Genomic DNA, 122,003 nt, shown 5'->3' on the forward strand with positions numbered 1-122,003 from the left:
GGTCATCAGCATGAAATGAATATGTATGTGCATCAAGCCAATCAGTCAATAAGCATTTATTAAACCCCTTCTATATGTCAGGCACTGTGCTATATAATAGATAATATTAAGCTGTTTCGTTGTTTTTAATGTATATCTCCAATTTCATTTCTAGTAAGAATACCAGAACCTCAGATACTTTGAACAAACAACAGACCCTGAGAATGCATATTGATATTCCACGTGCACAGCTTCTAATTGAAGAGAGAGACACTATGGAGACCATTGGTAAAGTATCAGTATAATTGTTATTAAACTTTAAAAGAAATAAATATTATATTCATTCAGTGCCTACTTCAGGATAGGGGAGAATATTTAAATTTAAATACTATCATAAAATAATCTGAGGTTGTAGCATGAAAGAGGGAAATTGACAAGTAGAAAGTTTACCAAAAAAAGAATAAAACTGGTTTTAATACATCTCTCTACCAGAGACCTTATAGTTCACTCTTAGCATAATCGTACATTGAGATGATTTCTAGAGAGCCACTACTGACTTAGAAAGAGACTGTAAACTTCCTATCATCCTAGAGTCTGAAAATCACAGGTTCAGAAGAACCTGTCTTTCTTGAACTTCATTTTATGATAAATAGGAATACTTACCATTGGAGCTCTTTTGGAATAACCTTAATGTAGCTATAAATGAATTTATGGTACTTCTGTTCTTTTTCCCTTGATGCCTCTTGAAAGTCCCAATGGAATGGGAGGATGGCACAAAGATTCTATGCTCCTATACTTGACTTTACCATGAGAAATTTCAGAAACCTCACATCATCCTGGTTTTCTGCTTCAGAAGATCTGGGGATAGATCAGGAATAAAATTGTTTATCATCATGACTAACCTAACAAGCTTGGTTAATTGTCATGTTGACAGTTTAGAGAAATGTTGATCGAGTCTAGCCCATCATTTTTAAATAGTTCTATGGTGGTCTGAAGGGATTAACACATTTCCCAACATACCTTACCTTACTAGGGACTTTTTATAAGCTTGCTCATTTCAAGAAAAGTCCTAATTTTTGTTTTGTTCCGACTCATCTTTGAAATGAAATTTCCTCTGATTTGTTTTTATTGCCCTGAGTCAAAACTTAAAATGTAACTACTTAAACTTCCAGTATGGCATGTAATATTTGCTAAATATTTCTACCATGACTAAGTAATAATTCAATTGACAGATATTTTTACACTTAAATCCTATACATAATGTTTTTCTGGGCATCAGCCAAAATTTACCTTTTTTTCACTGTCCATCCATTGCCCTTGGCTCTGCCCTCTAAGGTCAAACAGATAAAGTCTGATTCCTCTTCCTCATGATAGCCCTTAAAATTCCCTAAAACATCAATCATGCCTACCTTGAGTTTTCTCTTATCCAGGATAAATACTTTCAATTCCTTCAACCAAATTTGAGATGACATGGGCCATCTTGGTTACATTCCACTGAACACACCTTACCACTTTCTATGAAGGCAGAATATGAAGTTGGAACTTCCTTATTTCTTGAAGCCATACCTCTCTTAATATATTCCCAATATCAAATTAATTGATGGTATCTGGATAATCACTGATATATAGATAGATATAGGTAGGGATAGAGATAGAGATAGAGGTAGATAAATTCATGACTACATTAAATGGGCATCTAGAACAGGGGACAAAAAACCCCAATGCTTACTTAATCAAAAAGAAATAAATCTCAAAGGGAAAAGAATAACTTGAAATTTCACTTAATCCTACTACTTACAGCCAGCCCTAAAGTGATAGCATCTATTCATTTTCAAAATAATTTTAGAAAAATTGACAGAAATTTATTGATGGTTATGTTGTTATTGCTGAGCTTTTTCATTATAGCATAATAAAAACATACTTCAAAAAAAGAAACAAGGCTTATTTAATTTCTCATATTTGCCCAAATGTTAACATTGGGCTACAGAGGAATAAAGCCATGGATATGTAAAGCATAAACATTTTAAATGTTGTTTTATAGATGACAGATCAACAGTCCTATTAACTGATGCTGACTTTGGTGAGGCATCCAAGCAGAAATCGCTGACAGTGACTCACACAGTCCATTATCAGTCTGTGTCTCAGGCCACTGGGCCATTAGTGGATGTTTCTGATGCCCGACCAGGAACTAGTAAGTACTAAATAAAACACAATACCAATGTGGATAAAATATTATTACTGCAGAAGACATTGTAAATATTTTTCCTTCATATGAAAAGAATGAAATAAATATTTATATCTTATTTTCATGGAAATAATAGGTTTAATAAGATTTTCCTTAAACCATGTGTATGGTACATATATATGTATATGTTTATATATATACATTATACATAATATATATATACATATGTCTGTATGGAGGAATACATTAATACAGGAAATTCCAAGGTGAGTGAATTGTTGATATATTATACATAAACACAAATAAACACCTGCATATGTGTGTATAATTATTTATCAAAGGTGGGGTGTTCAGGGATGACTAATACCTCTGGTTTGAAGGCAATTGAACTCATTTCAGGGATGCTCATTCACGTTTGGTGTCTACGTGCCACCCAGCTCTCACTTGTGGCTCCAAGAAGCTTTAGCATTGGCAGAGGTTATACCTTGGTAAGGCCCTCTAGGCAAACTATTCAAACCAGGCTGAGGATACCAATGAGCCTCAAACCTTTTAGTGAGTTGAGGAATGTCTACCCCAAGAATGTGAAGACTCCTCCTGTGGAATAAGCAGATATCAACATATTATTTCTACAGGTCATGAAGATGGCAGAAGCAGGCGCAATGGAACACTTAAAGCTTAGTCAAATGACAAAGACACCAAAGTCAGCTATCATACCCAGAGCCATCACTAGTTGTCTTGACTTTTATCTTGGCACTTCCAATGACTCTTGAAGAGAGCGTGAGGCTGGCAATTCTGTGCACCTCAGCTTCAATTTATGCCAATTTATGAGCAAGTCCAAAAGCATCAGTCATGCTGTTTTACTATTTTACTATTTTACTACTCAATGATTTTGCAATTTTATCACTTTATTATTTTGCTATTCAACTATTTTACTATTTTATTATTTAGTCACATCCACCTATGTAGCATGGATTCCACTAAATAGATTAGATTTTCTTTCAGAATATGGGAAGTCATTTTTTACTTTGTGTCCTCTTTGCCTAGTTTTGTACCCTTGTACATAATAGGTACTTAATAAATGCTCATTGAATTGAATGTCTCAAAGACATTTATGTGACCAACAACAGGGCAAAAAATTAGTGCTATCTGAATTCAGAAACCACGCTGAACTCAAACAGTTGGGAAAGGTTTTATAGAGAAAGTAGGGCAAGTGGAGCCTCAAATGGTAAGTATAATTTAGATAAAGACTAAGAGTAATTAATTCAGTTCAGTCCTGCCAACAGTAATCTTACTTGGCTGATTCTTCATCATGTAGCAAAGACAGATTTTTATGTTTTGCTCTTTACAGATCCCACAACAAGGAGGAATGCAAAAGGTGGACCAACAGCTCGGAACAGATATGCCAGTCAATGGACACTCAATAGGCCCCATCCCACCATCTCAGCACACACTCTCACTACAGACTGGAGGTTACCAACTCCAAGAGTCACAGGATCAGTGGACAAAGAAAGTGATAGTTACAGTGTCAGTCCTTCACAAGATACAGGTATGAATAGCATCACTCTGCTGCTCTCTGACTTTCAGTGGCCTCAGCAGTATCATTGCAACCAAACTAAAATCATTATGTTGGATCCATAAACTACTCCTATTTTTCACCATATCACCTCAAAGTGAACCCTGAAAGTTCCAAAGAATTTCTAGCCTATTTATGACCACTACAATTCTTTAACCTTGTAGTCAGGGCTGAACAACCACCACAAAATAGACCAATCAAGAAAAACCATGGGGGCCATATAGCTTTGTCAGAAGTACAAGAATGGGGCAGCTAGGTGGCACAGTGGATAGAGCACCAGCCCTGGATTCAGGAGGACCTGAGTTCAAATCTGGCCTCAGACACTTGACACTAGCTATGTGACTCTGGGCAAGTCACTTAATCCCAGTGGCCTCACCAAAAAAAAAAAAAAAGTACAAGAATGGTCACTCTTCCTCCTCCCCCTTTTTAAAGTTCTTTTCTCTGGAAATATAAAATAAAATTAAAACTACCCATAGGAACCAAGAAGGAAAAATAACATGTTCTTCTCAGAAGAAAAGTGAAGGATTTTGAATGTGGAATAAAGATACATTTATTTTGTCTATTTTGCTTAAATATTTTTCACAAGGAAGTTTCCAGTTTAAGGAGAGAGGACAGTAGCATTATAAATCAAAGAAAGTGATCAATTTTTTTAAAAAAGATTACCACTGGGGGCAACTAGGTGGCACAGTCGATAAAGCACCAGTCCTGGATTCAGAAAGACCTGAGTTTAAATCCAGCTTCAGACACTTGACACTAGCTGTGTGACCCTGGACAAGTCATTTAACCCTCATTGCCCTGAAAAAGAAAAAAAGAGGAAAAAATATAGATTCAATAAAGGATCAGAAATTCTTTTATTTAAAAATAAAGGGGGCAGCTAAGTGGCACGGTGGTTTGAGCACCGGCCCTGGAGTCAGCGGGACCTGAATTCAAATCCAGGCTCAGACACTTAACACTTACTAGCTGTGTGACCCTAGGCAATTCACTTAACCCCAATTGCCTCACCAAAAAAAAAAAAAAAAAGGAAAGAAAAAAAATTCATTATGTTGTAGCTATCCTACTGATGTCTCTCCAAATTTCGCTAGGCCAGTCTTCTGAAATATAGGTATAATCTGTCACTGACCCTGCCAAAGTTTAGTTTTGTTGTCAGTCTCTAAGAACCCCCAATTACTTCCATGCCATGATGAGGCATCCAATTTGGATTTTTAAAATTAAAAGGTAGGTGTTAATGGAGTCATCAATCATTTATTTGGGGAAATTTTTAGCCTAAAATCCTCTAGCCATTGAAGAATTAGACTTTATTGAAATATTCATTAGGTTGTGACAATTAAAAATATGAGACATAGTTTCTGAGTAATTTAATCACTTTATTAATAGGCTGGCAGGATATTAATAAAAGGAGGTCTATTGCCCATCTCTCTTAGACCAAAGACTCTACCTGGTAGTGGGATCTCAGTTCACATACCCTTCCAGCTGTAGGAGGTCTATCATAAAACAATCAAATTTAGTTAGTTAACATCATTCAAATCTAATTGGTTGACATGATTGGAGGTGGGTTATGTTAAAATGAAGTCTGAGGATATATGACTCAGGTTACTCAACTCTTGACATCAGAAAAGGAATGTAGACCCCTCACCCAAAATAGTTTTCCATGTAGGTGTGGTTTAATCTCATCAGTCCTTCAGATATCTAGGTAAAACTATCTGTGTCCACTCAAGATTCTTGTAAGCTTGGTTTGGGTTTGACCCAGATGAGCTAACTAGACCTTGGAGTGGGGGAGGAGAAAGGACTAAGAAAGAAGGGGAGATTACTAGGTCCCCCAAGATATCAAGCATTAATAATTATTTCTCACAAGATGAATAAAATTATTCATTAATTCACTAAGCCTGCTATGAAAAGCATCAGAGGTTATTTCCATGTTTCCTTTAACTCATGAATCTACATTTCTTTCTTTTCTTTTTCTTTTTTTTTTTTTTTTTGGTGAGGCAATTGGGGTTAAGTGACTTGCCCGGGGTCACACAGCTAGTAAGTGTTAAGTGTCTGAGGCTGGATTTGAACTCAGGTCCTCCTGACTCCAGGGCCAGTGCTCTATCCACTGCACCACCTAGCTGCCCTGAATCTACATTTCTATACAAGATTAATACGCTATCTGTAATACCAGATCACCACAAGTTTTGTTATGTTTTGCCTAGATCGAGCAAGAAGTAGCATGGTCTCTACAGAAAGTGCCTCCTCTACCTATGAAGAACTAGCAAGAGCCTATGAACATGCCAAGATGGAAGAACAACTAAGACATGCAAAGTTCACTATTACAGAGTGCTTCATATCAGACACATCTTCAGAACAGTTAACGGCAGGGACTAATGAGTACACAGACAGTCTGACCTCCAGCACCCCTTCAGAATCAGGGATCTGCAGGTTTACTGCATCCCCCCCTAAACCTCAGGATGGAGGACGAGTAATGAATATGGCAGTTCCAAAGGCACATCGGCCAGGTAAGAAAATATACTCAGCCATTCTTGGGGGAACCTTGATTTTTCTCTCCTTAAGAAAATAGGAAAATAGGAAAAAATGTTCAAGAGAAAAGCATAGGTCAATTAGAATTATAGAAAAATTCCTACTGGGAACAATATCCTACCACCTGCAGGAACTAGTATTTCTAAGAGTCAGGCATAAAACCATAAAAAAAAGAGAGAAAGAAATCAAGATCTACAAGGCAATAACAGGAATGTTTTTAGAAGAGAAAACAAAAAATAAATACCTCAAAAATTTTAGTTCCATGAGGAATACAGACATTAAAGTATAGCTAAATAAGCTATATTATTTGAGTCATGGATCAAAGAATAAAAGTCCAAAGGGAAAAAATAAATAATGAAGAGAATGAATGAAAGAAAAGATTGGGGGGGGGAGCGCAATGATGGTTACGTGACTTGCCTAAGGTCACACAGCTAGCAAGTGTCAAATGTCTGAGGCCAGATTTGAACTCAGGACCTCCTGAATCCAGGGCCGGTGCTTCATCCACTGTGTCACCTAGGTGCCCTGAAAGAAAAGATTTTTTTAAGAAAAAAGGCACACTAATTAACAAAACTAGTAGAAGGCAGGGAAAGAGAAATATTGTATTTGATTAAATGAAGAGGGGAAAAGAGAGGAACAATTTAATAACTAAAAGCAAAAAAAGAAAAGGAAATAATAACAAAAATTCCAAAATGAAGAAATTATTATGTGTAGAAAATATTAATTCACTTGTAGACAAAAGAGAAGGGATGGGTATTTGCTATTCAAGTTATATAAATAGCTAACAGATAATGTGAGTATATGTGCATGTGTGTACTGTGTGAATACATATATATTGTATGTATATAATAAAATACAAAGGCCTTATATGAATAAACAGTTCTCAAAGGAAGAATTGCAAACTATAAACAAGTTTTTTATGACTATTACCCAAAGAAGAATTCCTAACTAAAGAAGATATAGAAAATACCATAAAAGAGAAAATAGAAATTGTTCATTCACAAAATTAAAAAACTTTTTAATGAGAGGAAAAGAGAGATATTAGAATGGAGAAAATGTTAACATCAAATATCACTTTTAATGATTTGATTTCCAAAGTATACAAAGAATTTACAAAAAGATATCACACGCACACAAGACACATTTTCCCAGATGGAAGTGATTCATTGATGACTTGTTTAATTTCTTTTTCTACAATGAGAATATTGAGCAGGGTAGAGTCAAGATGGCAGAGAAAAAAAACAGAAACTTGTCTGAGATCTCCCCAAAACCCTCAGGAACACCTTTAAATAATGTCATAAAACAATTCTTGGAGCAGCAGAACCCACAAAAGGTTGGGGTGAAATAATTTTCTAGCCAAACTTAGAAGGTTGGCAGGAAAGGTCTGTGGGACTAGGTAAAAGTGAAACACAGTCCAGTGCAGGCCATGCCAGCATAAACCAAACCTCAGCCAAACCAGGAGCAGGCCTTGGAGGTGACCAGATAAGTAGCAGCAGCTTCTGGAGCTCTCAGATCACAAATGATCAGAAGGAGAATGGGGCAGCTAGGTGGCACAGTGGATAGAGCACTGGCCCTGGAGTCAGGAGGACCTGAGTTCAAATCCGGCCTCAGACACTTAACACTTACTAGCTGTGTGATCCTGAGAAAATCACTTAAACCCCAATTGCCTCACTAAAAAAAATTTAAAAAGGGGATCACAGGGGTTTTGGTGGCACCGGGGACAGCTCTCTGTTGCTTTGCCCATATCTAAATCTAGGTCACAGTCCTGGGAGGCAGTCCATGGCTACAATGGAGTGAGGATCCTCAGCACAGTTCCAGGGCAGAAAAGAGTGTTTGTGATCACTCACAGACCAGAACACAAGCCAGAAAAATAGTAAATACATGTCTCCTTAGATGACACCACCCTGAAAGAACTGAAAAATTACAAGTCCCCTAAATACTACTTTAGTTGTATCCCATAAATTTTGGCATGTTGTCTCATTATTATCATTTGTCAGGAAAATTTCTAAGTCCAACGGAGGAACAGAAACAACAAAATCTCTAGGCTGAAGCAAAGAGGTTTATTGAGAGAGTTTAGTCGCACAATAAAGCCAGTCAGTCAGGGGTTGGACCTGAAAGACACTGAGTTACAAAATCCATGGGTTTTTATACCTCTCCAGAGCTTGAATGCTTCTGTACAATACTAATTAAAAGTATCTAAAATTAAAGTATCTTCTTAGGAAATATCGAAACTGCCTAAGTGACAAATGTCAGCATTTTCCAATACTCATACAATCCTTCTTGTGGCAACAGGGTCATAATTCTGCTGCATGACCCCTTCTAATCAAGTATATCACTTAGTGAGCTGCATGACCCCCTTGAGTCAAGAATAAAATATAGTATTGCTAACTATTGTATCTTGTGACATTACTTAATGCTTGACATTGGAAAGTATCATCCGACATTATTAAGTAGTAAGAAGAGAGACTTAATCTACTAATACAATTAAAATTAAATATCTAAAAATAATAAATCACAATTTTCAGTTAATATACTGATCATTATCATAATTAAATCACTTTTAACTTTAATTTATCATAATTAAATCTCTTATAACTAAGGGGTGGGGAAAATCTCACTCACACATTCTCTTTGATGAAATTATTGATTGTTTCTATAATTTTTTTTTGATCCATTCATTCTTTAGGATTAGATTGTTTTGTTTCAAATTAATTTTTAATCTATCTTTCCATGGCCCTTTATTACATATAATTTTATTGCATCATGATCTGAAAAGGATGCGTTTGATTGTAAGGTTTTTATGTCCTAATGCATGGTCAGTTTTTGTGTAGATGCCATGTACTGCTTGTAGAAGGGTATATTCCTTTCTCTCCCCATTCAGTTTTCTATCCCCATTTCACTTTCTTAAACTCTATTCATTTCTTTAATTTCTTTCTTGTTTATTTTGTGGTTAGATTTATCTAGTTCTGAGAGGAGAAAGTTGAGGTCCCCCACTAATATAGTTTTGCTGTCTATTTCTTTCTGTAACTCACTTAATTTCTCCTCTAAGAATTTGGATGCTATACCACTTGGTGCATACATATTTAGTATTAATATTACTTCATTGACTATGGTACCTTTTAGCAATTTGTAGTTTCCTTCCTTATCTCTTTTCATTAGGTCTGTTTTTTATTTTGCCTTGTCTGAGATCATGATTGTTGCCCCTGCTTTTTTTTTTTTTTACTTCACTTGAAACATAATAGATTCTGCTCCAACCTTTTACTTTTACTCTGTGTGTATTTCTCTGCTTCAAAGTTTTTTTGTAAACAAAATATTGTAGGATTCTGGTTTTTAATCTACTCTGCTATCCACTTCCACTTTATGGGAAAGTTTATTCCATTCACATCCACAGTTATTATTACTAATTGTGCATTTCCCTCCATCCTATTTTCCCCTCTATTCATACTTTTCTCTCTCCTTTCACAGCTGTCCCTCAGCAGTGTTTTGCTTCTTACCACCACCTCCCTTATTCTGCCTTTCCTTTTATAAGCTCTACTTCCGTTTTCTTCTCCCTTTCCCTGCCTACTTTGCTATTGAATAAGATATATTTCTATATCTAAAGAGGGAATTGATTTAAACAATGCTTATTCCCTCCCTTATTTCCTTCTATTATAATGGGGTTTTTTGTACCTCTTCATGTCATGTAATTTATCCTATTCTGTCTCCCCCTTTCCTCTTCTCTGAGTACAATAATTTTTACAATCCCTTAATTTTTTATACCATCACATCAAAGTCAACTTATACCCATACCCTCTTTTTATGTATACTCCTTCTAACTTCCCTAATAGAGATATAGTTATCAAGAGTTAGAAGTATCATTTTCCCAAGCAGGGATATAAACAGTTTAACCTTATTGAATAACATGGATTTTTTTTCTTTCCTGTTTACCTTTTTATGATTTTCTTGAATCTTGTATTTAAAGATCAAATTTTCTGTTCAGCTATGGCTTTTTCATCAAGAAAGTTAGAAAGTCCCCTATTTCATTGAATGTCCATCCTTTTCCCTGAAAGATGATGTTCAACTTTGTAGGGCAGTTGATTATTGGTTATAATCCAAGCTCCTTTGCCTTCTAGAATGTCATATTCCAAGCTTCTTTAATATAGAAAATGTTAAGTCCTGTGTAAACCTGACTGTGACTCCTTGATATTTGAATTGTTTATTTCTGGCTGCTTGCAATATTTTCTCCTTCACCTGATAATTTTAGAATTTGGCTACAATATTCCTTAGAGTTTTCATTTTGGGATCTCTTTCAGGAGGTGATCAGTTAATTCTTTCCATTACTATTTGACCCTCCAGTTCTAGAATATCAGGGCAGTTTTCCTTGATAAGTTCTTGAAAGATACTGTCCAGGCTCTTTTTTTGACCATGGCTTTCAGGTAGTCCAATAATTTTTAAATTTTAAATTATCTCTCGTAAACCTATTTCAGGTCAGCTGTTTTTCCAATAAGGTATTTTACATTTTTTTGTATTGTTTTCATTCTTTTGATTTTTTTTTTGACTGATTCTTGATGTTTCATAGAGTCATTAGCTTCCACTTGCCTGATTCTAATTGTTAAGGAATTTTTTTCTTCAGTTAACTTTTGTACGTCCTTTTCCATTTGGCCAATTCTGCTTTTTAAGGAGTTGTTTTCTTCAATAGATTTTTATCCATTTGGCCAATTGTATTTTTTAAGGAATTGTTTTTTGTTCAAATTTTCTTCTTTTTTTTTCCCAAGCCACTGATTCTTTCTTGCATAACTCTCATTTCTACCCCAATTTTTCTTCTACACCTATTATTATTATTATTATTAATTACCTTAAGTCAGTATCACTTCAGGTTTTGTGAATATGTTTGCCCCAATGTGTCTTTTACATAAGAGAGAAGCTAAAGAAAATGCAAGAATTAATTTTGAGAAACTCTCTAAGAAAAAAGAAGTTACTAGTTAGTTTTAAGTATGATTGTTTTCCTTCAGGTGTGTCTTAAATAAAGGCTAAAAGTTTTTATCAAGAGGTGTCAAACAATGATGACAGAACAGATGTTAAGGCTTCCAACAAGGTAGAAAGATCTTCATGTCTTTGTACTTTAAAAATACATAAAGCATCTCATATAACAAGCCAGGAATAGAAATACGATTCTTGTACAAAAACCACCTCTATCCAGTTCCTATTATTTATTTATGATGTTTTGAAGTTGCAGTTTGAGGGTGCAGAATGAAATACCAAAAAAGGTGTGTTACCACACTGCAACATTAATATTTAATTAGAAAAATGTAAAATCTAATTCCAACTTGAAATTACAGACATACTGGTAACTAATCCTTTGATAGTAAAATGTTACCGGATCTCTTTCTAATGATTTCTGCTTCTCTCTGTCTCTTTCTTTCTTTCTTTCTTTCTTTCTTTCTTTCTTTCTTTCTTTCTTTCTTTCTTTCTTTCTTTCTCTTAATATCTTAATATAAGGGGAAATATTCACCTATGAAGCCCCATCTGTTCATAGGTATTAACTTTATTAGAAACATATATTTCCACAAAAAGAAGGAAACTTTTATGTGTCCCTTCCCCTTTCTAAAACATGAAGAGTCCAATTAGTTTCTGGGCTTTCTTCTTAGATTGTGTCATAGTTTATTCTGAACTGTGCCTGGAATCCCATGGGTTTTACACAGCTGTAACATTATTCAAAACTGACTGAGCAGGCTGGACCCTGGATTTCTTAGGTTGATTGCCAACCTAAGTCTTTCACATAGACCATAATTTGACAGTATGGCCTAATCTGGCCCATTTATAACAATATAAATGATGTACATCAAAATTCTCAGGAGGAGAGAACTTTCTTAAGTCTCTGTCCACCAGAATGTGGCAATATGAAAAAAAAAAGACCTGGGGTAGGACAGGAAAGGTATATTAGATTCCTTCCTAGATGGAAACAAACTGTTCTTCAGTAAACCTAGCCTGAGTAATAAGGGGTGGGGGGCGGGGGGGAGGAGGGGAGAAGCGTTGGCAAGCCTGATAACCCATATTACTCATGCTGGGCCTAAAAGGAGACAAAACTGTCCCTGAGACCTAACTGACCTGGTTTCCTTAATCTAAATTCCTAGCTAGTCTCCCAGGTACCCAGGGAGATGAAAATTTTCTGCTCTAGTCATGGAAATGAAAGAAGTTGGAATACTTCATTATATCAGGTCCCTTTACAACAATCTGTGAGGAAGGCAGATGGCACATAGGAGTGTATAGTGGACTACAAGGAGCTTAGCAAAGTCATCATGCCTATCTCTACAGCTGTTTTGTCTCCTTTTAGGAAAAGCTAATCCATGTTGAAAGAGGGAAGGAAGAGGAACCTGAGCCTACCCTATGTTGGGAGTGAAGGGAAAAAAGTTGAGTTGGGGCAACATTGGTACATATTTGTCCTATCACCAGTTTGGTATCAATTCATGAAAATGTTTCTGTGATCCTCTGTGTTCATGATGCTCATTTCTTACAGCAGAGTGGCATTACAGTACAGTACATTGCATTAATGTAACACCATTTATTTCATAAATCTCCAAATGATGGGCATCTACTTTGTTCTTTACTACCACAAGAAATAATGTTATAAATATTTTGGTGTATGTGGAAACAAGGGAATGTTTAATTCTTTGTACTTTATCTCTGCCACTTAGTAGGCACTTAAATATTTTTATCAAGGTCAATGATCTCCTTGGGATATATACGTAGAAGTAGATTCTTGGGATCAAAAGGAAAAAAAAACATTTTAGCTATTGATTAGTTCCAAATTGCTTTCTGAAATAGTTGTAGCAATTCATAATTCCTCCAACAATGTATTATTGTGCCTCTCTTTTCACAATCCCTCTAATATTGACCATTCCCATCTTTTGTCATCCTTTCCAATTTTCTGGTTAAAAGATGAAACGTCAAGAGTTATGTTGATTTGTATTTCTCTTATTAATAGCTAACATTTATATAGTGTCTACTATGTGCCAAGCATTGTGCTTAAGCACTTTATAAATATTTTCTCATTTGATCCTCACAACAACCCTGGCAGGTAGGTACCATTTTTTAGACTTTGCCAGGATCACACAGCACTATCCACTGTGCCACCTATATGCTAGTAGTAGTAGTAGTAGTACTGGTAGTGGTGGTGGTGGTGGTGGTAGTAGGAGGAGGAGGAGGAGGAGGAGGAGGAGGAGGAGGAGGAGGAGGAGGACATTTTTCATATAGTTATTGATAGTTTTCTATTATTTTGAGTTTTTAATAGCTATTCATATCCTTTTATCACTTATCTGAGAAATGGCTTTTGGTTTTATATATTTCTATTAAGTTCTTATATATTTTCATATATTTGTATATAATGAGGTGATTCTAAAATACAAAATTGGATAGGAAAAGGTAAAAGGAAGCAATTATAACATAAGAATGGCCATGAAAAGAAGATCCAACACAGAAGAAACAAGTCAGGGTGTAGGGCTGGTAATTCTGGAACCTTACTCTCATCTGGGTTGAAGAGGAAACAACGTGTGCAATTGTAAGGGTGTAGAGTTCTTCTAAACATGTGGGAGAACTGAGAGATAGGTGGGAGAGTGACTTTTAGAGGAATATATGGATAGGGATTTGGGGGCAGTGTGAGGAGAGGAGGGAGATTTTTGGAGGGGTGTATATATATTACATTGGTAATGTTATCCCCTAGAGGCTATAATTGTCTCCACTTTCATCCCCTTTTTTCTCTAATCTTCAGTCCCTCCCTATATAATCGTTCTTTCCTTGATGTCTATAAACACAACCAAGTCTACCCCATCCTTTAAAAAAAATGCTCTCTAATTTCTACCATCCCCATTAGAAATTGTTCTGTCTGCTGATTGAACCATACTATTTCTTTTGCTTTGGGTGCTGTTGTTGTTTTTTTTTTTTCTATTTTGAGGTTTTGCATTACTGCTCTGATTTTTTCTCTTATAACAGGATTAATGAAGAAATAGGATTAATGTTATTATGTGTATATATATGTGTGTGTATAGATATATATATCTATATGTATATGTATATAGATATATACATATATAGATATAACCTATATCAGATTACCTGCTGTCTAGGGGAGGGGGGGAGGGAGGGGAGGGAGGGAGAAAAATCTGAAATTGTAAAGCTTGTATAAACAAAAGTTGAGAACTATCTTTACATGTAATGGAAAAAATAAAATACCTTATATGTAAAAAACAAAAAAGAAAAGAAAAAAAAAGAAAATGGAGAAAATACATGTCAGAAGACCATCATGAGCAGTAGTAATAGGACAGAGGAACCTGACATTTCCATTACCATTTTGCTGAATTTGTAAACATACATACTGTAGACATGTCAGCAGTTTTCACACATCATACAAAGCAATTTTCTGTTTGGTGAAAAAAAAAAAAAGAAATTGTTCTGTCTCTGGAACATGCTGGTTATTTATCTAAATCACTCAATCTCTAACTGCCACAGGTATGCCTATCTTTAATAGTAGAGGAAATTCCTTGGAATCATAAATTTTGAGCTGGAACAGACAGATCAATAGGTACAATTTTCTCATTTTATATGTGAGAAAAATGAGTCACAAAGAGTTTTAGTAACTTAAACATTGAAGTTTTAAGCATCAAACAGAATGCTTTGGTGTAAGAAACTAGCATTTGGTTTTGGGGATAGATAGATGGTTTGTTGTTGGAAAGGAGGGAGAGTCAAAGAAAGAATAACCATCCTGGTTCCTTTCTCCTTCCCCCTTCCCTTTAATTACTATTTAACCCCAATTGGCTTTTCTGAAGCCTAAGACATACAAGTTATCATCATCATCACCACCACCACCGTCATCTTCATCATTTGTGGTCAGCAGCCTAGCTTTCTGTCATATGAAGTTATTATATCCAAAGACCTTTCTGCTGATAGTGTCATCAATATGGACAGTTGAATTCAGGTTCTTTGACTCTAAACCCATATTCATTCTACTCATTGATGTAAGCTCCTTAAGGGCAGGGATGATCTTACTGTTTGTCTTTATATCCCAAGTACCTAGCACATGGCACTTAATAAACCCTTGTCAATTGACAAAAAATAAATCTATATATCTGAGATACTGAACCCATATTAGAGATATTTCACCCAATTTTTTTCCTGGTTGCTCTCTTCCAATTCTAGGTGCATTTTATTTGTGCAAAAACTTTTTGATTCAATAAGCATTATTTACCTTATCTTTTTAATTCTTTATCTTTTGTTTGCTTAAGAATCAGATCCAACCAATATTTTTGAAAGGTAAATGACAGGGCAGCTAGGTGGCGCAGTGGATAGAGCACTGGCCCTGGATTCAGGAGGACCTGAGTTCAAATCCGGCCTCAGACACTTAACACTTACTAGCTATGTGACCCTGGGCAAGTCGCTTAACCCCAATTGCCTCACCAAAAAAAAAAAAAGAAAGAAAGAAAGAAAGAAAGGTAAATAACTTGCTTGTCTTATAATTTTAATGGTATAATCATTAATGTTCAACCTAATACATCCATTTTAAAGTTATTGTGGAATTTTCTAAAATGCTTGTCTAAGCCAGGATATGGCATTCTCCTTTGCAGTTTTAGCAGAAATTCTTATCAAATATGGAGGTGTTAAAAAAAAAAACGAACAAATATGGAGGTGTTTTTTTTTTTCCTAGGTGACTTATTTGAGAAGCAAAGGTTCCAAACATTGGGTTACTAAATTTCATTATCACAAACCAATTTTTGATTATCAATGATTTATAATACAGTTTGAGATCTAAAATTGCTATTCCTCCTTCCTTTTTTTCATTATTTTGCTTGACATTCTAGATTTGTTGTTCCTCCAAATGAATATTATTATTTTTATCCTGCTCTCCTTTGGTGGTTTGATTGACTTAGCGTTGACTCTGTTTTCCCCTATAGTATGTGCCCGTTGCTGGAATCTGCAATTAGAGATTATGAATAATTTGGTGACATTTCTCACATAGTTCTAAATTGTTAAGAACAGTTGGAATAAATCATAACTTGACCATAGTGAACTAGTATGCCTTGCTTTTTACAGCCCTCTTAGTATTAGGTTCAAATCCCAAGACCTGATACTTACTATGTGACTATAGGCTATGTGACCACTATCTGGGCCTCAGTTTGCCATCTGAAGAATATGTATGAAACCTGAAGTATCAAAGGTTTACTGTGAGGTTCAAGAGATACACATAGACACACATACATATATACATACATATATATGTATGATATATACATATATTCCCTTCCCTTCAAAGACATATATACATATAATTCACTCTTTTATTATCATTTTAACTTACATCATTATTATTACCCTCTACTTTGTAGCTTCCCTATGTAAAAGAAGATAAAATAGATGTAAAATGAGGCTTTGGCACTCTTTGGGGTCTCAGAAATTTGGTTTCTTGTCATTCCCAACCCTGTTTCCTGCCTTTGTTTCAACTCAGATGTTAATAGTTGCCATTATTGTGTTCTGCAGGTCTCTGAATCTTTAAGATGAATCCATTTTTCTTTTCTGCTATGATGTTCCAAAGACTCTGGCTGCCTCCGTCTTCCTGGTTAAATTACAAAACTTGAGAGATTAAACAGTAGCAGAGTGGCATCTATTATTCACATGTATAGTGGTGAAATCCAGCCCTAACACTTGATCTGTGCAGATGGGACTGATGCCACCCAACTTTGGGAGGCACCTCTGATATTCTATCTGGGAACTGTAATTATGCTGTAAACTAATGTCCTCTTTATTCTGTTTTTTCTCTCAGGTGACCTCATTCATTTGCCTCCTTATCTTCGAATGGATTTTTTGTTAAATCGAGGGGCCCCAGGCATCAGCAGAGAACAGAACTTAGGACAGGCTTGCTTGGAACCTCAAAAAAGTCGAACCTTGAAGTGTTCCACAGTCCTGGAGCCCATTCCAATGGAGGCATCATCCACAAGAGAAGGACAGTCATGGCAATCTGGTGCTGTGGCCCCATTACCTCAGAGAGAAGGAGTAGAGCTGGGACAGGCAGCGAAAATGAGCAGCTCTCAAGAATCACTGCTGGACTCTCGAGGCCACTTAAAAGGCAACAACCCCTATGCCAAATCTTACACCTTGGTATAACAGGCAGAGTATGGCTGGACAGTGGCTGTAAATACAATTAAAAAACAAATTCAATTAAAGCTACTTTTTTAAAAAAAACTGGATTCTGATATTTATAATTAAAGAAAATTGTCAAACTATTTTAAAAAAATGTAAAAAAAAAAAAAAAGAAACCACAGATACTTCAAAGACTCCCCTGCTTTTTTTTCTGTCTGAGTGTGAGCTTCATCTGACTGGGCATCTGATGTTTTTGGGTAAAAGAAGTCCGGTTTTCTGATCTTCACAGGCTGTTGAATTTTTACTGATTTTTCTACAAAGTGCATGGGGAACAAACAAAACATTCTGACTGGAGGTCAATCACACAAGATTAAAGAAAAACAGGGGGTAATCACCTTATTTGTGGATTTTAAGGGACATTGATTTTAGGGGAAGGAAAAGTCTTTAATCATGTTTGCACAATTTTTTTTTTCCAATTAGAAAATGGGTCCTCAATTGAGCTTTTTGTTGTTGTTGTTGTTGTTGTTGTTACCGTTAATTAGAATGAGTCTTGTCTGTGAAGGGGGGAGGGGAGTGTTAATTTGTTTTTGCTTTTTGTTTGTTTTTTAGTTTAACAAGAAACTTTGCATTTTGTCTAATTGAAATAAACAAAAAAGTTGTCTGTTTCTGATGTATGCTGGCATTTCCTACTTATATTTCTATTTTAAATGATTAAGACTAAATCTTGCACCTTATTTAGTGACACAAAATTAAAAGCACTACTAATTAGACACTCTCTGGGCGCCACTACAATCTATAACACAGAGAAAATGCAATCCCTGACATCAAGTAATTTGCAACAGGCCAAAGGGCCTCCTCATATTGAACTCCTGTCACAGCTGAGGATTAGAAGAGACAAGATAAGGCAGTTGGGCACCATTGGCAACACGTCGATCTGCCCATAAGTATAACCCAAAACTATACCCTCTCTAAGTATGTACACCAGAGACTGAACAAATGTGATTTGATTTAATCATAAAATAAATCATGCCATGTTGAGCAGAATTTCCTAGAATTAATAAGATGTGTATTTATACAAATATTTTAAATTATCCTTCATGGTTCTCTCTTTTCCCAACCACCATCCCATATTGCTCTCTACGCACATGGTTGCCGTTGCTACACTTAGTTCTAACAGTAATGATTAGGTATTCTGAAGCCCAGACTCAGACACTTACTAGCCATGTGGCATGGACCAGGTCACTTAATTATGTTTGCCTCAGTTTCCTCATCTGCAAAATGATCTGGATAAGGAAATGGAATCTTTACCAAGAAAACCCCCAATGGAGTCATGAAGAGTGAGATACAGTTGAAACACCTGAACAACAACATTCTGAAGCCTCACTACTAATTATATTCCTATCCCTTTCTCCTCTCCACTCACATTCCAGCCTTAGCCATTCCTTAGCTAAGGAATCAAAAACATCTAGCTTCCAAAGATCTAGCCTATTCTGTAGTGAAGTCTAATTTGCCTCATTTTCTGCAGTAGATAGCAGAGTCTTAAATTTTAAAAAATACTATTTTACTTAAATACTTTAAGTGTATTAAGTCAAAAGGGGACCACTTTATGGCCAGAGGAAAAACTAATCACAAGTGATATTGTTTATCTGAAAACCTGGTTTGTTCATATTGTTAATTTTTTCAAGCCTAAAAGAGTAACCTTTTGATTACTTAAAAAGCAATATTTTGGGGCCAGTTAGGTGTGGCAGTGGATAAAGCACTAGCCCTGGATTCAGGAGGACCTCAGTTCAAATCTGGCCTCAGACACTTGACACTTACTAGCCTTGTGACCCCGGGAAAGTCATTTAACCCTCATTGCCCTGCAAAAAAACAAACAAACAAAATGGCAATATTTCATCTTCCTCTTTGGTTCATTAGTATTTAACATTCAGAGTGCTTTACAGGAAGTTCCCTAGAATGGGAGGGGAATTAATACTTTTATTTAACAAATTTCATTTCATTTCATATTTCACCTAAAATCTCTGGAAACAGCACTGAAATCTTTTTGTCTCTAACCAAAATATACCTGCTTAATTTAAATAATATTAGAAATACTGTCAGGTCATTACAGGATGATTACAAGAGACTGAACAAAGAAATGAGTTTTTTTGTAGATAGAGATTTGGGATTTCACACAAGCTCTGTATTAATTTTTGCTAGTATTTCTTTACTGAATGGGTATCAAAATGACCATTTCTATATGCACAACCCATTTTTATGGACAAAGGAATGGAAACAACACTACTTTATGGCTATTTTTTTTAATTTCCTTTTGTCAGTTTCAAGGAAAGATTTTTTTTTCCTAATTCAGTAAGCTAAAGTTGTACAAAACTAAGATGCAGACCCATGTAGTGTTGTTCAGTCATGTCCAACTATTTGTGACCCTATTTGAGATTTTCATTTTACAAATGAGGAACTGAGTTAAGCAAGGTTAATGGAACTGAGGTAAACATACTTGTCTATGGTTACATTGTTAATAAGTATCTGAATCTAGATTTGAACTGAGGAAGATTGGTCTTCCTGACTCCAGGGCTGTCACTCTGTCCTCTGTGTCACATAGCTGCCTAACTCCAATCCTAAATGGATTACTTCTAAAAGACCCTTACCTCCAGAAAAAAAAAATATTCATTAAAATGAGCCCATTATCCAAACTTGCATATGGAATAAATCCATTTGTGTACTTTTTGAAGGGCTAGAAGAAGCAGTAAATGGCTGCAAAGTACTCATATCTCTTTTTTTTTTTTTTGCAGGGCAATGGGGGTTAAGTGACTTGCCCAGGGTCACACAGCTAGTAAGTGTCTGGGGCTGGATTTGAACTCAGGTACTCCTGAATCCAGGGCCAGTGCTTTAACCACTGCACCACCTAGCTGCCCCCCTCATATCTCTTGAAAGAAAAAAAATAGTATAAAATGAATTGTACCTTTACAGATGATAATCATCAGTTGGTGTCAATAAATATTTGTTAAAACCAGTTGTCTCTTGGGCTGGTAAGATGGATATTTGTTTGCCTCACTTCATTTGCATCTGGATATTTGATGTCATTATAATGGTTAAGTTTTTAAATAGATGTCTTTTTCTCAAAAGGAAACATGGAGGAATTTTTAATATTTCACAGGTTATTACACGGCTAAGAAACTACATTTCCTCATTTCCTTTTGAGCTCATACCAATATGAAAAAGATTTTCTGTTCTTTACAGAATGTAAGTTGTAAATCCAGTACAACGTGAATTTTTACTCACATACACAAAAAGTGCTTTACTCTATGTTTTTGCTCTATACATGATCCCTTATTCAGGTCAATTCATAGTCCAATACATTATTCTAATTTCTTATCTTCCTCCTTTTAGAGATTCCCTCTTGACAATCCTCCAACTCACAATCACAATTTGGATTCTCTGGGAGACAATTATCTCAAATTCAAGGTACTATGTGAGTCTGCATTATTAAAATTGAACCTCACAAGATCCACCCAGTGCAATTACCTTAACCTTGGTCATCCAGATGGCTTACTTAGCTGAAAACAAAAGCATTTACTGAAATATCATAGTAAAGACAGAAACTACAAAATAGCACCTTCCCTCCTCAAACCTGGCGCATATTTTCCCACAAATATACGTGTCATCTTTCAGGGCAACATGACCAGCAAGATAAAATAACTAGACATTTTCTCTAGTCCACAGAGCCTCTCCAAAACAGTAATTACATGCAAGAAATAAAGCAATTTCCACTATCTTGACAATCTAGGCCACAAAGAAACATAAAAAGGTAACAAATCAATGAACTAAAAGCAAATAAGGCTGATCCATAACATGTTCACTCAATACTCCCCAAGTGGACACCATACTCTGCAAGTATGCAAATACTACCTTGCAATACAACTCAATGAGAGCATAGTAGAAAAAGTTCTGGGGAAAATGAGTAAGCAGTTCAACCTGGAGAAGAAAAATATATAGAGTCCCTTCTTTAAAATGAGGGTTCTTGGAGGAACCAGTCAATAAGAGGCTGCAGAGATAAAGGATACTTCTAATGTGAGAAGTAGTAAATTAACGGGGAGTGTAAGCTTCCTAAATCAAAGAGATTTCTATGGCATGGTAGACAATCTTAGGGAACAACTCAGCAGTGCAGTCTGGGAAAGAACTTTGCCTCTTCATTCCTACATCATGGAACACCGAAAGCCAGAAGATTATTCTAGTTGGGACATAAACATTACATTATTCTTTACTATAACAGCTCTCTACCAGAGGAGGAATAAAAAGAATTGGAGAAAAATACTGGTATGTCTATGGGACTCTACCAGGCCTGAAGCAAAAGGGACTGGCACTCAATTGAAGTCAATTCTATCCCACCAGAGTCACTCGGAGCAAATACAGAAACCAGAAAAGAAACCAAGGTTGGTGAAACATTAGTTATCCAGTACTAGTAGAAGGTAAGACATCTGTGCTTTTTTAAAAAATTCTATTCTATTTTATTTTCAGGCCTACATTCTTTCCCTCCAACCTCCTCCTCCCCAATAATTGAGAAGAAAGCAAAAAGCAAAGCAAAACTCATTATAAACCTGTAAGATCTTGCAAAATAAACTCTTACATTGGCTATGTATCATATATATATATTATATGTGGGATGTATACATATGACTGCGTATGGTGTATGTAAACATGTGTATGCATATGTGTGTGTGTTTGTCTGTGTGTATGACTAAATCTGTGCTTTGAGTTCATTGCTTCTCTATCAGGGGGTGAGAAGTATATTTCATCATTAGTCCTCTTAGAACCATGGTTTATCATTTATGTTGATCAGAGTTCTTTCCATTTTTAAATTTTTTTTGTCTTTTAAAATAAATTGTTATTGAAATAAATTTTCTCCTTGTTTTACTTACTTTACTGTGCAACAGATCACAACATTTTTCACAGGTTTCTCAGAAAACTTCATTTTCATCACTTCTTATAACACAATAGTATTTTCTCACTTTCGTATGTCATAACTTGTTCGGTAATTTTCCAATTGATGGGCATCCCTTCAGTTTCCACCACAAAAAGAGCTGTTATCAACATATGGATCTTGTTCATCTTTCTTTGATCTCTTTGGGGGTACAGATGTTGTAGTGGCATTGCTGGTTCAAGGAGTATGTACAGTTTTATAATTTGGGAACATAATTCAAAATTGTTTTTTCAGAATTACTGGACCAGTTCCATCATAGAGTATTGTTTTGTTTGGTTTTTTGGGGGTTTTTTTTGGTGAGGCAATTGGGGTTAAGTGACCTGCCAAGGGTCACACAGCTAGTAAGTATCAAGTGTCTGAGGCCGGATTTGAACTCAGGTCCTCCTGAATCCAGGGCCGGTGCTCTATCCACTGCGCCATCTAGCTGCCCCCACCATAGAGTATTAATGTACCAGTTTTCCTTTAGCTCTTCTAGTATTTGTTAGTTTACTTTTTGCTAATTTTGTCAGTTTGTTGCTTATGAAAAGGTACTTCAGAACTGTTTAAATTAAACTCTAATATTTCATGATTTAGACCATTTTTTTTAATATAGCTAGTGATAGCTTGAAATTCTTCTCTGAAGGCTGCCTATTTATATTCTTTGACCATTGACCAATCAGGGAATGACTCATATTCATATAAATGTGAAACCATTCCCCATATATCTTCGAAATGAGACCTTTATCAGAAAAACTTACTTCAAAGAATTTTCTAGTTTCCTGGTTCTCTTCTAATTTTAACTGAATTATTTTTTGCTTTGCTCAGAAACTACTTTATGTAACCAAATTGTCCATTTTACCCCCTGTCAACCTCTCTACTTCTTGTTTTGTCATGATATTAATCTTTTATAAATAGATCTGACAGGTAATTTCTTCCTTATTCCTCTCATTTGTTTTGATGTCACCCTTTATGTTTAAATCATGTATTCATTTGGATATAGTATATGGTGTACAGTATTTAGTAGATAGTGTGAGTTGCTGGCTTGTATTTAGTTTCTGCCAGACTGCTCTACAATTTTTTCAACAGATTTTGTCAAATACTGAATTCATGCCCCAATAGTTGGAATCCTATCAAACAATAGGATACTGTGCATACTGATTCTGTTTAGGGTAGATTTAATTTGTTCCACTGATCAACTGCTATATTTCTTACCCAATACTATTTTTTATGATTATGGCTTTATAGTATGGTTTGAAATCTTGTAATATTAGAATTTCTTCCTTTACACTTTAAAAAATTTAATTCTCTTGATATTTTTCACCTTGAGTTGCTCTATATGAATTTTGTTGTTATTTTTTTCTAGTTCTACAAAGTAATCCTTTAGTGCATTTATTAGTATGTCACTGAATATGTAAACTAATTTAGCTAATACTGTCATCTTTATTATATTGATTACACCTAACTATAAGCAATAAATATTTCTCCAATTATTTAAATGTGTATATATATACATATATACATTACATATATATATATACATATTATATATAATAAAAAGCATTTCCTAACTATAGTTCCTGTGTGTGTGTGTCTTGCCAGGTAGCTCCTGTGGTAAAAAAAAATATGAAAGTTTTTTAACAGTCAGTTAGGATAGTTTTTTTTTTTTAAGGACCACCCTTTCAGGGAGGAGACCAATGGCATGAGCTACGCACGCCAGTCCACCCGCTTCGCACATCAGACTGCCTGCTAGCACTCCACTTCCGGGGTGCGAGCTTAAAAGGCAAGGAGAGAACAGAAGTGGGAGTTTTTTCCTGCTCTGCTGGTCTCCTGACTGCACTGCACAGGCTGATGCTGATGAGAGTTCGAGTGAGCCCGGCTCACGGTTAGCAGCAGCACGCGCTTGACACGGTCTCTCTCTCCCCAAAGGTGGCCTTCAGCTTTTGGTGAGTTTTATACGGAATATAGACTAAGCTTAGACTTAAGATGATTTGTATTGTGTTTCTACTTTCCTATCCTCCTAATCAACATCACCTTGTGACTACCATACAATAAAAGCTCTAACTAGAAAACCAGAAGCTTCTTCCATTTACTAGTCTGGGAGATAAATTAAGGGAAAGGTTAAAGAGGGGAGATTTATGATCTAATATCCAATTTTAAATCTCACACTCCCCAAGTACTTTTTACTGTCTGTATTTTTTTAAGTGGAATTTCTCTTTCTGCCTCTTCCTAAAGTAATATTCAGAAATGTTAACGATTTTATGTACTGCAACTTTGCTAAGTTATTTTTTCAGTTAATTTTTAGTTGATTCTCCAAATTTCTCTAAGTAAACCATCACATCATTAGTTAAAAGTAATAATTTGGTCTCTTCTTTTACTCTATTCTCTCAATTTCTTTTTATTGTTCTATTACTATGACTATCATTTCTAGGATTAGCACTATGTTGAAATGTACTAGTGACAGTCAACATCCTTGTTTTATCCCTCTTCTTATTAGAAAAGCCCCCAGTTTATCCCTATTTAAGATAATGTTGTCTCTTAATATTTATATTAAGGAAAACCATTTGTTTTTTATGCTTTCTAATGTTTTTAATAGGAATGGATGTTATATTTTGTAAAAAAAAATCATCTATTTATATAATCAAATGATTTTTTGGTTTCTTGTTATTAATATGGTCAATTGTATTTATAGTGTTCCTGATATTGAAGTAGTTCTGCATTCCTGTTATATATCCAGACTGTTCATTATATGATCTTTCTGATATATTACTGTAGTCTCCTTACTAATGATTTATTTAAAATTTTTGCATAGTCATTGGTCTATAGTTTTCTTTGTTTTAATTCTGCCTTTGTTTAGGTATTAAGACCATATTTGTATCATAATATTTGGTAGTACCCCTTCTTTGACTATTTTTTCCAAACCGTTTATGTAGTCTTGTAATTAATTGTTCTTTACTGTTTGGTAGAATTTGCTTATAAATTCATCTGGTGCTAATGTTTTTATCTTTGGGCATTCATTTATGGCTTGTTCAATTTCTTTTTCTAAGATAGATATTTTACTATTCTACTTCTGGTTCTGTTCATCTGAATAATTTATATTGTTATAAATATTTATAAATTTTATTTAGCTTAGTTTTATTAGCATTTAATTAGGTGAAATGATACTTAATAACTCATTTTATTTCTTAATCAGTGGTAGTGAACTTATTTTTTCATTTTTAATGCCTATAATCTGGTTACTTTCTTTTTTATACATTAGCTAATAACATCTATTTTATTGTTTTAAAAAAGTTATTCGTTTTTCTCATTACTTCAATGTTTTCTTTTGTTTACATTTTGTTAATCTCTACTTCAGTTTTAAGGATTTCTGTTTTGGTGTTTGGGAAGTTTTAAATGTTATTGTTTTCTCAGTTTTTTTACTTGCATGCCCAATTCACTGATTTGCTCTTTCTTTTATTGATGAAAATGTTCAGATATAAAATTTCCCTTAAATAATGCTTTGATTAAATCCCCAAAATTTCAGTATTCTGTCTTATTGTTCTAATTTTCATTAATGAAACTATTGTTTGTATCTGTGATTGGTTTTTTGACTCACCCATTCTTTAGGATTTAGTTTCCAATTAATTCTTAATCTTTGCTTCAAAAACTCTGTATTGAATATCATTTTTATAATATTATCATCTATAAAAGAAGCATTTAATATTTCTATAGCCTATATTTGTCTGTTAGGGGGTTATGCTCTTATACATGGTCAATTTTTGTGAAACTGCTATGCACAGTTGAAAAATATCTATATTCTTTTCAGTATTATTGATGTATAGCACACCTAACATGTCAAACATTCTATTCATGTCTTTCATTTCTTTTATCATTTTTTAAAATTTAGTCTGAGAAATAGAGGTTCTCTACCATTATACCTTTACTTTCTATTTCTCCTTATAATTCATTTAACTTTTCCTTTAAGAATTTAGATAGAGGGGGAAGCTAGGTGGCGCAGTGGATAGAGCACTGGCCCTGGAGTCAGGAGGACCTGAGTTCAAATCTGGCCTCAGAAACTTAACACTTACTAGCTGTGTGACCCTGGGCAAGTCACTTAGCCCCAACTGCCTCACCAAAAAACAAAACAAAACAAAACAAAAAAAGAATTTAGATAGAATTGATTCACTATCTATGGTACCTTTCAGTAAAATATAGTTTTCTTATTTATCTCTTTTAATTAGATCTTTTCTGTGAGTGTTTTCTTAATATCAGGATCATGGTTTGTGTTGTTACTTTGTGTTGTTGTGTTTTGTTTTGTTTTGTTTTGTTTTGTTTTGTTTTTTACTTCAGCTGAAGAATAAAAGATTCTACTTCATCTCTTTATTTGAAATGTATGTGTTCTTTCCTCTTCCTTTTTTCATGTCAGCTGAGTCAGAGAAGATTCTGTTCCATCCCCTTATTTGAACTACATCTGTTTGTTTCAAGTGTCTTTCTTATGAATAACATATTTCCGGATTCCAATTTCTAATCCCTCATGCTATCCTCTTCCATTTTATGAGTATTTATTCCATTCACATTAGTAACTATTATTGTTAATTGTGTATTTCCCTAATCTTATTCTCTTATATTTTTCCTTCTCTTTTTTCCTTCTTATTCTTTAAGAGTTTATTTTGCTATTTACTAATCCTTTCCTTAATCAGTCTTCTCTGATTCCCTCCAACTTTTCTTTAACTATTTCCCCTACTATTTCCTTATTAGATAAAATATATTTTTTCCCTCAACACTTTATGTATCCTGCCCTCATTTGATCAGTTCAGATAAGAGTGAAGTTCAAATGTTTCTACTTCTCCCTCCCATTCCAAACAATGAGAATCTGGGACCTATACCAGGCCAGAGGGAAATCTTGCTTCATCCACTGAATGTCTTATGAATGTGCTGTCAATGCAACTTATTTCAGTCCTGATGGAGCCAGACTCCTGACCACACACCAGTATAGCTAGATCTGGGTATACTTGGCCTCCTATTGGGCATGTCCCCAGCATCTCATTTTTCCCCCTCTCTCTCACATTCATCAAGCACATCACACTCATCAAAGCAACTTGGCACCCTCCTTGTGACCTCATCATGGTGAGTTGATACCCAGACCCCAGTTTTGTAGGTTTCACCCCTCATGAGCTATTTTTGATTTATTTGTTGGAAACTCAGGGAAGATTATATCAGCTTTATGCCTCACACTCTTCTGTCATCATCTAGCTAAATAAATTTACTTCTACAGCAATTATATGAAATAATTTTTAGCATTCTTCTTGTTCCTTCCCCACTCCCACTCCCAATGTATTTCTCTTCCCTTCCCTATCTTCTTTTAAGATGAACAAAACATAACAGAATCACTCCCATGGTCTTTGACTTCTTGGACTCTGTGACTCCTGAAAATGATAGGGGACATTTGTATCATTTCCCCATATTCAAATGTAAACAGTTTATCCTTGTTTAGTTCCTTATGAGTGCTCACTCATTTTTTCCTTTTACATTTCTCTTGATTTTTGTCAAAGTTTCTATGTAGATCCAGTCTTTTTTTTTTTTTTTTTGGTGGGGCAAAAAGGGTTAAGTAACTTGCCCAGGGTCACACAGCTAGTAAGCGTCAAGTGTCTGAGCTCAGATTTGAACTCAGGTCCTCCTGAATCCAGGGCCAGTGCTTTATCCACTGTGCCACCTAACTGCCCCCCATAGAGTCAGTCTTAAGAAATGTTTGGAGGGGCAGCTAGGTGGCGCAGTGGATAGAGCACCGGCCCTGGAGTCAGGAGGACCTGAGTTCAAATCCGGCCTCAGACAGTTAATACTTACTAGCTGTGTGACCCTGGGCAAGTCACTTAACCCCAATTGCCTCACTAAAAAAAAAAAAAAGAAAAAAAAAAGAAATGTTTGGAACTCTTCTATATTATTAAGGATCCATTTTTTTTAGCATTATACTCAGTTTCACTGAGAATGTTATTCTTGGATTCAAGATTAGATATTTTGCCTTCTGGAATTTAATACTCCACGTTTTTTGTTCCCTTATAGTGGTGATTACCAAATTGTATGTGATCCTGACTAGTCCTTCAATATTTTGATTCTTTCTTCTTACTTCTTACAGTATTTTTTCCTTTGATGTGGGAGGTTTAAGTTTGGCTAAAATGTTCACAGGAGTCTTCATTCTAGGGTTTCTTTCAGTTCATCATAAATGGATTCTTTCTGTTTATACTTTGCCCTCTGATTCAAAGTGTTTTATTTTTAATATTTCTTAAGAGATGATGTCTATGCACATTTTTTGCTTATGCATTCCAGGTTTAATGCTTTTAAAATTATCTTTCTCTCATCTGTTGGCCAGATCATTTTTGCTATAGCAATAGCTAACTTTTATATACCATTCACTATGTGCCAGGTACTGTGCTAAGTGCTTTATGATTATTATCTTATTTGATCCTCACAACAACCCTAGGAGGTAGATGCTATTATTGTCCCCATTATATAGATGAGGAAAATGAAGCAAACTGAGGTTAAGCAACTTGCCCATCATCACAAAGCCAGTAAGTTTCTGAGGCCAGATTTGAACATAGGTCTTTCTGCCTCTAGGACCAGTGCTCTGGTGCCCACTCTGCCCGTTGGTTCTCCCTTTGCCAACTTAGCTGCCCAATGAGACAGATTTCTATAAATGACATACTTTTTTTCTATTTTCAGTCTTTTGACTTTGTTTTAATGTTATGTAATGCTTCACTGAGTCATTACCATAATAGTGCTTAATGGTGGGTTCCTTTTTTTTTTTTTTAATTAGGGCTAAGCTAATTAAGGCTAAGTAGTTCTGGGGAAAATACCTAACTTGAGCTTTTCTCCTTTTGGGTCCTTCTGATGCTTTCTTGGGGGTATGAAGTATTATGTTATTCCATAATCTCAAGGACAGCTCCGACTGGGGACCTGAAAGCTTTTAGTGATACCAAAGTTATGGGATCCTGGGTAAAGTATGTTCATTACCCTCCTGATTTGAGCTCTACAAGTTAGTGACCCAGGTTGGGGTCTAAGCAAGATCCCTTTCAACTTTTCCTAGTTCAAAGTCCCTAAAGATTCAGCTACAATTGGGCCTCTGGGGAGCTCTGCACATTCCAAAGCAAACTGTAGGCTTCTCTTTAGACCAGGTTCCCTGCCCTGGTTATTCCACTACAGACTTCAGAGTGTGCTGCTGGCTAACAGTGAGTCCTTTCTCTCCTCCTAGGGACAGACTCAAACCACAGAAATACTGTCTGCTTCTGAATTCATTCTTTGCTATTCTATACAGGGTAGAATCCACAGCAATCACTCCTTTACACCAGTCCTAGGTGCAGGCTCCCACCTCAGTTCACTCTCAATCTATGACCTAGAACTAGGTAGTGAGTGCTAGAGCTGATAGACAACACCCATTCCCACAACATGCACTAGTTTAAGGACCCCCGAGGACTCTTCCTGCCCTGATGCTTCATGCCTATATGTAGAACCCTGGCTCTCCTTGGGCCCAGTTCTGCTGGGGCACTCCTGGCCAGAACTCATCCCATTTCCACAGATCTCCCTCTCTGTCTCCCTATAGCATCCTTGGCTAGAAAAATGAGTCACAGTGATTTTTGTCTTAGATTTCTGATCAAGATGCAATAAGAGAAGGGCGGCTAGATGGCGCAGTGGTTAAAGCACCGGCCCTGGATTCAGGAGTACCTGAGTTCAAATCCGGCCTCAGACACTTGACACTTACTAGCTGTGTGACTCTGGGCAAGTCACTTAACCCCCATTGCCTAAAAAAAAAAAAAAAGATGCAATAAGAGACATTTTCCAGATCTTAGGTGTAGAGGGGGGAGCTTACCTATATTCCTTCCCACTACTCTACCATTTTAATTTGGAACTGTCTAAGACATCTTTATGATCTAGCCACTAGGGAAACTGTCATCAAAGAAGAAGGAATCCAAAAGTGAGCAAAAGGGAAATTTAAGGAAAAAGGCTTGAAATAATCAAAGATTTCAGGAAAGAAAAAACTGTCCAAAAGATTGATTACAAGCAGATAAACCAAGATATTAATGATAGAAATCCTCTAGATCATTTAGATAATTTCAGACATCTGTGGGTAAATATTTAAAGACAAAGAAAAAAATGATTCAATACTTAATGAGGCTCAAGACTCTTTGGATTCTCAAGAGAACATGGAAAGACAGCAAGAATTTCCCAAATTAAGGCCTGCAAAGCATATCTAACTGGCAGAATAGGAAAAAAATTAAATCTACAGTGGCAAATCTCGCCCACCAAAAAAACAATAAATAAAAGAGAGAATAGATGACTGGCAATGCAACTACATAAAAATGAATGAAAATCTGGAAAAGAAAAGCAAAAAAAACTAATAATTTAAAAAGAAAACATGCTCTCTACAGAAGCAAAATACATTTATCTTGAAGGCATAAAAACAACTAAAGGATTATAGGTCTCCCAGAAAAACACAGCAAGTCAAAAAATCTAAACACCATAATGCAAAAAACAAAACAAAAATAAAAAAGACAATAACCCAGAACTTCTAAACAAAGTATCAATTTGAGGAATCTGATGTGGGAAAAATGGAGTGGGGGGTTTGGGGTAAGGATAGGGGTTTGGGATCCTTAGGAATTCCTCTTTAAAGAATTACACCCTCTTGCACACAAAAGCAATTAGAATAAGATAGTGGTTTATTTAGGGGCTGGAAAAGGGAAGGGAAACCAAGAGAGAAATCATTGGACTTCTTCTCATGGGGAGAAAGGCATGGCACAGAGCTTCGGTCTGAGATACCAATCTCCTCAAGCAGGAGACAGGCAGGTCCTTTTATAGGTAAGAAGGAAGAGCAAAGGATCTCAAGTTGAAACTAAGGGTGACATACCCTGAAAATAATGAACCAATTAACCAATAATGAAAAGTGGTAGATTTAAGTCATTTGGGGAATAGCTCAATAAGTTATAGTAAGTGAATAGCATATTAATTGGTTATCAGAAATATTAATTAATATGCAGATGACAAATATAGAGAAGTATTAAATGATGAACTGATACAGAATAGCATAAACAGAACCACAAATCATTCAAAAATGAATGTTGGAAAATTACATAGAAAAATCATGGCTCCAAAGAATACATTCCCACCTGCATATATACCAGAGAACTGCACATATTTTCAGACTTTTTGATATGTTGATCAATTTTGTTGATTTTTTTCCTCTTTTTTGAAAAAACTCATTTGTCATATTGTAGGCCCTCTAGGAATAAGAAAGGGGATATTGGGGGAAATGATGATAATTTTAGAAACCAAAAGATATCAATAAAAACTTATTTTAAATTTTTTTCTCTGGTGTTATACCTTCCTAGGAAGAGCTGGTCATCTCACCAAAAAAAAATAATTTGTCCAGGTGAAACAGATATAGTGAAGATTCTGGCACATGGATGAATTGAAACAGCATGCTTGGCTATGGTAGCTAGGTAGCACAACGCATACAGTGCTGAGCCTGAAGTAAGGAAGATTCATCTTCCTAAATTCAAATCTGACCTCAGACTACCTGTGTGACCCTGGGCAAGTCACTATATCCTGTTTTCCTCAGTTCTTGGTCTGTAAAGTGAACTGGAGGAAGAAATGGCAAACGACTCCAGTATCTTTGTCAAGAAAACCCAATATAGGGTCACAGAGTTATACAGGACAGAAATGACTGAACAACAATGTACTCAGCTGATAGATGCAAATTTTCCAGTAAGCCGACTTCTCAACCTCTCCAGGTGGAAAATTTGTATAAAAATTTGCATCAGCCAAGCTCACTAAAATATGCTGCTAAGGCTGGAGTCACTGTTACAGAACAATAGGCTGCCCTTCGGAAAGTATAGCCTTTGAGGTCACTCTATTAAATTTTATTACCATATTCATTTGGAGCTAGAGATTATTGAAAGAAATTGGTTTCTTCAGTTATATTTTATTCCCTTCAATTTATTGGTCTCAAGAAGATGACATTGAACAGAATCAGATCTTCCACACAGATAATCCCTTCTACCCACAAGACAACTCTGTGGCTTGAACTTCCTTGTAGTTGAAAAGCTGATTCCTATCTCTAGATCAGAGAAATCATGACCTAGCATTCATTTTAGCATTCCATTTGCCTGTGTGGTATTATATGCAGATAGTGAGAATATGAAGGCTTTAAAAAAAGTAAAACTTTTGAACAGCAATTCTTGTGCCAGAACATAATACAGCCCCATATTTAAGGAAACATTTTCTGTTCTGCATTCAGTTTCCTCCTTAAAAAGAAGAGGTATTACTATCACAACTTGAGATATATACATAGGTATGTGAAAGGAAAATAGGACTCATTAAATGTTTCCTTTTCTATTTCTAACAATGCTACTACTCAGTTGAGTCCAGAAGGGTTCAGAGCACTCAGTTCTCCTTGTTCTATACCCAAACATTGTTTGGGGTTGGTGGGGGGAAGGGGTGGGGTTGTTTGTTTCTTTTCTTTTGCTGGATTCCATCCTAGGGAAGACTAACCTTTAATTAGGTGCATTACGTTCCCCACTCTCAAACTCACTGGTTACTTAACAAACCTTTGCTCTGACCCCTAGAGATGATGTTTATTTAATTATTTAAGAATTATGTTGCGGACATCTGGATGGCACAGTGGATAAAGCACCGGCCCTGGATTCAGGAGGGCCTGAGTTCAAATCTGGCCTCAGACACTTGACACTTACTAGTTGTATGACCATGGACAAGTCAGTTAACCCTCACTGCCCTGCAAAAAAAAAAAAAAGAATCATGTTTTAAAATCTAAGGGATTACCCAAGGGGAGAAGTAAAATATGTGTTCATTGTACACTACAAATAAGGTATAGGCCAGATAGTTATTTCTACGCAGACATGTTAAGAGTTATTAATTGTGGAAGAATCATAACATTCATTAATAAAATTAATAGGAATAACAGAATTAAGTAACTTATGTTGTGGGGACCAATTTTTAATTGGGGCGTGTTAGCTAAGCGGCTCGCCACAATATTGGGATAAGGAAGGAGACCCACAGCTTCCCTCAAAACAGAGCAGGATTTATTTAACAAGAACTAACTTAAAAAAAAAAAACACAAACAGGATCAGTAGGATCAAGGGAAAGGAAATAAAATGGGGAAAGGGAAATTATACAACCTGAATAACACCACCACCCAGGAATCAGCTGAGAATACACAGCAGCATCCTCTCGCCTTCCAGCTTCCAGCTAGCATGGCATATCTCCTCCCTTCTTCCAGGAAGACCCCAGACAGCCCCCAGCCAATTGGCTGGCTTTTCTGACAGTCACATGACTGCCTTCACTAGGCTTCCAATCATTATAATTTTGCCAGGCCCATGTAGGCATTGGCGAGTGGTGATGATGTGAGGTGCCAGCGACATGGCGACAGCTACAACCAGTGGGTAGAGCACTATGCCATTTGCGGAGCCCTAGAGACCAGTGCACACGCCGAGGTTTTTTTTTTTAATTCTAGCCAAAAGATGGGGTTATAAAAACCTCAAATAACAATTAATTCTTTACAATGTCTATAATTACAATCAGTGGGAGACTAATATTTAAACCTCCTTGTGACATAAAACTATATGCAGGATCATTGTTTAATGTTTAATGGACCACCTCTTGTCCAAAAGGCATAAAAACCTGAAGAAATGGCCATGCAGCTTCTTTTGAACTATGAGAGGTTAAGAAGCCATTTTTGTCAATCTCTTGACAATAATGATTCATACAATTGATTGTAATTTACCCAGAATTTTATCTCTCATAATTATTTTATTTGTCACATTTGGGACTCAAAGTAAAGCCATGAGGTGAAGATTAAGAGGGAAAGAATAGGGGCAGCTAGGTGGAACAGTAGATAAAACAGTGGCCCTGGATTCAGGAAGACCTGAGTTCAAATCCAGCCTCAGATCCTTGATGCTTACTAGCTGTGTGACCCTGGGCAAGTCACTTAACCCTCATTGCACCATGGAAAAAAAAAAAGAGGGAAAGCATCCCATATGGGAATCAGCCAGAGAAAATGCCTGGAGTTAGAGATAGAGTTTATTGGTGGGAAACAGAAAGGAGACTAGTATCACTGGATCAAAGAGTATTGGTGCAGGGGTGGTGGGGAGAGATTACGTATAAGAAAATGGCAGAGGAGACAAAGTTATTAAGAGCTTTAAAGAAATTTTGCCTTTGACCCTGGAAGTAATAGGGAGCTACTGGAGTTTATTGAGAATGGAGGAGACACAATCTATTGCCAGGTATTGTGCTGAGGATACAAAGAAAGACAAAACACACACATACCCTCCATTCTCAAGAAACATATTCAAATATGGAAGAGAACATGTGAATAACTAGGTATGTTTAAGATGTATACAGAAGAGACAGCACTAGCATCTGGGGGGCAAGAGGACTGGGAAAGTCCTGCTGATGAAAGTGGTATTTGAGGGGCAGCTAAGTGGCACAGTGGATAGAGCACCGACCCTGGAGTCAGGAGTACCTGGGTTCAAATCCAGCCTCAGACACTTAACACTTACTAGCTGTGTGACCCTGGGCAAGTCACTTAACCCCAATTGCCTCACTAAAAAAAAAAAGAAAGAAAGAAAGAAAGTGGTATTTGAGCTGGACTTTGAAGTTTAAGTCAAGGTGGCTAAAGCCTCATCAGAGAGCCATTTTGCTTTCTTCCTCTTCTTTTTTTTTTTTTTTTTGAAATGTTTTTTATTGCTGCCTCCTTCACAATGTTTCAAACCTCTGTCCACAGTTCTGTCATGGGAGGATTATGGGCCCCGGTCACCCCAACAATTCTCTGGGGGGTTCAAGGAACCTTTTCCTTGAAACCTCAGGGGTTTTCCCTTGAAATCAAGTAGGCCTCTCCTTGAACACAATCAAGGACACACACACCCACCTAATCCTAAGGACCCACATGCTTTCTCCTATCGCTTTCCCCATATCAGTTCTTCAGGCACTCTGTCTACCAGATCCAATCACTTAAATGTATTCATCAGCTCCATTTTATATTGATAAGGGATGTTATTTAGGTTATATCTATATGGGTTTTCCTACTTTCTTCAATTAACATTTGAATTTTACAATAAAAACCTCATGATCTGACCCACAGTCAGCTCCAGGTATTTACCATTTAGCAATGTCCTTGTATAAATGTTGTGGGATAAGGGACCTGAATCACCAAGGAATCCTTAACCTTTCTCAAGGGAAAAGCAGCTCTGCCTCCCACCTCAGGAATGTGGTCTGGCCCAAGCACAACAACCCTGGTCTGAAAGGAACAAAGATGATATATTGATATGGATGGGTGACATTCATACCCAGGCATTCCTTCACAGTTGTTTCCCTTCCAGTTGTTTTGCCCCTCCCAGTTGCTTTGTATACAGCCTTTGTTTGTAAACATACAAAGACCAGCTCTTCTCTTACCCAGGGATACAGTTTTCCCTAGTGATTCTGTCTCCTAGCCAAATATTCCTCTCTCCTAATAAATCTCTTTTTATTTTATAATGTCATGGGGTGCAAAGCACCCCAGAAGTTCTCTGGGACACATCAAGGAATCTTCTCCTTGAAAAACTAAACCAGAAGACAGATACGCCTAGAGAGAGAAGCTGAACCAAATCGGACTGAGCTAGTTCGGGATTCCTACCCTTCATTCTGGTCTCCCTTACCCTGGGGAGATAAATTTGGGTGTGGCCTTTGTGTTCTGAAGAGGGATCCTAGCCGCCCCTCACCCAATTCCTCTAGTTACTACCAGTGGGGGATGGTCCTCCACTCCTTACCCAATTCCCCCAGCTACCACCAGCGAGGGATGGTCCTCCCTCACTAAAGGAACTTTCCACAGGCAGATGGTCCACCCCCATCAGCCCCCTATAAAGCACTACTTTTGTACCTGCCGGTCTCCTGCTTGAGGAGATTGGTACCTCTGAGCCACATGCTTTGTGCCTATCTCCCCATGAGAATTCCAAGGATTTCTTTCATGGTTTCCCTCCCCCCTCCCCTTCCCTTGCCCCTAAATAAACTACCATCTTATTCTAACTACTTTTGTGTGCAAGGGGGTGTAATTCTTTAAAGAGGAATTCCTAAGAACCCCAACCCGTACCCCATTTCCCCCTATACAAGAAGATTCACTATAAGCCTCCAATTCTTTGACCTAGCCCACTAATCCAGGTTGAAAGTCCTCCCAACATATAGTCATCTTTGGGGTTGTTGAAGAAGAGTGTTTGCTATGACCAGTGAGTTATCTTGACAAAATTCTTTTAGTCTCAGTCCTGCTCCATTTTGTATCCAAGGGCAAACTTGCCTCTTAGTCTAGTTATCTTTTGATTTCCTACTGTAACATTCCAATCCTTTATGATAAATGTAACATTTTATTTTTTGGTGTTATTTCTAAAAGATGTTGTAAGTCTTCACAGAACTGATCAACTTTGGCCTCTTCAGAATCAGTGGTTGGAACATAGACTTTTATCCCTGTGATGTTGAACAGTTTGCCTTGGATTCTGTCATGGGGTGCAGAGCACCCCAGAAGTTCTCTGGGGCACATCAAGGAAGCTTCCCCTTGAGAAACTAAACCAGAGGACAGATGGCTAGAGAGATAAACTGAACCAAATCGGACTGAGCTAGCTTGGGATTCCTACCCTTCATTCTGGTCTCCCTTACCCTGGGGAGATAAATTTGGGTGTGGCTTCGGCCTTTGTGTTCTGAAGAGGGATCCTTAGCCACCCTTCACCCAATTCCTCTAGTCACTACCAGTGGGGGATGGTCCTCTTACTCCTCACCCAATTCCCCCAGCTACCACCAGTGGGGGATGGTCCTCTCTCACTAAAGGAACTTTTCACGGGCAGATGGTTCACCCCCATCAGTCCTCTATAAAAGTACCTTCCAGGAGATTTGGTACCTCTGAGCCACGTGCTTTATGCCAATCTCCCCATGAAAGTCCAAGGATTTCTTTCATGGTTTCCCTCCTCCCACCCTTCCCTTCCCTTGCTCCTAAATAAACTACCACCTTATTCTAACTACTTTTGTGTACAAGAGGGTGTAATTCTTTAAAGAGGAATTCCTAAGAACCCCAATCCCTAACCCAACCCGTATCCCATTTCCCACCATATCAATTCTAACAGAGATCATTCCCTCATTTTTAAAATTTTACCCCAGTACTGCTTTTCTCACCCTTTTATTGCCTATGAGGGCAATTCTATTTCTTACAAAGGATTCTTGCCTATAGTAGTGTATGTAGTGAACCTGAATTAAATTCAACCATTCCTATACATTTAAGTTCACTGATACCCAAGATGTCAATGTTGAATTTTTCCATCTCCTATTTGACAACTTCCAACTTACCTTGGTTCGTAGATCTACTTACATTCCAGGTTCCTACACAATATTGGACTTTCCTTTCATCACCAGACACATTGGCAACTGAGCTTCCTTTTAGTTTAGGGCTAGCTGCTTCATTAGTAGGAGCTAGTCTGGAAAACCAGGCTTTGAAAAAGTTGATTGTGATTTAAATGGAGCCCGTTGGCTATGCCTTTAAACTCAAAACACTCTTTGCCTGCTTGGCCAATAATAGGTCCCAGCCCAAGCCTTACTTGCTCATTGTTAGGCCCTAATGGCTCAGAGTAAGTGTAAACGGCAATTGTTTCTATTCTGGCCAAAAACTCTGAGGGTCTTCCCTTCCCAGATTAATTATTTTGTGAAGGCAAACTAGGCTATCTTTGTCTCAATTGTTCTTTAGTCTTTAATCACTGATTGGGCATTGCCATAGACAACTGATACCTGGGAAAGACCCAAGGAAAAGGCCAAGGTCTCCCACTATATCTTGGACCATTGCCAGCCATCTTGGCTTGTGTCTTGCCATGGGACCCCAATTACTCTGAAGGAAAGAGTGATGCTGATGACTTTGCACAGCTCTGCCTCATTTAAATCCAATTCACTTGCAAGTCAAGCTATTCACTGGAAGGTCAAATACTGAAGCTGAAACAAATATTTTGGCCACATAATGAGAAAATGGCATTCATTAGAAAAGTCCCTGGTGTTGGGAAAAATTGAAGACAAAAGAAAAAGGGAAGAACAGAGGACGAGATGAATAGATAGTATCATGGAAACAATGAACATGAACTTGGACAGACTTCAAGAGATAGTAGAGGATAGAAGGGCCTGCATGCTATGATCCATGGGGTCACAAAGAGTTGGACATATGAATAACAACAACAGGGTAGCTAAAATGAAGAGGTGAGGGAGTCAAGAAACTCAATTTTCTGGAGGGCATCAATCAGACCTCTTCAGTTCACATAACCCATAATACAAGCAAAAAAAAAAATTATTAAGGTTGATTAGTGCACCTGTTCCCTCTCTGAGGCACACAGAGTTAACTGAATGTCTCTTCACATTTGAGTGAGGTTGGATGTCTCTGCCTCCACTTCCACTTGTTTGAGGCTCAAAATCTTTTTCCACTCTCTTTCATCAAGTTCTAATATCCTCAATTTATCTCCATTTGGAACATGGTTCCCTGTAGAGGATACATGAATGCACAGATCTTTTTCCAGGTCTGTATCCCTTGCTGAATCTCCATGTCTAATTCTTTTTTTTAGTTTATACATGTGCAATTATATAAAATATTTCCATAATATTCATTTTGTATAAGAAGATTCAAATAAAAGAAAAAAATTAAAGAAAGTGAAAAATAGCATGCTTCAGTCTATATTCAATAATTATCAGTTCTTCATCATTAGTCCTTTGTGATTATCTTGGATCATTGAGAAAAGCTGAATCATTCACACTTCTTCATCAAACAATATTGTTGTTACTATATACAAAGTTCTCCTGATTCTGTTCACTTCACTATGCATCACTTCATGTAAGTCTTTCCAGGTTTTTCTGAAATCATCCTGCTTATCATTTCTTATAGCACAGTAATATTCCATTACAATCATATAACACAGCTTGCTTAACCATTCCCCAATTGATGGGCATCCCTTTCATTTCTAATTCTTAACCACCACAAAAAGAACTGCTATAAATATTTTTTTATGTCTTTGGAATATAGACCTAGCAGAAATATTGCTGGATCTAAGAGTATGCACAGTTTTATAGCCCTTTGGGCACAGTTTCAAATTGATCTCCAGAATGGTTGGATCAGTTCACAATTCTACCAACAGTGCATTAGTGTTCAAGTTTTCCCATATCTCCTCCAACATCCAACATTTTCCTTTTTCTCATATTATTCACTCTGATAGATGTGAAGTGGTACCTCATAATAATTTCAATTTGCATTTCTCTCATCAGCAGTAATTTAGAGCATTTTATATGACTATAGATAGCTTTGATTTCTTTGTCTGAAAATTACCTGTTCATATCCTTTGATTATTTATCATTTGGTGAACAACTTATATTTTAATAAATTTGTCCATGTCTAATTCTTGAGATAGTGGTAGAAGTGTATCTCTTCTATATCATCCTACTTTTAAAGTTCGAGACCTAGGGCCAGCTGAAGCATATGAGCTCTATTAACAATTAATGTAGAGGCAGGATTTACACCCAGCTGATCTGCTTTCATAGTCTACGTTGTACCAAACTAGCTAGCTTGAGCTATAAATAATCTGGAATTCTGCCCATTTCTCCATACCAAAGTTGACTGAGAATGCAACTAATTACTGACAGAGCCATTAGGGTGAGTAGAACTATATGTGTTACTAATAGCCAATTTGTTCAGCCTACTAGAGGTCAGCATTCTAACTAGATTGAAGGTTCCTGCCACAAAGGAACAACAAAGCAAAGGAGAAACAGGTCATGAGGTATTGAGGAATAGCAAATAGGACTGAAATGAAATGAATAAAATTAATGTGACAGAAAGTCCCAAAATGATGTTAGTAATGAATTCCTCAGTGATCCATTGACAACTTACAAAATGTTCTAGCCTTTGAGCTCTAGCTTGATATACTTTAGAAGGATAAAAAGTCTAGGATTTTTGCATTCAGAAATAGGAAAGCTCTGACCTAGAACACTCATTCTCAGGCAAATATTCTCAATGTTTTAATCAATAAATTTTTTCTCTCTTTCACACTGCCCTCTACCACCATGACCACCACACTTTTCCTAGAAATCCTTACTAGGACTCTGGTTCAGAAATTCTTTATCTAATTTGGATATTTATGTAATTAACCAGAATATTCAAGAGATCATTAACAAAATCTGTGGGTTGGTCCTAAGATAAAAAGACAAGATTAATATAGGCCAGGTTTTTTGCAAAGTTCTGGGGATACAAGTATAAGGAATGAAAAAATCCTTACTCACAATGGGCTTAAATTTACTTAGGGAGAGAAGTATATACATATATATATATATATATATATATATATATATATATATATATATATATATATATATATATGTATGTATGTATATATATATAAAACATGCATACAGCATAAATATAAACTTAATAAATGTAGATCATACACACAAATTTGTTAAATACAAGGAAGTTTGGAAGGGCAGACAATAGCAGTTGGGTGGTCAAGAAAGACTTCATGTGTAATATGAATGTAATATGGTGCCTGAGCTTCATCTTAAAAGAAGAGAGGGGATCTATGAGGTAGAGAGCAATGTGTTCATTCCAAGCATAAGGACAACCAAAAAAAGATGATGAAATTAAAACACAACACTAGAAATGAACAGAAATGGAAAATTATTCTAAGACTAACAAGAAAAAAAAATAGCTTGGTGAGTATGCTCTGGGGTCACTATCCCAAAATTAGGCTGCTATAGCTTCCCTTGCACATTCTAGAGGTATGCTGGAAGGATTTCTGTATCTCTTTTCTAATGCCAAGCATTCAATTCTAGTGTGATCCTCCCACTCTTAACTTTCAGTGACAAGTGCTCCAGTTTCCTTTAAAAACAAATTAGCTTTTACAAAGAAATACTCTGAAGACATATAGCAAGAATAGAAACATAAATGCTCCCTCCCACCACCCCACCAAAAAAAGTAATCTAAGGGAACACATTCTCCATCTATAACATATGGACTTTGGGGAGAGTGGATTGACTTATCATTGTTTTGATATAGGACTAGTCCCACCAAGTTTATATCCAAGTGCAGCATCACTGCTAGATGAGTCCTTCTTTCAGTTATCACTGCAGTAGAACTAAAAATTTGCTCTTTAAACCTCAGGGCATTATTGCTAGGCTGACTGCAAAACCCCAAAATGGACTGACTCCTGGTTTTTGAAGCTCCTGACTTTCTAAAACTCACAAAACCATGGCTTCCAAACCTTTGATCTAAAATAAAAGAACAGGTCCTATAAAAAATGAAGAACTTGGCTACTGGAGGCAGAGCCAAGATGGTAGAGAGAAGCGAGGAAGTTACCTGAGCTCTCCCAAATTTCCCTCAGAAACATTAAATTAAGCCTCTAAATGGATTCTCGAGCTACAGAACCTATGAAAAGATGGAGTGAAACAATCTTCTGGCTTAATATAACCTAGAAGATCTTCAGGAAAGGTCTGTCTCACCTGGGTAAAAGGAGAGTACAGCTCAGGGTAGAAGATGTCTGGGCAAGCCAGCAGAAGGATATTAACCACAGCACAGATCAGCAGCTTAAACTAGGACCTTTGGTCCTAGTTCAGCAAGCTAGTGGCACAGCAGGCCAGTTGTGAGGCCTCTAGCTTCAACACAGAAGGCAATCAGCCAACTACAGTATCTGCTACCCAACAGGTGCAAATAGGCTGGATGACCACAGTACAGTGAGCAAGCTACAAGCTGCTGAGGCCTCAGAGCAGAAAGTCAGTTACTGGGTCTCTGGCCCCCAGCAAAAGAAACTTGAGACAGTGCACACTGTACCCCAGGAACAGAATTCAACTTTAAAAGGCATGAAATAGGCTAAAAGATTAAGAAGAAACAGAAAAGTACCCTTGCTAAAATGTTTATGCTACATGGGAAGAAGATACTTGTAACTCTTGAGAACTGTATCTCTATTAAGGCCGATAGGAGTACATATAAACAGAGGGTGTGGGTACAAGTTGACTTTGATGTGATGATATAAAAAAAACTTAAGGGTGACAAAAAGAATTATACTAGGAGAAGAGAAAACAGGAAATAAAATGGCGTAAATCACATCACATGAAGAGCCACAAAAGACCTATTACAATAGAGAGAAAGAAGAGAGGGGTGAGCACTGTTTTAACCCTACTCGCATCTGATTTGGTTCAAAGAGGGAATAACACTCAGGTATAGAATTTTAACATACCCTATAGAGAAATAAGAGGGGAGATGGGGAAAAGGGGAGGTAGGACTTATAGAAGGGAGGGAAAAACTGAAAGAAAGAGGGGAAAGAAAAGGGAGATGGGGCTGATAGAAGGGAGGACAAAACTAGGAGGCAAAAGGGGAAAGGGAAAAAAAGAGGTGAGGCTGATAGAAGGTAGATTGAGGGAGGTGGTGGACAGAAGCAAAACACCGGTGATAAGGGACAGGGGAAAAGGAGAAAGAAAAGTATAAACAAGGTGGAAAATAGGATGGAGGGAAATACAGAGTTAGTAATCATAACTGTGAATGTGAATGGGATGAAATTCCCCCCAAAATGGAAGCAGATAGCAGAATGGATTAAAAACCAGAATTCTACAATATGTTCTTTACAAGAAACGCATTTGAAGCAGAGAGATATGGAGTAAAAGTAAAAGGCTAGAGCAGAATATATTATGCTTCAGCTGAAGTTAAAAAAAAAAAAAGCAGGGGCAGCTAGGTGGTGCAGTGGATAGAGCACCAGCCCTGGATTCAGGAGGACCTGAGTTCAAATCCGGCCTCAGACACTTGATACTTACTAGCTCTGTTACCCTGGGCAAGTCACTTAACCCCAATTGCCCTGCAAAAAAAAAAAAAAATTAAAAAGCAGGTATAGCAATCCTTATCTCAGACAAAGCAAAAGCAAAAGTAGATCTAATTAAAAGAGATAAGGAAGGAAACTACATCTTGCTAAAAGAGATCATAGACAATGAAGTAATATCAATACTGCACCAGGTGGGACAGCATCTAAATTCTTAGAGAAGTGAGTTACAGGAAGAAATAGACAGCAAAACTATACTAGTGAGGAACCTCAACCTCCCCCTTTCAGAACTAGATAAATCTAACCACAAAATAAATAAGAAATTAAGGAGGTTAATCAAATTTTAGAAAAATTAAATATGATAGGCCTCTAGAGAAAACTGAATGGGGATAGAAAGAAATATACCTTTCTCTCAGTGGCACATGGCCCATACACAAAAATTGAGCATGTATTAGGGCACAAAAAGCTCACAGTCAAATGCAGAATGGCATAAATAGTAAATGCATCCTTTTCAGATCATGATGCAATAGAAATTATGTGTAATACAGGGTCATGGAAAGATAGACCAAAAATTAATGGGAAATTAAATCATCTCATCCTAAAGAATGAGTGGGTCAAACAACAAATCATAGAAATAATCAATAATTTCATCAAAGTTAATGACAATAAAGAGACAACATACCAAACTTATGGGATGCAGTCAAAGCGGTTCTTAGGGGAATTTTTTTTTTATCTCTAACTGCCTACATGACTAAAATAGAGAAAGGGGAGATCAATGAATTGAGCAGAACAAATTAAAACCCCCCAAATAAATACCAAGTTGGAAATTCTGAAAATAAAATAAAGGAACAAATACTAAGACTGAGGACCATACTTATAACTACATATTAGCACAAGGATTCCCCCTTTACTTCCCTTTTCTTTATATCAAACATGATCTAGTAAGAAAAAGTCAGCCAAAGAGAAGTCAAACCAAGAGAGAGTCTTTTGAATGGCCCCCCAGTTCTGCTTCTGCAGCTGAAGCCAACCAGAACCAGTTCCTAAATATGAAATAAAAAACAACAAAAAAGTGAAATTAGTATTCTTCAATATGCATTCAGACTTCATAGTTCTTTTTCTGGATGTGGAGAGCATTTTCCATCATGAGTCTTTTGGCATTGTCTTGCATCATTGTATGGCTGAGAAGAGCTAAGTCTATCACAGTTGATCATCACACAATATTGTTTTTACTGTGTACAATGTTCTTTTGGTTCTATTCATTTCACTCAGCATCAGTTCATGTAAGTCTTGCCAGTTTTTCTGAAACCTGCCTGCTCATCATTTCTTTTTTTTTTTTTTTGCTGGGCAATGGGGGCTAAGTGATTTGCCCAGGGTCACACAGCTAGTAAGTCAAGTGTCTGAGGCCAGATTTGAACTCAAGTCCTCCTGAATCCAAGGTCGGTGCTTTATCCACTGCGCCACCTAGCCGCCCCCCTGCTCATCATTTCTTACAACGCAATAGTATTCTATCACATTCATATACCACAACTTGTTCATCCATTCCCCAATTGATGGGCATTCCCTTGATTTCCAATTCTTTGCCACCACAAAAAGAGCAGCTAGAACTTAAATGAAACCAGGGAAGCCATAAGACAGAGATGGAGGAAGAAAGATCTAGACATGGGAGACAATCAGTGAAAATGCCTGGAGTCAGGAGGTGGAGTATGTTGTATGAGGAACAGCAAGGAAGCAAGGGTCATCAAATCACAGAATACTTGGAGTAAGGTTTCTGAGGATTGAAAAAAATAGGAAAGGGCCTGATTATGAAGGGCTTTTAAACAAAAGGATTTTTAATATTTGATCCTGGAAATTACCTAAAACTCCTTTTGTATTTAAAGTCTTATTCTAATTGCATCCTATCTTTCCAGTCTGATTATTATATTAATATGCATTAATATAATGTATTAATATATAATATATTCAACCAAAGTATCCTATTCACTGTCTTTTTTACCTTCTATTTCTTATGTCTGTGTCTGCCTCTGTGCCTCAAATGTTTTCCTTCCCTTCAAAGGTCATCTTCAAGATAACTTTCTTTCCCCCAAAACCCATGGATATTACCTTCTGCTTATTTTGTATAAATCCTGAATTTACTTATTCACTAATTCCCAGTAGCATATAAGTTCTTTATGAAAGTCTCATTCTTGTTTGCATATCGCCAATGCATTGTCACAGTTCCTGGAACATCATAGAAGGGGTTTAATATATGCTTTTTGATTGATAATAATAATTATGCATTAAGAAGATTAATCTCATATGTAGGATAGATTAAAGGAGAAAAGGATGAACTCAGAAAAGTTAGGAGGACATTACAATAATAGACAATTAAAAGTAATGGGTATTTATTTGCCTAAACCAGGGAGGTAACAATAGGAACAGAAAGGGTGTGAAAGATAATACAGAATCAAAATTTAAAAGTTATCAGATGGTTAGAAGAGGGGAGGGTGAGAGTAATAAAATGATGAAAAGGCCTATGTCTAATAGATTTAGAAAATAGTGGTGCTGTTAACAGAATTAAGGAGAGGAAGAGAAGGAGAATATGGAGGTGGGTAGGTAGGTATTGGTCTAAGTTAAGAACATGACGATTTTGAGGCAAGGGTGGGATATCTGGCTAGGTGAAAATTTATAGGCAGTTGGAATTCAGGGTCCAGAGCACAAGAGTGGTATGTGAAGATTTGGGAATCATCTGCACAAAGGTGTAGATGAAGTAGTAAAAATTACCAAAAGGACAGAATGTAAAGAGGAAAAAAAGAAGAAGACTGATGATGGGGTATTTTAAAGCATGGAAATACCTGCTTTCAGAATGTAAGAATAAATGAGGCCAATGAGTAATACAGAAAGGGAAATAGGCTGTTTTGCTTCTGAGAAATCTCCAAATCATAGAGATTCCCCAAGATCACTCTTTTGTAAGCTAACAGTCAGGCTACATCTTCAGTATTGCGAAGCTTTGGGTTCTTCCCTGTAATTCATTTTAATGCCATATTCCCAAGAGTTTTCAGCAAGAAATGGGGGGTTTCCTCTAGGCACATTTTCATTATAAATATGCAAATTAATAGGATCATAAAGAGAGGATCAATGCTGGACAACTGATCAATTAGAGGTTATTTAGTCAAGCCCTCTTTTCCTGGAAAGGAATTAACTTAATCTTTCAAGGTAGTATAGTATCTACATCTCATTCTAATATTGTGCAATATTATATATAAATAGAAATGGAATACAAGGCAGACCAATCACAGTACCCCCATTCTTTGAATCCCTTTCTCCACCAAAAGAGAAACCCAATAAAACAGCTCTTTTAGGTTAAGTATCTGAATAATTGGGGAAAGCTTGCGAGTTTCAAATATGGGGAGTTAGTTTGAATTACCTGGGTTATTGATTCAAATATGTACATGTTTGTTTCTGTTAGCATATATGTGGTCTAAGTATCAATACCACTGAGCTGCAAAAGTTAAGTAATGCTCTGGACACTTAACTAATACCCTATAGCCTCATCTGACACAGACCATCCTGGCCTGAAAAGTATCCATCCATAAACATTACCAAATGAGGAAGATCTATGCTACTTTGTGCCTGTGAAATAATTTTCTCTAAATTATGAGCTTCTATTCTTTATGTATGAAGCTTCAATATGAGTTTGTATGTTCTGTGATTTAACTGTAAGACTTGAAGGTGAGGAGAGATAGAAAAGGACCCAAAACTGCAAATTCTGGTAAATAATCATAATGGGTAACAAATAGGGTGAAGACCATAGAAAAATATAGAAAAGATAGAAAAGCCTACATTTCTCTAGAAGCCAAAGAAATTGTTGGGGTTTTTTTAATAAATGAAATAATAGTTATGAGGAGATAAATTTTTCCATGAATTTCCCCCTACATTATTAATAATTAGATGGGTGGTCGGGAGAGAAGGGTGTATTACTCTTCTTTTTTTTCTTTTGGCATTAAGCATTTATTAAAGAGTAAAGAGAGAACATGTGGAGTTCAGAAAGTTAAGAAAGAAAGCTATTTACCCTAGGGTTCAGACTGGCCTCTTTCTTCTCCTTCTCTTTCTGCCACCAGCATAAGGTTTGGGAATGAAAAAAAGGGGTGTATTACTCTTTATTTATGCATTATGCAAGTCTAAATTATATGATCCGATATAGGTGGATTATATTCATTTCTCCTACACCGGATCCACAATTTTTTCTTCGATAAAAGTAACATATCTGTGGTTCTCTAGCCACAGCAAATACATAATAAATGTATTCTTCCTATTCAGTCCTATGTAGTGAATTCCTTGTTTTTCTTTATGAAAAGAAATAATTGGGGTAGCTAGGTGGTGCAGTGGATAGAGCACTGACCCTGGATTCAGGAGGACCTGAGTTCAAATCCGACCTCAGACACTTCACATTTACTAGCTGTGTGACCCTAGGCAAGTCACTTAACTCCACTTTCCTCACCAAAAGAAGAAGAAGAAGAAGAAAAAGAAATAATTTATTGACATAATGAACATTCTCCAAATAAGTCAAACAAGACAGAAAAATTATCTTATATCCCTCAGCAAACAACAACAACAATAACAGATTCAAATTTCAAAATTATGTCTCTAAGCTTTGAGTGGAGAAGAAAATATAAATTTTTGTAAGATTTATGATGTTCTGTATTAATATAAAACAGCAAATAAAAACATACATTTCTTTATTTTGTTTTATTATAACCTCAAATAAAGTTGTTAGTTACAGAAGAGATAGAACTAGAGCTAAATAAATAGCTTTAATTGCTTAGATATCATTGTCTTACATTTTCCTAATGACTATAAATAGCAAGAGCTTGTGTACATGCACTTCATGTTTGTAATTCAGATGTATAGTGTGGGGCTATTTGGGGGTTTTTGCTGATTAGTTTATTTGTTCATTTTTTTTCATCTGGTGACTGTAGAATTCTATTTATTAACTGTGAGGAAACTATTAACACTAAGACTGGGACCCTGCCTTTTTCTTCTGGAATTTTCTGAATTGAGACTGTATTGTCACAGCTGCACGTTCTGTCTCTGGTGCATCCATATCGATTTGAAATTCCTCTTGAATTTTCTTTTGTCCATCTGTCTCAAGAAAACAAACAAACAAAGAAATAATTGAACTAAAAATAAGATGATGGTAGACCCTGAAACCAAGACCAATTTGGAAAGCAAAATGAAATTCAGTGAAATTGTTTTTATCACAATCAGAAGACAGGTTGTGTATTATTACTACAAAGGATATAGGAGACAACCAGGTACAAAATTATCACATTTAATATTTACCTCTTTGTGTGATTTCAAGTATTTCTGTCTTTGTAACAGTCATATCTGAATGAAAGTGTATTTATATTCCCAGAACTCCTTAGGAACTTTAGTAGTCTAATATGTTTGATTAATACTTTAATCAAGGAATATTTTTTAAGTTCCAAATAGCAAGTTTTTTTAAAAAAAGAGCACTCATCTTATTTAAAACACTAGAAAACATAGGAATGAATGGAACTTTCCTTAAAATAATAAGTAATATCTATCTAAAACCAATAGCAAGTGTTACCTGTAATGCAGAAAAACTAGAAGCTTTCTCAATAAGATCAGGGGTGAAATAACGCAGCATTATCACCACTATTATTCAATATTGTACTAAAAATTCTAGCTATAGCAATAAGACAAAAAAATGAAGGAAGTAGAATAAGCAATGAAGAAACAAAACTATCACTCTTTGCAGATGATATGATGGTATCCTTGGAGAATCCTAGGGAATCAACTAATAAACTAATTGAAACAAGTAACAACTTTAGCAAAGTTGTAGGATATAAATTAAACCCTCAAAAATCATCATCATTTCTATATATTACTGACAAAGTCCAGCAGAAAGAGATAGAGAAATTCCATGTAAAATAACCACAGACAATATAAAAAACTTGGGACTCTTTCTGCTGAGACAAACCTAGGAACTATATGAATATGATAACAAAACACATTTCACACAAAGTCAGATCTAAACAATTGGAAAAATATTAATTGTTCATGGGTAAGCTGACTGAACACAATAAAAATGACATTTCTACTTAAATTAATTTGCTTATTCAGGTCTATACCAATCAAACTACCAAAAATTATTTGATAGAACTAGAAAAAAAAACCAATAACAAAATTCATCTGGAAGGCTGTATGAGATTTCAAACTATATTACAAAGTGCTAAGCATGAAAACAATCAGGTACTGGCTAAGAAATAGAATGGTGAATCAGTGGAATAGATTAAGTACATAATACACAATAGTAATGATATCACAAGCATAGTAGGGGAGCATAGAAAATTTTACCTCTCAGATCTATGGATAAGAAAAAAAATTATGACTAAACAAGAGGTAGGATCATGAAAAGTAAAAAGGATAATTTTGATTACATGAAATGTAAAAGCTTTTACACAAACAAAACCAATGCATTCAAGATTAGAAGGAAAGTGGATAACTGGGGGAGATGGGGGAGAATTTAAAAGCAAGTTTCTCTGATAAAGGCATCATTCCACAAATATATAGGGAACTGAATCAAATTTATAAAAAATATGAGTCATATCCCAACTGATAAATGATCAAATGATATAAATAGTAGTTTCAGAAGACAAAATCAAAGTTATCTATGGTCATATAAAAATGCTCTAAATCACTCTTTTTTTGTTTGCTGGTTTGGTTTGGTTTTTGTTTGTTTGTTTGTTCATTTTGTTTTCAGGGCAATGAGGGTTAAGTGATTTGCCCAGGGTCACACAGCTAGTAAGTGTCAAGTGTCTGAGGCCAGATTTGAATTCAGGTCCTCCTGAATCCAGGGCCGGTGTTTTATCCACTGCACCACCCAGCTGCCCCTCTAAATTACTCTAGATTAGAGAAATGAAATTAAAACAACTCTGAGGTACCACCTCATATCTAGCAGATTGGCTAACATGACAGAAAAGGAAAATGACAAATATTGAAGGGGATGTGGGAAAATGTGGACACCAATGCACTGTTGGTGGAGTTGTGAACTGATCTAACCCTTCTGGAAAGCAATTTGTAACTATGCCCAAAGGACTAAAAAACTGTGCATACCCTTTGATCCACAAATACCATTACTAAGTCTGTATCCCAAAGAGATCAAAGGAAAGAACTCTATATGTACAAAAATATTGGTAGCAGCCTTTTTGTGGTAGCAAAGAATTGGAAATTAAGGGTGTGCCCATGAATTGGGGAATGACTGAACAAGTTGTGCTATTTGATTGTGATGGAATACTGTTGTGCTACAAGATATGATAAGCAGCATGGTTTTAGAAAAACCTGGGAAGTCTTATGTGAACTAATACAGAGTGAGGTGAACAGAACCAGAAGAACATTTTACACAGTGATAGCCGTGTTATACAATAATCAAGTAGAATGAGGACTGAGAGAATTTCGCAGTTGAGATCATTAGTAACTTTGGAGTGTGAAGTTTTAGCACAATGTTAGGTTGGAAGCTAAATTGAAATAGAGAGAAATGAATGGGTGTCAGGAAAATTGAGGGAAACTGAGGCAAGGAATTGAGGCAACTTTTTCCAGGAATTGGGCTAGGAAAGGCAGAAGAAATCTAGGATAACTTGAGGAAATGGCAGGGTATACTGAAGATTTTATAAGTATGAAGGAAACCTAGGCATATTTGTTGGTAAAAGGGAAAGAATCATTGAGTAAAGAAGGATTAAAGATAAGAGACAGAAACTGATTGAAGGGGCAAGTTCCCAGAGGAAATGAGATATTATGGGGTCAAAGAAGCCTTTTGGGAGACAAAGCAAATATGATCTAATAGCAGGAAGAAATACAGCTAAACTCCTTCCACATTGACCTGAAAAATGTGCCAGACCAAACCTTGATCAGGTAATTCAAGAAAAAATCATGAGTCATTTTTTTCCAACTATGTTAGCATTGAGATAGTATCCAGGTCTTAAGGTAAGAAACATACTTCATGGATCAGGGAAGCCTACAGGAACTGAAAAAGCACCAAGGCCATATGCCAGGGAAAGGAGAGCTCCCAAATCCACAAAAGTGGCCAAATTTTGGTAAGATCATTCAAGGACGTCGGGACAGGTCCCAAGACTGAAACCTAAGTCAGAAATTCAGAGCTCAGGCCAAAGGGGCAGCAATCTGACTTTGCCCCTGATCGGACTACTTTGGGAGTATTAAAAATTTGCAGGTCCCCTACCCTGAGCTGTCCTTGAGATCCTGGAATTATACACAATTAAGCCCCAGGAAAGCAGCAGAAGGACCCAAAAGGACACAAGATCAGCTCTGGCATTCCCTTCAAAGTATACAGAGCCTGACCCTAACATAAAGTCTAAAGCCTGGTAAAGTGAGCAAACAAACAAACAAAGAATCCTATCATAAAGAGCTAATATAGGGGGCAGCTAGGTGGCACAGTGGATAAAGCACCAGCCCTGGATTCAGGAGGTCCTGAGTTCAAATCCAGCCTCAGACACTTACTAGCTGTGTGACCCTGGGCAAGTCACTTAACCCTCATTGCCTCGCAAAAAACCCAAAAAAACAAAAACAAAAGAAAAAAGAGCTAATATAGAGACAAGGTCACTCAAGACAATTCCAAAATAAGAGATGGTCTCCAAAACACCCACAAGCAATGCTCAAAGAAAAGTTGAGGTACAAGTTCATCTAGAATTGATGGAAGAGATACAGAGTTTTTTAAGAGTAAAAATTAATTAAATTAAAATAAGCAGAATAAAATTGCAAAAAATAAGAATTAAAAAAGAATTTTAATTAAAATTAAAATCAAATGAGTGTGCTAAAGAAAAACAGGGAAATGAGACTGCTAGAAGAAAGAATTGGAAAAAAAATTAATAGTTTAGAACAAGAATTATAACATCCCCACCCTGCCACACACACACAACCAAAGTCCTTGAAAATCAGAATGGACAAAATAGAAGTTAATGACTCATTATACAACAAGAAATTTTTAAATCATACTCAAATTGCTGAAAAATGGAAAAAATATGAGGTATTTCATAGTAAAAACAAATGACCTTTAAAAAGAGCAAAGAGAGAACATTTAAGAATTATTAGACTAATAAAAAAGAATCATTAGACTACCTGAAAGCCATAACCAAAATGAGAGAGCCTGCCTAGACATCAAATTTCAAGACAATGTTTCAAAAAGCTTCTCAGATCTTTTAGAATCAAAAGGCAAAATGAAAATAGAATCCATTAGTCACTTCATGAAAAAAATCCTAAAATGATAACTCCCAGGAATATTATAACTAAAATCCAGAGCCTCCATGTCAAAGAAAACTACAAGCAGCCAGAAAGAAGAAATGAAAAGATAGACAGTAATGATTACACATGACAGCAGCCCCACTATAAAAGAGTGGAGAATTAGAATTGATGTTTCAGAAGACATACATACATATACATACATACATGTGTGTATACAAATGTGTTATATATACACACATGCCTACAACCAGAATAATGTACCCAGAAAAACTGAGACTAGTCCTATGGCAGATAAATGGATCATTAATGAAATAGAAGACTTTAAGCATTTCTGGTGAAAATAACCTCACAGAAAATTTCAAATGCAAATACAAAAGTCAAAGGAAACATTGAAAAGAAACATGAGCAAGAAATCGTAAATGACTAAACAAGTATAAACTGATTACATTCTACAATGGGAAAAAAAAAAAAATGTGTCTCCTCAGAACCTTATCATCATCAGGGGACTTAGAGGGAGTGAGAGACAGAGGTCCTGGGTGTGGTTTTATGTTTTAATGATCTTTTTTTTTTCAGCAAGACACACTTTATTCTCTAAAAATTTTCAACCATGGAAACTCCACAAAAAGAGAGGGAGAGAGTGAAGGCAGCAGCATGCTGGGAGGGTGGGGGACGTCTTTGCTGGATTCTGGATTAGAAAGAATATGTTAAAAAAGCAGGATACAAGAGCCAGCAGGGAGATCACATCCTGCCTTCTGGGAGTCCAGGAGGATCATAGCAGATATCACAGTTCCCATGGAGACCAAGAAAGGCTAATGGAATCTTAGTGGTCCTGTTTTCCTTGGGAGTTGGGGATGATAAGGACAGCACACTGGAAAACTTGCACTCCTACAGGTTTAGAATTGCAGTCTCATAACCAAAGAGGGTTCTAGTGTTTCCAGAGAAATTGCATAGATCTTTGTGGTGCTATTGTCCAGGAAAAGATGCTGGAGCTCTCGGACAACATCTCAGTAGCTCCTTATCCAAAGATATCTGGAAGACTTTGCATCAGTAAATAGCAGGAAAGACCAGAAAGGGATGTGGAGTCATCTTCTTGGCTCCTCAGGGGTTTAAAAAAAGGTGGGGATCAAAAGTCTCAAGACTGATAGGGGTCACCTGTAGCTTCATCTTGAGAGGGAAGCAGGGAAAGGAGGCCTCCCTTACCTTAGGGAGTCATTTGTGCCCCCCCCACACACACACACACACACCTTTCCCCTCTACTTCCAGATTCACACATAATTCTTGGTTGGGTATTCAGAAGGACCTCAGGGAGCCCCCTGAGGGAGGGGTGGAGGCAGAGTGCCGGGCTATGTAATTGTGCCCTTTGAGCTGCCTGAGGGGCAAGTGCAGCCCAGTAACCCCCCACCTAGGAGAAAAAGGGTTGCAGCTGCCCAGCCCACATACAGGCTGTGTCCCAGCTCCCGTTTCTGAGCCTCAGCCACCAGGGGGTTGTAAAAATCCCTGAAGATCACATGGGCGGGTCCAGCACAGAGGGATCAGGATCAGGACTGCTGATATGAGGAAAATGGTCCCTGAAGTCAGTACCAGCTGAGTTTTTGGTTCCTCATCTTCTATACATGTGGTACCCTTGGCCCCAGCAAGGTAGATCAGCAGACCCACCAGGCCCAAAAGCAGAGTGATAACAGTGAGGGCTCTGGCTGCTTGCACGTCATGAGGCAGGGCCTGCAGAGAATCATACACCTTGCACTGCATCTGGCCAATGCTCTGGACCACACAAGACATCCAGAGGCCTTCCCATGTGACCTGGGCTACTATGATGTTATTGCCAATGAAGGCTGTGGTTTTCCACATGGGTATAGTGCAAGCCACTAGGGATGCTATCCAGCTGCAAGGATCATGCCCAGGAGCTGAAGGTTAGCAGAAGCCATGGCTGGAGGCTTAGAGAAGACCTGCCTTGGAAAGGATGGAGAACAGCCAGAGATCAGGGTAGAGTATCATGTTTTAATGATCTTAAAGAAGAATGGAAAGGGAGAGGAAATGGAACACACAAGAGGGAGGGAAAGAAGGTGAGACCAAAGATGAGGAATATAATCTCACATAATTGTAGTACAAAAGTAGAAACAATGGAGGAAGGGGTGAAAGGCAAAGGAAGGAAGAATACACATACACAGTTAAGCATAAGAATACATTTCACTCAACAGGAAAACAAAAAGAGGGGGAGAGTGAAAGAGAGCAGGGAAAGTAGATTTAGAGAGGAATTAGTCCTAAGTAAAAGGAGGATTAATCTCAACAAAGAGTCCAAAAGAAAAGAAAGGATAAAAATCTTTGATAGGTTGTGGGTGAGAAAAAGAAAAGAGGCATAACACAAAAAATATTTATATAAAATGACATCTAAAAGCTCAAAAGTTAAATGAGTAAAAAAAAGTTAAACGAGTTACAGGGCTATTTATCCCTCAGATAATGTACACAGAAAGTGATCTTAAGAGCCTGAGCCTTGAGTCCCCTGGACCAATGCTGTCTCAAGGATGATTTCAATGCATTTTATAAAATATCTAGCCTAATGGGAATAAGAAGGTGTCCTTAAGTTCTTTTAGAGAAATTTTCACCACTTAGATGATTTTAAACCTGTTACTGGTTAATCGTGATAGCTAGGATTCAAGAAGCCTTATGCAAGCAGAATTAAAGGAGGAAAAGGAAAACTAACAGAATATAGCAAAAACAATGCCCTTAGACCCAGCAATAACACTGCTAGGTCTACATCCCAAAGATATCATAAAAAAGGAAAAGGACCTAAATGTACAAAAATATTTATAGCTGCTCTTTTTGTAGTGGCAAAGAATTGGACATTGAGGGAATGCCCATCCATTGGGGAATGACTAAGCAAATTGTGGTATATGAATGTAATGGAATACTATTGTGCTGTAAGAAATGATGAGCAGGCAGATTTCAGAGAAACCTGGAAAAACTTATATGAACTGATGCTGAATGAAATGAGCAGAACCAAAAGAACATTGTACACAGTAATAACAATATTAATATTCTTTTTAAAATTTTTTTGGGGGGTGCAAGGCAATGAGGGTTAAGTGACTTGCCCAAGGTCACACAGCTAGTAAATGTCAAATGTCTGAGGCCAGATCTGAACTCAGGTCCTCCTGAATCCAAGGCCAGTGCTCTATCCACTGAACCACCTAGCTGCCCTCATAGTAACAAGAATATTGTGTGATGATCAACTGTGATAGACTTAGCTCTTCTCGGCCATACAATGATCTAAGACAATGCCAAAAGACTCATAAAGGAAAATGCTCTCCACATCCAGAAAAAGAACTATGGAGTCTGAATGTAGATTGAAGAATACTAATTTCACCTTTTTGTTGGTTTTTTGTTTATTCTTTCTTCTGTTTTTTTTTCTTTTGTTCTGATTCTTCTCTCACAGCATGAATAATGTGAAATAGGTGGAAATACAATATTATATGATTGTAATGTATAACCTATATCAGATTGCTTGCTGGCTTCAGCAGAGGGGAAGGAAGGGAAGGAGAGAGAAAAATTTGGAATTCAAAATCTTATAAAAATGAATGTTGGGGCAGCTAGGTGGCTCAGTGGATTAAAGCACTGACCCTGGATTCAGGAGGACCTGAGTTCAAATCCGGCCTCAGACACTTGACACTTACAAGCTGCGTGACCCTGGGCAAGTCACTTGGCCCTCATTGCCCACACCAAAAAAAAAAAAAAAAGAATGTTGAAAACTATCTTTGCATTTAATTGGAAAAAATAAAATAAAATACATTTAAAAAATAAATATAGCAAAAACAAATGAAAAAGAAGAGGGGGTGAATACACAGAAGGAGTAAGTGAATGTAGGAGAATAAAGATGAGAAATCTCAGGCTTTTTTTTTTCCTCACCCCCCCCAACTCTGAAAAGACTATATCCCAGGTCCCAATTATCAGATCTATGTCATTTTTATACCAAATCTTTGCAGTTCACAATAGAGAAATGTAAGAGATGACCATAAGCAGGAGCAGCACCAGAAATAACAGGGCTACCGTGAAGATGATACTTTCTGAATAATCACTGTTAATCAAGGATCAGGAAAAATTGCCACTTAATGTTCCCTAACCTACTAGCCAGGACCTCCCCATCCCTGGCAACTCCTGGAAAGAGAATATAAAACTTTTACCTTTTGAGAGGTGTTTGGGGACAGCCCTCTTTTTTCTCTCGGGGCTAGGTAAAGTTACTGTTCTACCCTTGTTGCCAGAAAGCATGCAACCTCAACAATACCACTGTGTAGTAGGACAGCAGTTTCCTGAAAGAACTCCCTTTACCCTGACACAGCTTCCTCCACACACACAAATATAAACACAACCTATGATTCAGCTTTCTGGCCGTGGGTCAATAAAAATCTTAAACCATATGAGCTTGGTGCCTCTGAAATTTGGTGGCTTCCTGATACCATGCAAGTTTCTGTTCACTGATGACTGATTGATTGGACACATTTCCAGAAGGAAATGAGGGAGATCACATCCAGAGAAGCCAAGTGCCACTGTATCCTTACTATGCATCTTTGTTGCATATCCTAGTTGTGTTAGGGCAAAGCAAAACTCCTCCTTGGTTAGATGTTCAATGACTCATCAGTGCCTCATTTCATCCCAACATTGAACCTGAATGAACAGAGAGCACTGTTTTTAGAGTTATATCTACAACACTTGGCAGTCAGCAGGTAGGAAGGAGATGACTCATTTTCTTTCTGTTCAATCTAAATTTTGTTCTATTTTTAGCAGGAAAAATGATTTTGTACATAGGACATATGTTATATTATAAATTCAATACAACTCATAGACAAAAAGGTTAATTCCTATATTTATCACCTGCCTATACAAAAAGTTTATATGGAAGCTCTCTCTCCCTTGGAATGTCATCCAGACTTTCCCAAGGAAACCTCTAAATTTCATTTTTGTCTTAAGATGTCCTCAGAAGGCTTTGTCAATGATTAGATGACAGGATAAAACCCCCATGGTTCATTCAAATAGCAGGGGGAAAGAGTATGGGGGAGAAACTATTCAAACTTTGTTTTCTTTACTTGTGGCTTGCTATATCCTCCTCAGACTTGTCAAAAACCACCCCAACATACAAAGTTTCCTTGATCTCTGACACCGAAGAGCCCTTAGCTTCATTTATCACCTGCTTGGCCCTCAAAACCTCCGCAGCCACTGCCACCATGATCTCCAAAGCCACTGTGTATGGCCCAGTCTGGAACTATTTTGTTTCCATCTATCTTCTGGTCTTCAATGGCCTCTTTAGCATCTTCTTCTAAGTTGAAGTCTATAAAACTGAATCCTTTAAACAATCCTGTCTCTGTCTCTGTGACTATCCTGGCACCAATAGAACTATAAAAATGGATCATTCGATGTTTCTTCCGTCATGTCTTCAGACAGACCTTTAGTGAACAAAGTTTTGTATGACCAGCTCCTTGGTGTTGCATTAGTTGCCTAATGCCCCTTTTAACTCTAACTTGATCACTCTACCTTTAATTTCTATATTGTTAAAGGAATTCAAAGCTTCCTTTGCATCTTCCACAGAGGCAAATTAAATGAATGCAAATACTTTAGGTCAGCATTGGTTGTTCTGGAGTAAGCTGATTGGTGCTTGGGAGTAAGCCTTCTCCAACACTTCCTGGATACTCTTCTGTGGCATTGTAAGCAAGGCTATTCATTTTGTTGCTGTTCCTGCTCCAAGAATTGTTCTTCAAACCTCTTGAATTCTCTTGTCCTTAACTTTTCTCTCCTGTATAGTACATAATGAATGACCAGCCATTAATCTCAGCTCCCCATTTCTCTTGTGAGGTCTTAAATTGCTTCTGTCTTAAATTCAATGTAGGCAGTTCCTTTTCATGATCACAGTATAGATCAGTCTAAACTCAATATCATCTTCAAACACTTCCTTGAGTTCCTCCTGAATAATTTTATAAGGAAAATTCTTGATAAAGAGTGTCCGTGCATTTCAATTTTTTTTTCTTTTTCCTTTTCTAATTTCGTTTCAAAGGCAAGGACTTTGTAGCCACTGAACTCCAGAGCTTTTTCCATGTCTTCAGCTGATTCAAATTTCACAAAGTCAAATTTCATGGTAGCTAATTCATATGTTCAAAACTGTAAGGTCCTTTTTTTTATTTTTTATTTTTTGCAAAGAAATCCATGATGTCCAATTTTAGTTTAGGAGAAGTTTTTTTGAATTTTAGGTTACCAGTGAAGAGATTGACATGTGTAGATGCTTCAGTTTCCAGTTTCTTAGCTTTAGGGGACTTCTGTTTATCCATTTCCTTTTTCCTCTTTTCTGGTGCTTCTTTTGTACTTCTCTTCTTTATTTTTCTCCTCCCGTCCTCATCAAAATTCCTTGCCTTTCTCAGCTTTCCTGGGGCAGCTTTCACAGTAGAAGCCTTTCTTTTAGGTGTGGCATCCATAGTTTCTTCATCATCCTCATTATCTTCCTCCTCATCCTCAGTCTTGTTTGGCTGGAGCTACTCCCAGCTCAAATTCTTCATCCTTCTCCATCTGCACTGTCCTTTTCAGATTCACTGTCTTCTTTCTTAGCATTTTTCCCACTTTATTCCCCTTTGTCATTCATGAGGGCAGAGCAAAATGTGGTTGCCCAAAGAAGTTCATCAGTAGCATATGCTAATTTAATGATAGCATGTGTTCATGAGTTCTGGATAGTGGACAATGCTCCCATACTTTCCTAGTCACCAGTGGAATGAAGCAAGGCTGCGTGCTTGCTCCCATGCTTTTTAGCATGATGTATTCAACAATGTTGGCAGACACCTTCAGTGATGATGGAAACAGCATCAAGATCAGATGCTACACTGACAGTAAATAACTTTAAAAAGAAACAAGAATAATGAAAGTAGAATTCATGGAATGGTTCAGCAGAAATGGAAGAATAGAAAAACTTGAATCCATATTGCCAAACCACATGAAAGAAACAAAACAAAAAAATGCAAATGTATGAAAGTGAAGAACAATCTTGAAGATGAGAAGTAAAAGGCAACAAAGTTTTTTTTTAAATGATCTCCATATAATATATTGATCTTAAAGAAAGCATTCATAGACATTTAAAAGAATCCTTACATAGATCTCTCAGAAGAACATGTAACCAAACCTGAACACCATAATAAAAGAAATAATATGAGAAAACTGCCCTCAGATTTTGAACACAGAAAATAAAGTGCCAATTGAAAGAGTCTACATATCACCTCTTGGTTTAAAAAAAATTCTATGCTGCAAATTCTACAGGAGGGAGAACAGTGAACAATATGAATTCCATGATCAAGGACATGGGAAAATTCCTACCATTGTGCAATGTCCTCTCTATCACTTACATGAATTGATATTTTCTAAGCATGAGTCACAACAAAAAAGGAGGCCATGGAACAAGATCTCTAAGGTAATAATGTAGAAACTATTTAGAAGACAGAATTCAAAATAGGTACCACAACAATAGAATAAAGGCATATAAATATAGCAACCAAAGATAACAACAAAACAACAGAGAAGTCATTTCAAAATCCCTTTTGAGAGGTACAAAATGAGAGAAGGATAAAAGTAAAATGAAATAGGAATGATGTTGGAGAAGCAAGTCAGAATCTTCTTGGACTAAATCTCACAACATCTCACCTCAAATTTTAGTAGGACTAAATTACAGAATGGGAGCACACATAAGAGAGAATAGAACAGAAAAAAGATATAGGATAATATGTAATGAATCCTAATAAAGTCAAAAGGTAACAATAAAGAGAAAATAATTACTGTAATTTCTCAGGAAACAAAAGATAACCAACAGAAAAATGAGAGGAAGAAAAGAGAGTGATAGAAAGAGAAGGAAAGAAAAAGAAATCTTGTTTCAGTGATGAGAGAGGGTACCATTGATGAAAGTTACCATAGGGAAAAAAAGGAAAATAGGGAACTTTTAATGGGCACAACCTGCAATAATGGATGCTTAGAGAGCTCAGTGATCCTGTTTCAACAGAAAGGGAATCAAAGCTCCCAAACTGACAACCAGAAGGTGGGGATTTCATGAGGAAGATGGGGCAGGGCTGGGAGAGATTGAGGAATGAGCATAGGGAGGTTAAAAGTTAATAATGGGGGCAGCTAGGTGGCACAGTGGATAGAGCACCAGCCCTGGAGTCAGGAGTACATGAGTTCAAATCCGGCCTCAGACACTTAACACTTACTAGCTGTGTGACCCTGGGCAAGTCACTTAACCCCTATTGCCTCACTAAAAAAAAAAAAAAGTTAATAATGAATTACATGATCAAGGACATGGTAAAATCCCTTACCATGGTGCAATGACCTTTCTATCACTTATTTGAATTAGTATTTCTAATTTTTTTTTGTGGGGCAATGGGGGTTAAGTGACTTGCCCAGGGTCACACAGCTAGTAAGTATCATGTGTCTGAGGCCGGATTTGAACTCAGGTCCTCCTGAATCCAGGGCCGGTGCTTTATCCACTGCACCACCTAGCCGCCCCCTGAATTAGTATTTCTAAGAATGTCACAACAGAAATATAGAGTCCAGGGAGCAAGATTATAAGTTAATAACTGCTTAGAAGAGGGAACCCAAAAGAAGTACCTTATAAACTTTGATCCCATGAGGAAACAAAGAATAAAGAGGGACTAAATAAGTAAAAGGGCCATTAATCAATAAAAGTCTAGAATCAACAGAAAGGAAAGATAAATAGTAAAGAAAATAAGGGAAAAAAATCCTTTAGAAAAGGGCACCAAAAATAGCATTTTTAAAAACTAACCAACAAAAAAAGTTGAAGGGGAGAAAAAGAAGAGGGGTTTTACATGACTTTTTAACTGAGAAGAAAAATGAGACTAAATCATAGATAAAAGGAAGAAAAAACATTAAGCAAAACTCTAAAACAAGGGAAAGGGTTAAGGTGGCTTAAAGATAAAGAGAAGAGTGCCTCTTGGTATAAGGTTGCCCTAAAATATATTCAGCTAAAATAATTGAAAAGATAATACTGTGATTACAGACAAAGAGGGGGGAAATCCCAATTTGGAAAAAAAAAATATTAGAGACAAATCAAGGAAAATATAAACCTAACTCCCATCACTTTAAATGTAAATGAATTAAGTAATCCAATAAAAAGAAAAAGACTGATATATGATATTTAAAAAAAAAACAGAAGCCCACAATCTGTTGCATATGAAAAACAAACAGAAGAAAAATGAGGTATTAGAACAAAATTTGTGATGCATAAGGCAAATCCCCAAAAGTGTTATTATGCTATCAAAGTAAAACAAATACTCAAAACGTTGCATTATGCTGAAAGTATAAACAACAAAACAGTATCAATGCTAAACATATATACTCAAAATGTCTTAACATACAAGTTTTCAAAGGAAAAAAATAACTGAACTACAAGAAAATGTGGACAGTAATATCATAGTTACAAGAGATAATGTACCATCCTCAATTTTGGATGTCTAGCAAAAAGATAAATAAAAGGAAAAATATAGAATTGAACAAATTGCTGGAGAAACCAGAGCTAAAAGATTTATTGCATCTTTTTAACAGGATTGCTAAAGAATATATAAATATATATTTCTCATCATAACATTGAACTTTCAAAAAATTGATCACATATTAGTAAACAAAGACATTGCAAACAAATGTAAGATATAAGTAATAAACACATACTTTGTAGAACATGATGCATTAAAAATAGTAAGCAATTCATGGAGCATAAACAAAAAACATAGAACCAAATGGAGACATAACAATGAAATCCTAAATAATGAGTGGATTAAAGAATAAATTAGAGAAACAATAATTATGTAAAAGAAAATAATAATGATGAAACAGCATCCCAAAATTTCTGAGCTACAGCTAAATCAGTCCCCAAGGAGGAAACCATAACCCATATAAACATGCATTAACAAAATAGAAAAAGAAATAATTAATAAACTGAATATACATTTTTTGAAAATGAGCACAAAAAAGAGATATTAAAAATTAGAGTCAGTCTGACAGGGAAGTCTGTAGAAGCCTGAGATACATGGGACTTGAACCCAGTGGTTGTTTCAGACTTGGAATTTAGGACTATGTTCTATAAGAACTAAACTAAGCAAAACAAAACAAAACAAAAAAAACTAAACTAAGCTATGATCATAATCCTCTTCCCCATCCCCTTCTCCTTCCCAGAGACTGAACTGGTACATGTAAGGATGAGAGCTTATGCCTCCCATGTGTTAGAGAGCATTTGAATATTTATGCCTACCTTTTAAAATAAAGATTTTTTCATGGGGTGCAGAGCACCCCAGAAGTTCTCTGGGGCACATCAAGGAAGCTTCCCCTTGAGAAACTAAACCAGAGGACAGATAACGCCTAGAGAGATAAACTGAACCAAATCGGACTGAGCTAGCTTGGGATTCCTACCCTTCATTCTGGTCTCCCTTACCCTGGGGACATAAATTTGGGTGTGGCTGCGGCCTTTGTGTTCTGAAGAGGGATCTGTAGCCACCCTTCACCCAATTCCTCTAGTCACTATCAGTGGGGGCTGGTCCTCCACCCCTCACCCAATTCCCCCAGCTACCACCAGTGGGGGATGGTCCTCTCTCACTAAAGGAACTTTTCACGGGCAGATGGTCCACCCCCATCAGTCCTCTATAAAAGTACCTTCCAGTCTCCTGTTCGAGGAGATTTGGTACCTCTGAGCCATGTGCTTTATGCCAATCTCCCCATGAAAAAGTCCAAGGATTTCTTTCATGGTTTCCCTCCCCCCACCCTTCCTTTCCCTTGCTCCTAAATAAACTATCACCTTATTCTAACTAAGTTTTGTGTGCAAGAGGGTGTAATTCTTTAAAGAGGAATTCCCAAGAACCCCAACTCCCACCAACCCGTACCCCATTTCCCACCATATCAATTTCTTTGTTAAACCAACTGTAAGTGGTTAAATAAAACTAGGGTTCAGGGGAACAACCCCTACACTTGAAACTCTAGTGCCATCAATAAGTACTAGAATTATTGGTAGACACTTCCCAATCCCCTTAGGGAACAAAAGAATGCTGGGAAAGGGGTGAAATATAACCTGCTTAGCCTGTAGGCAGTGGGGGCTAAAGTAGTCAGTAGCACACAGTGTAAGGGAGTGGAATGATTTGTACTGATTTGTGTATACACACACACACACACACACACACACCTCACTTAAATTGATTTAGTCACTTGATAGAATCACAGAGGATGAGGTGTTTATGTGTTAATACGGTGTTGTCACCTAGTGATCCCTTCATAATTTATGAACACCTTCCTCTGATGGAATTAATTTTTTACAAGAAAAAAAATGTCCATATCCCTGGAAGTCTTAAATAGCTAATCCATAGAGACAATGAGTCAATCAGGTATCTATCTTGGAAGGTCAAGGCAACTCTGGCAGGAACCAGAAGTTGAGGAAGAATCCAACCTCTGAGAGGGAATTGCTTTGGGACTGGGAAGAGGGTATTTCTTTCTCTTCCAACCTGAACCATCAGATACAGCATCTAGCAGTAGATCAATTTACCCAAAAGATGATACCATATCCCAGAATTATGGAAGAGCTAAAGGCGCAGTTAAAGAAGAAGAGACATTCCAGATGGACATGAATAAATAAAACAGACAGACAACTGAGATTAGAAACAGCTTTAAGAAGCAAGGTGCCTAGAAGCAGAGAAGAGGCCATCAGTCTAAGAGAGAGCTATCTCTGGTAATCAAGAGTTAAGCTTTGTGGAGACCCCATTAGGAGAGAAACCATTGTTTTCTGTGCTAACCCTGCCCATTGATGCATGTATTTGACAAACAGTTCATTTCATGTTTTGGGGAGGAATTTGTGAATTATAGTATTACCACCCTAGTATCCAAAGTAGTAGCTGTCCAACCCACAAGTGCTAATGCAAATTCAAGGCAGCAGAATAATTCAAAGAGGTAAACAGCCAGAAAAAAAAGACCTTCAAATATGAAAGAAATGCTATTAGAATAAACCGAAGTTATTCCATAATAATGAGAAATCAAAGATAAGAAAAGTAACTCAAGCAACAACCCCAAATTAAATATCCTGAAAAGTTAAGCTTAATCATCAAATGAAAAGGATGGACTTTCAACAACAACAACAAAAAAAAACAAGAGAAATATGTGAGGCATCCCTGGGGGAAGAAAAGGAAAAAGACTAATTGACTTGCAAATATCCCAAACAACAGAAACACTCAGAGGTAAAATGTTTTTACGTTTATAACCTATTTTCTTATACACACACACACACACACAGAGTCAGGAGGAAGGTAGAGAGTCTCAGCAGAGTTCATAGTGTAACACATGGAGAGTTGATCTGGGATTTAGAGATACATGGGTTCAAGTCCTGCCTCTGAGACACACTGGTTCTATGGCCTTGAAAAGTGATATAACCTTTCAATTCCCCAGGCACTAAAGCTAAATTGCAGAGAAAGTTCTGACCTGATAGTAACATAAGTAGATGTGTATACATATACATGTTTGTGTGTGTATATATGTGTGTGTGTACACACATATGTAATATATAATGAAAGTATGTCTATACATTTAAATGTATTATGTTCTAATAAGTATAATATATATATGCATTGCATATTCTCAAATTCTTAAAGGATACTGTGGTTTTTTTCAGTATGGGGAACGCATTTTACTAGAAATCTTTTAATCAACACAGATCAGAACTCATCTGTGACATAGTAAATTATTCTCAGGGACTTCATTGCCTGAGATATGTAGAAAGGTTAAGCATCAAATTCACATATCTAATAAGTATCAGAGGCAATATTTAGAACAATATCTTCCAGTGTTTAATCAACCAAGTGATCTATGTACTACTGCCTGTGTGTATGAGTGTTTTATATTGTCTTACCATTCTCACCAGAAGGCTTCTCCTTTTCATTGGTTGCCTCAGAACCCTTTTGCTGCAGACATAGAAAGAACAGAAGAAATTGCCATCAGAAGGATCCAAAATTGTTATTATATATTATTATAAATCTATATTAATTGCATCATATGTCCTATGTTATCAAGGGAAGAAATGCAGTCTAATCATAGACATGTGAAAAATGCTTCTAATAATTAATAATTAGAAAAATGAAATAAAAGCAATTCTGAGATTCTACCTTATACTTATTTCCCTTACAAAACACTACTCTCCATCCTCACCATGACCTGCAATGCCTTGACAATTCAATTCTCTCCCAGGCTATTTCTGCTGCACCTCTACTCTCTCCTTTTCTCCTTATCTTGACTCTTTGGTGAACAAATTAAAATCTATTCTCATCTCCTCTCTTGAATCCCTAGCTTCTTTATATCATTGATTACACCCAGTCAGACCTCAGCATTGGCTGCCTTCATCACCTTTACTCCTACACATATAATTGCTGAATAAAGGTAGAGAAAATCACACAACTGTTCGCTACAAATTTGTCACATGACCTCAGCAGGAACCTCATTGCTGCTAGGCAATCCTACTATCTCTCCTTTATCAACTCATTATTTCACTATCCACAGTGGCTTTTCTAAGCCTTTTCATCCCTTTTCAAACGTCCCATGGATCCCCTTCTCCTCACTCTATCAGCAGACATCACTGTCTCATATTTTACAGAAAAAATGAGGCTGTGAACTCCCTCTTCTCTCCTCTTCCTCATCTTCTATCACTCAGGTGCCTTCTGCCATTAGTTCTTCCTTTACCCATTTCACAGGATGAAGCAGCCTTCGATCCCATGCCATTCTGTATTCTCCAACAGAGTGCCCCCTCTGTCATCTCCATTTTATCACCATTTTCAATCTCTCCATATCTTGTTTGTTTGTTTGTTTATTTGTTTTTGAGGGCAATGAGGGTTAAGTGACTTGCCCAGGGTCACACAGCTAGTAAGTGTCAAGTGTCTGAGGTCAGATTTGAACTCAGGTCCTCCTGAATCCAGGGCCGGTGCTTTATCCACTGCACCATCTAGCTGCCCCCCTCTCCATATCTTTTGACATTATCAGTACTAGTAAGATAAACTGGCCCCACACCAAGCATGTAACAATGATATTATTACTTAAGCATAATGACTATTCTCAGCAATACAATGATCCAAGACAATCCCAAAGGACTAATGATGAAGCATACTATCCACCTCCAGAGAAAGAATTGATATTGATTGAATATAGCTTGAAGGATGTGAATTTTCACTCTAATTCATTTTATTATTTTATTTGAGTCTTCCTGCACAAAATGACTAATATAGAAATGTTTTACATAATTGCATATGTATAATCTATATCTGATTGCTTATCATCTCGGGGAGGGAAGAAGGGAGGGTGAAGGGAGGGATAGAATTTGGAACTCTAAACTTTAAATAAAAATGTTTTAAAATTAAGGGGGGAGGCTGCTCAGACACCCATGGAGCTACCAAATCCCACTGTTGCTTCAGTCCAATGAGAAAATAACTCTATGGTCTGGGCCACCTGCATGCAGGGTTGTGACTACTGTCCTGTTGATTTGTCACTTGCCTGTTACCACAGGACTTTGATGTAGGTAAAAATGGTAAAATTGTATGGGTGATGTCTTTTGATTCATGTATAAATTGGATTTAAACAAAGCAGAGTTGTGTGAAGTTATCAGACTCTCTCTTCCAGAGCCTTCAAAGTCCAGTGGCAAGACAAAATCCAGATGACTGACTGATAATAGCTCAGGATGTAATGTATTACCTGGGCATCTCTAATGTCTAACCAAACTCCAAGCACTTCAAAGCACCTGCTTCAGCTGTCTTCATGACTGTTGGAACAAATTGTTCTCATCCACCCCTTCTGTTGGAAGAGGTCTTCATATGTTTGGGGTAGACACCCCTGTAACTCAACAAAGGATTTGAGACACCTCACTTACCCTCAACCTGGTTTAGCCTGTCTGCTGAAATGGTTTACTGGGGTGTGGCCACCACATATTCTGCAGCTTCTTAGAACCACAGGTGAGAGTTGGGTGAATCAGGTGATTACCAAAGGTAGAAAGCAGCCATGAAAAGGGCTTGGAAGCCCTCATACCAAAGGTAATAATCTTCTCTAAATATAACCTATACCCCACATACAGATGTATAAATAAATACAAAATACATGTCTATATATAATTTTTGTACATATAAAATTTTATTTCTAAGCATATAGCTATGCAAAAATATGGCTATATTATTTGTGTACATACACACAAATATACACAAACTCTTACACAATCTGAAATATGCAGAGCTATAAATTTGCTGTGTGACCTCAGTAAATCACTTGAATTATGTGATTCATGTAACTCTTTAATATTACAAGTTAAAGGATAGGTGTTGACCTCCATTGGTAGAAGTTTCCTTACTGGTGAGACACCAATGAAATGGCAGGCCTGAAATGTACATACATACATACATACATACATACATACATACATACATACATATATGTGCATACACATATGGGTATATCAACATATGTGTGTGGAATCAGTAGAATTTCTCAGATGCTGTAGGTTTTCCTCAGATTCAAAAGTTATTTAGGATAAAAAGCCAAATGTGTCTTAGAATAGTAGCTAATATAATTTAAAAGGCAGGTTGTCAGGTATTGAGAGACACAAAATAAATAAATCTACATGGGATAGGTATAATATCTACTTGGAATTAATCAGAGCTTTCAAGGGTAGTGGGTCATAATATTAATAATATGCCTACCTGAATTCTTCCTCCTTCCTTCTATACATTTCTATTTAGTCAGCTGGCTAAGAGTAAGTAGGGGGTAGAGTTCCTTTCAGAATAGTTTAAATTTATTGTGCTATAAGAAATTACAAGCAGGATGGCTTCAGAAAGGCCTGGAAAGATGTGTATGAAATGATGTATAGTGAAGTGAGCAGAACCAAAAGAATATTGGGCACAGAGACCAAAATATTATTTGATGAAGAACTGTGAAAGACTTGACTATTCTCAGCAATACAGTGATCCAAGACAATCCCAAAAGACAATTGATGAAACATACTATCCACCTCCAAAGAAAGAACTGATATTGATGGAACAAACTGAAGCATGCTATTTTTTACTTTCTTTCATTTTTTCTTTTATTCAAGTTTTCTTGTACAAAATGACAAATATGCTAATGTTTTACATAATCTTACATGTATAACCCATATCTGATTGCTTGCTGCCTCAGGGAGGGAGGAAAGGAGGGATAAAAATTAGAACCCAAAACACCAAATAAAAATGTTTTTTACATTTAAAAAAAAAAGAATAGTTTAAATTTAAATTCAAAAATCAAATAATACTTATAAGCATATAAAGTGAGAAAAAATGACCATGTTTGTATTTTGGAACAAGATATAGCCTCTGACTGACCATCATGAAAACACTAAGCAAGCTTATTTATCCAAAAATAATGTGGTTATCTAGCCCTTATTATTTTTTGTGTGTGTGAGGCAGTTGGGGTTAAGTGACTTGCCCAGGGTCACGCAGCCAGTGCGTGTCAACCGTCTGAGGTCAAATTTGAACTCAGGTCCTCCTGAGTCCAAGGTCAGTGCTTTATCCACTGTGCCACCTAGCTGACCCTAGCCCTTAATATTTTAAAATATATAACTTATAAACTTATAACATCTCTCAGTGTGAACAAAGTCAACAAAGAATCTCCCTAGACTGCAATAACTGAGACAGGAAGAGAAAGTGATTAAAACCCAGCAGGCTACTTCAATATTTTAAAGTATATAACATATAAACTTGTTGCTGAGACGTGATGGCTTACACCAGGATGTAGAAAATATCAGAGGAGAAGAGACATATGTGAGAAATGTGGCAAGGGTAAAGTTGACAAGCTTTTACAAAAGTTGAGATGTTGGAGGAGGTGTGAGAAAAAGTAAGGACTCCAAAAAACAAAAACAAAAACCACCTAGCTTGTGAGCCAGGGAACTGGGAGGATGGTAGTACCTTTTGGTTATCATTCAATAATTGCCCTAGATCTGGCATATTTAAATGTCTAAAATTCTATTCAGGTCCTTCTCTCTAGTTTATTATTTGTCATTAAATTTGCCTGTATTTGAAAAGGAGTGAATTTATATCCCCAACTATTATATCACTCAATCTATTTCTTCTAGAAGTTTGATTTTTTCTTTTACATATTAGGTACTGTGCCATGCAATGTATTAAAATCAATTCATCATCTGTGGTAGATTTAAGCACATTGTAGTTTCCCTGTTTATATCTTTTAATCAAATCTCTGTCTGAAATCATGCTAATAAGCTAGCCTTACTTTATTTTTAGTTCACCTGAAATATAAGTTTTACTTCATCCATTGATTTTTACTCTGTGTAAATCTTTTTTTAAGTATGTTTCACACAAACATCATGTTGTTGGACTCTGCTTTCTAATACATTATGTTAATCTCCATTTCATGGGTAAGATCATGCTGCTTATATTTGATAATTGCGTAGTTTTCTCCATCCTACCTTTTTATACTTTTTCCCTTTGTTTGCCCCCTAGGAACCTAGACTTGAAGGATGATTGATAATAGGGAGAATATCCTAAAGAGAGTGTCATGACACAAAATAAAATAGAAATTCTGCGAATTAAAGGAAAGAAGATGGTATTGGGAGAGAAGGGGGATACTTAACACTAGAGGTTTATGTTTAATGCAATCTGTGTCCATTCTATTAATCTCCTCTTCCCCTCACCCAGTCCCCCAAGCACAAATTTTTACTTTTTCTTTCTTTCTTTTTTCCCCTTCATTATCCTCTAACCTCCAAAAAAATGTTGTTTTGTTTATCCTTCTCAAAATCTATTCTCCTTCTTAATAACTTTCTCCCATCTCCCATCTCCATGACTGATTTTCTGATGAGTTTAGTGCATTCTTACAGCAAACTATTTGTGAGTATGTATGTTTGTGTGTGTGTGTGTGTGTGTGTGTGTGTGTGTGTATGCTCAATCCTCTGTTGCCTGATTCAGATAAAAGTGAGGTTCATATGTAGCCTTCTCTCCCTGCCTGTTTCTGCTTCTTGAGCATCCCAATTATGTGAGATACCAAGTTCCAGCCTCATACCTTTTTCTTTCTGGCATAATAAGTATTTCTTTTTCTTTCCTTTTTCTTTTTTTTCCTTTTATCATCAAAAAATCAAAATTTATCCCAGGTCTTCTGCCTTAATTAGTGCCCTCTGTCACTTTGGAAAAAATTAGTATTCCGAGACAGAATCTGCTTCTTCTCCCTCTTTTAGTATATAAATATTTCTTCATTGTTGTTGTTGAGTCATTTTTCCTCTGACTTTTCATGACCCCATTTGGGATTTTCTTGGCAAAGTACTGATGTGGTTTGCCATTGTCTTCTCCAGCTCACATTACAGATGAGGAAACTGAGACAAACAGGGTTAAGTGACTTGCCCAAAGTCACACAGCTAGTGTCTGAAGTCATATTTGAACTCACAAAGATGATTCTTCCTGACACCAGGCCTGGCACTCTATACACTGTATCACCTAGCTACCCATTATATATGCCCTTCTTAATTGTTCTTCTATATTTTTCTTGATAACTATGTTTCATTTCAAACTATCTACTGACTTTGCATATCTTCTTCAGGAATACTTAGAAGTCTTCCATTTAATTAAAGATCCATTTTTCCCTTAAGATAATATTTAGCTTTGCTAGATAAATTATTCTTGCTTATAAATTATACCTTTAATTTTTGCTTTCTGGATTATTATATTCTGAACTCTCTTCTTCTTTACACACATAAGAGTGGAAAGGGAGCAGGAAGGGAAGATTTTGTTACCTTGTCCTTATCTCAATTTATTGAGTTACAGGATTTAATCACAGGTGATAAGATTGTAATGTGTTATCAAGATAGTAACACCTGGCTATTCCTTTAGGAAATATGAAACCCCTCCTCTTACTTCCCTCCTCACCCTCCTTTCTTTCTTTTTTTTTTTTAGTGAGGCAATTGGGGTTAAGTGACTTGCCCAGGATCACACAGCTAGTAAGTGTTAAGGTCTGAGGCCGGATTTGAACTCAGGTACTCCTGACTCCAGGGTCGGTGCTCTATCCACTGTGCCACCTAGCTGCCCCTCCCTCCTTTCTTTTCCAATCTCTCTCTCTCTCTCTCACTCACTCACTCACTCACTCACTCACTCACTCACTCACACACACACACACACACACACACATACTCAAAGAAATGAGAGCACAGTCAAGATAGTAGAGTGAGAGATCACAACTGCCAAAACTCCTCCCAAACCTCTTCTGCAATGCCCTCATGAAACAGGCTGAACCAAAGTCTGATTGAAAAAGCCATGATAAAGTCACAGGGAGTCATCTTTCTGGCCTAGGCCAATGTAGAAAGACATAAAGATAGACCTACAAACATTGGGATGAGGCCTGTGCAGGAGCACAGCACATTAGAAATGGCACCCCATGATAGTAGCAGCAAGAGATGGAGGAAAGCAGCCCAATCCTTAGGAACAATAATGAAACTGAAAATATTGTCAAAAAGAAATCCCATGAGACACCTCCCCCCCATACCAGCACTAGGCACAGTATCAGGTGCCATTTAGAAAGCTATATCACCCATTACCCCATTCCAGGTCACAGCTCCAAGACAGAGAGGAACGGTCATGATCACAAGGGAACAGGTGCCCTAGTAGTATGAGGAACATAGCACAGATCACAAAGACAGTGAATAGACCTTTCCCCAGATCATATCACTTTAAAAGGATTGGAAACTTACGGGCCACAGACCGAGCTATGGAGCTAACAAAAAGATATAAAAGAGAGACACTTGAGTCTATCATATCAGAGAGAGAGAGAGAGAGAGAGAGAGACTCACACATGCCAGAGATTAGAAAAGTCCAGCCTTATCATAATCAAGAATTAGGTTTGGAAAATGAGCAAACAACATAAAAAGAACCTAACCATAAAAAGCTACTATGTTGACAGGGAATGTCAAGACGCAATCTCAGATGAAGACAATGACTTGAAAATATCTATAAGCAATGCCTTTTTTGAGAATGCAGATTGGATAGAAGCCCAATAAGAATCCCTAGAAGATCTAGAAATATATAAAAAGAGTAAAAAAAAGTACTCAAATAAGAGTGGTCAAGGAAAAATTGAGGAAAGAAATGAGATTTATGGTACAAAATGATGAAAAGAATTGTAAAAAGAGATGCAAAAATTACTGAAGAAAATGCCTCCTTAAAAATCAGAACTGGTCAAATGGTTAAAAAGCTTTAAAAAAAAAACTCACTGAAGAAAATAACTCCTTAAAATTTAGAGAGGGTCAAGTAAAAACTAGTGATTCCATAAGACATGAAAAAACAATAAAATAAAGACAAACATTTGAGAAATAGAAGTGTGAAATATCTCATAGGAAAAACAAATGACCTGGAAGATATTTCAAGGAGAAATGATTTAAGAAGTATTGTTGTAAAAAAAAAAAAAAGAAGTATTGTTTTACCTGAGAGAGAGAGGGGGAGAGAGAGAGAGAGAGAGAGAGAGAGAGAGAGAGAGAGAGAGAGAGAGAGAGCGTGCCTTAACGTTATATTTCAAGAAATTATAAAGGAAAATTGCCTGTGTGCCTTATAAACTATATGGCAAATTAGACTTTGAAAGAATCCACTCTTCATCTCATAAAAGAAATTCCAAAACAAAAACTCTCATAAATATTATAGCCAAAATTCAGAGCTCCTGGACCAAGGAGAAAATATTGAAAGCAGTGAGATATAAACAATTGAAATACTGTGAAGATCCACACAACAATCTATGACAATTCCAAAGGTCTCATAATGAAAATCTTATCCACCTCCAGAGAGAGAACTAGTGGACTCAAAGTGCAGATTGAAGCACATTTTTTCTTTCTTTATTTTTCCTTGTTTTCTTTTTCCAGAACATTGCTACTGCAGAAATACATTTTGCTTGACTTTATATGTATAATGAGTATCATATTCTTTGCCATCTCCAAGGGTAGGATAGAGGTAGAGGGAGGGAGAGAGTTTGAAATTGAAAATAAAAAGAAAATTATAAAAGAAATGCATTAAGAACATCCATTTTGTGGGGCATCTAGGTGGCGCAGTAGATAGAGCACTGGCCCTGGAGCCAAGAGGACCTGAATTCAAATCTGGCCTCAGACACTTAACACTTACTAGCTGTGTGACCCTAGGCAAGTCACTTAACCCCAATTGCCTCACCAAAACACACACACACACACACACACACACACACACACAAATCCATTTTTTAAAAATGATTTCAAAGAAATAATGAAACAAAAAAAATTCAAGATTGATAAATGAAACTAGGAGCTTTTTTTAAATGATGATTTTGTTGATAAGTGATGACAACGATGATGATGATGATGATGAAGCCAATCAGTTGATCATTAAGCATGTATTAAACACTTACTATGTTCCATGTACTAGATTAGGTGCTGAGGATGCAAAGTCAAAAATGAAATAATTCCAACTCACAAAACATTAGCTAATATTATTTTTAAAATAAAATAGAGAAGAAAATGACCAAAATGAAAAAAATGAAAAGAGGGACTTCACAACAAATGAAGAGAAAATAAAGGAAACTATTTTGCTTAATGATCAGTTCCCCTAAATTGACAATTTAAATGAAATTGCTAAGCATACAAATTTTTAAAATATGAAGTACCCAAATTACAAGAAAAATTCAAGAATTTAAATAGATAATGTAAATGTCCTAATCACAGAAAAATAAATTCAGTGAGTCATAAATGACATCCCAAACAAAAACCTCTCCAGACAAGAAGAATTAATAAATTTGCCAATATTTAAAGAAAAATTAAATCAAATTTTACATAAAATATTTTAAAATATAGGCAAAGAAAACATCCTACCAAACTTCTTCCTGAAATAAATATAACCATGATAATCAAACCATGGATACATAATATGATATGATACATAGTTATCATGGAAAGATAACTATGAACCTCTATTTAGAATGAATATTGATACAATAATATTGAATAAAATATTTTTAAAGTAACTTCATTTAAAGCATTAAAGTGATTCTATACTATGACCTGATTGAACTTTGCCAGGAACTTTGCCATTTTGTCAAGTCAAATCAGCAAACAACTTTTAGGTACCTACTTTATGCCAAGAACTGTGCTAATTGCTGAGGATACAAAAAAAAAGAAAAGAAGAAAGAAAGAAAGAAAGAAAAAGAAAGGAAACAGTCCCTTATCTTAAGAGTTCACAGTCTAATGGGGAATGGTTGACAACATTCAAATAACCATGCATAAAAAAGATACATACAGGATAAATATTTATAATGAAAATATTAAAATATTATGATAATATAAAAAGACTCAGAAAAGTTTCTCACAAAATGTAGTATACATTTATGTTACAAATACCCCAAAACATAAGAAAAATATTTTTTGATTTGGTAAATAATATTAATCTTAAAGCCAAGACTAGGATTATCTATAATAGAGAAATGCTAGTGGACTTCCAATAAGACATAACAGCTATACCAAGAAGACAAGCTTAAGAAACTGAGGGACTGAATATAGGCAAAGAAGAAAGAAAAGTATTACTATTTATAGAATATATAATTATGGAGAGCCCCAGAGATTCAACTAAAAAATCAATAATTTCATCAAAGTAGCAGGATATAAATTTAATTCACAGAATGATAAGCCTTTCTGTGTTTTTAGCAAACAGAAGAAAGAAAAAGAAATTTCACTTACATTACCTTACACAATGCATAAAATATCGGAAAGTTCATCTTTCATAACACACTAAGGAATTATATTAATACAACTACAAATTCATCTTTGTGAAAATAAAAGAAGACAAAGAATTTGAGAGATATGACTATCTTATAGTTCATGACTAGGCTATGCTGATCTCTTATATATCATAAAATAATGTGATACAACATAATATAATTAATATATAATAAGCAATATATAATAATAATTATGGCACTACCTACATTACTTTGTAGAACTAGACAAAATAATGACAAAATTCATCTGGAGGAACCAAAGGCTAAGAATTTTAAGAAAAAAATCATGAAAAAAAGGACAAATCTCAGACTTTAAAGTAGCAATTATTAGAATAATATGGTACTGATTATGAGACAGTAAAGGTGATCAATGTAACAGATAAATAAACAAAACCCAGCAGGGCTTTAAAAGTCAAATAGTGGAATTTAAATTTGAGGCAATAAAAATACACTGAGAGGGCAGCTAGGTGGTACAGTGGTTAAAGCACTGGCCCTGGATTCAAGAGGACCGGAGTTCAAATCCAGCCTCAGACACTTGACACTTACTAGCTAAGTGACCCTGGGCAAGTCACTTAACCCTCATTGCCCCACAAAACAAAACAAACAAACAAAAAACCCAAGAATACACTGGAGTTTACTATGTAGAGGCTCTTCAAATGTATTCTCATGCTTCCCAGCATTCATAGCATACTCATATGCTATGGCCTGTTTAGGACTTCTCCAGTTGATTTTAACAGTTCTTTACTACTATAAAAAGTGTTCGTGTAAATATTTTGGTGTATATGGGCCCTTTCCATTGCAGACTTCTAAGGATATATATGCAGAGTAGTAGAAATTTTGGTTACATACATACATATGCACACATTATACATGGAATATTTGTTACTTTGTTCACATAATTCCACATTTCTTTCTAGAATGCTTAGACCAATTCATATTTCCACCAATAGTGCACTGATGTTCCCCAAACAGAAAAATGTTTAAGCCTTTCCCAAATATTTTTGAAAGTTTTCATTTTGGAAGATCTTGTGTTCCCTGAAGAGCTTCCTCCACTGAAAGACTGGTCTACTTATGTAGACCATTCATCTGGTCATTTCTTCCAGGAATCTCATTTTAATCAATCCCTGCCCCCCGCTCCCAGCTGTTCCCACTTCTTCATTCTAGTTTGTGACTCTCTCCTGACTCTCTGGACTTCTTTCTCTGCCATGCTCTCATGTGGATACCCTATCCCATTCATCTTCTTTTTATATATTTTCTACACCCCATTATAATGCTCCTCAAAGTCAGGGAATCTTTTTCCTTCATTTTGTGACCCCAGTACTTAGAACAGTTCCTGGCACATAGTAGGTGATTAATAAATGCTTGACTTCAAAAGAAGAAATGCAAATGAACTATATGAAAAACTCCAATTCATCAATAAGAGAAATGTGAATTAGAAAATCTCTGAATTTCTACCTCACAGTCATTAGATAGACAAAAATGAAAAAAGAAAAATGGGAAATTGTTAGAAGGGCTGTTGAAAGACAGGCTCCCCTAAGCACTGCTGGATGGAGTTCATCATATTTGCCATCAAATCTTTTAAGGGCTTTCATGACTGTATTTATTCATCTAAATCCAAAAGGACAAAACTTAGATCCTTTAGTGAAATAAAGTGAAAAAAAAGTTTAGTCTAGATATAAGAAAAAATAATGTAACAGAGCTGCCTAGAAGCAATTAGTTCCCTTTGAAGACTAGTGGTCTTCGATCAAAAACTGAAGGATAAAATGTGTATAGTCTGTTGTAAAGGGATTCTTATTCAAATATGGGCCAGATTTGTTTAGCAAATGGTACAGAAAACAGATTGACTTGCACACAGTAGTCAGTTAATAAATGATTATTATATTGAATTGTGTAGATAGTTTGCTATGCCTTTCAACTATGAGATTCTCATATTCTATGCATTATCATGAAAATCAAGTTAGATGTGTATGTCCATATACTTTGAAAATCCTCTATTTAAAGATAAAACATCATTATTAGTCAAAACAAATATTATTTAGTAGGCATGGCTAATAAAATTAATTGATTTTCCATTGAAGACATGAAATGTGGAACAAAAAGAAAGTATATTTCTTAATAATTATTATTCTTTTGTTATTTTAATTAATCCTGCATTTTGATTATCTTTGAGCTCATTTCTTATATTACTCCAGGAATATCTGACATACTTTAACTCTAACATGTAAATTAGACTCCCCCACAAGCCACCTCCACTCTCTAACATTGTTACATATTTGGACTTTGCTTTCATAACTATCCTTGAACTTCTCCTTTCAATTACAAGTCAACCCTGGGTTTTGCAGAAGAAAGAAAGGATTGTATGTTATAATGCACCTCCAAAATCCAAAGTCCAACCTTCTGGTTTTGGTTTCCTGAACCCCATTTTCATTAAAGTGTTTCAAAACCTGAGGCAGCTAGGTGGCACAGTGGATAAAGCACCAGCCTTGGATTCAGGAGTACCTGAGTTCAAATCCGGCCTCAGATACTTGACACTTACTAGCTGTGTGACCCTGGGCAAGTCACTTAACCCCAACTGCCTCACCAAAAAAAAAAAAAAAAGTGTTTCAAACACAGGAGTAGAGAGTCAGTAAAGCTGTGATCGACTGATGGTCAATGTATGACCATCCTTTGCTATCAGTAATAAGTCACTAAAAAAAGATTTGAGACTGTTGAGTTGCTGAAAATAGGATTCTTACTTAATTGAACTATAGGAAACTGTTTCAAAAATATCTAGTTGTCTGCATAAAAGACATTGTTCTTCAACTTTATTAATTTTTTACGTAGACAGGTTTGTCTCTGCAGGTCCTGACAGATATTTGGAAATCTTCCATTAAGGAGAGCCCCATACCTACATAGTTACATTATCTGGTATCAAGGAAAATAAACATCTTGCAGAGGAGTGAGAAAAAGAGTTGGGCAGCAAGAAGGGGGTAGGGGATAGAGAACTTTTTTAACTTCTGAATTTTTATCTCCATTAAAAGAACTAAAAATTATTATTTTTAAATAGTAGCTAGTGGAGTGCCTGTGGGCAAAAGCAATTAATGGAGACTTGCCCTAATTAAACATTCTTTAGGAAAAAGGATTCTGAACACAGGGATAGATTAAGTTCTGGAAACTTTGTTCTGTGGATCATAAAATCTAAAGGGAATACAGGTGTGGGATTGGCATACTTTGAAGAGAGGATTTTTGAGAAGAGAATAACTGAGGTGGGAGAGGGGGGTATTAGTTGGAAATTATTAAGCTTATAATTCAATTAATGGCTAATTGATGAAATGTATATAACATTTTAAAGTAATTCCCTCAGTACTGTGAATATATGATTCTTTAAATGATGGGGAAATGGCTCTGATATACAGCTGAATTTGATATTTTGTATCTTGGAATCTGCATAGCTTAAAAAAAGGAACACATTCATTTTTTTAATACCAGCTTGCTACTATACTTGTTTTGGTTAAAAGAAACTTAATAGAGGTTACTTTTAATTGAGAGATCTACTTTTCCTTCTCCCAACTAGTCCTCTACCTACACATACACATATCTTCATAACAGTCATTTTTAAGTCTGACACCATTTACATTTCCACTCCTGGTACTATGCTTAAGCATAGCTGTATTTTGGACAGTACAATAGTTCTACATATTTATCCATTTCCGTGAAACCCTGCTAAATAAGAGTACATTTTCCCACTTATTCTTTAGTGGCTTTCTTATATCCAGGACAGACTGCCTTTTTATTGGCATTCTTAAGGCAGTAGCTCAATAAAAACATGGATTAATCTTGAAAGCATCATAAAGATGTATTGGGGGGGAAATAGTTTGGCATTATTTCAGATTTCTAAAACCTTGAGTTCTTTTAAAAATCACAAGTTAATCTCAAAAACTCAAAGATTATCCCTATTCTCTTCAAAAAAATGTAAAACTTAAGCATTTAATTATGGTTGCATGTTATGTATAAACAGCTTCAAATCTCAAACTAAATAATCAAGGATGATTTTTTTGTCTATCATTCCTAGGTTCTGTCAATCTGCTTAAATTGTTTGCTTCAGGGTTCTATTGATAATTGTTTCTTCTCCCTATGTCCAGTACCCCACTCCAAATAGAGGAATTACTTACCTCACTCATTGTGGTTTTAAATGTCAGCTCCTGGACTTCTACTTCCCCAGAACAGAAGAAAATGTACAAGGTTTGTTGTAGTTCCTAGCTTTTGTCTTAAAAAGGGCTGCTCACTGTCATAATACCACTAGTAAACCAATAAGATTCATTTACCTGCTGTAAATACTCAGCACATATTTGATAGCACAAGGGGCCACCTAGTGTACAAAGAAAAAAAAATTAGCCAAAGGTATTGACTAAACCCCAGAGAAGAAAAAGGAAAAGTAGGAAACTGGAGAGTGGGAGTCATAAGTGCAAAAATAATGATGCAATTTCACTAGATTACATAATTAAAAAACATGGCAAAGGGTTTTTTAAATGTCAGTCAGTAAGAATACTTGTGCTTTTTTAGAGAGATCATGAAGTAATTATGCCCTCTAATATCTAATGGTATGAGGGCAGAGTCCCTGTTTTAATTATTTTTGTATGCCAAAAATAGTAGGTAAATTTATTAATAAATTTAATAATAAAAAATAAATGGCAGATACATTAATAAATCTATTAATTCCTTCATTAATTTTTGCTTGGGAATGATGAATTCCCTTTTTATTTCTCAATTTCTCCCTAGGGGTAGGTTTTCTTTCAGATTTCTAAATCTGTCACCTTGCCTTGACTATACTCCCTCTACTTGGTCACCTTGTTAAGGAGAAAAAAGTAAACTATACAAGACACTGAAAGTTTGATTTCTTTAAACCTAAGAGCATTGGAGAGTAGAGGTGGAAGATGATCAGATTTTGTCACTTCAACTTATAGATTTTCATTTTCATTTTCTCTGGTGGTCCTTCATGCATGGAATGCTCTTCTTCCTCATCTCTGTCTCCTTCCTTCCCATTCTTCAAATCCAAGTTAAAATCCAACCTTCTAAGGAAGTCTTTCCTATTTATCTTATGTATAACTTGTCTGTACATAGGTGTTTGTATATTCTCTCCCCACAAGACTGAGAGTTCCCTGAGAGCAGGAATTGTCTTTTGTCTTTCTTTGTATGCCTATTGCTTTGGCACATAGTGGTGCTTAATAAATGTATATCAACTTATAGATAAGAAAGCAGGGGTCCAGAGCAGAGGTGAGCTACCATAGACTACCCAGGGAATTAGGGACAGAGCCAGGACCAACTATTTGACAAGCTTGTTAAGATTTAGAACTAGAAGAACTTTAGACATTTAGGGTGACCTTTTTATTTCACAGACAAGAAAACTGAAAGTCGAAGAGCTTAAATGATGCACAGGTAGTTAAACATCAGAGTCAGATTCAAATCCAGTCCTTTAACTCCAAATTCACAGTTCTTGACACTAGATTTTTCCTGTTGTGTTATAGAAAGAGAATCTACAAAGGGGGCAGCTAGGCGGTGCAGTGGATGAAGCACCAACCCTGGATTCAGGAGGACCTGAGTTCAAATCCGACCTCAGACACTTGACACTTACTAGGTGTGTGACCCTGGGCAAGTCACTTAACCCTCATTGCCACGCAGAGAGAGAGAGAGAGAGAGAGAGAGAGAGAGAGAGAGAGAGAGAATCAACAAAGGGAATATGTAGTTGAAATAACACAGACTCTGGAGTCAAAAGATGTGGGTTTAAATCTATCTCTGAAATTACTTGTGTGGCCATGGCCAAATCATTGGGCCACAGTTTCCTCATCTGAAAAATAAGGAAGTTGGACTACATGGCTTCTGAGGTTCCTGTAAGTTCTACATCTATGTTCCTCTTACTTAAGGTGATCTATTAACTTTATCCTCTGCAAAAGCATACAGACAGACTTGCTCATAATAGGTGCTTAGTGAAGTGAAGTGAAATGAGAAGTTACTTCAAATATATGAAAGACTGCCATGTGGAAGAGGAATAGTTCAACTTCAACACAGATGACAAAAATTGAAGCAGTGAGTGGAAACTGCAGAGAGATTTTGGCTTGGTCTGTGGAAAATGTTCCTTAAAATTAGAGCTATCCGGGGCGGCTAGGTGGCGCAGTGGATAAAGCACTGGCCCTGGATTCAGGAGTTCCTGAGTTCAAATCCAGCCTCAGACACTTGACACTTACTAGCTGTGTGACCCTGGGGAAGTCACTTAACCCCATTGCCCCGTTAAAAAAAAAATTAGAGCTATCCTACAAAAGGTAGCTGCCAACTTACAGTAATATTAAAAGTCAATGAAATTATACAGACCTCTAGGAGAAATACAGCTGAGTATAGTATTATTGGTTTAAATTATCCCTTAAGTAAGCTTATTCATTCATTCACACATTGAAACTTGTGAATCTTTATATAACAAGGACTACTGACTATACCCCAGGGTGTATCGAAGATCAAAGTTCCCATTTCATTGTGGTAGGGGAAAGTAACCAGAGAAGTAGAAAGTCCCCAAAGGTATATTTAGTGTCAGGAGGGAGACTTTAACTCAGGGGTTACAGCAGAATGAGGAGATTGAAGTAGATCAATTGTGTCCATGTAGTGGTTCACAAAATCCTTGAAGGTTTGTGATGATGGTCCAAAGGGTTCTCAATAAAGATTCTTTAGTGGTGCTTTACATGGTAAATAATTGCTCGATTAAAATACAAATATATTTAACCTCTGGGACATGTATGTTTAAAGAGTTATAGATTTTTTTCTACAGTGAATCAGAACTCTTATGATCATGCACGCAATTTTATGTTCCTGCAGCAATTACATCAAATTCTGACTGCTTCTGAGCGCATATTCATATAGTTTATTAACCTGTCACCAAAATGTTTCCAAACTACCAGAAGGGCTTAACATTCAAGCACAAACCTATTCCCAACAGATCAACAGACACACCCTCATTTGCATTTTGAACACTGCACCAGAGTAGCTCCTTTATTTCCCTCTCTTATCCTATAATCATACTTCATCATCTGTGTAATCACAAGATCAAGTTGTTATAAATGTTTGCATTCTTGCAGCACAAATGTTGGGCTTTTTGAAAACCACAATCACTAGATATGTGCATTACAAGCCATCTTGAAACCATTATGGTTTATCACGAATATTTTGAAGAAAAACTTATTCTAAAAAATTTGTAAAAATTTGCTAAAACAAAATTATTTATTCCACAAAATTGGTAAAACAAATGAATTTTATATGTATATAATAGCAAACACATGAGGTATTGCCAGTTTACTTCTGTTAATTCTCATCAAATATCCCATATAAAATATCCATGTTTGTCTTATAATTAAAGTTTTATAATTTTTATGTTTAGAGTTTTCATAATTACAAGTAGAATAAAATTTCATATTTTACAATCATTGTTTTGTAATGTATGTTTTAATTTGGAGCTTTTAGGAGGAACAAAAGTTATTGTATGAATGAATATAAAAGAATATTTTGAGTAATATACTAAATTACTCTTGGGGTTCACAAAGCACTTTGTTATTATTGAAAATAGTTTGTAAGACAAGAAAATGTTGGAAAACAATGAAGTAGATAATCATTAAAGTCTCTTCTATGACTGAAATTCAGTGGTATGGTTAGCTTCAAATTCCCTACTAAATGTTATGTCTTTCCCAAGATATGGTTTCATTATAAGCCTCAAAAGAGCCTATATGCAAATAATAAAGAGTATATAAATGAATTAGAAACTCATAAATCTGCTATACAACAATAGTACCACAGTACCTTAGACATAATGAAAAGTGCCCATCAAATATTGTTTTAACCTCAATACCACATAATTTCAGTCTCTTCTCTCTTATTAGCAAAGGTTTATATATCTTAAGTCCCTTATACCTTTCTTTATCTCCTGGCTCTTCCTTATACATTCTAGTCCTTCTGACTTCATCTTTCCCTCACTGGCTTTACAGCTCTTGAATGTAAGACCCAATTTGGAACTGGAAAACTTGTGTTCAGTTATAGGTATCTTAATAATGAGTTTGTGAAACTGAAAAATAAAATATTTAACATCATTTCAACAAAAGGAGGATAATACTGATATTATCTATCTCCAAGGATTAAAAATAGAGTACTTAGTGTCATATGTAAATGTGAGTGCCACATATGACAAGTTGGAGACTTATGTTTATTGAAGAACAGGAATTTCCCAACATTTGTCTACTTGAATAAGGCTATATCTGAAGGGTTAGCTTCCATCCTGTCCTAAGGGAAAGATAAGAAGTCTCAGTGTGTGACTACATGAAATGGAGAACTTTGTGAAATGAGAGAAGCAAAGATGAGAGGTAGAGAGAGCAAGTTAGGAACTCTAAGCTAAGAACTTCTACCACCAAACTGGCAAGGAGGCAAAAGCTTCTGTGTTTGGCTTTTCTGTTCTTAAACAACTTTTTCCTTTTTCTTCCCCCATCTCTTCTACCCTCTCATACAATAACAACTCTTCTTCATTTGTTCCATCTGGTTCTTACCCTTCTCTCTCTCTTTTTTTATTTTAGTGAGGCAATTGGGGTTAAGTGACTTGCCCAGGGTCATACAGCTAGTAAGGTTCAAGTGTCGGAGGCCGGATTTGAACTCAGGTCCTCCTGAATCCAGGGCCAATGTTCTATCCACTGTGCCACCTAGCTGCCCCTCTTACCCTTATCAAAGCTTCTCTTAATTTCTTCATTCTTACTTCCCCCAAACCTTCCACCCTTCCTCAGTCATTTAATTAGTATTTGGTCCAAACAAGAAAATAAGTTTTTACTCCCTTTTCTGAGCAAAGTTTGAATTTTCTCCTTAATTACTCCCCTGTCTCCAAAACTAGAGTTGCCCCATTTCTCCTTTTCTCTTTGAAAATTGAATTGGCAATACATGAACCTTGACCAAAACTACCTTCATTTAGTTCCATCTCAGAGGAAGATAAGGAAAAAATAAATATAGGTCAGGTACTTAGGCTTCTCATTTTTTGGACCTTAGACCTACATACAAAGGTTTAACTGCCTATGTGAGCATTCATATCAGAGGTAGAGCTATAAATAAAATGACTCGCACACATAATTTATGAAGGAAAATTAGTTTCATTTTATAGGGACAATTTATATTAGTATTAGTATTGCCTAAAGACTCATCCAGTGGAAAAATTTATATATCCCAGCACAGATTTTGGCCTCAACCAACATCCCTACATAGCATCACAGTCTTCCAGATGGGTCAGGATTGTATGGACTCATCTCATAGCTCCCAGATAGGCTAACAACACAGGGTCCCCAAATGGGCCACAATCATGGAATCTAGGCCTCTGACCTAGGCTAGGAATGTGGGGGTTTTCCAGAGTATATTATAGAGCAAGAGAAGTATAAGTCAACAGCTCAGGTTCCCCAAAGAAAAGTAGATTGGCACTCAACCTTGAGCACTTAATGGGCCTAGACCACACTGACCCTCCCAACACCCTAGATGAACTGGGTAATCAGCTCTAGTCCCAGACAAGCAGCATAGTAACAGAACATAATGAGTTTTCCAGCTAGCTAAAAGGACCTGGACCTCCAGTTCCCGGTTTGCGCCTATACAACAGAGCTGCAGACTTGATTCTGGGTGCCATTGCAGTAGATAGCAGTTAACATTAGGCAGTCAATAATCACACTATTTTAAAAAAGCATGACTGGCATGTATGGGCATGTGTGTATATGCATATAATCACACACAAGTCTGTATATATTATGTGTGCAATTCATGATTATATTACAGATGCATATTATAGGATATATAGTAAATAGGACATTATTGAATATATACACATACATATATACAATTTTTGCTTTTAAATTGCTTTTAAACTCCTGACTGACTAGGACTAGACTGCTGTCAATGCCACCCAGAGTCAAGTCTGCAACTGTGTTGTCTAAACTCAAACCAGGGCATGAAGCCTGGAAAGCCTGGAATTGCAGTGATTAGAATAAGCTTTTGATCTGACCACAAAGACTTTGCTGAAAGCTTGCAGCTACATGGCTAAATCTACCCTATGATCCTTGAAGAACATATCATTCAGTATGCGAAGAATGTAGCCTCGGGAACCAAAGGTAAGAGAGGCCAGGGCCACAAAAAAATCACAACAGTCTCATCAGTACATATCCTGGCCCTAATACAAAAACTCAATCCAGGAAGCAAGACTGAAAAAATGAATCAACATAAAAGACAAAGAACTATTATTATACTAGGAACACCCAAGTCACAAACCCAGAAAAAGAAAAAACTGCAAAAAACTTTCAAGTAAAGACTCAAAATGAAAACACAACTAGGACAAAAGATTGATTATAAATAAATACTGGAGGAAGTGAAGAGAAAAGGTTTTTTTTTTCTTTTAAAAAAAGAGTTTGAAAAAAAGAGACCCTAAATGAAATGAGAGTGATAGAAGGAAGCATTAAGAAATAAATGAAAGTTTCAAAGGAAAGATTTTGGAACAGATATATCTAAAGCTTATTACATGACATGTAAATCCTTACCCAAGTAACTGATTCCTTGAAAATTAGACCAAACAGAAGCTAATAATCTCATGCAACAACAAGAAATATTAAAATAGTCAACTTTAAAAATAGAAGAAAATATAAAATATCTCAAATCAAAATCATGTGACTTAGAAAATAGCTTAAGAGAGGATCATTTAAAGCTATGAGCAGAGAGACAGAGAGAGAGAGAGAGAGAGAGGGAGAGGAAACATATTATATTTTAAGAAATCATTAAAGAAAACTGTCTAGACATAATGAAATAAGAGAACAAAGTATAAATAAAATGAGTCTACTGAGATTCTATTTCAAAGAAAAAATCCTATAAGTAACAGGATTGAGAACAAGTTCAAGTAACAAGAACTGTGATCAAGATGATAAAAAATTTATTGGCTACAATTGTAAAGGAGTAGAGAGCATGGGATATAATATTCCAAAGTGCAAAAGATATAGGCTTACAACCATAAATAACTTAATCAGAAAAATTGTATACAATTCAATGGGAATGGAGAGGGAAAGGGAATGTATCTTTTTTTCTTTTTTTTTTTTTTTGGCGGGGCAATGGGGGTTAAGTGACTTGCCCAAGGTCACACAGCTAGTAAGTGTTAAGTGTCTGAACTCCTGAATCCAGGGCCGGTGCTTTATCCACTGCGCCACCTAGCCACCCCAGGGAATGTATCTTTTTTTTTGTTTGTTTGTTTGTTTGTTTGAATAAGTTTATTGTCTTAATCTGAAAATCTTCATAGAAAATTACAGATTTTGATGTTTTAACTGTCAGCCGCGCGCTCCTGGGCTCTGAGGAAACTTGCCTTCTTCTGAGCGACTCTGTCTTTCTTCTGCGCAAGGGACATTTTGGGGCGGTTCCATCTTTTCTTTTTAACTTCCCGCTTGGGTTTCTTTTCATACACTGGATTCTCCCTTATGCCAGCATGGGCTTTCTTGTACATCTCCTCCATCATGTCGGGAGTTATGTTGTTCTTTATATATTGTGAGAATTGTTTTTTATAAGCATCTTCATCTTCTTCCATGAGATAACGCATATAATCTGCAACATTTTGGCCCATGATGTGTTTACGATGTACTTCGGCATTAAATTCTTTGCTTTCTGAATCATACCCAGGGAAGCGTTTGGTACTGTGAGGAATAGACAGACCACCATCCACAGCTCCCTTAAGGGCTCCAAAGACTTTGTTTCCAGTGGTAGTTCTGGCAAGACCTGCATCCAGGTAGCATGTAAAAGCACCAGGCTGACCGTCAATGCTTTCCACATTGTATTCATCTCCAGTCACTTCCACCTGACCTTCATAGATCTTGTCCATGCCAAACCTATTAAGAAGCCGGCGGGCCAGCAAAAGACCTGTGCAATAAGCAGCGGCATAGTTTGTCAGGCCAACCTTCACACCGTACTTTGGTAACTCGTGGGCATAAGCGGCACAGACAATCATATCCCCTTCTATACGGGCATAAGCAATCTGGCAGATGATATCTCTGTTGGTGACCCGAACGATCATCCTGTATTTTGGTGTGTTATACTTGTTCTTATCCTGGATCACTAGCCGTTTCCGTGCATAATCATCAGTTTTTCCCTCTCGCCTTCTCCGGAATTTCACTTGGTACCTCTTGAAGTAGGCCTTATTCTTGACAACTTTAACGAACCCCATCCTGCAGAACGAGACCCGCTCCTTCGATACAGACCAGCGGGCCCCGCAGCGCTAGGGGGAAAAAAGGAGGGAATGTATCTTTAATGAAATAAAGGACATCTAAGCATTCTTTAATAAAATACCAGATCTGAGTCAAAACTTTGAAATATAAACATGGAAGTAAATATAAAGAAAATTGAACAATGAAATGTTTGCATACTAATGGAGAGGACTAGCAAAGCATCCTCTTGGAATGCTAATGTCATCAAGGTCATAGGGAAAACTAAATGAGATCCTTTTGTGAGTGATTTTCTTAATTTTTGAAAATCTTAAAAGAAAGAAAGAAAAAGAGGGGAGAAATGATAACCTGAGGAAGAAAACGAGAGAAATAGATGGAACTCATTTCGTATAATTGGGGACACAAGCAGAAATCTATGCAAACAAGCAAGGAGAGGACAAACATTTCTTAAGCCTCAATTTTATCTGAATTAGTCAAAGGAGAATAGAAAATACATACACACATAAAGAGTTTGGTGTAGAAATATTTAGGAAGTAGACAGCTAGGTAGCACAGTGGATAAAGCACCAGCCCTGGATTCAGGAGGACTTGAGTTCAAATCCAGCCTCAGACACTTGATACTTACTAGTTGTGTGACCCTGGGCAAGTCACTTAAACCTCAGTACCCTGCAAAAAAAATATTTAGGAAAACAGGAGAAAATAGGGAAAGGGAAAGGAGGGAATAAGGAGAGATTAATTGTAAACAATAAAACCTAAGTTCAACTCAGAAATCATGAAGAAGAATATAAAAAGAAATAAAGAAAGGGTAAGAAATTGTGATTGGTTTCTGAATGAAAGGAGAAGTAGAGCAGCAGGAAGGAAGAAACTGATTGCATCGAGTAAAGACCATAAGTGTAGAACAAATTTCTGTTCAATGACCCTTTTCTTTGTAAAGTAAGAGAGGAGTGAAAAGAGGAAAATATTTAGAGAGTAGAGTAGAAGTATATAACTAATTAATGGTATTAACCCTGAATGTGAATGGGATAAACTTTCCCATAAAACAGGAAAGAATAGCAAAATGAATTAGGAAGAATAATTCAACAATATGATATCCTAAAAAACTAAATTAAGAGGTGAGAAAGAGGGATACACTGGGGGAAGTGGGAAGGGAGAGCTAGAATGGCACAATGATCTCCCTTTTAAAAAGGTATGAAAGAGCAATTACTGTGGAGGGGAAGATGGAGGTAAGGTGGGCAATACTTGAAACTTACTCTCATCAGAATTGGCTGAAAGAGGAAATAATATACACATTCAGTTAGGTGTAGAAAACTATCTTACCCTTCCAGGAACTGGAGAGGGAGGTGCCAGGAATTGGAGAAGGGGGAGAATTGATAGAAGGGAGGTCAGATTGGGGGAGGTAGTAGTCAGAGCAAGATACTTCTGAGGAGGGACAAGATGAAAGAAGAAATAGATAGAAGGATAAACAGGGGGGAAATAGAATTGAGGGAAATAGATAGTTAGTAATCATAACTGTGAATGTGAATAGGATGATGTCACCCATAACATGGAAGTGGATAGCAGAGTAGATTAAAAACCAGAATCCTACAATATGTTGTTTACAAGAAACACATTTGAAGCAGAGAGTCACACACAGAGTAAAAGGGGGGGAGGGTAGGAGCAAAATACTTTATGCTTCAGAAGAAGTAAAAAAAAATCATGATTTCAGACAAAACAAAAATAGATCTAATTAAAAGAGATGAGGAGAGAAACTATATCTTGCCAAAGGGTACCATAGAAAATAAAATATTATCAGTACTAAACATATATGCACCAAATGGTATAGCATCCAAAATTTTAAGAAGTTGAATGAGGTGCAGGAGGAAATAGATATGTAAAATTATACTAGTGGAAGACATCAACTTGCCCCTCTCAGAACTAGATAAATCTAACTAAAAAAATAAACAAGAAAGAAGTTAGGGAGGTGAATAGAATTTTAGAAAAATTAAATATGATAGCCTCTGGAGAAAACTGAATGGGAATAGAAAGAAATAAACCTTTTTCTCATCAAATACAAGACCCTAGAGAACTATAAAAAATTGGAGTTGGGGGACATACCAGGGGTCATACAGTGGGTGACTGTCTTGTGTCTGGGGCTGGGTTTTGGCTGGGATCCCCCTGGGTCCAGGGGTGGTGCTTTGTCCACCGTGTCACCTAGCTGCCCCATGATGACAGACTTGGGGTTGAACTGAGGAGGGGTGAGGGGAATGCACTGGGGGAGGAGGAAGGGCAGAGGTGAAATCCTACATGAAAAAAACAAGAAAAGGCTTATGGAGTGGGGGAAGAGATGGGAGAGGAGAAGGGCAGTAAATGGATTTTACACTTATCAAAAAAGGCTCAAAGACCTTAAACTCATCAGAGTTGCCTCAAGGAGGGACTAACACACACACCCAAGTGGGTGGAGTAAACTATTTAATCTGGGCAGTAAATGAGCCTAACACTCTTCAGAATTGGCTCAAAGACCTCAATCTCATTAGAATTGGCTCAAGGAGGGAATAATGTACACACTCAATTGGGTGGAGTAATCTCTCTAACCCTGCAGGAAAATAGGAGGGGAAGGGGATAAAGAGAGAGAGGTAAAAGAAGGAAGGGCAGAGTGGGGGAGGGGATAGACAGAAGCAAATCCTTTTGAAGAGTGATAGGATGAAAGAAGATGAATAATAGAATAAATATCATGGGAAGGGAATAAGATGGAAGGGAAACAGGTAACAATAGTAATCATGAAAAAGAGAAAAGGGGGGGAAATTGTACAAAAAATATAGCAACTCTTTGTGGGGGCTAAGAATTGAGACTCAAGGGAATGTCCATCAATTGAGGAATGATAGAAGAAGCTGTGCTTATATGATTGTGGTGGAATGGTCTTGTGCTATAGGAAAAGCATTGAACTACTAAATAGATCTAGGAGCTGATTTTATTGGGGGTGGAGGAATAAAATAAACCATTGGTTAATTTGATTTTTATTTGGTTCTTTGTTGTTGTTGGTTTTGTTTTGGTTTTTTGTTGGGTTTTTTTTCAGGGGCATGTTATAATCTTCTTCTGGTTCTGCTCATCTCACTCATCATCAGTTCATGCAAGTCCTTCCAGGCTTCTCTGAACTCCTCCTGCTCATCATTTCTTACAGAACAATAGAATTCTATTACATTCATATAGCGCAACTTGTTCGGCTATTCCCTAATTGATGGGCGGTATCCCCTCAATTTCCAATTCCTTGTCACCACAAAAAGAGCAGCTATAAATATTTTTGTACATGTGGGTCCTTTCCCCTTTTTTATGATTTCTTTGGGGAAAAGACCCAAAGGTGGTATTGCTAGGTCAAAGGGTATGAACAGCTTTATAGCCCTTTGGGCATTATTCCAAATTGCTCTCCAGAATGGTTGGATCGGTTCACAGCTCCACCAACAATGCATTAGTGTTCCAATTTTTCCACAGCTTCTCCAACATTTATTATTGTCCTTTTTTTGTCATTTTAGCCAATCTGATAGGTGTCAGGTGGTACCTCAGAGTTGTTTTAATTTGCATTTTTCTAATCAATAGTGATTTAGAGCATTTTTTCATATGGCAATAGATAGCTTTGATTTCTTCATCAGAAAATTCCTTTGACCATTTCTCAATTGGGGAATGACTTGGATTCTTATAAATTTGATTTAGTTCCCTATATATTTTAGAAATGAGGTCTGCATCAGAAGTGCTGGCCATAAAAATTGTTTCCCAGCTTTCTGCATCCCTTCTAATTTTGGATGCATTGCTTCTGTTTGTACAAAACCTTTTTAATTTAACATAATCAAAATCATCCATTTTGCATTTCATAATATTCTCTATCTCTTGTTTGGTCATAAACTGTTCTCCTTTCCAAAAATCTGAAAGGTCTCCTAATTTACCTATGGTATCACCTCTCATGTCTAAATCATGTACCCATTTTGACCTTATTTTAGTATAAGGTTTTAGATGTTGGTCTATGCTTAATTTCTACCATACTATCTTCCAGTTTTCCCAGCAGTTTTTGTCAAATACTGAATTCCAACCCCTAATTTGATTTTTAAAAAAGAAAACTGTATTACCAGTATCAAAATGAAAAGGATTTATTCACCATTAATCAAGAGGAAATTAAAGCAATTATTAGAAGTAATTTTACCCAATTACATGTAAATAAATCTAACAATGTAAGCACAATAAATGTTTACTAAAATATAAATTGCCTACATTATCAGAGGAGGAAATAGAATGTTTAAATAACCCCATCTTGACAAAGAAATTGAAAAAAATCATTAATGAACTCCCTAAGAAAAAATCTCCAGGGCCAGATGGCTTTACAACTGAATTCTATCAAATATTTAAAGAACAATTAATTCCAATACTTTCTAAACCATTTGGAAAAATAGGCAAAGAAGGAGATCTACCAAATTCCTTTTGTAACAACTATGGTGCTGATACATGAACTAGGAAGAGCAAAAACAAAGAAAGAAAACTATAGACAAATTTTCCTAATGAATATTGATGGAAATTTTTTAAATAAAACACTAACAAGGAATTACAGCAATATATCACAAGGATTGTTGGGTAAAGTATCCTGCTGACTACACCAGTTGTTCGGTACAGGGAGGGGCTCAGGTGTATACCCTCCTTGTGTCCCCTGGATAATAACTCAATACTGAAGAAAATCATTGGCAGCTCCAGGGTGAAAGGGATAGAATTTTTTAAGGAAACTTATTTACAAGGGGGTGAGTGTCCAGGACAGCTGGTGGACATTATATGAATTCCTGTCTAACTCCTCCCCAACTTTCCCTGATATTTATATATGTAAATTATATAAGCATATTTAGCAGAAAGCCTTCTTTGTGCAAGCATGAATCAGAGGTATAGGGGCATGTGCACAGGGGGCTGATTGGTCAAAAGATTGCATGACTTCCACATGCATGGCTAGGATACACTCAAGGTACTTTAAAAGCAGCCAATAGGGCCCTTCCCTATTTAAATATTCTGTTCTGCATGTTTTGGATCCCACACTACAACCATACTTCCCTGGGAAACTATTGATAACAAAGTCTCTAAGACTGTCAAGGACAGGCTAAGGATGTGGTGGTGTGCCTAAAAGATGCGCATGCACATATACCTCCCCTTATGTAATAGGGTGAATGGGTGGTCACATTTTTCCTTATGAAATCTGGCCATACAGCTAAAGCCATGGTACCCTACAAGGTTCATATACTATCATGGGATATCTACCAGGAATGCAGGGATGTTTAGTAAAACTAATAGCATATTAGGAAAATGATCAGCAAAATTAACCATAATAATAACAAAACCAACAGAAATCATATGATTATCTTAAAAGATGCAGAAAAAGTTTTTGACAAAATACAACACCCATTCCTATTAAAAATACTAGAGATACAAAAATATTTATAGCTGCTGTCTTTGTGGTAGCAAGGAATTGGAAATTGAGGGGTTGCCCATCAATTGGGGAATGGCTGAACAAGTTGTGGTATGTGAATGTAATGGAATTCTATCGTGCTGTAAGAAACAATGAGCAGGAGGAGTTCAGAGAAACCTGGAAGGACTTGCATGAAATGATGATGAGTGAGATGAGCAGAACCAGAAGAACACTGTACACAGTATCATCAACATTGTGTGTTGATCAACTGTGATGGACTAGATTCTTCTCACCAATGCAATGGTACAGAAGAGTTCCAGGGGACTCATGATGGAAGGGGATCTCCAAATCCAGAAAAAAAAGAACTGTGGAGTATAGATGCTGATTGAACCATACTATTTCTTTTGTTTCTGGTGCTGTTGTTTTTCTATTTTGAGGTTTTTCCTCATTGCTCTGATTTTTCTCTTATAACATGACTAATGCAGAAATATGTTTAATGTTAGTGTATATATATATACATATAGAGTATATATATGCTAACTGTGTGTGTGTGTGTGTGTGTGTGTGTGTGTGTGTGTGTGTATAAAACCTATTTTAGATTACCTGCTGTCTAGGGGAGGGGGGAGGGAGAAAAATCTGAAATTGGAAAGCTTGTATAAACAAATGCTGAGAACTCTTTTTACATGTAACTGGAAAAAACAATAAAATACTTTTTATCAGAAAAAAAAGAGTATTGAGGGGCAGCTAGGTGGCACAGTGGATAAAGCACTGGCCCTGAATTCAGAAGGACCTGAGCAGAACTACAATGAGCTTAAACTCCCCTCCCCCCAAATTTTATATGAATTATTCTTATTCTTATTTTTAATTCTTTTATTTTTGCAGGGCAATGAGGGTTAACTGACTTGACTAGGGTCAAACAGCTAGTAAGTGTCAGGTGTCTGAGGCCCAATTTGAACTCAAGTCTTCCTGAATCCCGGGCTAGTGCTTTATTCACTGCACCACATAACTGCCCCCTACATGAATTATTCTTAACATTCTTTTTGGTGGTAGGTTTTAAATCAAGAATAGTTTTTCCATGTGAGCAACAAATACTCTAGTGTTCTCAGTATACATTGATTTATTTTATGTACTTTATATTTCATTAATAAGTCACGAGTGTGGAATTGAGTCAAAGGCTTTGCAATAATCAAAGAAAGTGGTACAAATGTTATAACACTTTCAAATTTTTAATTTAATAATTTACAAATATATAACATTATTCTTATAATCTTGGGGTTTTTTGACAGGTAGGGGTATTTGAAAGTATTCATTGCTTATCCCAGAGTATGTTGCCTTCTTGCATTAAAAAACAACTGAAGAAATTTTTTAAAAATACTAGAGAACATGGAAATAAGTGGAGGTTTCCTGAAAATGATAAATAGTATCTATCTAAAATGATCAGCAAGCATTATCTGTAATGGGGATATTAAAATTATTTCCAATAAGATCAGGGGTGAAACAAGGACACCCATTATTACCACTATTATTCAATATTGTACTAGTAATGCTAGTTATGTGACTCTATTTGTGGTGGTAAAAATCTGGAAGCTTCTGGGATGCTCATGAATTGGGGGATGGCTGAACATATTGTGGTATATGGTAGTGATGGAATACTACTATGCTATAAGAAATTAAGAGTTCAATGGTATTAGAAAGGCATGGAAAGACTCACATGAAATGAGGAAGAGCAAATGAACAAGAGAATATTGTATACAGTAACAGCAATATTGTTTTAAGAACAACTTTGACTAAATCATTTTGACTATTATAAATACACAAATTAAAAATAAAGGATGAAGAAAAAAGAAAAAAATTTAAAGGACATTTGAAGAACGATGCCATCTGCATCCAAAGAAAGAACTGATAATTAGACATATGTATAGAAAAATTCTACATATACATATATATGTGTGTATACCTATTTGTGTCTAATGGTAACCCTCTCTAGGGAAGGAGAGAATGCAGGAAAGAAAAAAAATGAAATTTTTATGATAACAATGTGATATATTTGGAGGGAATAGCAAATTATTCATGGTGGATCTGCAGTTTCATATACAATCATCTTTTTATTGCACTATGGTATGGAAATTCTTGTTTTGTTCCATAAATTGAAAAAAAAATTTTTTTTAAAGAAATGCTAGCAGGTAGTGCAGTGGATAAAATGTTGGCCCTGAATTTAGGAGGACCTGCGTTCAAATGTGGCCTCAGACACTTGACACTTACTAGTTGTGTGACCCTGGGCAAGTCATTTAACCCTCATTGACCCACAAAAAAAATGTTCCCTATGGCAATAAGACAAAGAAGATGAAGAAATTAGAATGAGGAAACAAAACTCTCACTATTTGCAGATGATATGATGGTATACCTAAGAGAATCAACTGAAAAACTAATAAACTTGAATAAGGTTGAAGTATATAAAATGAAACCATATAAATCATTAGCATCTTTGTATATTACCAACAAAGTCCATCAAGCAGAAAGAGGAGAAATTACATTTAAATTAATGGTAGACAATGCAAAATACTTGGGAGTCTACCTATGAAGAAAACCCAGGAACTATACAGATATAATTACAGAAAATTTTAAAAAGGTTTTTATCTTAAATTCCCCCATATTAATCTGAAAGAATGAGATACCTAATTAGCAAGGGGGTGGCAAAGCTAGAAACTCATCTAAAGAGTTGCATAGGCTATGGAATTGACTACAAATTAAGATTGAAATATTTACTTGCATCCAATTATAATCAGGTACCATCTGTCCTGTTTAAAGAAATTTGCTATGAAAGGAAAAAGGGACATAGTTATGACAATATCAAGACTGTGCCCCTAGGGACACAGACTGACCTGACATAAGGCATAACAGGGGGAAAACTCCCTTATCTCTGTTTTCCAATTAAATAGATTGGTCAATATTGAGTGAACAGAATGTGACTGTTTTCTCTGATTTTATATATATATATATACGATATGTAGATACATACTTTTCTATCTGTTGGTCTGTTGGTCTGTCTATCAGTATATCAGTATATCTATCAATATATCAACAATATAACTGTATAGGAATATACAGTATGTTTTAGTAAGAAGTTTTCTAAATGGGGTTAAGGATTTTACACATAAAATTGAATAAAAGGATTAGAATTATAAAACCCGGCCTGGTTTTTACCACATAAACTAATTATTAGAAAACCAAATCTGGGAGATTATACTAAATTGCATTGAATCTTATGTAAACAAAAGATTCTAGAAGAAATACCCAAGAATCTCTGCAATTGCCTGGAACCAGAGAAACAGACCTTCTAGGAAGAAGCACTTTGGAGTGACCCTAAGAGCAAGATCTCTTCCAGAACATCTAAGGGAAGGTGTTTTCAAGGACCAGAAAATTCCTTGGGATATCTGGGACTCAAGATACAAAAGTGCTGATTAAAAGAACATTAGGGGGCTGCTAGGTGGCGCAGTGGATAGAGTACTGGGCCTGGATTCAGGGGTACCAGAGTTCAAATCCGGCCTCAGACACTTAACACTTACTAGCTGTGTGACCCTGGGCAAGTCACTTAACCCCAGTTGCCTCACAAAAAAAAAAAAAAAAAGAACATTGGGACTGAATTGAGAATTGATTGATGATTAATTGATGATTGATGTTAACTACAGTTTTATTCAAGTTTCTTTATTCTAAATGTAATCTGATCTATAACCTATTCCTATGGAATCTTAGTAAAAAAAATAAGGGGAATACAATTTTAAATCAGTGCCTTTTTTCAAACAAAAGTCTTTTCCAACTTCCAGGAAAAAAAAATTTAACTCCTGGGGGCAGCTAGGTGGCACAGTGGATAGAGCACCGGCCCTGGAGTCAGGAGTACCTGAGTTCAAATCCGGCCTCAGACACTTAACACTTACTAGCTGTGTGACCCTGGGCAAGTCACTTAACCCCAATCGCCTCACTAAAAAAAAAAATTAAATAAAATTAACTCCTATAAGTTTATGTCATAGTAAATATTTGTTTGGGATAAGTTATAAGGTTTACTGTAAATTATTTTAAATGATTTGAGGTAATTCACCATGTCAGAATAATTTTAGGAAGTATATTTTCCATATCCTAATTAAATTTCTAAATCCAACCTCATTCAAGTAGAGGTGAATTAAACATGAATCGAAATCTGATGAAAACTTAACAGATCGCACTAATTTAAAATTTGTAGCAACCACTCTTTAAAATCAAAATTGTCACCACTGACTACCTCTTTAAATTAATTATATCAAACTTTAAACAAAATGGACAATAATGATTCAGATCATAAACTCCCTTTTATATCTTAACCTAGCTTTTCTGCTTCTATAACTATGTTTTCACTACTATGAAAGTGTTAAACTGGAAAAGTCCAGTGCAGGAAATAATTTATTATATCCTAGAGTGGGAGCTCTCTCCTGATTTTCCTGGCTATTCTCCTGGCTCTCAGAAGGAGTCATATTGACTACAATGATTGAATGGGGGCTTCTTATCTTAATCCTCATAATTGTTTATCCATCTTGTATTCAATGTTGTATTAGCTGTTGTACCAAAGCTTGCTCAAATTTGACTTCTAAGAATCTTATGTTAGCTCAAGCTCTTGGTCCATAACACGACTATGTAGAATTGGCTTTTACAAGATGATTCAATTTATTTTAATTTTGCTATTATAACCAATTCTTTTGCCTTATAATAAAGTGATTCATAAAAGACAAGTCTTTTAAGGATCAAAGGGAATTGTGAAAGTATAATTATAATTGAATTCCATCTCGGGGACCAAATTATTGTCCTCCATTTTGTGCTGTCTTGTACATCATGTGCAATCTGGTAAAACTGGGGGCACAAACCACAGAGCTCCCTATTCTCTGAATGCACCCAGGACAAGGTTGAGATGGGGCTTGTAGGCAGAACATTCTGATCAAAGTTGCATGTTTCAGATATAAGGTTGCTTATTCTAACCATAAGTTCCCTGTCCCCAAATGTTCCAACCTCAAATTCTCTGTTTAACTTCTCTATTTTACTTCTCTGTTCTGACTGCAAGAATTGTATCAATCACTAGACAATCAGAATGAAGGAAATTCTGTGTTATTTAAGATTGTAGCATTTGATTTGCTCCTCTTTGCTGACTATAAGAATACTAAGTGAATTGCCAATGGTGTCCTCACACCTACTAAGGAAGTCTTGGACCCATTTATTGGCACTTGCTAGCCTTGCTAATAAATTGATCATGCTCCAAAATGTATTGCCTCAGTTTATCTTTATCATGACACTATAGAACTTTTAGACATTTCCATTGTATCAAAATGTAGGTCCTTTCTAGCTTTCTTATGTTTACTTCTTAAATCTATATCAACATTTCTTCCAAAGATGGTGAAGCTCCTCTATTTCTATTATGATTTTTTTCTTTCTTGATCTTAGGTTAATAAGGCACCTAGTGAAGAGATTTACTGAGGCTGAGAGGTCCCTCCCAACAGAGTCCCAGAGTTAGTGGCAGAAGTAGAAGAGTCCAGGGGAAGGATACTATACAGCAGCTCTGAGGACCATAAGTACAATTTGCTTGATCCACCCCACCAAGAAGCCAGCTCAGTTGAACAAAGAAGGCATATGTCTATTGGATACCATAAAGCAAGAGGTGAACTTGATGGGTTTTCCTTGAAAGGAGGTAATGACTCATCAGAATTGTCTCAAAGACCTTAATCTCATCATAGTTGACTCAAGGAAGGAATAACATACACACTCAATTGGGTGAAGTAATCTATCTAACCCTGCAGGAGCATAGGAGGAGAAGGGGATAGGGAGGGAAGGGTGAAAGAAGGGAGGACTTGGGGGCAGCTAGGTGGTACAGTGGATAAAGCACTGGCCCTGGATTCAGGAGGATCTGAGTTCAAATCTGGCCTCAGACACTTGATATTTACTAGCTGTGTGGCCCTGGTCAAGTCAATTAACCTTCATTGTCCCACCAAAAAAAAAAAAATAAGGGAACGCAGATTGGGGAAGGGGGCAGTTAGAAGCAAAATACTTTTGAGGAGGGATAGGGTAAAAGAAGAAAGAAAACAGAATAAATATCATAGGGGAGGGAATAGGATGGAGGGAAACGGTTAATAATAATAACTGAAAAAATGTTGAAGCAGAGGTAGTGTAAAATGATGATGAAGAAGAAGATTGATTGATGGATTGATGATTATTGAATGAAGATGAGAATTGATTTAGGATTGATTAATGATGAGGACTGATTGAGGAGGAGGAGGAGGAGGAGGAGGATTAATTGATGAAGATGAGGTTTTATTGATGAGGAGAATTGATTGATGATGATGATGATAAAACATATGGTACTTTGCTGGACTACTGTAAAGAAAATTCTTTGTCAAGTATAAGGTACTATATAAATGTAATCTATTATTGTTGTTGCAAGAATCAACTTCATGGGTTTATTGTAAGGAAATATCTCTTTAGATTACTATATAAATGTAGTTTACTATTTAAAAAATGATAAGCAGGATGCTATCAGAAAAACATGGAAAGAACTGCATAAGCTGATGCAACGTGTAATGTACTGTATACAAAATAACAGCAATACTGCAAGATGTTCTGCTGTGAATGACTTGGTTATTTTCAGCAATGCAATGATCCAAGACTCTGAAGGTCTTATGAAAAATGCAGTCCATCTACAGAGTGGGAACTGATGGTGTCTGAACACAGATTGAAGCATAATTTTTTTTGTTAGTTCCTTTACCTGAAGTTTTGGTTTTTGTCTGTGTTCTTTCACAACCTGACTAATGTGGAAATGTTTTGCATGACTGCTCATGTATAGCTTGTATTGAATAGCTTGAGTTCTTGGGAGGGGAGGGAGGAAGGAAGAGAATTTGGAACACAATGTTTTTTTTTTTAATTGATGTCAAAATTTGTATTTACATGTAATTTGGGAAAATAAAATTCTAAATAAATAAATAGAGCAAAAGAAAGGAAGGAAGGAAGGAAGAAAGGAAGAAAGAAAAGAAAGGAGGTAAGGTCTCTTGTGGCCATGAAGTACTTATTTCTCATGTTGGGAGCACTAGGGGAGGATGTTTTCTACAAAAGTAGAAACCACTTTAAATTTGAATCTACTCTCCACAGAAATGGAGTGGGTCTGTATGGGTAAAAGTGAAGCTTTGGTTTGTGGCGATGTTGCTTTACTTTGCTCTTTGCCATATAACTTGAGTAAATATCCCTTTATAAAGGTAATTGATATTAATTAGTTGTTATTGGAGAGATATTATCTGGTTAAATGATATTGACAGAATACAATGTCTAGGAGCTCATGAACCATAGGGTTAAAAGACAGAGCATCAGGATTATCCCTAGAATTCAGAGGGGAGAAATAGTAATCATCCCCTGAGAAATGTAACTTCTAGTCCCAGTTTGAGTTGGTAGAGTGAGCCCAGCACCTGTACCACATTACCCTAGATAGGCTTTTTTGTAAAAGAGGTCATTCCTCCCCCTTTGCTTATTCAGAGCAGAACGCTATTTAGGACATAGAAACTGTAGGTATGTAAAGTCCAGGACATGGAGCTTAAACCGTTCTTACAAGCACCTTGAAGATGTGGAATACTTACTCTTCTACCAGAAAACTTCCTCATATATCCCTTCCCCACATTCCAGGGTAGGCATACTTCTATACTCACACTGAATTTTCAGCAATTGAATGCCTGTGGGTGTCCTGAGACCTGTTTCTTCTTTCTCCCTACCAAACAGGTTGCATTTGAGGTGAACCTCTCCTCAACTTCTTTCCTCGGGTGAAAATACTCTAGTTCTATAATGTGATCCCCAATATCTGAAAGTCATTCAGATCATTCTGCAATCCTTCATGGACATTATATATGATATGGCATGTCTTGAAAAATAAGAAGAGGGACCCAGGTAGTTGTCACAGAATGGCATGTGTCCTTAATGTTTCTTTGCTTGAATGTGAATAAATTATACATTGAAAAATTCCCTGTGAACATGAGCTATGGTTCTCTTCCTAAACATTGAAACAAATTTCAACAAATTGTTGAAGCACAAATTCTGTGACACCACCTACCTGATGCATAGCCACAAGCATTCATTTTTCAAAATATATGGGCCAACCACCACCCTCATTCTGAAATGTAATGCTAAAACTGCCCTCCATCTTTAAAGAAGACCTGGTCTCATTATCAGGTCCTGTGGGTATTAGCCCAGATTTCAAAGTCCTTTACCTAAAGCTCTGCTAAAGCTGCCTTCTTGCTCTATACATAGGATATAGTAAATAGTCTCCTGGTACTTTCCCTTTAACATTTTAAATAATGTAGTTGACCTACATTATAAAATGAATATTTTTATGAATGTGAGTTTATGTTTATAACATATAAAGTTACTTTATGATATATATATAATTCACGTTTAAAGTGACAGATGAAAACTACACACAACAGATTTCTAGATACTTTTTTGCTGATAGTTTTGTATAATATTTATTGAACATTTTGACAAATATTTATTTTTGTAAGTCTAAAAGTGATTCTTTGAAAGTTTAAAGAAACTTGACCAAAAGACAGTACAAAAACACGGGCACTTGATTTTTAATATCACCACATGTTTGAAATTATGAATTTTGAGGTAGTGTGAGCTTTTAATGTTGTCATATTAAACTCTTAAGTCAAATTAAATAGACCCTTCATTGGCAGTGTAGCCATAACTTTCTTAGTAAAACAAAATTGACAACTTGAAATTAAAACATGCCAAGGTGTTTGATACACTTGTCTTACGATATTAAAGAAACACTTCTAAACACTGATGTGAAGTGTCCAGATTCTCAGGTGTTTGTTGCATGAGTTTTGTTTAGTTGTGTGTGTGTGCTGTTTTTGTTTTTGTTTTTCCCCATGAATATCTGGCATATTGCAATCCTCAAACATGTGATTATCTTTGTTGCATTGGCATAAGCAATGATATACATTCAGTGGTAACGTTTTAGCAAGTTTTATCGGCTAGCAATAATTTCAGTTTATAAAAAAGGATTAAAAAATTATATGCAAGAATAAATTTAAACTGGCTGAATATAAAAATAAAAATAAGTTTAGTAATTGCTTACCATATTAGCTTAGATGCTAGCGCTGCAGGTATTGTGCATTTTCTGATTTTATTAAAATTAAAAGTTGAATTGTAAAATCTAAAAAAATGAAACATTATACTGATTGGGCTTCAGAGATTGGGACTCCCTCCAGTTGATTTGTGGACTGAGGTTCATGAAGATGGATTCTTTCCAAAAGACACTATTCCTATGGGGGTCTACAAAAGATAGATAGCTGCAAACTACCTCACCCCCTTTCCCTTTTTCTTTTTCTTGTTTTCTCTCCCTTAGACAGTCAGACAAGAATGCAGAAAGGGTTTAGGGAAGAATCTAACACACACACAAAGAAACAGAAAAGCATGATTTGCAGGAGAAACTCATGGGGTGTAACCCATACTCACCACTCAAAAGGGTAGTTTCTGAACCTCCAGCTCTGTTTCCTTCTCTAAGCATATCAGAGACTATCCAAATAGGTTACCTTATGGGTCATCTTGAGTTCAAGAGCCAGACATTCACCTCCTAACAAGAGATTTCCTTAACAGAACACTTCTTGAAAAAGACATTATTTTGCAGGGTAATGGTCTGGGTCTAAAGGATTAAAGCTATGATATGAGAGGTCAATTCTGGACCTTGTTAATGCTCTACAGTACTGCTTTGTGTTGCTTAGACAGTGGAAGACTGAGGCAAATAGAGACTATATGTTATTTTTTGTTTCTTTGTTCAATCTCTACCCTACTTTTTTTTTGGGGGGGGGGTGAGGGCAATGAGGGTTAAGTGACTTGCCCAGGGTCACACAGCTAGTAAGTGTCAAGTATCTGAGGCCAGATTTGAACTCAGGTCCTCCTGAATCCAGGACCGGTGCTTTATCTACTGTGCCACCTAGCTGTCCCGAGACTATATGTTAAACAGTCTCATCAAGAATCATTTTCTGGCAGAAAATTAATGAGTCTAATACGCTATTTGAGTGCTTTACATCTCTTGTTTATAAGCTTCTCCAAGCACTTTTACATCCTATGAATGTTCTTTGGTAGAATATATTGAGTGGAACATCCTGAATAACCATCTGAGAATAGAAGAAACTATTAGGCAAATATAGGAAAACGTGGATGTAAACCAAACAAGTTTTATTTGAGACTTCCCTGGAATTTCCATAGTGAGAATATGTTCCAAAGAGACACATGGACCCATCTGGGATCAGGCCTGTAGAATCTAACTCAGTCCATATGAGGCCAGAGTCTTTGGGGGAGGGAAACTGCTAAACCACAGTTATTACATATAATTGGAATAATCAGAGGGACCTCCTGATCCCTTGGGATGAAGGATGAACTTTGGCTTCTTCGAGTAGATTATATATTCTAGCCCCTTGTTAAAGGATGATTACATGCAGCATCTCCTAATTGGATTTGGGGCATCCTTGTAACTGATGATTGGTGACTGATCCAGGAAGGGTCACCCCTTCAGTCACTGAAAAGACTAGGAAAACCCAAACCATGCCCTTACTTCTCAGGAAATCCGGACTTGTGAGTTGCTTGGAGAGTACATATATTGAAGGTAAATGGGAAATATTTGTTGAACAGGCCTACAAATTTATCATTACTTCCTTGGAAAGTAAAATGATTGAGTTTATTTTTCATGTTTTAAATATTTATTAATGTACACTTATGTGTCATCTGTTTTAAGCATTTTTGTGGTGGGGGAAATAAATATCTTATACTCTGAAGTGGGGTAAAGGTCCCTTCATTATTACTTGGTATAGGGATTACCTCTCTAGAAGGGGCTCTACTGATCCCTTTTAATGATACCTAGATATACATGATGTTTAAGCTTGGTTGTATAAAATTTATTCAGAACTCTGTAATGGGAGCAAGGAGCAGAGAATATTAAAAAAAAAAACACCTGTTTCCCCTTTTTGAGGTCAGGCTTCCTCCAATATTGAATCTGGGCTTCACCTGAGACCACAGCTGGAGCTATGTGTAAGAAGGGGAGCCCTGAGCCAACATTAACTAACAGCTTTGAATTTAATGAGTTCCAATAAGTCCAGGAAAATCTCAGAATATTGAAGTGCTTTCAAAAACATGACATGAGACATCTATCTTCTGCTGTAAATGTGTTTCTTACTTTTTGATTTCATTGGTATACTGCATAAACATTGTTGTTGTTCAGTCATTTCAATCGTGTCCTACTCTTCATGACCCCATTTGGGAGTTTCTTGGCAAAGACACTGGAGTATTTTCCATTTCTTTCTCCAGCTCATTTTACAGATGAGGAAACTGAGGCAAACAGGGTTATGTGACTTGCCTAGAATCACACAGGTAGTGTCTGAGGCTGAATTTGAACTGACTCCAGGCCCAGCTGTGCCACCTAGCTGTTTCCAAATTTATCATAATTTGTTTCTGTTTATATCAATGTAGAGATGTTTTGTAGGAAAGCTTTTGTTTAGTATTTAAGTTCCCCATATGCTTATCCTCCATAACTGACAAGACACAGACACATGGTAATATAAAGCACACCAAAAGAGTCCAGATAAATTAATTGATTACATGAAATTAGGGAATAGAAGGAAGAGAGAATTGTTGAAATGATTAAGGAAAAGAATGAATAATACATATCAAATTTTTACAAGCACATATATTAAAAATACTTCTTGATTCTTTGGAAAATGCAACAAAAGATAACCTTGTTCAGCAACTTTTCTATTGCTATCAAGTAAGGCATAAAACAGAGAAAAATATGCTTTCCAAAGGCGTCTGCCACTTTCATGGAAGGTACCACAAAAAGATTCTTAATCAAAGATAGTGTTGTACATGTATAGTATATACAAAATTAATTCAAGGCACTTTAGATAGACAGAACATTAGTATATGAAGTAATCAGGAATGGCTTCATGCAGAAGGTATCACTTGAGCTTAATCTTGAAGTAAGCCAAGGATTCCAAAAGGTAGAATTGTGGAGAGAGTGTATCCCAAGCATAGGAACAGGCAGCAAAGACACAAAGATAGAATATTATGAGAGAAATAACAGCAAGCTGTTCAGAATGACTAAACCACAGTGTGTAGAAGGGACTAATGTATAAGAAAATAAAAAAGTTAAGAAAGGCTCAGGTTGTGAAAAGCTTTAAATATCAAGCATAGGTTTTATATTTTATATTTTATTCTAGAGGTAATAGAGAGTGACTGGCATTTGAGCAGAGAGACACAGTCAGATCTGCTATTTTGGAAAATTAATTTGGTAGATGGTGCAAAATGGATTAGGGTGGGAAATCATTTGAGGTAGGGAGACCAAATAAGAGGCTATTGCAATAGTTCAAGTTAGAGATGTTAAAGGCTAAAATTCTAGCTAGTCTGTCTAAAATATCTAATGAGTGGTCGCCAATAAATTATAAATTATAAGCTTTAGCAAGAGTTGGACTTTTAAGCATTTATTAAGGAGAATAAGAATTTGGTAAAAAGAGAGAAAGGCCTACATTCATCTATCTATTAAAGGGAGAGCACATTTCTCACTCCCTTCTCCACCAGCATCCTCAGGAAAGAGAGAGAGGCAGAGCACCCGGCTCCCCCTTCCTCCTCCCACCAGCAAACGTCACTTCCTGATGCCAAAGAAAAGACGCATGGTCTTGCCTTCAAAGACCTTCCTTTCATGGAGGAGCTTTTCTACAGTAAGTCTCCAGCAGGTGGCGTCATTCCAATCATTACAGAGGGGATAAGGGCCTGAACTAGAGCCATATCTATTTAAGAGGATAGAAATGACTAGATTTGCCAACCGGTGATATATCTGTTGGGAGTGATAGTGTGGAGTTGAGGGAAAACTCCAACATTTTAAATCTGGATGTCTAGATGGTAGTGGTGTTCTTTAAAGTAATGAGATTTGGAAAGGAGTTGAGTTTGGGGAAAATGGTAATGAACTCTATAATGAACATGTTGTTTTTGAGATGCTTAAGAGCATCTAGTTCAAAATGTCTAAATAGTGAGGAAGGACTAAAAGTAATTGGCAATGAGAGACTAAAGCTCAATAGTGATACTAGGATTAAATAAATATAAATGTACATATACTCATAAATATGTATTCATGTGTATATATTTATATATGTATAGATACATGTATGGGGAGGCAGAGATGAGAATCGTATGCATAGAGAGACGAATGTTGTTGCTATTGTTGCTTGTCCTTTATTTTTCTAAAAGGAACAATGACATGGAGAGATGTCTTGACTCATGTGTGAATTGGATTTAAATGAGGAAGAGTTTAAATGTCTCTCTTCCAGAGTCCCTGAAGTCCAGTGGCAAGACAAGCCAGGACAACTCATGATGGCTAGGTATGCAATGGATGACCTTGGTGTCTTAGATGTCTAGCCAATCTCTAAGCATTCCATGGCTCCTGTTTCATTTGTCTGAATGGCCATTGTTACAAATTGTTCTCATCCACCCATTCTGCTGGGAGAAATCTTCACATGCTTGAAGTAGATACCTAACTCACTGAAGGATTTGAGGTCCATCGATTACTCTCAACCTGGTTCTTCATTGGTTTAGGTATTCAGGCTATATTTGTCTCATAAAAGTATTCTGGTAGAGTGCATTTTTGTCTCAATTTTAAGAATAATGTGTATAGTATTGGTGTTAATTTTACTTTAATTTTTTGGGGGGTGGGGCAAAGAGGGTTAAGTAGCTGGTAGCGTTGATTGACATGACTTACAGGCAGTTCTATGAATAGATGTAATGATTCTATGAATAGATGTAACTTCCAGATGCTAGTCACATGCTTTTGCCTCAGGGGAGTGTTGCCCTGGTTCTCACAATGTCTTTCTCATCAGGGGGGTGGCACTCTGATTCTCACACTTGCCCAGGGTCATATAGCTTGTAAGTGTCAAGTATCTGAGGCCAAATTTGAACTCAGGTCCTCCTGAATCCAGGGCTGGTGCTTTATCCACTGCATGACCTAACTGCCCCTGGTGTTAATTTTACTTTAAAAGTTAGAATTTGTCAGAAACAAGAAGTTTCCCCACCTCTTTTGGTAGTTTCTTTATGTATAACTCTATTTTCTTTTCTTATTGTGTATTATTTAAGACATCCATTTTGTCCTCTATATAGATATTTTTATATTCTTAAAGGTATTCCCCCATTTTTCTTTAATATTTGCAATTTCATTAGCATTTAACTGTGTATAGTATTTCTTGTGCTTTTGTTGTGATTTCACCAAGTTCATTTTCTATTTTGCTGATTTAATATTCTGTTCTTTTCATTTTACTCAGATTGACAAAAGGTTTATCAATTTTACTAGTCTTTTCAAAAAGGGAGCTTTCAATTTTTATGAATTCTATGGATTTTTGTTTCCAGTTCATATATTTCTTCTCTAATTTTAAGTATAATTTCTTTTCTACTTATTTTAGGTTTATTTGCTTTCTAATTTTTATACATATTCAATTCTTTAATCCTCTTTTTCTATTATGTTAATGTGTGTTTGAAGGGTTATCATTTTTCTTCTGAGCTTTAGCTAATAAATTTTGGTATGTTGTTTTATTATTATCATTTTCTTTCACATAATTATTCATTGTTTCTATATGGTTTTTCTACCACTCAATATTTAAAAATTCATTAAGTCTCCACTGGGCAAAGGTGGTGTTCTATTTGTTCCCTGAAATTATGACTATTTTTATTATATTGCAGTCTGTAAAAGACAGTTTTCCTTGTTCTCTCTTTTTATACATATTTGCAATATTTTTGTGCCTTAATATGTGGTCCATTTTATTAATGTGTCATGTGATGCTTAGAAATATATGTATGTATTTTGGGGCAGCTAGGTGGCACAGTGGATAAAGCACCAGCCCTGGATTCAGGAGGACCTGAGTTCAAATGCAGCTTCAGACACTTGACACTTACTAGCTGTGTGACCCTGGGCAAGTCACTTAACCCTCATTGCCCTGCAAAAAAAGAAAAAAAAGAAAAAGAAAAAAAGAAAGAAATATATGTATTTTTAGGAGTTCTGATCAGAAGATTCCCTAAGTTTTTTCTCTGTAGTTTCTCTAGCAACATGTTCAATTCTATATTTTCCTTTTATTTATCTTTCTCTTTTTTCTAAAACTAAGAGAGGAATGTTAAAGTCTCCTATTATTATGGCATTGATGCCTATATATTTTCATAATTCACTTAATTTTCCTTTATGGATTGAGATTCTATAGCATTTGGAGGGTATGTTTAACATTAATATTGGTTTGTTTGTGGCTCCTTTCAGCATATTGTAATTTCCTTACTTATATGCTTCTATCTTCTCAATTTTTGGTTTTGCTTTGTCTGATGGAACAATTGCAATTTTTGCATTTTTTGATTCACCTGATTAATAGTAAATTTTGGTTAAGCCTTTGATTTTTATTTTGCTAATGCCTTTGCTTTTTATGTCGACTTCTTATAAGCAGCAATTCTGAGAATTTTCTTTTCTTATCCTATCAGTCACTACTTTTTGTTGGATTGTTTAATCCAGTCACACTTAAAGTTATGAGTTTGGTTTATATATGCCTTCATTTGTCTCCAATTTTTAAAATCTAAATTAAAGTTTTGTTATTGTTCTTCTTCCTCTGTAATGACAATATATTACCTTTTCTATGATTTTAGTTTAATCTCATTTAAGGGAACTCTATTTTCAGAGACTCCTTCTCACTTGCAAGGCCTCATCTTCATAATTTTTATCCTCTTTCCTAGATTTGGAATTGTATAGAGCTTTTTCTCATCTTTTTCCTTTTATCTAGGTATACAACACCTTTATGATATCATTAGTCCTCTTTGAGAACTGATGATGAACAACAAAAAGAAGTTATCTAAGTCTCCCCCTCTTTTTTCTTCTCTAAATTAATGAAATAAAATCCTTCTTACATTTCTCCCTTTGAACTTTTTTACTTGTTAGATTTTTTTTCATTTTCTCAAACTTAAAAAATTATTTCCCTCATCCTTTTCATTTTTTTCTATTTCAGTAGATTCTATTTCCCCCCTTCCCTTTGATTCATGGCCCTTATACAAACTTATTCTTTCTTTAGTTTCTGTATTTCTCATGGAAATGAAGCTTGTAAGGAATTTTAGTTCCCTCTTCTAAATAATTATCATGTTGTTGCTTTGTAAATAATGCCCCTTCTGTTTTGCCTAGCTCTTAGAAATAGTGATTCCTGAAGGAGATAGAAAGGTTAGATGTTTTATTCTATAATAGACATTTCCCTATGTTCCCCATTGTGTAACTTATTACCACCCTTCTCCTACCTCCCCATGATTATTTTTTCTCCATTTGCCAAGAAATCTCTTCTCTGGATCCATGTCTTCTGGATGTTAGTTGTCTCCAGGGGTTCTGATTCCCCTTCTCCTGAGGCAGGATGCAGTCCGTGGAGACGCAACACTTTCTTAAAGGTAGTTTTCTCTCTAAACAAAATCCTTGAAGATTTAGCCCATTGTATGGTCTCTATCAAACATTATAAATTATCTCTCTTGGGGCAGCTAGGTGGTGCAGTGGATAAAGCACCGGCCCTAGATTCAGGAGGACCTGAGTTCAAATTTGGCCTCAGATACTTGACACTTACTAGAGTCACTTAACCCTCATTGCCCCACCCCCCCAAAAAAAATCTCTTCTCTCATCAGTGTTCTTCAACGGGACCCTGCAGTGGTAGAATTGAGATTTCTATCACTTTAATATGCTCTCCAGGAAATTTTAGAAAGACTAAGGAGATGGGAAGGCAAGGCATAAATGTTGAATTATTGATGAGAGCTCTCCCTTGATCCATTAGCATGTGGGGAAAAACAGTCCTCCATCATGTCCCTTGATTTCCAATACCTGTACCCTTTAGAGATTGCTAAGTATAGACTTCTTGAGTATGACTTTCTTAAATTTATTTTTATATTGATTCTGTCATAGATTTCCCCTTCTTCTGTGTTCTTCCATGTAATCTAATATGTATAATTTCCCTGATTATTGTTTGATTATTTATTCTTGATAAATACCTTTGTTCTCTACCTATAATTAAACAATCATGTAATTTGTATAATAAGAATTTTGTAGGAAGGAGCTAAACTCAACAAGAGTAAGCTAACTGTTACTATCCCTTTTGGATCAACAAAGGAAAGTTACTTTTATCTGAAATCCCCAAAAGAACATTGTACACCTAGACTCCATGTATCTGATGTGTATTAAATAGATATAATTCTATATCATTGCTCTCTCATAGGTAAGATAATGTAGGAACAAGCATCTACCCATGGTCCTGTTCCTACTCCCCACAAAGACAGAAATTGAAGTCTCCCATGGATCTGGGGTAGACCAGATCTCTGATCATATTTATTTAAATATTCATCCCTGATATGCATAGACCACCCCAAGTCTCTATGGCTCAAGTCTTCTTTGTTAAATGTTTAAATATACTAGACAAACAATACTCCTACTTGCATGTTTAAAACTAATGCTACTTTCTATTAACGAAAATGAAGGTTGTGTTTTAACTTTAATAATAGAATTTTAATACTGTCCTGTGTATTTAACATTAGTTTTATTGCTTTTTTAGATTTGACTTTATTTAGATATTTGTAGTCATTGGTAATAATAATATTTTGGTTCTGTTATCTTGCTTCTGCATCACATCTCATACTTCACACATCTTTCTCTGAATTCTTCATATTTCTTATTCTTGATGGTTCCATCACATTGATGTACCTCTGTTTCTTCTATCATTCTCCAACTATCGGACACATTTCAGAATAATTTTGACTGATTTCCAAGTACATAAGATGACATGGGTGAGTTCAAAGAAGGAACAAAGTAAACATAAAACAATGCAAGAACAGAGAGTGACAGGCATTAATAATTATTACTGAGGGGGCAGCTAGATGGCACAGTGGATGGAGCACCAGCTCTGGATTCAGAAGGACCTGAGTTCAAATCCGGCCTCAGATACTTAACACTTACTAGTGACCCTGGGCAAGTCACTTAACCGTCATTGCCCCACAAAAATAAATAAATAAATTATTATTACTGAGATTATGCTGTTCTATTAGATCTAAACACTCATAAGTGGGGGTAGGGAGACACCCTGATAAATATGAGTTCCCCAGTCACCTTGATGATATAGGCTTTTTTCAAGAGGTATCTGACACACAACTCCCATAAAAGTGCACATGAACACTTTTTTTCTTTTCTAAGAGGTCCCACAAAAATTTTGTGATTGGTTCCCAGTAACTGAAACTCCAGGGGATGGTCTAAGGGACCACTTCACTCAAAATTCTATAAAAGTGAGGGCTTCCAGTACATAGTCTCATTTTCATTACTCAGAATTACTTATTTACATTTTCCCTTGTGCCTCCTTCCAGAATGTAGCAAAGGAAAAATGGGGTGATATTTCTCCCAAACCATAGTAGTTATTTTGAATGGGACTTGTTTAAATCGGAAGAATATCATGGTAGATATGCTTGAAAGTTGTATGAAATATAATGCAGCTAGGTGGCACAGTGGATAGAGTGCTGGACATGGAATTAGGAAGATTTGAGTTCAAATGGACCTCAGATACTTACTGGGTAACCATTAGCCAGTTATTTAGCTTCTGTTCAGTTACCTCACCTATAAAACGGATATAATAATACCTACTGTAAAATGTTGATAATAATGCTATCTTACAGGGTTGATGCCAGCATTATATTCAATACATAATTCAAAGTTTTTTGAAAAAATGCAAAAGTAAAGCCAGATTGCTTTCTATCCTTGCTATTAATTTGACCTAGTTCTGTAAATGTTACCAAAAGCAATAAGACAACAGAATGAGAGTTAGAAAAAGAGTAAAAATCATACTTGCTTGTTGTTCATGTGATAATTAATTTAGAAAATCCTAGCAGAACAGCACAGAAATGAATTGATGATTTACATCTTCAGTAAATTTCTGTGTTAGAAAGTAAACAAACAAAAAATCAAGAGCACTGGGGCAGCTAGGTGGCACAGTGGATAAAGCACCAGCCCTGGATTCAGGAGGACCTGAGTTCAAATCCAGCTTCAGACACCTGACACTTACTAGCTGTGTGACCCTGGGCAAGTCACTTAACCCTTATTGCCCTGCAAAACAAAACAAAACAAAACAAAACAAAACAAAAAATCAAGAGCATTTCTAAACAATGACAAAATCCAGGAAGAAATAAGAGAAAGGGAAGTTCCATTCAAAATAACTACAAAATGCACCAATTATCTTGGAATCGACCTACCAAAACACAGTCACTACCTCTATAGATAATATTCCAAAACAGTTCTTAAAGAAATAAAAAACAACTTTAATAATAATAATAATAATGAGGAGGAAGATAATTGCCATTTATATTGCACTGCTGTGGGGCAAGGAATATGCTAAGTACTTACTATTATTATCTCATTTGATTCTCACAACAGCCCTAGGAGGTATGTGCTAATATTATCCCCATTTTACACAAGAGGAAACTGGGGTAAACAGAGGTTGGGTGATTTGCTCAGGATCACACAGTTATTGTCTATGGTTGGATTTGAACTCAGGTCATCTTGATATTCAGTATTCATGGTTGAATATAATAAAATTAACAACAATACTAAAGTAGCACTACTTGGAGATGTATTAGTCAAATTAGCCAATGGATGCTCTACAGAGCTTAATAAAAAAATAATAAAATTCATTTGGAGGAACAAAAGGTCAGTAAGAATCTCAAGGTAAATAATGCAAAAAAAAGGTAGGAATAAGGCAAATGGCACTTCCAGACTTCCTATTCTTTAAAATAATAATAATAAAGTAGATCAGTAGAATCAACCATCCCACCAAATTTTAGCTCTGACTAGGTGAGAACAGTTTTCAATCAAATGGAAAGCTTTTCTAGAAACTGGAATGAATGCCTTGCCAACATACCTCTCAAAGGGATCTACATAGGAGGAAAAGAGAGACCTTAGCTTCAACCTAGGCTAAGTAAATCCCCTTGAGTCCCCATCCCTAACCAGGGAATAACCTTGCCAGTTTCAAAGGGTCTAAAACTGTTTGACCTCCCCATTTTCCCATTGGTATCCAAAATGGCATTCTTGTGTGATGTATAAAAAGTTCAAAAGACATAGATTCTGGGTAATTAACAATGATTTTACTAATTATGGCTAGCAGATTATTAATAAAAAGGTCATTTGACTGTCTCTCATAAACCAAAAATGGATTATGGTGGCTTCTTGATGCTTATATGCCCTTGGAAGAGTGAGGATTCCTGACAGGAAACAATCAACTCTGACTGATTAACAATTAATGAGAAGAATGAATATTATAATGAGAGGTAGACCTATTCTAATCAGGTTTTGGGGAAATATGATTATGTCACTTACTTCCAGACCACCCCCAGCCTTGGGCCAGCTAGACAAAGGATCTACCCACCTCCAAACTTGAGTAGAATACAATGGTCTTCCCCATTTGGGTAAAGTCTGAACAAGATTGAGGAGAAAATTAATCTAATCTCATTATCAGCAAAGTCCTTTAGATGCTGGCTGAACAATTTACAAGGAGCTAATTTCTGAATGAGGAAACAAAAGGATAAAATCCTGGATCTCCCCAACAGTAAATAGTTATCAATGTAAGAGAAAAATAATCATTTCTCTCATGTAGATGAGCTAATAGCAGTGTCTGTATCACTGAAAACACCCCACAAAATAAAGAACAGAACTTCTAGCAACCAGAAACTGTGAGTTACCCATTGGCCAAATATGTCAAATCAGCTAGAGACTAAATCACTTAGTCCTACAGAATTAGTGGATCAAAGAAGAAATCTTAGAAATTATAGATAATTTCATTAATGATAATAAAAATAATGAGGCAACATACCAAAAGTTTAGGTCTGCAGTGAAATCAATCCTTAAGAGTTTATGTCCCTAAATTTATATTTCTAAACACTTTTATCATCAGAAGAGAAAGAAAAGATAAAGAAATAGGGTATGCAACTAAACTAGGAACTGACAAAAAAAATTAACACCAAAACAAAATACATCAAAGAAGAAATTAACAAAATTGAAAGAAAAAAAAAACAATCCCCTGACAGAATTAATTAAGAAACAAAACTAGGAGATGGTATTTTGAAAATAAATAAACAACTAGCTAATTTGCTTAAAAAGAAGAAAGAGGAACACCAAATTTTTAGTATCGTTTTTTTAAAAAATTCATAACAAATAAAGATGAATTAAAGGATATTATTAGAAACTATTTTGCTGAACAAAACAATTTAAATAAAATGGAGGAACATTTACAAAAATATAAATACACATATTAACAAAACAAGTAACAGAAAATTCCCTCTATGATCTAAATATAGTCTTACTATCTAGTTTAGAAAGCATCAAAGGAGAAAAAGAAAACTATAATCAATATCTCCAATGAATATTGATGCAATATTTTAAAATAAAGTATTAGCAGAGGCTACAACAACATATCCACAGATTGGTTCTATAACAAAAATGTAGAGTTGACTTTATATTAGAAAAATTATAAATGTAACTAAACATATTAATAATAACCATGTAAATTATATACATCTATTTCTGCTTAGAATACTAGAAGAATAGGAACAAATGTATGTTTCCTTAATATGACAAATAGAATATATCTAAAAATCAAGAGCCATCATTATATATAATAGGAATAAACTAGAGTTCTTTCCAATAATATCAAAGAAGCAGCAAAGATGTTCATTGGCACCACTTCTATTTTGATATAGTGCACTAAATAATAGCTATAGTAAAAAGACAAGAAAAAGCAAGTATTTAAGTACAAAGAGGAAAGAAAATTATCACTTTTATAGATGATATAATGGTGTAGTAGGAGAACCTGAGAGTCTACTAAAAAATTAATCAAAACAATTGATAATTTAATCACAATGGCAAGATATAAATTCATTGACATTTCAGTATGTTAATAATATAACCCTGAAGAAGAGATAGGAAAAGAAATTCTATTTAAAATAATTATGTAACATATAAAATTCTGGGAATTATATGAATCCACATATAAAGTACTTTATGGGATTAAAGACAGAACAAAAATGTTTTTAGAAATACTCATTGCTCTTGAATAGGATTAACTAATATAAAATGTTTTACAATACTACATAAATTGATTTACTGAATACAGTGCCATGTCAATAAAAATCAGAAAGGATTGCTTTATAGAAGAAAAAAGAATAATGAAATTCATCTGAAGTAAAAAAAATTAAGAATCTGAAGGGGAAGAGTTTGGGTTGTGTTTTTTTTTTAAGTGGGAAGGAGGTCTACTAGTACTACATTCAAACCATTCAAAGAAATCATTTTTAAAATAATCTTGTACTGATTAAAAATATAAAGGATGATCTTTGGAATAGATTAAGGTAGACCAATGTTCAATAAAACAAAGACTGGTGTAAGAATGTATTGTTTAACAACTGCTGGGAAAACTAGACAGCAGTCTAGCTGAAATAAGACTTAGACCAACAATTTATATCATGTACCAAGATAAGCTGCAAATTGATACATGATCTAAATATAAAAGACTATTATCATAAACAAATTAGAATAATAAGGAAGATGGATAGGAGAAGAGTTTGTGATCAAACAAGTAGCTGAATGAGTTGCAGAAGGTAAAATCAACAATTTTGATTACACAAAATTTAAAAGTTTTTTTTTGCACAAATGCAGATAATATTAAAAGGGAAACAATGAATTAGGAAAAATCTTTGCAGCAAGTTTCAGTGATGAAAGCCTAATTTCCAATATCTATAAGAAACTGATTCAAATTTATAAGAATAAAAGTCATCCCGTAATTAATAGTCAAAAGATATTACAATCAGATCTGGAAAAAAAAAAGAAATCTTAGCTATCTATAGCCATATAAAAAAATGTTCCAAATAACTAATAAGAGAAAAGCACATTAAAGCAACTTTGCACCCATTTTATTGGCAAAGTTAACAAAAAATGAAAATGTTGGAGGGGATATGGTATGCACTCTTTATAAAGCTGTTAATTGATCCAGCACTTTGGAAAGCAATTTGGAATAATGTCCCAAAATTACCAAAGTGTGCATGTCTTTTAACCCAGCATTACTGATACTGATCTTCAGTCTCCAGAAGGAAAAGGAGAGGAAGGTCACTATCAGTCACTAGCTGATCACATCCATGGATTCCTTCAAGTCCCACCTAACATCTTACTTTCTACAGAAAACTTATCCCAATCTCTCTGAATTCTAAAAGCCTCCCCTGTATTGATTATTTCCTATTTAACCTATATATATATATATATATATATATATATATATATATATATATATATGTGTGTGTGTGTGTGTGTGTGTGTATATGTATATGTATATATATATATATATATATATATATATATATATATATATATATATATATATATATATATAGTTTGTTTGAACCTTCTTTTAGTCATTCAGTCATGTTCAATTCTTTGTGACCCCATTTGGGGTTTCCTTGGCAAAGATAGTAGAGTGATTTGCCATTTCCTTCTCTCACTTTATAGATCAAAATGAGGCACGCAGGTTTAAGTGACTTACCCAGGGTCACACTGCTAGTAAGTGCCTAAGGCCAGATTTGAATTCAGGAAGATGGGTCAGTATTCTATTCTCCGTAGCATCTAGCTGTCTTTTGTTTGCACATAATGGGTTCCTTCTTGTCTTCTTCATTAAATTGTGAACTCCTTGCTGGAAGGGACTGTCTTTTGCCTTTCTTTGTATCATCCATCAGTGCTTACTATAATACCTGGCAAATATTAGGCACTTAATAAATGTTTATTTACTGACTGCTAGGCCTATACCACCCATGAGATTGAAGAAATAGGAAAAGTTCATATGCATATGCATCTATATGTAGTGTGTGTATGTGTGTGTGTGTGTGTGTGTATGGATGGATGGATGAATGGATATGCATACACAAATACTTATAACAGCTTCCATCATGATGGAAAGAATGGAAAACTAAACAAGTGACCATTAAGTTGGGAATGGTTGAACAAATTATGGAATAAAAATGTAGTGGAACATACTGTGGAAGGAAGGAAACAATCATTAATTAAGTTCCTACTATGTACCAAGTATTGTGATAAGTGCTTTACAAATATTGTCTCATTTAATTCTCACAATAACCATGGAAGATAGGTGCTATCATCATCATCATTATTATTATTTTGTGGAATGGAGCATAATTTACCATGATTAAAAGTGGGGAAAATCTCTCTGCATTGCTGGTTATCTCATTCCCACTGCTCTGAAACTTTTATACTTAATTTTGCATGGATGTTAATAATGTTTTTTGTGATAGTGGTACCCTTTTACATTTTAGTCAGTTCCCTCTGATCCTGACTGAAGAGGACACAATGGTGTAAAAGGGCAACTGTGAGACCTCTTTTCCTGGCATCTCACCAGGCCACCTCCCTCTTAAACTTCTGGTTAAATTAACGGGTACTGAACACAAATTATTAATCTCTAAAGTGGGCTTAATGGCTACTGCTTTAATTAATTAAAAAGAAAATAAACAGTTAATTATTTTTTTACAGCAGAAAATTATTGGTTAGTTCCTAATTACTACACCATTATTAGCCCCAAATAATTGAGGAAACTGAAGCAAATCCCTATCACATTATAATAACTGGGAAAAGTATTTTTTTTCCTTTTCTTTTTATGAAATCTTAACTGCTTTGGTTGTTAATGACATGAGTCTGGAGAGCTTATCTGAAATCTTTATGGACTGCATGTCCATAGGAGAAAGTTTGCCTAATGGTCGAGAAGTCTCAGGTAATTAACCTCAAATTCTTGCTCTTTGGAGAAGAGGTACTTTGACTCCTTAAAGGCTTTACTGAGCACATTTTCTTTAAGTTAACCTGCTACTTCTGGTGAGGAATGAGCTAGAAAGACCATTTGGATGATATTTATAAATCTCAAGGATCCATTTGGGGAAATACTGAATGTCTTTTGGAATAATGACCCAGAGGAAATTTGTCTCAGTCTCCAAGAGACTTATGATACAGGGACACAAGGATAAATTGTGGTGTGCCCTGTATAGAAAGGAACACCTTGAAAACTTGTCTGAATGCCAATCATGCAGTAAAAGAATCTTAGAAGACTGACACTCAGGAGTTTGGTTTCTTACCTAAAAGACAAGGGAGTGACTAGAGACTAAGGTTTCCTTCTAAGTCATATAGAAGAAAACAATGTCAGGTCATCAAATATTTATGAAGTACTTGCTATGTGACAGGCAATGTCCAAAGTGCCTGAGATACAGAGAAAGACAAAAACATGGTCTATGGTCTGAATGAGGAAGATAACATGAAAATAGCTACAACTACATACCTACAAGATATCTAGAGAGAGTAAGTGAAAAGGGGGAGGGGAACACTCACACTGAGTGAGTGTGAGCTGAAGGAAGATTTAGCAAAGGTGCCCAAGAACTGGTCAAAAAGAAGCAGGAGGGAGTAGTGTCACAATAACCTAAAGAGCAGAGAGCATGTAGGAGAAGGGCGAGAGCAGCAAAGGCTACAGAGAAATCAATAAGGATGAGGATTGAGAAAAGTCCATTAGATTTACAATGAAAAGATCTTTGGTAATGTTATAGACAGCTGTTTCAGTTGAATGATAAAGTCTGAAACTAAACTGCTAATGGTTTATGAGTGAGAAGAGAAAAATTGAAGGCACCTAGTATAATCAGCTTTCTCGAGGAGTTTTAGCTGACAAGAGGAAAAGAGATATAAAGCTAGATGGTTATGAATTAGAACCAGAGAGGAATACTGTGACACTGGCACTGAACTAAACAAAAAAGGAGGGAGAATTTTGGGGAGAAAGGGATGTTGATAGATAACAACTATCATAATCTTAATTGGATGATAAATCTGGATGGTGTATTTTTTCAGACAAGTTCCAATTTTTATAGCCCAAATAACAAACACACAAGGAAGGTTAGCAGATGCTAATATATTTTATACAATGCTAAGCAGTGGGGAAGGAATGAACAGAAATCAAAGAGGAAAGGGGTGTGGGAGTACAATGAGTAGGGGCAGCCAGCTGCTTGACTCTACAAAAGTCCATAAGGCCTCAAGATGGAAGTGATCTGAATGTTCACACCTGAGTCACAGCTTCCTCTTTCTTCTACTGATTTCTTTGTGAATTAACCCAGGTGTTATCCCTCTTCACCCTTTCTCTCCATTCCCCCACCCCCATAACCTCAGCAATCAGTGGACTCCCAGGAAAGTATCTCCCATCTCTGATGTAGGGTTATACAAATAATTATGTTATGAAGTTTTATTTGTTTGTTTTTTACATATGTCCTTCCTTATAGTCAATAACCTTCTTGGGATATAGTCCCAAAAATGATTGAAGGTTTATGAACAATTTAATAACTTTCCTTGCATAATTCCAAATTGTTTTCCAGAATGATAAATCATTCAAAGGCTCAAGCCTTTGACAGTTCCAATAGGATTCTTATAATCCCATACAACAATGATTTTTCCAATCTCAGTTACTTTGACTATGAGACAATATGTCAAGGTTATTTTAATTTGTATTTGCCTGATTATTTATAATTTTTAACTTTTTCAGATAGTTAATATTTGTATTTCTTCCTTTGAAGAATAAATCTTGTCACTTGTGCTTTGACCACTCATGTATTGGAGAATGGCTCATAATTTAAATATGTGTATGAATTAACTAAAGTGGTCATGTTATGACTTATGTTGAGCATAAGAAAAATATTACTTTTTTCCTAAATATACGATTTTATATATTCCTGCTGTTAGAGGCACAATACATTATATGTCCTATCCATAGGTTAGTTTTTACTCATTCAGGAACCTTGTATTCTCATCCTGACCCTGCCACTACCAGTGTGACTTGGATAAGTTTAACTCTTATCATGTAAAGAATTAAACTAGATTCTCCTAGATCTCTTCTAGCTCTAAAATTCTGTTATAGCATGAAATATTTTCTCCATCTCCAATTATGTAAAAAACCAACAGGAGAAAAGGTAATTTGATCTGTAGAAAACTTAAAGAACATATGTATTCTGTAAAGTGAAGTACATCTCTACTTATGTGGTCCTCGTGGCTAATTAGCTCAGGTGGCTAATGAATACACACATTTCTAACTGTTGGCATTATTGCCATGAGTTTAAGCTCTATAAAGACCAGTTAACTCTACTTTACTCCATAGGCATGCAGAACAATCATATTCTAGTCTGCTGCCCCATTTATGAACACTAATAAACAGTAGAAGAAATAATCAATGAATAAACATTTAAGAACATACTATGGACAAAGTATTATGTTAAAGCACTGGGATTACAAACAAGAAGTGAAAACAGTCTCTATCTTCAAGGAGCTTAAATTATAATGGGGGAGACTAAAATAAACAAATAATATGTAAAATGAAAGGTAAACTAAGAGGGGAAGGATTTAGCATCTAAATGCATAAGAAAGGCTACCTGAGAAAGGTTCAGCTCAATCTAAGTCTTGAGAGAGGGTAAAGATTCTAAGAAGCAGGGGGCAGCTAGATGGCGCAGTGGTTAAAGCACGGGCCCTGGATTCAGGAGTACCTGAGTTCAAATCCGGCCTCAGACACTTAACACTTACTAGCTGTGTGACCCTGGGCAAGTCACTTAACCCCCATTGCCCCACAAAAAAAAAAAAAAAAAGATTCTAAGAAGCAGTGGTAAGTAGGGAGATTATTATAGCCATGGAAGATGAGTATAAGGAGAAAGGTATAGTAATGTTCCAGAAGAAACAACATGTAAGCCATCATGGGTGGACCTTAGAGTTCATGAAATTAGGTGATGATTAGAGAAATAGAAAATGGCCAGGTCATGAAGAGTTTTAGATACTGGAGGACCTTATATTTGATCCTGGAAGTAACAAGGATCCATTGGAGCATCTTCCATCTCTATTTTGTATCCTATATGAATGAGATACAAGGGAGGGGAGGGTTGACATGGTTAAAATATGCTTTAGGAAATTCAATTTGACAGCTGGGCAGAGAATGAATTAAAGTGGGGAGAGACTTGGGGCAGTAAAACAAATTAAGAAGCTATTGCAGTAGTACAAGTATGAATGAAGTTTTGAGTGCCTGAACTAGGGTGATGACAGTAAGATAATGAGTTATGTTTTGGACATATTGTTGCGTTTGAGATGTCTATAGGACATTCAATTTGAAAAGTCCATTAGGTGGCTAATGATGAGGGACTGGAACTGATGATATAGAGTAGGAATTGATATGTAGATCTAAGAATAATATTGTAGAGATGATAATTGAACCCAGGAAAGCTGATGACAGAATCGAGAGAAAAATAATAGAAAAGAAATGGGGTCCCAGGACAGAGTTTTAGAATACACTTATAGTGTGCTTGATAAGGATGAAGAGCCAGCAAAAGAAACACAAAAGGAATAGTCAGACAGCTAGAGGGGAAACCAGGCATATTGTCCTGAAATCCAAGAAAGGAGAGAGTTATCTGGGAGGAAAGGGTGGTCAACACTATTAACCTTACAGGGCATTGGTGGTGGAGAGAAAAAGCATGACTGGAGCTAAATGCATGTCCATGGATTCAGTATTATTTGCAAGGAATTAGGTCTTAATGGCTGCTATTAGATGGAAGGAGTAAGAAAGGAAGAGGTTTAACATGAAAGGGAGTCTGTCATTTATGGAGTTTCAGAGTAAACTATAGGGGGCAGCTAGGTGGCACAGTGGATTAAGCACCAGCCCTGGAGTCAGGAGGTCCTGAGTTCAAATCTGACCTCAGACACTTGACACTTACTAGCTGTGTGACCCTGGGCAAGTCACTTAACCCTCATGGCACCACAAAAAAAAAATAGCAGAGTAAACTATGTAAGGGGCAGGAAGATCTAGACACTAGTGGAGTTTGAAAGAGGAAGCAGACAGTAAGGGCTGGGGAAGGTGGTTTATTCTTCAGGACTTGGATATACAATATTAATGAGATGTAATTGTAATACATGAGTTCAGGCAATTACATGAGATGTAATTGTAATACATGAGTTCAGGCAAAATATCAGTAAGTAAGGAGATGTTTTGTTCATTGAAGGCAGGTGATTAGAATGTTCATGAAGATCCCTCAATGTCATGGCACAGAG

General features: G+C 36.1%; 3 protein-coding genes and 1 pseudogene across 3 annotated transcripts in view; 1 reads left to right on the top strand and 3 right to left on the bottom strand.

Annotated features, from left to right (window-relative positions):
- Positions 1-18,859, top strand: part of DSCAM (DS cell adhesion molecule) — a 715,945-nt gene extending 697,086 nt beyond the window's left edge. The window contains exons 29-33 of the mRNA XM_043997664.1: positions 155-267; positions 2,021-2,170; positions 3,513-3,710; positions 5,927-6,229; positions 17,038-18,859. Coding sequence (XP_043853599.1) covers positions 155-267; positions 2,021-2,170; positions 3,513-3,710; positions 5,927-6,229; positions 17,038-17,378 — 1,105 coding nt within the window. The 3' untranslated portion in view covers positions 17,379-18,859. The remainder of the gene's footprint in view (positions 1-154; positions 268-2,020; positions 2,171-3,512; positions 3,711-5,926; positions 6,230-17,037) is intronic.
- Positions 18,860-47,720: 28,861 nt separating this feature from the next.
- Positions 47,721-79,466, bottom strand: PCP4 (Purkinje cell protein 4). The gene is made up of 3 exons (XM_043996379.1): positions 79,310-79,466; positions 65,287-65,338; positions 47,721-48,245 (listed from the first exon to the last, which is right to left on the bottom strand). Exons 1-3 carry the CDS (start codon positions 79,316-79,318, stop codon positions 48,118-48,120), a joined length of 189 nt encoding a protein of 62 aa, XP_043852314.1. The 5' UTR covers positions 79,319-79,466; the 3' UTR covers positions 47,721-48,117.
- Positions 53,648-54,307, bottom strand: LOC122749828 (annotated as a pseudogene).
- A 6,957-nt stretch (positions 79,467-86,423) lies between the features above and the next one.
- LOC122750682 (60S ribosomal protein L5-like) lies at positions 86,424-87,446 on the bottom strand. The gene has a single exon (XM_043997449.1). It carries the CDS (start codon positions 87,379-87,381, stop codon positions 86,488-86,490), a length of 894 nt encoding a protein of 297 aa, XP_043853384.1. The 5' UTR covers positions 87,382-87,446; the 3' UTR covers positions 86,424-86,487.
- Between the last annotated feature and the right edge of the window lie 34,557 nt (positions 87,447-122,003).

Source organism: Dromiciops gliroides, chromosome 3 (genome assembly GCF_019393635.1).
Source record: "Dromiciops gliroides isolate mDroGli1 chromosome 3, mDroGli1.pri, whole genome shotgun sequence".
Taxonomy (NCBI): Eukaryota; Metazoa; Chordata; class Mammalia; order Microbiotheria; family Microbiotheriidae; genus Dromiciops; species Dromiciops gliroides.

Coding starts and splice junctions, on each gene's coding strand:
- PCP4 (XM_043996379.1), bottom strand. Junction 48,246..65,286: donor GAAGCCTTCTGGTGAGAATG/GTAAGACAATAT, acceptor TTCTTGAGACAG/ATGGACAAAAGAAAATTCAA.
- LOC122750682 (XM_043997449.1), bottom strand. CDS start 87,381: ATGGGGTTCGTTAAAGTTGTCAAGAATAAGGCCTACTTCAAGAGGTAC.